This window comes from Eleginops maclovinus, chromosome 1, assembly GCF_036324505.1.
Source record: "Eleginops maclovinus isolate JMC-PN-2008 ecotype Puerto Natales chromosome 1, JC_Emac_rtc_rv5, whole genome shotgun sequence".
Lineage (NCBI taxonomy): Eukaryota > Metazoa > Chordata > Actinopteri > Perciformes > Eleginopidae > Eleginops > Eleginops maclovinus.
In genome coordinates this window covers 25,010,816-25,154,994 of record NC_086349.1, presented here as the reverse complement: position 1 = coordinate 25,154,994, position 144,179 = coordinate 25,010,816, and the positions used below count along the sequence as shown (strand labels likewise).

Genomic DNA, 144,179 nt, shown 5'->3' with positions numbered 1-144,179 from the left:
CCTGGGAATTCCCTTCCAGTACAGACTAAGAACAGCAAATAGGCACAAAGAAACACAAAAGAAGACCATAAAAAGACTATGAATAAACAAGGCTCTCCAAAACATGCAATGAGCCTTAAGATAAATCCATCTGCCTGTATTTGCAAAAGTTGCGACCATTCGGCCTAATCCGAAGATCTTTAACACATCTTGAAAACAAAGATCTGTCATTAGTTTTTCTTAATGGTTGATCAGGCTTACATGCTGGTCAGTTTTTCAATTGGACAGAGTTTTCAGATCTATCCAGTGTGACTATAAGCTCGTCTTTTACTTAAAAAAATAAAATGATCCAATATTTGTGAATTGTCAGCTTCCTCAGAGCCTCCATAACTGTGAGTGTTTCTGCAGGACGTCAGCAGATAACACCTCATTCACACTGACTGTGTTTTCCAGCAGAAACCTCCTCTGCCTTCTCCTTCCTGTAAACAAGCTGCTGTTTCACGTCCCTGAGTTTCGACTTCAAAATATCTAAACTTGTTGCATCGAACTCTGACCTGCTTTAAACGCCTCGGAGCTTCATCAGGCGTGATCTGTTTACTACAGGCGGAGAACACGTGGAGAAGGAAACCTAAAAGTAGTGTGTTTGAACTGGGTCTATGGGAGATTCTTCTCGATATACTACGTCTATCATCTGATTTTCAGCAATAACAAATACAGCATTTGCTTAGGAATCGAGTGGTTGAAGTTCAAACACAGCATTGCTTTCTCACAGATGATGAATAATAATGTCTTTTTTGCTTTCTGACATCTTGCATAGGAAGGAGAAGGAATAAGAAGCCTGCCAGACTTTTTAAGACTTCAGAAACTTTCACAGTTAACCATCTTTTTCCCGAGCTTGTTGTTTCTCATTAGAGTGATCCATAAGAAAGTATAAACACTTTGATTTGTGGTTTTAAGACGTGGATTATGTGCCAGACTATTGCTTGGCAAGCGCTGTCATGGTCTCTCCGGGTTGGACCTCAGAGTGAGACAAATACTCTTATATTTTCATACAAAATAAATACCTAACACAATCACTGAACTCCGGGAGGTGATGGTAGCGCATGGTTTCGTCCTGCTTACAGACTTTATGCTAAGCTAGGTTAAAAATCTGCTGGCAGAAGCTTTATATTCACTGTACAGACATGAGAGTGGAATAGATGTCATTTTTAACCTCTCGTCAAAAAAGCTAAATAGCTCAGTAGTGTTGTGCCATCTAATTTGAGGGTTTTTTCTAGAACAATATAGCATGAGGCGCTAACGACACGAATTTGGGCCAGAATTAGGGCCCGCCCTCTTTCCTGTGAAACTCCTGCATTAGATTGAAGCAGAAGATAATAGTGTCTTCATGTCTTAAAGCTGCTGAATCATATATTGCACCTCAAACTACAAATAAATCCAGAGCTCCGGTTCCTTTACTTCCTCTCCAGAAAAAAGAAGAGTAAAAGAAAGGATCAGAAATCTCAGTCTCAGTGTCAGCCTGCTGCCCGCCACTCGTCCCCCGGCAGACCCACCTGGACATCCATCCCCTATTTATTCTCCGTAAGCTGTCTCTGCCGTCTGACCCGACATCTGACCCCATCTCCATATTCTGGACTCATTAAACCCTTTCTGAGCAACAGAGAGATTGTTTTCTGGCATCACTTTAACATTTTACGGGGGAAAATCTGCATTTTGGTTTGAGGGGGACGCCGACAGTAAGAGCAGCGCCCCCCTTGGTTTAGACAAAACATTGCTATTTCATACAACCTTTCTCAGCCCAATTAGAAAATGCAATAGAACATTTTTTAGACAGTTATGGGACAGGAACCAACTGTACAAACGTTCATTATAATAACACACGTTGTGCACTTATTATCACGTTAGCAACTGAGCTAGCTTACTGACAGCTAGATTTGAACGGTTAGATTTGGTTAGTCAGAACAGAATTAGCCTTCCCATGGGGCGAAACATCTTAAAACAATCTAAACCAAGACTACTTTCCATAACTTGACACTTCCAGGTGAACTACGACCTGGACACACACTGTACTGGTTAGCTACGGCTTGTTAGCGGTAAGCTATCAGCTACGTTAGCTCACTACAGCCTAGCAGGTATAGACAATGTGTGGATGATCTTTGCCCAGACTCTTTGTGGTCTGACCAGGTCTTCTTGTTTGGTTTAGGGTTTATTTTAAAATTAGTTTAGGTTAAGGTTTGTGGAATGGACCGTTACTGAGGGTCTCTACAAGTCACCAATACAAGTACAAACCTGTGTGTGTGTGTGTGTGTGTAGCTAAGACCAACAAGACAGTATATAGGAATGGTGCCACCTGGAAATATGCCCAAGTGACTGACCACACGCACGCACCCCTTCTTGGTCTTTGAGCAGTAAAGCATCCTGGGAAAGCAGTTGTCCAGCTGCTGCAGCCTCGAGGCATTTACTGAAAGAAAACCTTGCACATTAAATCAACGACAGACTTACGGTTATTTACTCAGCAGTCTGTATTCTCTGTAAGTCAGCTGTTCAGTCGACTGCAGTGATTCTTAAATGAATCACAGTAACCAGCCTGTACGCAGAGATGGCCTTTGCAGACGAATGGAAGAACTCATCCACCAAAAAACACACCAGGACCGGGCGTCGGTCCATTCAACACTTTCGACGGCCTTTCGGACAACTTCTGGACAAATGCTGTTGACTTTCTTCCCCATATTCTGATAGGAAATACACTCAGAACTCTTGAAAGGAATTGCATTAGATCGTACCAGAGCGTTAAGTAGCCACTAAGTGTATGATTATATTCCACAAGCATGTTTGGCCAAACAAACAGTTGGAGGAAACATAAATGCTGCCTGGATGTGACGTCTTTTAGTCATATTCTCAGAAATTGTTGCAACGCCAGAGTTTAGTTGTGCAAAATTGGTAAGAAGTAAAGACAGATATTTCTAGTGTCGTCCAGGGAACAATTAATCCTCTGCTCTGTTGTGGATATATTTATCCTGGCAAGTATGTGAACAATGCTTCTATCACAGCTGCTCACCTAATTTAAGAAGTACATAAATACCCTAATGCATTGAAGGCTTAGAGAAGAGATCGGGGTGAACATACGTAGCTCTGGACATAGGAAAGAGTCTAAGATCTTTTCAGGTTGGGTGCAAAATCACTTGGTATATGAAAAGTCCAATAGTAGTAATGATTTTAGCTGTCAGGAGCAGGGCAAAAATAAATATGTTAAATGTGAATGAATTGCAGATATAAACTGTAATCCAGGAAAAAATACATCCCACACAAAACATAAGCTAACACAACATTTCAGTAGTCCCAACTAAATGAGAAAATGGAATAAACTAAATCGATATGAGTCTTAAATGGTCTTTGATGATCAGCGGCTTTGAAAAATGTCACAACAATTATTCACATGACTTTCTCTTGATTTAGAACCACCATGGTGAAGATTTGGTACGTTTTAGCGACATTTACTACTTGTTTAAGTTCTAAAAAACATCCTGATATGGTTTTAAAAAATATCTAGACTGTTCAGGTTCATTGTAACAACGGGAATAATAATGTGTTTTGAACAAAGGACATACAGTAAGTGCATATTACTGTATTTTCCCCCTTTTCAAAAATTCAAGGATTAGTTGTTCTTCAACAAAAGGTTGCATAACGAAATGCATTATCCATTTACGCAACACAAACACGAGAAAAGAAAACAGAAGACAAATCATAGAGCCGTCCTGAAGATCATTTTCAGTAATGTGTAATGCTCAACAGCAACAAAACAAAAAGGTAAGGTTCTTCTAACGAGGGGGGGGGGGGGGGAAACATGTCCATCAAATTTGACGATTGATTTCCAAACATCACCGCCAATTATGTCCTTTCAGTCGGACAACTCACGTGTTTCTCTGATATGTTTATTAGAAGCAGCATATAGTTTGAGCTTGACGTCTAGGCTCGGGCCTCACTCATTTACTTACATAGAACATTGAGTGATGATCAGATAACTAACCCCCCCCCCCACCCCCCCACCGAGCCTACAGGTGGATGCTGGGGCAAGTGAGCAGCAGCATTACCATTAGCAAGGCAGAGGCAGATCTGGCAGCTTAAATAGAGCGGCAGGTTTAGGAGAATGTGTTTGGTTGGTTGTCAGAGGGACGAGGCGAGTCGCGTGTAACTGTATCTTTGGTACTAGGGTTGACTGTCTGAACTAGCTTTCATGCTTCGCTCCCTTTCTTAAGCTAAGAATCTGAAAATACACATCAACAATGGCAGTTTGTAAACACAGTTCTCCTGCATGTTACCATCTTTACAAAAGAGGTCCAAATCCAATATTTCAGCTGCTCAGTTGACTTAGAAAACGCCATTTGGACATAAATCCTGTTTACTGTGGACTGTTGATTTTTCTCTTTAGGCTCCCAGCGGGCCCAAGAGCTGTCAATAGCATCGACAACGAGACAAATGGCCCTGCACTCCGGACTCTAACTGCACCCTTGGAGTCTGTTAAAACCCCTGCTGTCGGCTGGAGTGCACGGCGCTCCTGAATCAGGGCTATCGGCAGAGCTTTGTGTCGCCATGCTGCTGGCAGGTACAGTGTCTCTCTGCAGGGAAATCCCTGACAGCACGTATGGAGGTAAGCACCGACTGTCTTTGTAAATAAAGCTGCAGAGTAAAGAAGCTCAAATCACCGTTACTCAAGCGGTGATCGGATACAGTTCAGAGATGTTGGTGGGGTTGACTTCACATGAACACAAACTGCTACTTAGCTAAATATTCAAGGTTTAAATAATGCAAATGACCTAAAAAACTACGGGATGTTAGTGATGCTCTAGATAATTCAGGTAGCATGCAGCACTGACAGGAGGAATTGTATCTGATGCAATTGAACACTTAACAGCTCCTTTAGCTGGACGATGAAAGAAGTAGTTCCTGAGGAGAATCAAATATACTTTAAATAACAAAATGACCAATAAAAAAGTACAATTATGGTCGGATAAATTGTGTTTTCTCATAGGTTGTTGTGCCGAATGAGCTTCCATACAACTCTTATTCTATTTTATTCAAACCGAGACTTCTGTCTGACGTCTGTAACGTGTCGACTTGATTTCTCAAACCTTAGTCTTGTGTATGAAAGTCCTGTGATCATTTGCCACCCTAGTTCTACTTTTCCTCCAATGAAAATGGCTTTGAACACTAGAGGGTGCATCTAAAAGGAAATATAAATATGGGTCGTAATAATCAGCTCTCACAGATAACCCATACGGCCCTTTGTTTGCTGAAAACTGATTTGTTTTTGATGTGGACCTGCTTTAAATTAGGGCAGGGGGACATCTCCATATGTAACTGTGTGCAGGGTAAATCCAAATAAGCCAGTCTTTGCACATCCTGGCCAAGCATGCAGATTTCTGAAGCTCTCTTTACTCGGCACACACTGATCTGTTTCAAAACTGAATTGATAACGTTTCCGCTTCAAACAGGTACGATGTGCTGACACAAGGTCATAAAAAAAGGGGTGGAAATGGAGGTGAACTGCCCACATCTTTATACACATCTCCTGAAACATATTTATGGGATAGCGATGAGGTGAACTGGTCATTATTTAGTGCTAACTTGTGCAGTTGTATGAAGCTGAAAAGAGCATGCATGCACAGCTAATATATAATGTTTAGTCAAATACATAAAATAGGTTGTTTCAGGTGTTCCATGTTTGTTTGGATCTGTTTCAGGGACTCGGAGGCTTTGCTTTATGTACAGCTTATATCTGAAGGTCCAGCCTGAGAAAGCTGCGCCCTCCAGAAGGTTTTATGGTATCGTTTCAGCATGAAAAGTGAGGGTTAGCCGCCGCCTTTCTGCGGAGCTGCTGCCGCAACACAATGACAAGACAATACTGCAGATAGACATCTCAACACAGTGTGTGTGTGTGTGTGTGTGTGTGTGTGTGTGTGTGTGTGTGTGTGTGTGTGTGTGTGTGTGATGGTGATGAATGAGTGTGCTACCCGCCCTGTAGGGTAATTCATTTCTCAACCTGAACAACACTTACTGTCACACTGAACAGGATTAATAGAGGACCACAGCACACACACACACACACACACACACACACACACACACACACACACACACACACACACACACACACACACACACACACACACACACACACACACACACACACACACACACACACACACACACACACACACACACACACACACACACACACACACACACACACACACACACACACACACACACACACACACACACACACACACACACACACACACACACACACACACACACACACACACACAGCCCTTCTATGTCCTTTGGGACCAGGAATCCTGCGGTTCTGCAGGAAATTATATCATAAGGCGTTGTGACAGCGCTCCTGGAGGACCAATGAGATCATGAGCTGACCTTCACGCTCTGACTGAAGTTTTTATACAGAAAAAAAAAATCTTAATTGGCTGATAAGAGGCAGAGTCACGAGTGCAATTTTAAGGGTCACTCAACACAAATTGCAAAAAATATATTTTCCACAATGAGGCTGAATGGTTAATGTGATGTGTCATGACAGGACATTTAAAAACTACATATAGTAAAGTCCCATTCATGTTCTCATGGACCATGTTGGTGACTAAAGAGGCTGAGGGGCCCAGATCCCAGTACACTTGAGTCCAGTTCATTTGAACACTTTGTACCCTACTCCGTGCCGGGGTGCACTTCCTAAAGTGATCCTGAGTACGGTTCATGTGGACAAAAACACGGAGCTAGAGCTGTTTGACTGGCATGTCGTTTCTTAACAACTCCTGTGTCCTCCAAAATCTACATGCAATTAATTCTGGTACTAACTTTCCTTCTGTGAATGCTTTATTCTACATTTGATTTAGCTCACACCTCTAACTTAAGAGATTACGATGAACCATGGTGATACAAGTGTTGAAAAGTAAGAGTCCTGCAGGTGTATTAGCTTCAATTAAGCCAAGTGTTGTTAGCCAAGGAGCAACACACATGTTTTCAGTCTAAAAATATGTCCTAATATTGAATTACTGACTGGGCTTGGACTGTTGTGTGTGGTGTTGGACTCTCGCAATTCGAACCCCTTTCTACCATGTAGGCACAACATGTAAAGCTGTGTAATTACATTTTCTTGGATATAAAACAACCTCTATAATAATAAAAATGATGAAACTGATATGTCCTTTTGGTTTTATGATATGAATAAGAGATGAACCATTGTGTTAGAAAATACCTGGTTGTTTAATCAAAAGGACAAACCTAAGCCAGCTACGATTCCCAAGGTGCACTTCACTAACAGACTTCCAATCACAAAGCTTTACATCCTTAATATTAATTCATAGAAACATCCAACACTTTCCCATTTTGGATTATTTTCAGGGTAATTTAATGACAACAGAGACGTGATTTGTTCCGAACAGCATCGACAAAGCTTTCTGAGTTTGATAGCTCTTTTCAATACCAGCTGAGGCTCGTGGGAATTTGTAGTATTTAGAGTCAGAAATACCAGCTCAAACCGTTCACACACCGAGGAAAGAAATGCCCCAAAAACAATTTCATTTGAGTTGTATTTTTCAGTTTTCACTAAGAGTAAAGAGTAAGCGCTCTCACCCTTCTCAGGTTTTCATGTCTTGATGCACCTGCTCTATTCTGAGTCTATAGTGAGTCACAGTCTACGAGATGTGTTGATTTTATTTATCTTTTTCACACTTTTATTGCTTCTACGGGAATTTTTAGTGTTAGAATGCTTAGTGTTAAAACAACATAGTCAGAAATAAAAACACCAAAGAGAGGCTGTGAATCTCCAGGGGGCGGGGGAGCATTTCCTGCCTAGCAACAACCTTTTCAGAAATGGGAGGAATAAAACAACATTTATTTTGGCAAAAACAATTGAAATATATATTCAGTATGTTTAAATGTAAGTTGTATATTTCCTTTACACAGGGCATTTTCTAGAAAAACACAGTATGAGGTGCTAATGTCATTTCCCGCCAAAGTTGAGCCCCGCCCACTTTCCGGTGAAACTCCTGCATCAGAGCGAAGCAGAAGATAACAGTGTCTTCAGGTCTTAAAGCTGCTGAGTCATATATTGCACCTCAAACTACAAATAAATCCAGACTTGCGGTTTCTTTACTTCCTCTCCAGAAAAAAGGAGAGTAAAAGAAAGGGTCAGAAATCTCAGTCTCAGTGTCAGCCTGCTGCCCGCCACTCGTCCCCCGGCAGACCCACCGGACATCCATCCCCTATTTATTCTCCTTAAGCTGTCTCTGCCGTCTGACCAGACATCTGACCCCATCTCCATATCTCTGGACTCATTAAACCCTTTCTGAGCAACAGAGATATTGTTTTCTGGCATCACTTTAACATTTTACGGGGAAAATCTGCATTTTGGTTTGAGGGCGTAAAACCCCGCCTTTACATATATACGTTTTCATATTGCAACAGACTTTGGTCAACAACTGTAGTTAAAACTTCTATTTCCACTACATTTCAGAAGCCAGTTATACTTTACTTACTTTACAGATTCAAATGAACACAAATCAACTAATAAATGATGATGACTGATTATAGATTGAGCTACCCAACGATATATAGTAGTTTATGTTTCATAGTTAAAGTGGTGTAAACATGAACACAACAGTAATTATGATTGAGCTTTGTGGATAATCAGGACCTTTACCTGTTTGGCTCCTTCCAAAAGATCCTGTATATTCATAATTTTAGGTCCAAATTGATCTAATTCTGAGGGTTGAAGGAGTGTTTTTCGTGGGGGGTGTGCGTTTAACAACCGCAACAAGAGCTACAAGTAAATCACAGAGTAGGTTACTGCAGAGAGGACGATGAGTCAGCTGTTTGTTTAGGGGTTGTGCAGGTAGAGGAATGTGTATTAAAAGTAGAAATTGAGAATGAAGATTTAGATTTATCCTCGATATCTTGGAAAATGTATCGTGAAAGTGTGAAGATTAGTTCTATCAGCCAGCGTGAAAATAGTTGTTAAGTAGCTAGAAAGCTGCTGTCAGATGTTAAATGGCCCTGCTGCTTTCCTACTCACACAAACACACACACTGTCTCTCTGCCTCCCACACACACCAACACACTGACGACCCCCCAACCCGCCCGTCAGAGGAAGCTTGTTTCCTTTCAATGAGCTGCAAATTAGACTGACCCTTCCTACAACCCACAACCCACAGTGACACGCACACACACACACACACACACACACACTCTGGCCTCTCTCTATCCGTCTTGGCTCACTCGCTCTCTTTCTTTTCACTTTGCCTCCTCTCTTTAGAGGCCCTGTCATGCCCTGACACACAGAATGGGCATCAGTCTGACCACACACACATGCACACTCATGCACACACATTCACACACATACATGCAGCAGACAGACATGGGAAATTAGGGGGAGAGGGTCATTAACTCGACAAAAAAGGCAGAAAAGGCATGAGAATGGTTAAAGAAGCAGCTGATGGATGGAGGAGGAGGAGGACGGACAGAAGATGTGCTGACAGGACTGACAGATGGAGGTTTGGGTGGAGGAGTGGAGGAATGTGTAGATATCTGGATGCATGTTTGCAGGGATGGACTAACAATAATCTGGATGTGAGGCTTTTGTGATTCCCCTGTTATTATTATTTATTGAGACAAAATGCAGGTGGTGTGTTTATTGTCAATGTAGTGAGAGGATGCTGCACCTGTTGCATGGAGTGTGTGAGTGTGTGTGTGTGTGTGTGTGTGTGTGTGTGTGTGTGTGTGTGTGAGAAACTCCCTCTGGAGGAAACACAGGGATCTCTACGGATGTACAGACAACAATTACAGGATAACTTCGACACCAGGCCAGTTCTGCAGTGATAAACACCATATTTTTGGTCGATTTCTGAGCCGATCCAGCGACGCGTTTTCCTGGAGGATAACGGATATTGGAGATAATGATTTCACAAGTCACAACAAATGTACAAAAATATGGAGCATCGTATGCAGAAGAGTGGCTTTAGGGGTTTAAAAGTTCCTCCGACGCCTCCAATAGTCGCAGCTCTCACTGATATGAGGGCATACAAATTATTAGCCAGAGTTCTCCTCTGTTTCTCAGGGCTTGAGTTCGTGCAGCAGCAGTGATCCTGCCTATTAGAGTTAACTGTGAGTGTGTGTGTGTGTGTGTGTGTGTGTGTGTGTGTGTGTGTGTGTGTGTTAACTTTTTGCTCTCTAAAGTTGCCAAAAAGCGGCTTTAACTTGAAAAGCCGACATCAGCTGCGGCTCCAAATCAGCTGTTACTAAGCAACAGCCCACAGGTTCCCCACTGTACAGCTACTGTAGCTAAAACAGGAGTGTGTGTGTGTGTGTGTGGTCAGACACGGCCGTCCTCTCGGGGGCCGGCAACATCAGCGCTAAGACGAGAGAGAGAGAGAGAGAACAGGGGATGGGTGTAGTAACCATGGCAACAACAATGGTGTGTGTGTGTGTGTTTAAATAAATTCATAGTGAGTGGTTAATTAACTCTGAGGCACTGCTCCTCACAGCAGGAAAGCCTGCTCACACACTGTTAAACACTGATGGACACACACACACACACACACACACACACACACACACACACACACACACACACACACACACACACACACACACACACACACACACACACACACACACACACACACACACACACACACACACACACACACACACACACACACACACACACACACACACACACACACACACACACACACACACACACACACTTAAATAAGTGAGAGTTGTTGAGTAAAGTGCAAGCTGTGATATTTTATCAATACGAGGAAGGAAAATATAGTTGTCTTGATTTCCTCTTTCTCTCCATCTCATCATCTTATTTCCTCTCCTTCCTCTCCTCCTTCAGTCTCTCCTCCTTCAGTCTCTCCTTCCTCTCCTCCTTCAGTCTCTCCTTCCTCTCCTCCTTCAGTCTCTCTTCCTCTCCTCCTTCAGTCTCTCTTTCCTCTCCTCCTTCAGTCTCTCCTTCCTCTCCTCCTTCAGTCTCTCTTTCCTCTCCTCCTTCAGTCTCTCTTTCCTCTCCTCCTTCAGTCTCTCCTTCCTCTCCTCCTTCAGTCTCTCTTTCCTCTCCTCCTTCAGTCTCTCTTTCCTCTCCTCCTTCAGTCTCTCCTTCCTCTCCTCCTTCAGTCTCTCCTTCAGTCTCTCTTTCCTCTCCTCCTTCAGTCTCTCCTTCCTCTCCTCCAGTCTCTCCTTCAGTCTCTCCTTCCTCGCCTTCTTCAGTCTCTCCTTCCTCTCCTCCTTCAGTCTCTCTTTCCTCTCCTCTTTCAGTCTGTCCTTCAGTCTCTCCTTCCTCTCCTCCTTCAGTCTCTCCTTCCTCTCCTCCTTCAGTCTCTCCTTCCTCTCCTCCTTCAGTCTCTCCTTCAGTCTCTCTTTCCTCTCCTCCTTCAGTCTCTCCTTCGGTCTCTCCTTCCCCTCCTCCTTCAGTCTCTCCTTCCTCGCCTCCTTCAGTCTCTCCTTCCTCTCCTCTTTCAGTCTCTCCTTCAGTCTCTCCTTCCTCTCCTCTTTCAGTCTCTCCTTCAGTCTCTCCTTCCTCTCCTCCTTCAGTCGCTCCTTCCTCTCCTCCTTCAGTCTCTCCTTCAGTCGCTCCTTCCTCTCCTCCTTCAGTCTCTCCTTCAGTCTTTCCTTCCTCTCCTCCTTCAGTCTCTCCTCCTTCAGTCTCTCCTTCAGTCTCTCTTTCCTCTCCTCCTTCAGTCTCTCCTTCCTCTCCTCCTTCAGTCTCTCCTTCAGTCTCTCCTTCCTCTCCTCCTTCAGTCTCTCCTTCCTCTCCTCCTTCAGTCTCTCCTTCAGTCTCTCCTTCCTCTCCTCCTTCAGTCTCTCCTTCCTCTCCTCCTTCAGTCTCTCCTTCAGTCTCTCCTTCCTCTCCTCCTTCAGTCTCTCCTTCAGTCTCTCCTTCCTCTCCTCCTTCAGTCTCTCCTTCCTCTCCTCTTTCAGTCTCTCCTTCAGTCTCTCCTTCCTCTCCTCTTTCAGTCTCTCCTTCAGTCTCTCCTTCCTCTCCTCCTTCAGTCGCTCCTTCCTCTCCTCCTTCAGTCTCTCCTTCAGTCGCTCCTTCCTCTCCTCCTTCAGTCTCTCCTTCAGTCTTTCCTTCCTCTCCTCCTTCAGTCTCTCCTCCTTCAGTCTCTCCTTCAGTCTCTCTTTCCTCTCCTCCTTCAGTCTCTCCTTCCTCTCCTCCTTCAATCTCTCCTTCAGTCTCTCCTTCCTCTCCTCCTTCAGTCTCTCCTTCCTCTCCTCCTTCAGTCTCTCCTTCAGTCTCTCCTTCCTCTCCTCCTTCAGTCTCTCCTTCCTCTCCTCCTTCAGTCTCTCCTTCAGTCTCTCCTTCCTCTCCTCCTTCAGTCTCTCCTTCCTCGCTCCTCTCATCTTTTGAACTTATCCTCTGCACTTCCCTTATCTTCTTATCTTTAATTTAATGGATTTTTCTGTCTCAGTTTACCCTCGTTGATTCCTCCCTTCCCTCCTCTCTTATCCTCTCTCCTCTCTTCTACTCCCACTTTCTCCTCTCTCTTCTCTTAAACAAAATGAATAAAACTAAACATGGTGGCCAATTATTTTGTAAATCGATACATTTTTGCTGTCATTTTAATGCAAAAATGTCCAAAGATGGAATTGATCCTCTCAAATCAGAAGATCTCCTCTTTAATTCAGTCGCATATCTTATTAAAATAAATCTCTCTGAGTTTTGGGCTGACAATAAGTCATTCTATCAGACTTTGGAGGAGTTTCATGCAGGATTGAGGATCAAGTTGTTGTTTAGTTTATTTTAAATCAAGTGTTAGATCCCACCAGAGGTTTCAGAGTTCATGGCGTGGATTTGCGAGTTGATCAGTATAAATTATATTTAGAAATATGAATTTTATATAAGCCTAGTTTGGGGTAACGTTAAGAAATCAACTCATTTAGTGTTTGAGAGGATTACTTTATAATCAACACACTATTTTCAACCTATTGCTTTGTTATTTTGAGTCTATTGCTCTTGATTCTAAACTTTTATTCTATAAACATCTCATTTCTATATTTAACACCAGATTTTCCCCTCAGGAGTAAATGAAGTTTCAAATGACAAAAAGGACACTGTCCATATTCTCTCCTCTCCTCCTCTATCAATCCCTGTCCTTCTCCTCCTTTCTCTTTTTCCTCCAGCTCTTTTTATATCTCCTCTCTCCTCCTTCACCTCCTCCTCTCCCGGAGGTCAGAGGGTGACAGGATGCGCCCATCACGTCGCGCCTCGATTCAGACGTCTTTTGTGTTCATCACCTCCGATGGCAGGGTGTGTGTCACCGAGACATTGTTGAGTGACAGGTTGTATCTGACGGCTATCAAGACCACACACACACACACACACACACACACACACACACACACACACACACACACACACACACACACACACACACACACACACACACACACACACACACACACACACACACACACACACACACACACACACACACACACACACACACACACACACACACACACACACACACACACACACACACACACACACACACAGTAGATAAGATAAATCAAGCTGCTCACGGGTCAACACTCACTCGGTACCGTCAGAGCTCAGACATTTAGGCTCTGCAGGTTTTACAGGAACAACACAGACGAACAAACGGAGACGCTAAAGATCTCCATAAAAGAGAAAGTCATTAGAGCTGAAACCTGTTTCCAATCACTTTTGCCTTCTGGATATTCGATAAATGCCAAACTAAACTCATGCAGTCTGGATTATTTCAGTAATAAGGAATCAGGAAATTGTCCGCCTCATATCAGCATGTCTTCATCCTCCAGCTATGATGTAATGTTTTCATTATATAATTAAAGTCTCTTAATAAATACTGTCTGCATTGTGTTTACCGGTACAGCCATTAAACCAGTCCTGGAATGCCCCATTGTTACGGGGGGATGTCCGATCATCACAACTGGCCTTTAAAAGACACCAGATTTAGCCTTTTGTGTCTTTCCTTTCCTGCAGTCTGTTATAATGAAGCTCAGCGCAAGTTCAACCAGGAAGACCGTCTTTATATCAAAATAAATTCACATATTTCCATTTTAAAGATAAGATAAGATGTACCTTTATTAATCCCCGTGGGGAAATTCAGGAGTTTAAGCAGCAATAGAGTGAGAAAGAAAAACAGTAGAGGTTCACACAAGGATGATAAAATATAATAAAATAAAATAATAAATAAAATAATAAATAAAATAAAATAATATAAAATAATTAAATAAAATAATAAATAAAATAAAATAATATAATAAAAATATATTATAAAATAAAATAATATAAAATAATTAAATGAAATAATAAATAAAATAATAAATAAAATAAAATAATATAATGAAATAATATAATAAAAATATATAATAAAATAAAATATAAAATAATAAAATAAAATAAAAATAATATAATAGAAATATATAATAAAATAAAATAATATAAAATACAATAATATAAAATAATAAAATAAAAATAAATAAATAAATAAAATAAAATAATAAATAAAATAAAAATTATATACAGGTAAGTAACTGTTGGATTAAAAAGGGATTAAATTAACATATATATATTTTGGAGTCCGTATTGTTAAATATGTTTACATGTATGTGTGCAGAAAAAAAGGGCAGGTCAAAGTCATTGTTCAAACAGTGCAGGCTTTATGTGCCATCCGGTTATTGTTAAGTTAGGTATTGTTAACTTCCGTATCTGACTACGCTCACCTGTCCCAATCAGCGATAGGGGGGCGTTCACTCCCCAGCTAAACCTATCACTTCGTCTCTATTACCACAAGCCAATCACAACGCATTGTCAAACCTTTAAGTCTGACAGCTGTTATCGCAGGTGACTCGACGCAGCCCTCATCCACCCCTTCCACCTCCCGTTCCTCCGAATCCAGGGTTCACGTCAAGCTTGGTTTTCCCCTCCTGCATGACCATTACATGCATGTGTATTCTTGGCAGTAAATAAATATATTTTTACATTAAAACAAGCCTCTCTGATTGAAATAGGTTTTACTGCATGTAAAGTAAAACACAGCTGTTGTCACCCTGATCACAACGAGTCGTTTCAGGTTCTTGGGTGCATAAGAAATCTTTGTGCTGTAAATAAAGAGCCTTAAAGAGAGACTGAGACTCATTCTGTCCAGATGTTGTAAAGGTGTAAATGAATCCATTCCTCCACGACACAACCTTAATCTTCACCCCCCCGACTGTGACTACAGTGGCTCCAGATTTCAACACATGCGGGGAGCAGCGGGCTGTTAATCTGATCTCTGCTCAGTTTAACCAGGTAATGATCCGTGTGTGGGAGAGAGTCAATGCGAGTATGAAGAGGAGGTGTAAACGAGGCCAAAGTCCTCAGGATAATGTTTGTAATTATGTTGAGCGACTCATATTTGAACAGATGTTTCAAGAGGAGCGGAAGATCAGTGGAGTCTGGAGCTCTGGGTTTTAAGGTTTAAGGTTAATCTATCGTCTAGGGAGAACATTTTCTTTGATTGAGGGAATTTTCCTGTATTAAAACCAGTTCTCACAGTAAGTATGAGCAAATGCTGCTTTCCATTTACTTTGGAAGTCAGAGGTCTGAACTGGGAGTGACGTCCCATCCGAGTCAGAAAAAGATGAACTCCTGCAGGAGAGTTGACGCCTTGTTTACAGCGTTAGCAGTCTTAGCTACTGATAGCAATACCGGTTGATAACTACACTTTATTTTGTGAATCCAAACATCGAAGCAACATCTCCACAGACAGAAGACGAGCACTACCATGTACAGTTCATTTAATGTGACAATAAAAACAGAAGAGCTAAACATGTTAAATTATCAAAGTGTTCTCTTAAGGGTTTAAAGCAGAGACTTCATTTTGAATAATTACCTCCTATGAACTCGGGTATGGCGTATATCTCAGAGTTTAAGTAGGAACCCATGGGGCGTCCCAGTTGAAATTTCCAACTTGGAGAATCCCACTTCCCAGTACAATTGGAATGCACCATTAATACACAGGTATGTAGTAAATACACCAACGACTTGACTCACAATGTTGATTTTAAAATGATCGTTTTGCTAAAACCAAAAAGGTCTGCCCCTGCTGAACCATAGAGCAAGGTACGTTGAATACTTTGTGTAATTTGAAGAAGTCGAGATAAAGTCTCAGAGTAAATGAGTCATTCAAAAACAAAAAGTAAAGAAGCTCAGTTTCGTTAGATCTCTGTCTTTTGTCAGAATATTTACAGAGCTAATAAAGTTATCCACATTCTGCGAGCCAAGTGCAAAGCTGATATAGGACGTCTGTTTCTCATCAATTTACGTCAGATAAACACCAGGAAAATCTCCTGAACGATAAACAATGGAGGTGTCGTAACCACGATTGGCTGACTGCAACACCATCAAACTCCATCTTTGTTATTGATTTAATTAAAAGACTCACACTGGCAGAAAACAATATATCGAGCGTGCTGTTCCTGCCTGAGATCTTAAACTGATTGACACGGGGAGATAAGATCTGCCGCTGACGTACGATGTGTTGCATTCCTTCAGGAAACACAACGTGTGTTCAAATAAATCATCACTGTATCTCTTCGTTAGCACTGATGATATTTCACCCAAAATGTTGCTGACACTGAGACCTGTAGGCTACACACACACACACACACACACACACACACTTAATCATAAAATAAATGCTGAATAATAAACCCTTTAACGATGTGAACCTGCCTGATGTGTGTGAGTGTGTGTGTGTGTGTGTGTGTGTGTGTGTGTGTGTGTGTGTGTGTGTGTGTACACTATTGACATTAATTAAAGAGAGGAGTTTTGTGGTTTGGCTCTGTCACACGTTCAGTGTGTGTGTGTTGCTTCTTTCTTATTTCATGACAGCTTTTTTTTTACAGTTTTTAATTTGACAGTTAAAAGAGAAATTAATCACTAGTGTCTTCATTGCAGATACATCTCTGCTCTCACTTTGACCTATTTACCCAAATATTCTTCTTTATTTGGGTACAGCAGTAGAAGACAGACAGGAAGTAAACACTAAAGGGTACAGCAGAAGAAGACAGACAGGAAGTAAACACTAAAGGGAACAGCAGAAGAAGACAGACAGGAAGTAAACACTAAAGGGAACAGCAGAAGAAGACAGACAGGAAGTAAACACTAAAGGGTACAGCAGAAGAAGACAGAGGAAGTAAACACTAAAGGGTACAGCAGAAGAAGACAGAGGAAGTAAACACTAAAGGGTACAGCAGAAGAAGACAGACAGGAAGTAAACACTAAAGGGAACAGCAGAAGAAGACAGACAGGAAGTAAACACTAAAGGGAACAGCAGAAGAAGACAGACAGGAAGTAAACACCCACAGGAACACGGGATGGGCTCTGGCAGGGTTTAAAGAGTGGTTCATGGAAAATCTGAAGGAAGCAGAATGAGTCAGTTCAGCTTCATTACCAAACTTGGCTGCTCAGTGTGTGTGTGTGTGTGTGTGTGTGTGTGTGTGTTCAGACAGCCTCCTATCAGATCTCTATCAGGTTATTGATGACTGAGACTCTGATCGATAATCAGAGAGGTCACCTCTGTCCTCCGTCACCTCCAGCTCTGTTTCTCACTCTCTCCTCCCTCCTTCACTCTTCATCTATATTTACTTTCTCCCTTATCCAGCTTATCTTCACAGTCTCTCTCTCTCTCTCTCTCTCTAACTCCCCCCGTTTTCAGTGCTGTCTGGAATCTATCATTTTGTGTCAATGTGCGTTTTGTTACCATTAATACACACACACACACACACACACACACACACACACACACACACACACACACACACACACACACACACACACACACACACACACACACACACACACACACACACACACACACACACACACACACACACACACACACACACACACACACACACACACACACACACACACACACACACACACACACACACACACACACACACACACACACACACACACACACACACACACACACACACACACACACACACACACACACACAGTAGTACAGTGTTCGGGTCCCATTAAACAGATTCCAGTCTGATTACAGACCGCGGGACAGACAGTAAAACTCTTCACTGCCTCGTCTTCACTTCCTCTGTCCTGTTATTCGTCACCGCAGCAGAGAGTGATGTCGGTCTGCAGATCAGAAGTAAAACATTTCAACAAATGCTGGATGAGTTCCTGCTGACTTTTGACTCTTCACCCAGGGACCAGAAACACCAACATCAAACAACATTTTGAGATAAGATGGGTTCCATGTGCTCCATGGAACCCATTCTGCTCATTTCTAGGTTCATATTTGTATCTGATTCCTCTCCTGGGACATGTCTCCATGCTCTAATGTTCAAAAAGCTTTATGTTTCTCATACTGCCTGAGCTGCAGCACCTCTTTTCACCCTCTGTCTAAAACCAGAGCCCAGTCTGCTCAGCTTGGTTAGCTGGCCGGCTCTGTTGTGATTGGTCCAACCGGTTAGAGATGTCCCACCCCTTAGCCTATCACATACAATGTGTTAGAGCGCCAGCCAACAGAAGTGCAAGTGTAATAAAGTGATGTCATTTTGTTCCGGAAGTAAACAAAGGAGTCCAATGGAGGCGTTACAGGCAGTGTGGGGGGGGGAACTCACAAGGATTTCAGCCTTTGCAGACCATTTACATGCACAAAGACCCATATAAAAACACACTACAGGAGAGGGAAAACCCCAAACAGCATAGCAGAACTGATCTTTAGAAACCAGCGTGCAGCATCCAGCTAACAAGAGGACATTGATTTGTTTTTGATACTTTTTCATTGTCTAAGATCATATCCAAAGGGACTCTTCACAAATCTTGTGCATGAATTGCCTTGGTCTCAGACACACGCAAACCAAAGCACAGCCTTCAGTGAAATCCGCAGTGGTTCAAAAACATCAGATTAGTCATTTCAAGGGTCTTTTTTTTTGCTGTGAAAGAGAACAGAGTGTCTCCTCTGTTCTTCCACACAATCGAATCCTTCACAACATCCTCCTCATCCTCTCCACTTTTGTTGCTGTGAGAGAAAAAAGGCTCTCTGATGACAGAAACCAGACACAGCCTCTGACACACACACACTGACACACACACACACACACAGTGGATTACGCTGCATCTGCTCCTGGTTTTCGTTATAAAGAGCAGTGTAATGTTCCAGACATAATCGGACTGATTGTAATCCCAGGTCACGCTGTTACCTGGAAGCGCATACATCAAACATCTGGAGCGCTCCGAATGCATTTATATTTTACTTCCTGTAAACTGCAGGTTCTGTGGATCCGTCTCCGCCCGTCTGTTGGCCCATCTGCCGGGGAACTAAGCGTGTGTCTAATTATCTGTGTGAAAGACGCTTCAACAACGGGGCATCTTTATGCAGCGGCCACCTGCTGCCGTTCACCGGGCGACAAAATGATGTTCAAACGTCCAAATGGAGATTTACATCTGACCTTGGTAACAGCCAAACAAACTTTCACTGAGCTTCTGCCAGCAGCTCGACACACTAAACTTTCAGAAGGTTTTTCCCTCTTAAAGTCGTGCTCAGTCCTCACATAATCTGCAGATCACCTTTGCCATACTGGTTTCAGCAGCACCCACTCTGAGGCTAGGTGAAGTTTGAGGCTGGGATGCTGTCCTAAATGAGGGAGTTGAGGTTTTAGATGGAAAGTATTTTTGGTTTAGGTGGATTCTTACATATAAGAATGACTTTATCAATCCCGGACTGGGACATGTTTGTGTTGCAGCAGCATAAACAATACTGATAATGTCGTGCCACAATTCCTCGTGATAGTTGGATCCTCTTGGCACTGGGGATCTCTTTTCCTAAGTCTTTAGAACTGCTCCTTTCACATCTTGCCTTGAACTTTCCATGAAGAAGTTGTTTGAAAAAGGATTAATCAGGTTGTTCTTTTTTAATATTCGGTCAGGGTGCTGGTTTTTGCTTTGATTCTCAAACACATTTCCGAGACAAAATCTGAACCCGTAGCGTTTACAACAGAGAGGTTTAAGATCTTTAAATACCAGCACACCTACCGACCTCCTGTAGCTGCAGCAATAACTCACACAAAAGATATGCACTAAAAAAAGGTCCCCAGCCTGTGGGGGCAGTGCTATGATCTGGGGTTGCTGCAGTTGGTCTGCTCTAGGTTCAGCAACATGCCCAAAGAATGAGGTCAGCTGACTCCCTGAATATACTGAAGGACCAGGTTATTCCATGAATGGGTTTTTTCTTCCCTGATGGCACGGGCATGTTCCAAGATGACAATGCCAGGATCCATCGGGCTCAGACTGTGAAAGAGTGGTTCAGGGAGCATGAGACCTCACTTTCACACATGGATTGGCCACCACAGAGTCCAGACCTGAACCCGATTGAGAATCTTTGGGATGTGCTGGAGAAGACTTTGCGCAGTGGTCTGAATCTCCCGTCATCAATACAAGATGTTGGAGAAAAATGAAAGCAAGACAGAAATAAATGTTGTGACATTGCAGAAGCTCCTGGAAACGATGCCACAGCGAATGCGTGCCGTAATCAAAGCTAAAGGCGGTCCAACGAATATCAGAGTGTGACCTTTTTTTGGCCGGGCAGTGTATAAAGGTATTGTTAGCTGACTCACTGAAATGATCACAAAAAAACTAAATATCTCTCTGATATCTAAGTGAAACATTTAATGCATTTAAATACCAATCATATCATTTAGCAGAATATTCTTGCTAACTCCGAGAGATATGCTGTAAATGTTTTTACTGTGGCACAACATGGTTAATAGTAAAGGGATACATCTTTATAGCACCTTCCGCAGGGCAGAGATACAAGGTGCCACACTGCTCATCATCTAATCAAATGCTCATTCACACACACTGACTGCTATGCCTTGGGAGGAATTGGGGGGTATCGGACAACAGACTTGAGTCTTTGAGCCCCAGCAAATCATACAGTTAGACCTTAATGTTGACTTACCAAGAAAAAATTCAAACTGCAATTGTTCTTTATCCGTGATGCCGTCTGTAATATATCTGATGTGGTGGTCAGTTTGTAGAAATGATCACAACAGCTTCACATTCAGACGAGAAGAGATGTTTGTCATGAGATTAAAAGCTCTGTAAATTCAATCAAATGTCTTTTAACAGCTCCGTTATGAAAGAGACCCGCAGGGAGGACGGGAGGAGGTGACAGAGGGATGAGTGTGATGTGGGTGTGTGATGATGAGGAGGCGGGCTGAAGTGATAACACCACCTGTCAATTTGAAGGGTTGTTGATGTCTTTCTGTTTGGTTGTTGTTTAACTAACACGCAGTGCGTTGACTCCTGACCCCGGAAACACAACCTGGTTCCTGGAGCTGGGAGGATTCAAAACAGCAGTCCCATACATTCAGGATTAAGGATTATCCATCTGTCAGAGAGGCTGCTGCGATGTTCCTAAACAGGGTGACCCCGTCGACCCCGACCAGACGGACTGAAGCCGTTTAAACAAACATCAGATGATTGAGGTGTTAAATGTATCTGTGAGCTGAGAATGCGACCCAATAAAGACTCTGTTACTTTTCTACCAGCACTGTTGGATAAAGAGGAAAAAATAGTGACATCATTGTGTAACACTTGTACTTCTATTGGCTAGCGCTTCAAGACATTGTACGTGATAGGCTAAGGGGGCGGGACATCTCTAAGTGGTTGACTTATCACAACAGAGCCGGACAGCGAACCAATCAGAGCAGACTGGGCTCTGGTTTCAGACAGAGGGTGAAAAGAGGCAGTATGAGAAACATAAAGAGCTTTCTGAACATTAGAGCATGGAGACATGTCCCAAATATGAACCTTAAAGGTGCATTATATGTCCTCATTAACAAATGTGGAGGCAAACATGTTTAAAGCCCTCTCTCTATCGACAGAAATGAAACATATTCTTGCAATATATCTCCCAGCCCGTGCACGGTACAGACAGCTCTGAGCAAAATAAAGTCAAAGATTCTGAGTAATGAAGACCAAGAGGGAGAATAAGTCGGTATGCAAGAAGGTAAAGTACGTTTCTAGAACTATGAGTAATTTCTCAGATATAATCTGACGTCTGAAAGCACACACACACACACACACACACACACACACACACACAGACCTCATTAGAGGGACCCTGGTTCCTCGACTCTTTACACACTCGCAGACCTTCTGACTCTTAAACAGGAAGTTTAACAAGAAGCCTTCTCACTCGGAGGAAAAAAGTGGACATCTGGGATGTGAGTGTGTGCGTGTGTGCGTGTGTGAGTGTGTGTGTGCGCGTGTGTGTGTGTCCGTGACCTCCTTCAGCGGTTGAGTCTGGGGGTAATGAGGCTCCATCAAACTGTCCAATATCTCAATATCTGACCTTTTTATCAGAAGATCAATGTGTGTGTGTGTGTGTGTGTGTGTGTGTGTGTGTGTGTGTGTGTGTGTGTGTGTGTGTGTGTGTGTGTAATGAGGCTTTGACACACGGTGTGATTCAGTCCGAACATTAGACTGGTGCTAATGGACCGGTTTAGACACGCATGAAGGAATAACAAGCCTCTCTCGGACTCTTTCACACTTTCCGTCTCTCCTTCAGCCGCGCCGTCTCTAACATGTTCCCCGAGCTGACCTCAGAAAACGTTTCACTTCCGTTTCAGCGAAACAGCATCGTGCTTTTAACAGGTCTGAAGCAGCCGTAGAGAGGACATAAAGTCTGTGCGGGAATCAAACACCAATTCAACGGGTCACAGCTGAGGAGAGACGCTGCAGAAACTCTGCACAAACAATCAATATTCAGACCCAGGATTTAATAAAAGGCAGTAGATCTTTTCTTTCCTACAACTTCTCAGAATTGGCTGGACTGCTTCAAGCTTTTCAACACTTAGCTTAAATGTAATTTAGATCTAGGAGCCAAATGTAAGGTCTCTGTTTTAATTGTTCTGCTATTTATCACTCACTATTAGTGAGCATGCATTGGAGCTGGGGGCGCAGTGAGTCGTGGTTTAACCAAATTTCTACGTCAATTTCTTCATAATATTCTAAAGGAATGACAATCTCACTTACACTAAGATAAGGTTATTACTTTATTAAACCCAAACTGGGATTTGTTTTGTGTTGCAGGAGCATAATACAAAGCAAGGCAAATAATTAGAAATAAAAGCAAGAAATAAAGTATAGACATCTCAAAGAAGAAATAGAAATACATTTGAATAAACTGGCATTACAGAAAGATATATATACAGTCGACTATGAAGATAAATAATCTATAAACTACTGCTACAAATGGGACTGTGTTTCCGCCTGTTCTTTGCATAATAAATGGTTGAATGATTGGAAGGAGTGGTGTGGTTTTGTTTGAGGGCACGTGTTCGTCTTCCTGTATGTAGCCACTCACGGCTCATTCTGGGCGGGCAATAATAAATGTTGGTCATGAGGGTCGTGCAATACAGGTCGCCATTGTCGGTAGGTGTGCGTGTGTGTGTGTGTGCAAACTGTGTCTATGAACATAAGGCATGGGTAAACATGCTGTTGTCTTATCGTGTTCTGTGAAGCATGATTTATATCTTCTGTGGAACTGCAGGATGGAGTCCAGAACAGGTTTCCTTTTCAGGGTAATAAAACATACTGTGTCATATCTTATCGGATAGCTTGGTACAGTATTGTATCGCTTCTCTTCACGACGTATTGAATCGGGTTCAAATGGTTTTGTATCGTAACGTATCTTGTTATATCGTTTCACATCAACCGCTTCCTGTTGTTTCGTGTCGTGTTGTATCATGTCCATGTTTGTTGTAGTCTCGTACGATGCTGAAAGTCTGACTTCCTGCCTAAACGTACAACTCTAAACACAAAGCTTTGGACTGTGTGTGTGTGGTCATTAGAGGGGGAGAGAGTTGTGGGTTCAGTGACCCCCCCCCCACACACACACATACAAATAAGTATTTTATAGAACTTCATTCTAAAGATTATCTATCTGCTACAGGTCTAAGCAGGTAACAAGGTGTGTGTGTGAGTGTGTGTGTGTGTTTGTGTGTTTCAGAGAGGGTGGGCGGTTTGAGTCCAGGTTCAATGACACTCCCTGAAACACACATCAGTGTCTGCTGACTCACCCAAGTCCCATACACACCTTACCCTGGTGTGTGTGTGTGTGTGTGTGTGTGTGTGTGTGTGTGTTTATAAAGCTATATGTCAGTGTGTGAACCAACACACTCCTGTCAAAAGCCGGCGCCAACCAGTAGACCCTGACTTTGCAAAAGACATTTGAAATGAACCCCCTCCCCCACACTCACACACACACACAAACACCTTGACATTTTTTTTACCTGGAGGTTAAAAAAAAGTCAGTATTCGAAGCGTTTTAGCAGTCAGAGGAAGAAACAAAAAAGCTTTAAATATATGTGTAACATTTACACACACACACACACACACCTTGAGTTTGTCCACATTCTGCAGCTTTATGTTTTATATTCCACTAAATCTGTTTTTGTCAGACAGCTCTGAACCCTTTTCAGATTGACACAGCCATTGCATTTAATAGTATAACACGGACCGGGATGACTGCCTTCAGACGAGGTTCAGACTGCAGCTCTTCAAACTGTCCTACGGGTTTTAAGTTTCAGGTTTGATTACTCTAACAAGAGTAAAGGATCTCTCCATCACTGGTGCAGTAAATCTTTTCCGTTCATTCCGAACAATTACCACACCCTGGTTTTTAGATGAAATAAAGTAACAGCAGCAACCCAAACAAACAAACAAACAAACAAACAAAGCTTCTGCAGAGCAACACAATCAGCCCTGAAGCACACACACTGTCGCCATCACAACCAGGAAATCAAACAGATACTGCCAAATAAGGGTTTACTTTCCACCGTCTATCTACCTGTCTGAACCACAACCTGTGTGTGTGTGTGTGTGTGTGTGTGTCCTGATGTCTGCAATGAGGCAGTTTGCTCCAGTCTTTCAATAATAGATGAAGGGTTTTTTTTGTAGTAAGCCAGAACCTGAAGAGGGTGGAAAGGACACACACACACACACACACACACACACACACACACACACACACACACACACACACACACACACACACACACACACACACACACACACACACACACACACACACACACACACACACACACACACACACACACACACACACACACACACACACACACACACACACACACACACACACACACACACACACACACACACACACACACACACACACACACACACACACACACACACACACACACACACACACACACACACACACACACACACACACACACACACACACACACACACACACACACACACACACACACACACACACACACACACACACACACACACACACACACACACACACACACACACACTTTATTACAGTCTTTTTAAAGTAATACGGTACGTTACATTATTACTGTCTCTGAACTGCGTTACACTACTTTGAGTTACTTTCACCAAAATCACCGTAAGTGTTTGGCTTTAAAAGCTAAAATGTAGTTATTTGAGCTCATTAGGTAAAGCTATCTATCTGGCAGTACATGCTGAACATTAGGAGAATAGTTAGAAATGAAACTCATGCTCCGTTTCAGTGGGCTGGATAATATGTGATACCGGTAACATGACGTCTCTGTGTGTCATTAATAACATGTTAGTGGAGCCTCTGCACGGCCCCGTGACCTGCTGGATATCAACGAGTATATTGGTGTGTTAACGGGGATTTGACTGACCAGCTTTCTAAAAGCCGGCGATTCCACAGAGGACAGAGGCTGCATATCTTCAACTCTCCGCCACGAGTCTCTGAACTTCTCGGGGTTCAAGCAGCAGAGCAGACCGAGAGAGAAAGTGACCCTCTGTTTCTTCGGCCTGCGCTCACTCCTGTCTCTTTGTTTTCTCCGAGCCTGCAGCTCTCAATCGAGAATCTGTTCCTGCAGCCCTCTGAACCAATAGTAAACAGGCGTACTGAGTCACTGTTCTACCTGCACAATTGTTCCTTCTGGTGTCAGAATGTCTCGCGATGTTTGTGATTTCTTAAAAACTGAACAGCACATAATTTCGGGTTAAAATGCGTTACTGAGAATTGTAACAGGTATTATATTACCCACATTTCAGAAGTACTGCGTTATATCACTGCGTTACAGCTAAAAGTAATACTTTACTGCAACTCTGTTACTTTTGTAACGTGTTACACCCAACACTGTGGGTGTGTGTGTGTGTGTGTGTGTGTGTGTAGAATCGGAGGATGAAACCCTCTTTATTGTCACATGCATGCACACAGCAGAGCACACACAGTGAAATGTGTCCTCTGCATTTAACCCATCCTAGTACTAGGATCAGTGGGCAGCTATCGTGCAGCGCCCGGGGAGCAATGGGGAGGGGGGATTGGAGGTGTCCGGTGCCTTGCTCAAGGGCACCACAGCAGGGCATAGGAGGTGAACTGGGACCTCTCCAAGTAGCAGTCCACTTTCCATATTTCAAGTCTGTTTGGTCGACCCTACGATTCCCAGTCCAAGCCCCTACTTACTGAGCCACTGCTGGACTGTCTGTGTGTGTGTGTGTGTGTGTGTGTGTGTGTGTGTGTGTGTGTGTGTGTGTGTGTGTGTGTGTGTGTGTGTGTGTGTGTGTGTGTGTGTGTGTGTGTGTGTGTGTGTGTGGTCCAGATTGTGTTCTGAATTCCTCTTAAACGTACAACAGGTCGACTGAAGCTCACCTTCTACAGGACTGGGTAGGTCCCTCTGTACAAGGCGGTGGAATAATCTCTGAGTTGATTTTTAGGTAAAAGTTTGTTTACCTAAAAATCTCATTTGAAATCAGTCAGAACAGAGCCAGAAGATTAGCTCTCCATTGCTCAATGCTTTTCTAATGTACTGTTGCACCCTGCAGAGAACAGATCCTCACAATGCATTATTCTGATATTCTTCTTAATTAATGTGAAGCCAGAGTTCTTTGGTTTAGTATTTTACCGACCAACTAGTGAAAAGAAGTGTGGAAGAATATTTATTTGACAAGACAGGCCAGTTTATGATGTCTCGTAGCACCCAGACCAAGATTTATCTCCTGGAATGTACTGTTGTTTATAGAGCTGGTAACACTGTGTCTCTACAGCTATTTATTGCTCAATCTGAGACCTTTTAAACATTAATATTGTTCAGACATCAGGAAAACATACTGCGTGTGACAGGCAATCAAACGGCTACATTACGGTGCAGAAAACTAATCTTCCCATCGCCCGAATAGTAAAAATGTCACAATTCAAAAACTCAGGAGCCACTTTCTCCTTCTTCCAAAAAGCACTTAATAATCCAGTGAAGAACCCGAAGCGTTTATCTGAAGGCTTTCTTTTTATTTTTACGACACAGATTTGTTGATATTAGAATATATATTTGGAGGAAAACCTCAGACTGGCGCTGGAAGTGTTTCTGGTCCTGAGTGAACTTTAGCAATGTGTCAAAGCACTTCAAACCGCTCGGCTTCAAAGAGCTCCATTAGAAGACGGCTTCAAATATTAATAACTGCAGCCAGCCAGCTCGCTCTTTAATCGATACCTCTGACGTGCACACACACACACACACACACAAACAGGGGCAGAGCAACATACCAACACACCCAGATACCACTGTTCTCTCACACACTACGTAGCAGCAGACATCAACAAGACTCTAAATCAGCATATTTTAATGCCACACACACACACACACACACACACACACACACACACACACACACACACACACACACACACACACACACACACACACACACACACACACACACACACACACACACACACACACACACACACACACACACACACACACACACACACACACACACACACACACACACACACACACACACACACACACACACACACACACACACACACACACACACACACACACACACACACACACACACACACACACACACACACACACACACACACACACACACACACACACACACACACACACACACACACCCCGCTTTATATTTTGTGTACATTTTTTACTTTCTTTTTAAATGCTATTTTTATTTTATTGTAATTACATTGCCTTGTTTTTATGCTGCTGCAACGAAAACAAGTCCCAAATTGGGATCAATGAAGTATCCATCCATCCGTCCGTCTGTCCATCCATCTGTCTATCTATCTATCTATCCGTCCATCCATCTATCCATCTATCCATCCATCCGTCTGTCTATCCATCCATCCATCCGTCCATCCATCCATCCGTCTGTCTATCCATCCATCCGTCCATCCGTCTGTCTATCTATCTATCCATCCATCCGTCCATCCGTCCGTCCATCCATCTATCTATCCATCCGTCCGTCCGTCTATCCATCCATCCGTCCATCCGTCTGTCTATCTATCCATCGATCCATCCATCCATCCATCCGTCTGTCTATCTATCCATCCATCCATCCATCCATCCATCCATCCATCCATCCATCCGTCCGTCCGTCCGTCCGTCCGTCTATCTATCTATCTATCTATCCGTCCGTCTGTCTATTTAAGACGAGTGAGAGAGCAAAGTTACTTTTCTCAACTTTCAGAGTTTAAGTTGTATTTGTTCAATAACCTTCCTGACTACAGAACCACAACTAGAAATCTGAAAGTGATCTATAGTATTGTCATTCGTTACGGAAGTGTTTCCTGTTTCACTCGACTACTTCCCAATAGAGTTGTGCAGAGGTGACCTATTTTTGTAGGCCAACCTAAAGTCTTCCATCTTTTTCTAAAGTGGTTCATTCAGCAAGTGTCTCTTGAATGTACGTAGATAAATGGGGTTTGATGGGCGGATTTTCCCTTAATTGCCTCGGTTTTCTTAAAGAGACCCTTTAATGACTTCTATCTTTCCTGTAGTGTGTTGTGCAGGTTTTGGTGCATGTAAATGGTCCGCAAAGACTAAAAATCCCAAAGTTCCCCAACATTATAACGCTTCTATTGGCTATCGCTCCAACACATTGATGGGCTAAGGGGCGGGACATCTCTAAGCGGTTGACCAATCACAACAGAGCTGGCCAGTGAACCAATCAGAGCAGACTGGTCTCTGGTTTCAGACAGAGGGTGAAAAGAGGTGCTGCAGCACAGGCAGTATGAGAAAACATAAAGAGCTTTTTGAACATTAAAGCATTTAGAAAATATAAATATGAACCTGAAAATGTGAGCAATACGACCTTCTGTGGTTTAAATGTTAAAAAGTGTGCTAATATTTCACAGCAGCCAGATCCAGAACACATTTCTCATTAAGGTTATAAGGATGGGTTTGATATGAGACCTCTATGTGGGGTTTCTCTACCTAGAAAAAGAAACGCGCGGTATATAAAACATAATTTCTAGGAGACAGCGCTGCTCCTGGAGCTGTTATGGATACAGCCCTGTACCTGCAGCACAGATTTCATGTCCAACAGACAATTACATTTTTTATGGGCCGAAACTGCAGCTTGTTATGGCAGGAGAAGCACAATGGCACCGTCCTGGCACTGCCACACGGTTATTAATCACAGCTGACAAGTTAAAATGTGTTCTGTGAGAAAAGTGTGTTGGAGGGGAGAATATGAAACCGGCTGGTAACGCCCTCCTCTCCGCTCTGTTGAACTTTGGGGATGGGCTGGAAATTCCTCCGCATGATTTTTTTGCCAAAATAAACCAACTTTGGAAATTGAAAAATGCAGGTTAGTGCCAGACAAAGAGTGTGAACACAGGGATGCAATAAAAGTGCCCAGAGATTACACCGAGACGTGTTGGTATTTAAAGACGTTTGTTGTGTTTCTATGACTACCAGCACACGTCTACAGCTCTTTGATCGGTTGGGAAATGTTGAGATGTAGTTGCACTGAAGCGTGGTTCATGTGCTGGAGCGTTATTGAATTCTGTATCCAAAGGAATCTTTTGGTGAGTGAGCGTTTTCTGTCCCGTTTAAACACTTACACGGAAGAACCTGCATTTACCTCATCTTCAATATCCACAAAACATCTAGCCTCACCAGAGGAGGGAGAAGGTCCTGTACTCGAGTAAAAGTAAAGTAGAAGTACTCGGATCTTGTACTCGAGTAAAAGTAGAAGTACTCGGATCTTGAACTCGAGTAAAAGTAGAAGTACTCGGATCTTGAACTCTAGTAAAAGTAGAAGTACTCGGACCCTGTACTCGAGTAAAAGTAGAAGTACTCGGATCTTGAACTCGAGTAAAAGTAGAAGTACTCGGATCTTGTACTCGAGTAAAAGTAGAAGTACTCGGACCCTGTACTCGAGTAAAAGTAGAAGTACTCGGATCTTGAACTCGAGTAAAAGTAGAAGTACTCGGATCTTGAACTCGAGTAAAAGTAGAAGTACTCGGATCTTGAACTCGAGTAAAAGTAGAAGTACTCGGATCTTGAACTCGAGTAAAAGTAGAAGTACTCGGATCTTGAACTCGAGTAAAAGTAGAAGTACTCGGATCTTGTACTCGAGTAAAAGTAGAAGTACTCGGATCTTGTACTCGAGTAAAAGTAGAAGTACTCGGATCTTGTACTCGAGTAAAAGTAGAAGTACTCGGATCTTGTACTCGAGTAAAAGTAGAAGTACTCGGATCTTGTACTTGAGTGAAAGTAGAAGTACTCAGATCTTGTACTTGAGTAAAAGTAGAAGTACTCAGATCTTGGACTTAGGTAAAAGTAGAAGTACTCAGATCTTGTACTCGAGTAAAAGTAGAAGTACTCGGATCTTGTACTTGAGTAAAAGTAGAAGTACTCAGATATTGTACTTGATAAAAGTAGAAGTACTCAGATCTTGTACTCGAGTAAAAGTAGAAGTACTCGGATCTTGTTCTTGAGTAAAAGTACTCAGATCTTGTACTCGAGTAAAAGTAGAAGTACTCAGATCTTGTACTTGAGTAAAAGTAGAAGTACTCAGATCTTGTACTTGAGTAAAGTAGAAGTACTCAGATCTTGTACTTGAGTAAAAGTAGAAGTACTCAGATCCTGTACTTGAGTAAAGTAGAAGTACTCAGATCTTGTACTCGAGTAAAAGTAGAAGTACTCAGATCTTGTACTTGAGTACAAGTAGAAGTACTCAGATCACATTGACACACTGAAGTAAAGTACCTCAACATGGTACTTAGTTACTTCACACCCCCCTTCCCTCAAGCCTGTCTTTGATCTACTGTGATCATTTTTCTACGGTTACACTTAGATATTCCCAGTTGATGCATGCTGCTTTAGCCTTTATCTGATCCCTGATCTGTTCAACCACTGACATATCTGACCAGGTGAGAGACTGCCCTGAACTGGACTTTTTTGGGGGGGGTTAATTAAGTATGTCTTCTTAAATGTATAACATGTCTAAGAAAGATGTGGATATTCCCAACAGCTTTCACCTTTACTGTGATGCCTTTGCATTTCTTGCACAACGTTACCTGCTTGCTAGCGTGCTAAATATCCGCCACGTGGCTTTGAAATGGCGGAGATGGTGTCCACGTTGCTGACGCCTAGCAGAGGTGTGATTGTGTCTTTTGACCGAGGCATCCTGGAGATTCTTCCTAATTAATAAGACATCCAAGTATTTTGTCCATGCAGCAGATTTAGCGTTTTTGCTAAATCAGCAGGTATGGTAGCATCTAAGTTGGTTTCCAATAGAGCCTGTCAGGGAGGGTTTTATTGATTGCTCTAGTGCCTGCAGGAGAGCTTATTTATATACTTATTAAAAGGTGGAAATTGATCTGACATACGCTGATGGAGGTCCTGGTGAGCGAGATATTGTGTCCGCTCACAGAGAGAAAATCAAAAGTTAATCTGAATGCTGCTTCTAATTAAATGATCAGCTTTCCCTTCACTGAGGCAGAGCGCACTAATGCTTCTCTGTGTGTTGATAAAAGGTGAGTATTTAAGCCCATAAAGGACAAATCACACCTGATAGAAGCCAGCAACACTGCTCAGCAGAAGCCAGGCCCCTGCAGCAGCAGCGCTGCAGACAGGTGTGAAATCACTGAATTGTAAGTTGAGCATTAATTCAGTTTTATCTGTGAGGATATCAAAGACTCCAGGGCTGCTGCACAAGTAACAACACACAGGGAGAAATAAATTACCACCGTGACGGATGAAATGCACTCGTTGACTGTGGGGTAATTAACTTCCTGAGGACAGAGTCTCTGGCTGCAGAGGGAGAGGAGTTGGATGTGAGAGGGGATGTGCGTGGGAGCAGCGGGACAGTGTTTTCATGAATGTTAATGGGGCTTAAATTGTGCCTCTCTCAGTGCTGGTAGCAGTGCATCTGCATAAAGTCAGCGGCTCTGTGGGCGGCAGCAGATTCAGGTTGTGTGATCTGAAGCGGGGAGCAGCTGGTCCTGATCTGTCATGTGAATGGGAAGCACTACTGGGTGAAGCTCCAGACTCTCTGGTTTCTACTGAATCTGCACTTTTGGGTTCTTGGAAGAGATCTTTTTGGAAAGGAGAAGCATGCATTTGAATGTTTGGACAGAGAGGGAAAGAATATGCCGGGAGGTTTCAGTCTGTGCATGAATCTACAGGTTTCAAAAACTCTGTTGCTTATTAATAAACATATTCATGAGGCTGCAAAAAGTAAGCCTGATTTAGTCCATCAACGGGCACACTAGTATCCTGGTAATCGTGAACAAACACACGAAACAAACACACAATTACTGTGTCAAGTTCATCCAAGTTTCCCTGCTGGAACAAGAAGCAGAAGAAACCCTTAATGGTCCCACAGAGGGGCCATTTACAGGTCTCTGCATCTGACCCAACATAGTGTTAGGAGCTGGCACATGTTCAGGGACACCTCAGGGACTTGAACTGGTGACCTTCCAGTTCCCAAGCTAAGGACTTGGCCACCACCACCCCAAAGAACACACATGCACACAAACGATCAGAAACCTGAACACTGTCAGGAGGACACAGGGATATAAACAGCCAGGTTTCTCATGTTTAAACTCCAGATCCAATAAACAATTAAATCCAGGACAGTGTGTGCATGTAAATGTTCTTATTACCTTGCTCATGTGAGGAGGTTACTGCTAAATTAAGGTCCACTTTAATGCGTTAGAAGGCAGACACTAATACGTTCAGCATTTAGAAAACGAATTGAAGTTGAAGTATAAAAGTACAAGCATCAAATTACACACAGGCAGTCATTATGCAGAATGACGCATCGAAATTGTTATTTATATAAAGTGTTCCTAACTTTTATGGTGTTGCAGATAAAGGTAATTTACAAACTGCTATACTTTAATCCAACATATCTAATGCAATCTAATTTAAACCGTCAGACGAATGCAGTGAGGGAGGAAGCAGGATTTCCATGTGATATTATTTGAATTCATATTTGGCAAGATTTTGATTCACAAGTTTTGCAGAAAAGTTCAAACAAGTGTCAAATGTGTAAAATACTGCATTATGTTATTATACTGTACTCTTCCAACACCTGTGTAAGGATTTGATATGGATTTGTTTTCTTACATATCCTACAGAAAAGTTTAACTAAGTCTAGAAAATATGCAACATGTTTTACTTTTCCAGCAGCTGTGTTGCTTTGCCTATATCTGATCAAACAGATACCCCTTTTAAACGATAGACTAATAACAGTAAGGGATAAAGAGAATATAAATCAATATTAAACTCACTGTGAGGGTGGCTTCGTATCTCCTCGACTCTCCTTCAAATCCCCAAAATATGGTAAAGAAAACAGATTTCTTTATATTTGCCCACGACTAACATTGGCAGCTGAAATGTTTTGCAGCAGGCTGAGCCATAAACATGAGATTAATACACAGGAAGTAATCTACTGGTAACAAGTTAATCTACTGTAAACACACACCCACACACACACACCACCAATTATGTGAGAGGTCAGGAGGATTTCTTTTCCCCCAGGCACGAGCTTTCTGGAGATGATCAATATTTATATCCTAATCCATCTGTTGTGTTTCAGTGCTGTGCATGTCTGACCCTGAACGCATCACGATGTTGACACACAGATGGACAAAATCAATGAGGATAACACAAGCGGCTGTGAGGAGCAGAGCGACCGAAAACAACTTCTGCTGGTGCTTAAGAATTCAACACTGCTTCTATTGTTGAGGAGCCGCCAGAAAAACAGATTGATACTCAATTTACCAAAGAAGAAAACATAGAAGAGCAGGAAAAACTCCGGTTTGAGAAGCTAGAACTTTTATTCACTTCTATCCACTCATCAAGTTTCCCACCAACAGCAGGAACACTACCTTGTTTTTTAGAGCCATTTTTTGTGGTGATTACACATTTGTACTTCATTTCGTTCTTAATATATTCTTTAGATTTATGAATTTGTAGTGAATTGAATATTCTGAATGGTTTGGATTTGTTGTGATCCATCAGATGATCAGCTGGGAATACGAGGGGGGTCTTTTCTCTTCAGCATGGAGCGGGGAATGGGTCGAGTCTTTGACGCCACGTTACACTGATCATGTTTTGTCCATTTGTTTGTTTCATTTTATGGAAGATGTGAAGAAATCCGGCAAAAGAAGGCAAAGAAACAGCGTTTTTAACGTGCGAGTCAAGAAGCGGAGCTCTGCTAATGTATTACGTATACTGCAAAGAATGAGCAGCAGTGAAGGTACCACAGCTTTAAAAGAAAAGAGACGTAGTGAATAACGGAGTAAACCCTTTTCCACAAAGACTATAAATGCTTGCTTTAATGGTCATCATTTAGTGATTGAAACATTACATTTTCAGTGTGCTCATTACTCATGATAAAATAGCCGGTAGCTGGATGATCATTTAAAATAGCTCGAGTCCTGTTTTAGAAAAGGAGCATTTCCCAAATGTTTGGTGTCCTATAAATCTCACATATAGGCTGGGTACTTCTTCTTTAAGTTCTGTAGGAATGGAGATGGAGCCACGTCTATCTCAATGTCAGTTGCTGTTTTTTTTTTACACCTACTTTAAAAAAGCAAGAATTTGGACAAATATTAAAGTGGATTTTGAATCGGATTTTTGATCAACCTGAAAGGTTTTTCTGTTTTGAGTCAACTACTCACTACTGTTAGTGTATGCGAGCCGGAGATCACCTGTTCAATTCAGTGGCCACGTACAGAAACACCTACAAAGGGTTGGGCCGGGTATACTGCCTCATAAGTTAAGTTATAGGTTAGCAAAATCCATCAAATGAATGTAAATGTGATTGATGATTGAATATGCTTTAAGAAAAATCATAGCTAGGAAGTCAACGGCAAAGACATGTTTGAAAAGTGCTTTGAATTCAGACTACAATAAGCAGCATCTAGCGGAGGACATCTAATGGTATTCATTATCTGCTGAGCTATCTGTGTTAATAAGGTCAGAAACAGGCTGTTCTTCATGGTGCATGACCCTAAATTGCTTATTAGTATTTTGATCAGGATAAAGTGTCGTTAATGACCCTGAGAACTTGTTGAAACGTGTGTGAAGTTCCTGCAGAGAGCAGATTAGCACTTTCTGTCCTGGTCACAAGTCAAAAGGGTCGAGGACAAAAACCCTGCATGTATGGAAGAGAAAAAACACAATACCGCCAACACACCACCCCCGGAGAATACATCATCCCCCGCTCTGACAACCTGTTGCCACGAGTTACCATCATGACCTGCCAATCAACCGGAGGGGAAAACAATGCTGTGATTGGTGGGCTGACAGACGGGGTCACCATGACAACGCAAAGACCCGCTGATGACTCAATGGAGAGCGAGGCGCGGCGAGAGAGCCGGGGGGTGGGGGGGGTGCGTGTGGGGGTGGAAGGTTTAGACTCCTGCCTTTATGTGCCGGAGTTTAGTTTTAAGAGGATTAGCAGCTCTTTTCAACAGCGGCTAATACGGCTAATTGGACCAAATGGGTGGGAGAGGGAGAGGGGAGAGAGGGGAGAGAGAGAGAGAGAGAGAGGAGAGAGAGGGAGAGGGAGAGGGAGAGAAGGATATTTCAAAATATTTTATTTATTTATTAGGAGTGTTTGTTTGCGCTGTTGCTCTACTCTGGCTGGGATGCAAACTGTAAACCACAGGGACATTTAAAATTCACCTCTACCAGGAGACAGAGCAGATAGACACACAACACATCTATCGTGGATTCAGTGACTCTCATTGAGAGTGCACCAACACGCCTGCAATATCAGACTGGGGGTAAGAACAGAATCGCTTTGAGCTAAATGCCAGGATGCTAACAAGCAGTTACAGAGACTCAGGTCCTCTTGTTCCTCTGCTATCTGTGTGCTCTAATGTTCAAAAAGCTCTTGATTTTTCTCATACTGTCTCTCTCACCCTCTGTCTGAAACCACAGCCCAGTCTGCTCTGATTGGTTAGCTGACCGGCTCTGTTGTGATTGATCAACCGCTTAGGAGATGTCCTGCCCCTTAGCCTATCACGTACAATGTGTCGGAGAGCTAGCCAATAGAAGCGCGAGTGTTACAAATTGATGTCACCGTGTCCCGGAAGAAGGTTGGTGAGAAACACAGGGATTCCTGAGGCTGTGATTTCCAAAAGTTCCAGTAAAGCTCAGACTGTGTTTGGATTGTTTTTTTTATCAGAGTTTTTTTTCTTAAATCTGCATTTTTTTTTCTAATTTCTGACATTTTTTCTAAATCTCGACTTTTAAATATTTCTGATTATTTTCTCAAAATCATCACTTTTTCCTTTGAATAAAACCAGACTTTTTTCACAGTCACCCGTGCCTCTAAGGGTTAAGCACCAGTGTAACTCTTGATTGCTTAAAAGCTTCCTCTGAAGAGTAAATGATCACCTGCTGAATTAAACAGGCCTGATTCGGGCTCCCCTGGGATGAAATAGCGCCGCTGGCCAGTGATGCCTGCTGATGTTTAAACACATTCACAAGCATTAGCAATCAGAACGTAGTAACCATCAGCTGGAGACCCTGAATATTCATGCTATGGATCATATCGAGACATCAGGATTGAAAGTTATAGAGTTTGTTCCCTCTCTGGTCAAATTCAATCAACCTGCTTCCTAACTTCCTAATATTTTACCCAACAGAACATATTTCATCGTACAGACCTCGACTTAAAACCTGCGTCAGACCGCTCCTCCTCAATAATCCGCCAGGCACACAATATTGTTTAGTCCACAAGCAACTCGAAACGATTTGCCTTTAGAAATCTGCTTTACGACACGTCTATCCGAATCTACATCTCAATGGTTGGTGTTCAAACACACCATACTTCTTTTCTGTAACGGCATCCGTGCTCTGCAAACCATCCTCTAGCGTTTCAAACAAGCCAATGCACCACCAGCATCCTTTAGAGGTTTAACAATCATTACATCCAATGATACAGTGCGAGAGTAGGAAACGACAAGGAGTCTTAAATCGCACATCGTATATTGTACAGCTGTCTGCCTATTAGATGATAAGAGATCTTCTACACAAGGTTAGCATATTTGAGGTAGGGATATTACTAAAACACAGCTGAAGTGCCTAAAATGTAAATCCTGAGTGGAGCACTAACCTTATGGAAATCAGAACATCAGTATGGATATTTCTTGTGATTTCTTATTGATTTTTTTCAGGCGATCGTGACATTTTTAACCTGTAGAGTCTCGAGGTTTAAAGAAGAAAGTAGAAAAACTCAGAAATTTGAAAAAGTGATCGTTTCGAAAAAATAGTCGTAATTTTTTAAAAGTCAAAATTTGGAAAAGAAAACGGAAGTTTGAAAAGAAAACCAAAAAGGAAAAAAAAATTGAGAAACAAAAAGAGTGAAAAAGTGATGATTTTTAAGAAATAGTTGGAATATTTTAGAAGACGACGTTTTAGAAAAAGATCTGAAATTTGAAAAAAATCTGAAGTTTGAAAAGAAAATCTAAACGAAAATAATTGGGAGACAAAAAGTGTGGAACCAGAACATCAGATTTGGACGTTTCTTGTAATTTCTTATTGATTTTTTCAGGCAATCATGACCTTTTTAACCTCTAGAGCAGGGGTGTCCAAAGTACGGCCTGGGGGCCAAATGCGGCCCGCAGGCCATTTTGAATCGGCCCTCTGCAAATTCTAACAGTATAATGGAATACGGCCCACAAATTAAACCTTTGCTTGTCTTATATTTTACTTCTCAAATAGATATGTTCAAATCTATTAATGAGCCCAATTTAAAATCAATTTAGTCATTTAGAATTCAAAACATTTTCTAACAAATCTTAGTTGATAATAAAAACCAATAACTTATTTCTATAACCAGCTTGAAATGGAACCTTCATATTTACTCTTATCAGCAATCTGAGGCTCCTGTTTTAAGGACTGAGCTGCCAACAAAATAAATGGAACCCTAAAGACAGACGTAGGCGTTTTCAAGTATCGCGCATTATTCACCTACATTTGATTTGTTTGATAACTTATAACTTAACTTTTGAGTCAACATTCACCTCTATCAGTGGCCCAGCTCTCCGTATATTTTTCTGTATGTGGCCCTCGGTTAAAAAAGTTTGGACATCCCTGCTGTAGACCATGTAGTCGTAGTTTATGAGTCTAAGCAAATAGACAATCCTAGAACAGCAACATATTATTGGTCATAGTCACACATTTGATCTGGTTACAAGGCCCCAGAAGAACACACGGTGACAGAAGCAGTCACCCAGTGAGGAAGAGGGGTCTTAACACCATTGCAACTCTCATTTTCTGGATGTCTCATGCACATAGTGATTGTTACGTAATGATGTCACTATGTTCCTGACGCAAACAAAGGAGTCCAATGGAGGCGTTTCAGGCGGGTGGGGGAGTTTGTGGGAAAGAAACTCCTTCTAGATGGAACACAGGGATTTTACCCTTTGCAGACCATTTACATGCACTAAAACCCATATAACCACACCACAGGAAAGGGAAGAACCCCAACAAGCTAGAACTTGTTTCTCTACATTAAAGCGCGGTCTCATAAGGACAGCTGGTCTGAAATAAAGTCAACTGAATTGAATCACATGACGTGGCCTTGTGGGAAAGACATCTCATCAGCAAACTCAATTACAAAACAAACTAATTAGACTTCAGGAAATCCAATTTACTGTGAAGTGACTCAGTCTCTGCTGAACAGAAGGACCGGCCCGAGACAGAGCCAGAGGAGGAAACACTTCAGAGGAGAGGCTGGGAGAACAAAGACACGACTCAGGAGACAGGAAGCCTTTGATACACAGGCATCACGCTTCCTGAGTGACCTTTCACAATGATCAATACGTTTGGAAGCGGCAAAATATATCCGTTTTTACAAAGAGTTTTGACAACTACAGAGCCGGCAAGCAAGTGATGAGGAGGAGGAGAGGGAGAGGAGGGGGAGCTGAGAGGGAGAGAGCTGGTTTTGAATAATAAATGAGTTGTTTACTGTCTAAAAGGTCTGGACCACCAGAGTGCGCACACACACACACACACACACACACACACACACACACACACACACACACACACACACACACACACACACACACACACACACACACACACACACACACACACACACACACACACACACACACACACACACACACACACACACACACACACACACACACACACACACACACACACACACACACACACACACACACACACACACACACACACACACACACACACACACACACACACACACACACACACACACACACACACACACACACACACACACACACACACACACACACACACACCTTCTCTTTTCGCAGTGATGCAGAGCGATAATCTGTCGGAAAAACAACCATACAATCGTGACACCAACCTCTTACACACACACACACACACACACACACACACACACACACACACACACACACAGGTTTGTGTGTTTGCTCTGACACCAATAGTCATTGATGCGGTTCAGGATTATACAAAGACTTGTCTCGTCTACCAGCTAAAAAAGACGGAGGCCCCCAGTGTGTGTGTGTGTGTGTGTGTGTGTGTATATTTTATTAGTCTTGTCCCAATTAGTCCCACAGAGACACACTCGCATATATTTGGAGGCATGAGACCCCAGTCAGCTGGGTCTGTGGGGATGTTGACTCTGGTTTGCATGTAAAAGACTTGGTTTTAATAGACGGCGCGTTGTCTTTTATTAAAAAAAGAAGTCAAAACCTAATCCAATTACGGCCGTGACAATGCCATGGGTTTCTTCTAACAGCGTTTGGGTTGTTTTCAGCACGGCGTGAAATAATTGGCAGCTCTTTGATTCTCACTGTGGGAGAAATGTCTTCTTCTTCTTCTTTGAGATTCATTAAACATTGCAGACATAGTGTTTTATTTAATGGGAAAAGTGGACCGGCAGGATTAACCAAGGGGGGCAGGAAGTTTGCCCATCCAGTGATTCTGAACTTGGCTCATGTGTTTCTAAGGGGAGGCGTTAAGGATGACATGTTAGAGGAAATGTAATGTTTCAGTGTCTTTTAAGTGTAGCTGCTCAGAGACTGCATAAGAAAGATGGTGTTATGCATGGTCCTGTCGGTATTCCCGTCGGGAAGTTAAGCTCAATATTCCTGCATTAAATGAGCAGACGTATCCGGGGTTTGTGTTATTGAAACTCAGAGACTTCAGAGACACCGACGGATGAGCGTCTTTCTCCGAGATGAACTTGTCAAAAGTTCAGAGTCAAACCGGAGCAGATTGAGTCTTCAGCTGCTAAAGCTGCTCTGTTCATTAGCATCTCAGCAACATTAAAACACACCCCCTCACACACACACACCGACACACACTCAGCTGTTTGACTCAGTGTGTAAACCCCCAGCCAGTGCACGTACACACAAACACACACAAGATCGTCTTTGTAATCATCGTACGCTGCACAACAGGAGGCCTGGGACCCTGGGTGTGTGTGTGTGTGTGTGTGTGTGTGTGTGTGTGAGGTTTGATTAAAAAGCCCTTTTGTGGTTTTGAGATGCTAATCTTTCTATTATCAGCAGGATAAAGGGGAGTTTAGCTGCTTAAAGACAAACAAATGACTCCTGGCACACACACACCATACATGGCTAATGAGTGCTTTGTGTGAGAGCCTCTATGTGTGTGTGTGTGTGTGTGTGTGTGTGTGTGTGAGTGTGTGTAGATTTTTTTTCTACAGGGAATTGACAGGGAAATGTCTAAATCTGTGTGTGAGCTCTCAGGCCTCACAGCTACACCTGAAGAAGAGATCCCATCATGTTGGCGACAGGAAGCATTCATGGCGTCACTTCTCCTGTCAGCTTACAACCAGAGGGCCGCGGTGATGTCAGCGGGGGGGGGGGGGGGGGGGGGGGGCTGAGAGGCAAGTCCAGGATGTATGTAGAGTCCAAACGCCTCTCAGGAAAAGGAACTGGATCCAGAGAGCTTTTTAGGAGGTGGGACGCAGTTTTTTTTGTTAAAAGACATAAAAGGGCCCTAGCTTTTTGTTGTTTATATTTCTATGCATGTAAATGGTCTGCAAAGGCTAAAATCCCAAATAGCGCTCCAGAGGGATTTTCTCTCCCACAGACTCCCCCCCGACTTACACAAGGAAACAAATCATGAACAAATGTTTGATTGTTGTTTGATTTCCATGCGGATCCTCTGCTGGAACTCACACTATCCATCATGGTCCTCCACATGTGAACAGGAGGGCAGAGGGTTCACTGCTAATGCTCTGACTGGAATATGAAGTCCTAAGTAAGTGTGTTAATGTCCCTGTGGAAACCTACGAGGGGAATAATTCATGACTTTAGACGTTATATCACACTCAGGTTCTCTTGACGATGGGGAGCTCCTTCTCCTCTTTTCATCTCGCCTCACTTTCTTCTTCAGATTTTTCCTTCAGTTTCAGTTCAATTCCCATCTGTCACTTTCTCTCTCTCACGCACTCTCTCTAAATGAGATGCACGTCCACTTCAAAGACAAACTGCATCACTATTCTGCAGGAGAGATGGAGGAAGGGTTTGATGGACGGACGGAGGAGGTCTTTAAGATGGAGAGAAGAGAGGGTAAAAGGTGAGATGGAGAGAGAAGCAGTAGGAGGATGTTGAAGTGGTGGGAGGATGTTTCAGAAACTGTCTTCCTGCATAAAATATTCTTTTTTTGACGGAGCCACAGGTCATCAACACCCCCACAAGTTTGCACAAACTTCTTAAAAAAAACCTGGAGACTTGTCTGAACCAAGGATCAATTCGCTGAATCGTGCTGAAAGACAGAGTCCCACTTCCCCTCCAGATATCTTTGCAAATGAACTAGATAGAGCTTTTCATAACATCCTACTATGAAGCAAACAAGCAATGTTGACGCAATCACAAAACCTCGTTCTGCTTTATTGCTTTTCATGAAGCAAGAGGATGATCATATGAGAGATGAACATTAATGTCATTTATCCACGGGGGTCGACAGGTGCTACAGCGGCCCAACACATTTCCATTAGGAGAAACACGCTCAGCTTCAGAAACGACGCAAATATAAAAACACACACGTGCTGATGAAGACCCATCTTCACCAAGCATTTTTTCCGTAGGAACTATACAGGTTGTCCAGGTGTGGTACTTTAAAATGATGCTGTGTGCACCAAACATATCTGCCCTCTCCCGTTTGCTGTAAAAAATGTGCATTTCTGGAGATAAAAGAGCAAACTGAGGTTCATTTTGAGTTACATTATGATGCGTCTAAGCTGTTTTAAAAACGATGCAACGAGTATACAGTTGTTTGCAATAAACAGTTTTGAAATAAATACGCACAGGCTGTTCTACACACATTTAGAGATGTGTGTGTGTGTGTTTTTAACGGTGGACCAGAAGGACCTGTGCGTGTGTCTACTTACTTGTTTACATAATCCAGTATGAATAAACATGAGATGATTTATGAATAAACATGTCCGAGGCTGCACTGTGAACTAAATTGATGGTCTTTCTTTCAAAATAAAGTTGGAAACATAATCACATCTCTTTAGAAAAGACACGAAAGTGGACTGAGTCAAGAAGAATATACAAATTGAAATCTTGTGAACTGTTTTCTTACAGAACGATAATTAAATATGTGACTATATTTAATCATGTGAATATGCTCTTTCAACAGTCCTATAGCCTGAAAGTCTGCAAACCCAACACCCTATAGATTTTCAAAGTGCGGTACTTGGAGGTATCTTAAAAAGTGTGCTAAATATATTCAAATTGATGTGGCCAGGGAAAGGAAAGTTTGGGGCTCTCTGCTGGAGCTGTTACCTCCGCGACCCTGACGGAAAAGCGGGAGAAGATGGATGGATGGATGGATATCTGTTAAGGGAACATTACTAAGGCATATTTTGGCATCAGGCTTCTCTGAACTTTGTGGAAAATGTACAGATTTAAAGAAGAAGAGGCTGGCAAAGGTGTTGTGTGTGTTTGTGAGTCTTTACACTTCCTGCTGCACGGGAAATTTCATTTTAAAAATAAATTCTGAGATATGATTTAAAGCACGGCCAACAGCGGGAATAAAAAAAAGTTCCCCTGTTGGCTTGCCGGTCCACGGTTGGTGAATGCAGAGGCACACACACTCTCACACACACTGCTGGGAACTCTCAGCGGTTGATGAATATTCATGCAGCATTTCTGTCGTTAGTTCTCACACTCGTTCTGTTTTCCTCTCCGTCAGACTGACAGCTCTCTCGATTGACACTCGATCGCTAAGCTTCTCCTCTTCCTCTCTCCTCCTCTCTTTTTTTCCGTCTGTTTTCTCCCACCAGGCAGCCATTACTTCTGGACTCCTCACTTCCTATTCCATCTTCTCTTATCCTTTCATCAGTAATTACCTTGTTCATTATTCGTCCTTCACCCCTTATCCATCTGTCTCCTGATTTCTTCCTCTCTTTCTCCTTTCTTCATTTATTCCTGCTAATCTTCTCCGTCCTAGGTCTCCTTTCCTTGTTCCTCATGTCATTGTTCCTTATTTATCTGCTTCCCTCCTTTCTTTGTTCTTTAGGAGATTATTCTTCCTCCTTTCTGTAATTATACTTCCTTGTCTCCTCTTCACTTTTCCTTTCTTTTTTCCTCATTTATATCCTCCTATCTTTTCCTTATTGGCTGTCTCCTTTCCTTGTTTCTACTGCATTATTCCTACTTCATCTCCTTCATCTTTTGTCTCTTTTCCTTGTTTCTCAAATTATAATCCTTCCTTCCTTCCTTCCTTCCTTCCTTCCTTCCTTCCTTCCTTCCTTCCTTCCTTCCTTCCTTCCTTCCTTGATTGATTTGTGCTTCTCTTCTCTGTCTCCTTTCCAAGTTCCTCATTATGTTATCCTTCCTTCTTCCCTCTTCTACTCTCTCCTCTTCTTGTTTCATATCTTTTCTCCCCGTGCTGTTCTTTTGTAAACGTCATATTTGTCATGATAAACGAGACATTTTTAAGGACTTTTTATTTGGCTATGGAAATTGTGATGGTTGTTGGTTCATTATTTCTGACATTTCACAGAGTACAAGATCAATCAAAAAGCTCAGAGACTCGATATAATTATATGGTTATATAATAAGCAGTTGAAGCCCTAGAAAAAGATGCATAAAGACCAAAATGCAACTGCAGAGATTGACTGAAGGGCAGAAAAGTGCACATGCATCATGGTAAGATATATGACTCACAGGTCACTCACTTCATCTTAATACAGATATAATGCAGAACTACAGCTGATCATGGACACAGATCACTTATCAGGTCCTTTATCTAAAGATGCATCAACAAAAAGTATCAGTGCATGTGTGAAAGACATGACTTACACATTGCTGCGAATTAAAGCAGATGCTAAAATGAGTATTAGTTCCAAGAAGTGGAAATACAAAACTACTTGATAGAAGTCATTTTAAATTCACCATGAACTCTTCTATGGATGATTGTTGAAACTTCAAGCATCAAATGTGTCTTTATATATTATTTATTTCCTTATGAAACAAATAAAAAAAAGTAAGCCGTCACTTTTGAACCAAAAATAAGAAGCTGCTCTAGAAGTCGTTTCAAAATAAAGGTTTTTAAGAATTTATATGAAAAAAAATCGTCATTTTTCTTAACTTTTCTGATGAATGTCAGACATTTTACTACTTTCTATTACCTGTACAGTTAGTATTCGAGAGAGGCAAAGCTTGGCATGCAAACTCACTCACTAAGGCCTGCAGCAGGTTGTTTATCAGGGCTAAATACTCACACAGAAATAAACCACACAACACATTTTACACAACATTAACTGCAACCTGCACAACACCAACTCGTAGCTGTCACACACACAGAAACCAGCAGACAGACAGGCAGGCATGCAAACAGAAACATTTTAACTCACTTTTTATGAAGCTGAAGCTCTTTTCTTCACTTCATAGACGACATATCCACGTCACAAAACGTCCTACAGAACATGTTGATATGCTAATGTCATAAAGTTGCTAACTCCCGTCCAAAACTTGAAATAACTTGATAAACTTTAAATTTTCTACAGCTAATGTGCTTTAAGGACGACTGGTTTAACTTCTCAATATAGTCCATTGGTTCCTCATCAGCGGTAGTTTGTGTTGACAGGTAATCAGAGGTGATTAATTCCACCTGGCGTCGTCTTCTCCTCTCTGGGTGTAATACCATGTCCACCACTAACACCATCTGTCGTTCACCAGCAAGTAGAATGGAGGGGGCGCTGTTTCACCACTTGTTGCGAATCTAATGAAAACTGGGAAGAGAAGAAGACAATGTAGTTAATAAATAAAGCTACTAAACTAATAACTACCACTAACTAACTAATAAAATAAAGGGCTTTAGTTTCAATTTAACTTTTGTTCTTGTATTTTCTACCTTATTTTATTTTTCTAATTTACTTGGCTTTTTTAGTTACTGTTTTTAAATGTATTTATCTTTTATAATGCATTACTGTTTTTTACAAAGCACATCGAATTGCCTCGTGCTAAAATGTTTCGATTAAAAACAATAAACGTGCCTTGACCATCAGTAGATTGACAACAGTGGCACAATTTCTTCAATTACTAGTCAATTTTGACATTTTGGGCATGTAATAATTCAGACTAGTGAGAAAAACCAATAGAAATTATAATAATGTAAGTGTTTTTTATAACTACTTTGTCTATTAACATCGATAGATTGGTCTTAAATTCACCAATAGTCAGAGAGAGAGAGAGGGGAGAGAGAGGGAGAGAGAGGGGAGGGAGAGAGAGAGCTTCTAAGTTCTACGTTTTATGTGCATCAATGATGTACTTTTCTTTTGGTTTATTCTTATGTTTTAATTTCTTATTCGGTTAGAAATCAATGCATCACCGTCAGGTAAGAAATCATGTTTTGTTAAGAGATGGGGAAAAGGCAGCAGTAAGGAGAGGATGTGATGTTATTTGCAATATTAATTATATTGTAGCAGAAAATAAATACTTCTGCACATTCAAATGGTCCCTAATACAGCCAAAGACTCTCTAATGAAGAGTCCATAAAGGACATGAAAGCTGAAGAGATGAAAGCTGAACTCCTGGAAGTTTCTCACTTTTATTTGATACCTGTGTTTGTTCATACACTGACCTTACTCTCACATCTCCTCACGTTTAAATTATTTATCGCTGTTATTTAGCGATTTGCTGAACGACACCGCCTCCAAAGGATTTTCAAAACGTTATACATAACAGCTGTACATTAATAATGTAGGCGCAGCTCCTCTTTTATTTTGCCATTCTGATTTAAGATCCAAATGTTTTGAATTTTAAAAAAAAGAAGTGTTTTCGTCCCACAGCAGGATGACAGCGCCCCCCAGTGGCTGCGTGATCACACTGCAGCTTCCTCTAGGCACTTCATTGTGAAATGTACCAATCTTTTCAACGCGTTCATCCTGAATGAAGCTTCAATTTCACATTAGAGGTCGACTGTATTGTTTTTATTTGGATATGATGTGTTATCGAGAGCAAAGACATATATTATTTAGCTTTGATATTTAGAATAAATTGATTTTTAAACTTTGAAAGAAGCGGGAAAATTGTGTTCAGTCTCTGGCCGATATTCTTGGTTATTTGAGGTGGAACAAGCATTTCAATCCTTGAAAAAAAGAAAGAAGAAACAATAAAAATTCCAATGAAAGTGCATAAATATAAAATTCACTGGTGTATAAACTGAATTTAACATAGTAGTTGGTCAAACTGTGGATCATTTAACTGCTTTAAATACTTTAATATATAAAATACATCTTGCTTTAAATGCTTATCTGTTGTATATGAAATGTTATTCTTTAAAGTAGCTGGCTGATAAATATTGAAGGGCACAGTATTTCTCTTTGCATTGTAGCGCAGTAAAAGTATAACGTAGCATCAAATAGAAATACTTGTACACAAATAAAGTACTGAGTTACTTCCCGGTTGAATAATGCAAAGCGGAGACGTTACTGATCATCTTTAATGACACCAACAGCCTCAAACATCAATAAATTAACATGTTACTGAAAAATTAAAGGGAACAGCGTGTCATTTCCCCATTAGCTGAGACTGAAAACCTAAATATATATATACAGTATATATATTTAGCAATAGCATACTGTGACACAACCCCTCTGCAGTCACTGTCAGAAAATAAGACCAAAGGACAACAAAATACTCAGTAAACTTACAAAATGTGAAAACATCCATAAATGGAGAATAAAGAAAATATGACCGCTGAGATTTATTGCATTAAATTTAACAGTCAGACGATAAAATCCTCAAAGACACGTCACACAGGACTGAGCTGACTTCAGATGAGCCGAGTCTTTCTCTGGTCTCTCCGGCTTCATGTTTAATAATCATAGCAATAAAAAAACAAACAATTGTGCACCAATAAAGATATAGAATTGATAGATCCTGTGGACTTTTAAAACAAAGGATATTGATCTCTGATTGAAGCCGTATTACAGTATTTTTCTAGGAGAATATTAGCTGTAAATGGGAATATGGATTTCATGTTTTCATTAGCACGAAAGACAATACCCATGCTCTTTAAAAGGCCATTTCACTGACTATCCACCCCCTTCCAGATGTTAAGGAGCTCTACTGCAGATGTTGTATCATGTTTTTCCAGAAGGAGCCGTTTGTGTGAAGTCTGATAAATGTTCTCAAGTGGGTCAGCGTCAGAGGATAAAGACTACGAGTTTAAAAAGTAAAAAACATCTGGAAAGAAAGAGGTGAGATTACCAGACGTCTGCCTTAGCCGCTACTAGCATCGCACACTTCAAACCTCTAGGCAAATTGTTGGCTGTTGAGTTGCATTGTGGGTAATGTAGGCGGCAGGTTTCGACGGAAACGACAGACATGCGCTGGATAGAAAAAGGACGATATCTCATGAGCCTGACAGCGTTAAAGAAGTGCAATTATGAATGTGGTTTCTTTTTTAAAGCGGCTGTAAGCACACTGTAAAAAATGACCCAGATTAAATCAAACGCACCCTGAACAAATGAATAAAAAGACAAATCAAAATTGAACGACACGTTGTGTTGCTGTCGGATATTCGGCAGGATCGTGCAGCTGCAGGGACAGAACACAGGAAGCGCCTCCTCCACTTCCTCCAGTTTCCCTGTTTGCAGTGCGGCGGGCAAACACAGCTCACAGGTTCCAATCCCGTGACGTTAGACTCTTCTTCACTTCTTTTTTAACCGCAGTTTCCTCCCCCACTTCCACCACACACTTTGTCTCTCTGTTTCTCCACCTCTCAGGTGCGTCTCCTCTTGGCTCCCCCCGGGCTCGCGGGATTGGAAGACGACAGAAGTTTCTCCGCAGCTCGACTCCTCTTCCTCTTCTCTGCCTCCTTCCCTCCTCCGCCTCCCCCTCCTCCACCTCCTCCTGCCGCTGCTCCTCCTTCACTCACCCCCTTCTCCTTTTCCCGCTCTCTCTCTTTTTCCCGACTGCTGCTGGTTCGCTCCGACATCTTCACTGATGAGTTACTGCCTGAAGACAGAGACAGAGAGACAGGAAGCAAAGCCGAGTTAAGATATCAACATCGTACTGACACAGATCTTAAAGAGTGCTCTCCTGCTGATGGTCAGGTGTATATCAGTATGTAGTGTCTCTCCTGGGACATGTCTCCGTGCTTTAATGTTCAGAAAGCTCTTTATGTTCCTCATACTGCCTGTGCTGCAGCACCTCTCTTCACCCTCTGTCTGAAATCAGAGCCCAGTCTGCTCTGATTGGTTAGCTGGCCGGCTCTTTTGTGATAGGTCAAACGCTTGTAGATGTCCCGCCCCTTAGCCTAACACGTATGATGTGTTGGAGCGCTAGCCAATAGAAGCGCCAGTGTTACAAAGTAATCAGTTGCTTAAGAGGGACAGGAGTAGTACCTTCTTCATGTGTAGCTGGAGGTTCCCTCTCCATCCTGAACTCTTCTTTGGTCTCCTCCTCCGAGCCCAGCTTCCCTACACAAACACACAGACAATATAAAGAGCGTTTAAAGGAGTAAAACCTCTAGGACTTCAGGGACTCACTTTATCAGAAGCTGATGCTTCTGAAATATCTCATCAACTATTAACTCTAAACTGTAGTTCAGACATTAATGTTCCTCTCAGGATGCACCTCAACAATAACCTTTATGTAGGCTTTCTTTTATCTCTGGATGTATAGATGTTATTCCTGAGCCCTAGCTTGAAAGCAGCTAGCTATTAGCACTGATAAGTCATTACAGATACTGTTAATTAGTTTAGCACCTTCACAGAATCTGTCTTTTGCCCAGAGTTTCAAATGCAAGGGATGTTTCTTTTGTGAATTTGAGAATAAAATTAGATGCACGAATAAGACAAATCTAAACATGTGTACAAGAATCATACATATATGTACAGTACAATTAAAAGCGAAAGAGTGTAAGGGTGTAGAATTGACAGCAAATAAACAGCAACAGATTTGATCGCTGTGCACCAGAGTACAAATAAACACGTTAGAGTTATGGCTCCACATCCTCAGCAACTATCAATGTGTGAAATGTAAAATAAAAAAGGAAAGGAACTGAGGGCCATTCAACACATCTGAAGCCATATTGTTATGACCATAACCTGAAAGAAGCTACAACCAAAGCAGACTGGAGCTGGAGAGTGTTCCTTTCTCCAGCTCAGCACTTTGAATGTAAAGAGACCTCAGAGGAGGAGCTCAGGAGGACTTCACTTTCTCCAGAGGACTACAAACCGAGTCATCCCTTTCTTCTAGCCGATAAGCCACACCAAAAAAACCACCCGGGTAAAACTTTGATTTATTAACTTGTTTATTTTCAGAGCTTTTTTTGTTTGTTTATTTGGTTTATTCCTCATACAACTTTGAGTTAGTGAAGGCCATCGGGCTTCACTGGGGTTGGTGACGGGTGTTCTCTGATATACATGCTAAATTGAACAAGGGTTCCTTGATTTTTGTATCTTCTACTCCTCATTTTAAAAAAGTACTACTAGTGCACATATATTAAGATAATTGTATTGTGTATTAAGCTAGTGTAAGTAAGCTATATTATTATGCTCACCTTCTTTCACTTCCTGGATGATGTCATCAGGCAAAGAGAAGCTCTTCTCTGTGTTTGGAAACGGCAAAATCTCCGACTCGTGCTGCATCACACACACACACACACACACACACACACACACACACACACACACACACACACACACACACACACACACACACGCACACAATATGTTGAGCATTAGCTGACTGTGTTCACCATCTCTGAATCTGTGTGTGTGTGTGTATAGATATATATATATATATGTGTGTGTGTGTGTGTGTCCTCACCAGAGCCTGCATGTCGTACATGGTTCCCAGGTGATCCCAGATGACGGAGGAGGAAACCTGCCTCCCGATGTTCTGACTGAACTTATCTCTGATGCAGATCATGTGGAAGTGACGGTTCACTCCTGGAGAAAGAACCAAATAATTGTAAAAAAGAAAGCGTTAACCATCTGACTGCATATAGTATACTAAACTTTGAGCACAGCACGGTTACAACCTGCTTTATATCGCTGAACATGGGGTTCAAACATACCTGGACTGCAATGAGACAATAAAAACAGTGCTCGAAGGAAGACAATATTTACTGTATCAGAATGCCTTCATTCGTCCAACGGAGGGGAAATTTACAATTCAGTACATCGTTTTTTTCAAGCTTTTATACAAGACACCAATGTACTTGACCATCTTACAGCACATTATTAGAAATGTTTGAGAGCTGGTGCGAGTTTAAATGAAGGCTAAACATTTAATATCTTCATGGGAGCATCAACGACAAGTGCTATCAGATGATATTAAAGCTAGACGTTGAGACAGCGCCTTATGATTAAGCAAAGGATTAGAAACTGCCGGCAAACTTTATATTTGACTTTAGCCGTGCATTTAACAAAAGAAGTGCAATTGAACTTCCACAAACTTATTTCCTGAGGCTTATAAGACCCCTGTGAGTCTGAGGGGGCTTTACCTTATACTTTTTACTATTACTCCACTACATTTGTCTGACAGCTTTTCAGATTATCATTCATCCAATTCCTGCCCAGTTAAAAAGCCTCTGAGTCTTGAGAAGCCTCTTGAATCAGCGGGGAAATGCATCTGTACAAAAAGCTGCAAACAGGGCAGTTTATCTGAGGCTCATTAAAATGTGTCTTTTTAGAGATAGCTTATTGTCTCTGTACAAAGCTGCACATACCTGATTATTGAATATGATGCACTGCTTCAGGTTAAACTAACCATCAGTATAAACAAGTTACAATGAGCCTTAAACACTTTGCAGTAAAATGCAATATACACAATAATGCAGCAGGAAGATAAGTCCAACAACATGTTACTTAAGAAAATATTTCAGTGCAGGACTTGCAGCTGAGCATTTCACTGTGTGGGGAGAGTTGTGTTACCTACTTACAGAGGTGGGAAGAAACTAAATACTTTACTCAAGAACTGTACAATTTCAGGTACTTCACTTGAGTATTTCCACTTAATGCTACTTTATACTTGTACTCCACTTCATTTAAAAAGGGGAACCTTAATCCATTACAAATTATTAAACACTTAACTAAATGCATCTCTAAAAACGTCACGAGTGGGATTCATTTTTAAGTCAAATTAATGAAATACTTCATAAGAAGTCAACCAGAAATGTGTTTGTCTACAACAGTCAAATGCCACAATACTATCTAGAAATGTCACATATATTCTGCCAATTGTTATTACCTTTTATACTTTAAGTACATTTGGCTGATAATACGTTTGTACTTTTACTTGTGTATGATTTTGAATGCAGGACTTTTACTTGTACTTCAGTATTTTTGACAATAATGTGTTGGTACTTAAGTTTCTGAATACTTCAAACACCACTGTTTACATACACTATCTAAAACCTTCTTTCCAACAATGTCTGCTGCACTGCTTATTGTCAACAGAAATACAAACACACTACATTCTGTAAGTGTGTCCTAGTTCAAATGTTGTTTTCTCCGTTAAGATTTGTGACGTTCTTTTTGTTGTTGTTGTTGTTGTTGTTAAATGTAGCTGCGTGGTGTCTCAGATCTGGTTTAAATCAGATTAAACTACATTATCTCCGAGAAAACATCTCACTATAGTAAATATCAACATTTCCAGGACCCTCCAGAGGCACTTCATAGGCTCAAAGTCGGTCCGTGACCCCCCGGTTTGGGAAACACTGGTAAACTGGTAGAAGTGGACAGCCGTTAACGACCGTTAAAGCTAACATGCTAACATGCTAACAACCGTCTCTTACCGACAGGTTTGTGTCCGATCATCGCGTGAAACAGACAGACCTCCACCTCGTGGCTCCACACCACCGAGTCCTCCCCGGTGACCAGGCCCGAGTCCGGGGGCTTCTCGTCGGTCTGATTTAGGGTCACATCTGCCTCCCCCATTTTTAACTAAAAAGGGCTAAAAACAGGCAGAAAGAAGAAGCTAACCGAGCTACAGAAAGCTGCCGGTAGCAGGAAGTACAAGACCACTTCCGGGGATTATTTTTTCAGAATAAATGTCACATAAATATTTCCCACAAAGGCTGGGATTTAAATGCCCCATTTCTATGTAATTACGAAGACAGGAAAGAAATGTCACATTTACAAAATGATAAAAGAATGCATGATATAATATTATAATAGTTGAAGGATATATAGTATAAAGGTAATTGATATACTGTCCTATGTATATACATTTCTGCTTCTGTAGTAAAGGTCTGTATTTCTGTTGGTGCAGTATATCAGTATTTTATAGAACCTTCTAACTTATCCAGCACTTTTTATATTGTGAATTATTCGGGGTATTTATAATTTTTCATAGTATTGTGTTTATACTTTTTTCCACCTTTTAAATATTTTTGCCTGAACACTTTGCTGCTGTAACAAAAGCATTTCCCAATTTTGGATGATTAAAGTATCTATCTATCCATCCATTATCCATTTATCTATATGTCAAAAGTTTAACAGCACTGACAGAACATTTCATTTTGCTTTTTAACAAACCAGTAGAGCTAAAAGAAACAAAGAAGAGGTTAGAAATACATAGCATAGGTGTCATGTAATAAGATCAGACAGACCTCAGATAGTTAACTCAATATTAAAGTCAACTTTATTGTCAATCTTCTCTGTGAGATACAGACAGGGAGACCGAAATGCTGTTTAATCCCGAGGAATAAAAGTAAAAATATCTAAAAATACTTAGATAATCAAACATAGACATGTGTATACAAATTCCCACACTAAAAGGCATCACTTGCCACTGTTAATATCCAGGTCCAATGGGTGCAGGGGGGAGAGGTGGGAGGAAGGGGAGAGATTTCAGCATCCTGACAGCCTGGTGGAAAAAAAGCAGTTTTGTAGTCTGGTGGAGATAAACTCCAACTCAACCTTTTTGTAATTATTGTCTGTGTGATCTGCAACCAGTTTGAGGTGCCTTGAGAGGAATCCTCAGCTGAATTTTCCCAGTGTCCCTATTTCCAGAAGCCTGCCGCCTTATGAGATGTAACCTAGAGAAGTCACATCACAGAAATGTTTTCTTTGTGTGAAGTCCTGGTACATAATACACCTAAAAGAGCTGCATGCAAAAAAAAAACACACTGACTCAGAGTTATGCTTCTCTATATGGTGATCAAAACACCAAAACATTTATTGCAAATAAAATAGATACAGTCAGGGCCGTAAAATGACTTCCTGCACAAATGCAACCAGAGAGAGAAAGAGAAATAAAAACATTTCAGGTACATTGTATTTAAAATGATGAGGGGCTACTGAACGTCACGGAGCTGAATATGGGAATGATACTTCCATTTATTTTCATGTTTTACATCGAAGTACAAAAACTGTGCATCTTTCTCATAAAGCAACAACACCGATAACATTGAGAATAAGGACGTGAGGCCGAACGGTCCAATCAGAGAAGCTTTTCTCAAGCATCCACAGAGCTGCTCTACATTTTCCAAATGTAAGCAAGACTTAAAAATTACAATTCACCAAACATTTGTGAAGACTTCATGGTGTCGTACAGAGAAATGTTGTAATTTAGAAAAAAAAACCTCTAAATTAAATCAAAATTACTACAAAAAATGGAATTACATTTTAAATCTCAGTATTCTGACATAATTCAGAACTTCTATTGTGAAATTCTGACTTTAAAAAACTCAAAGCCACTGATAGAAAGTACATTTGAAGGTTTACGATGCATTGTGGGAAAGGATAGCATTTCTTTTTGAAACATACTAGATACTGATATTCAGGATCTCCTGGTCTGGCTGCTTTCATTTGGTACATTCTTTTTTTTTTCCAACCGTGTATTGTGAGTCACCCTACAAACATCTGACCTTAAGCAACAGATTTAGACATTTTTGGCATCTGAGAAATCAAATCACACAGCAAAGGGATGTTGTTGTTGAATTGCCTTTTTTCAGTCCAGCAATGTTCATCACATCCTACAAATGATTTTTAAAGACCTGTCAAATGTGCGATAGACAATTTAAAAAACTGATCTATTCAGTCGCTGTTTTATTGGCTTTCTTAAATAAGAAGTTAACAAAAAATAAGTTTGTTTTATTGTAGAAAACACGTGTTGATTAACTAATGGCATTAATCGTTTGGACCAACTGTCCGAAACCCCAGATCATTTAGTTTATCAAGACTGAGACATTAAAAAATACTCCTGTCTCCTCGGCTCATTCTTACAGCCTATTGGACGAGGAGACCGCAGGGCCCCGCCCCTCGCAACCTCTTTACCAATAAGATCTGAGAACGAGGACTGTTAATATTCAGCAGAGGAGGTTCACACTTCACCCTCCTCCTCCCTTTACTCCTCACAGGCCAGAACTTTAAGACTCAAAACAGATGTACAAAAGATTTGACTCGACTTTAGCTTAACCAGGCAGGTAAATCCTCACCTGTAGTAATAAAGGTAAACTCTGAAGAACTACTAAAAAAAAAAAGAGCGGAGAGTGAGTTGCAAAAAGAGAACAAGGTCAATCTCAAAGACTAGAGCCTGTAATGTTTGTTAAAAGCTACCAGCTGTTAAATTACTGAAGTTTTTATATGAATAAATAGAAATGAAAATGCATATTTGTGAGGTGTTTCAAAGATGTGTAATCCTACAGTGTTGGTTTAGATCTAAACATTAGATTCGATGACAAAAAAAAGAAGAATCTCCCGTGATAAAAGTGTAAAAAAGTAAAAAAATAACACTATCAAACAATGTCTGAATAAGACATACTGCTTGGAACGGTCACCGCAGGTTTAATTTGAAGCCATTTGAGCGCCACAGGCCGGACCGTAAGCAGGGTTTATTTCCTTACATGCAGCTGGTGCAGTCAGTGTAAAGGACAGGCGGATGTACAGTGAGCAGCTTACTGTTTACAAACTGGATTTTTCATCTTAAAATTCTGGCCTTTAAAAAAAACACAAAAAAAAAACAGATGTGAGAAAAAAGCAGAAGGCAGACTGAGCGGCGACCCGGCGCCAAATTAAACCAGAGAAGAAAACCAGAAACAAAGAACCACAGCGGGAAGACGGACAGGAAATCAGGAGTTTCACAAGTCACATCATGGAATATACAAGCCCAGGTACCTTATTCAAGAGGTTGACAATCGTGGTTCTTTGTTTGAGGCTTTGAAACAAAAGACAGAAGCACTTGTTTGACCGTGTGATCTCTCCACTCTTTCAAACAGTGAATGGTTACTGGTTTCCCAGTCCATCTGAGCCATTAAGCTGCAAACACACAAGTGGATCAGATGACGCTGCAGCTGCTGTCACATGCATATTATTAAACGTACACCTAAACACTCGGTGGGTGTGTGTGTGTATTTTTGGGGGGAAAAGCCGCAGAGGTTGTGTGTTTTCCCTGTGTGCGTGCAGCTGAGAGACAGACAGAGGAAACATGGCAGGCACCGAGTCTGAGCTGTCGTAACGGCACAACCTTTAATGACAAAGACCGCCGTCGTTGCACGACAGCAGCTGTTACCACGGAGACCAGACACGGACTACGCTGGCTACGCGAGAGCCCCCCCCCCTGGTGAGATCCCGCCTGGCGAAAAACAGGAAGCTGGAGAGGCGGGAGCGGGAGGGGCTTCGTTGAAATGTGGCGGCAGCAGGCTGGATGAGAAGTGTTTGACGAGGGCGGGGTGTGGGGGGGGGGCAGCGATGGATGCTATTGGTCCTTCTTCTCTGATTCGCCGTCTTCTTTAGCCTCTGTGTCTTCAGGAACGGTCTCCTCATAACTGTAGAGAGGACAGAGGTACACAGCTCAGAGTAAAATCACCAGGGTCTGTATCGTGTTCTACTCGCGCTAAAAAACAAAATCACGCTAAAAGGAAACACAGCGGCGGTTACTGGCTCGCATGTTTAGAGCAGCACAACCTATCAGAATTATGGAGAAAGCGCAAAATGCAAACCACAGTAAATGCAATAATTGGGAAAAGGCTAAATAGGTGAAAATAAATATATAAAACATTGTGAAGTTGCAGAAATAATACAAACATAATCCTTGTTAGGGTTATAAAGGAACAGGGTGATGGCCAAATTGATTTCCATTTTGTATGCATGTCTTACCAAAGTCAAAGAAATATATTAAATTCTCCTGAAATCTTTAAAAAATAATTCCTCTTTTCTCACTTTTGGTCTAAAACAATAAAAGTCCTCTCCCATAGATCTCAAGTCGTGCTAATGCTAAAGTCTGTCAAAATAATCTCAATCAGCTCTTCTCATGTTCCGCAAACTATGATACTAGAACATCCTGGCAAAGTAATCGGACTTCGAGTCTTGATTTTAAGAGTGTTTTCTTTAAGTAACGTTGTAGTGTTCAGAGGCAACACAATAGTACTCTCAACACTGAAGAATTAACTTCCCATTTCAAACATATAATGGACATGTTTGTGCCATTTGTTTACTTATCAACTGACCTATTGGGGATAAACTGGTTTATCTGTGAAATGTGAACTAAAACATCATAACTGTACAAACGTTTTGTCGGGGGTGAACAGGCAACAAGATTTGACTTAAAGTGTGACATTTAAACAATAACTGCAAAGCTAATACTGATATATTATCAAATAATGGAGAGACGGACGGACGGATGGCAGCGCTTGTTATAATCCTGATTACCTGCTCAGGTGAGACAGGAAGGGGAGGGGGGGAGTTAAAAGAGAAGGGGGCAGGGCCTCTACATGGAGTCGGGCTGTAACCGGCGACGACGAGGGGAGGAGCGTGTCACCATAGAGACAGCGTCCATGGAGCTAGCCAGGCTGGCGGGGGAGCCGCTGACAGTCGGGTAGGAGGTGAGGCGGGGGGAGGCAGGGAGGACCTCCTCTGAAGACTCAAAGCTATCCACGGGGGGGGGGGTGAGGGGGGTGGGGGGGAGGAGAGGAAAGAATGGATGGAAAAGAAAAGACACGGGGGAGAAAATAAGAATAAAAATATAGGGGGTGAAAATGAGAGACAAATATGGAGAAAGGAATATATAAAAGAAAGGTGGAAAGGGGAGGGAGGAGAGAAAGAAGAAAGAGAGAATGTAAGTTTTTTATCTTAAAGTTACTTCTACTATTTTTAATCTGAGAAACGTGAGGGATGGAAGATAAAGGAGAGAGAAGGGGAAATGAGGAGAGAGAGGGAGGTAACGGAGCAGAGAGATGGCGAGATAAGGAAGGAAGGAAGGAAGGGTAAGAAAAGGAGCCGAGGAGGAGAGGGAGTGGTGGAGGGACTAGGCGAGGATTTGGGAGATGAAATGACGATGCCTAGAGATGAGGGCTGTCTCTCAAAAGATGAAGACAAAGACCGACGGGTTCATGATCTGCTCTGGGAACATTTCAAGCTCTGAACCTTTCATAGGGAGGGATTCTGTATTTGGATAGAGAATTAAAGGTTCACAAATGTTTGTGCAGAAATGAGGATTCAAAAAGGTTTCACTCCAACCAGCTCTGAGATTTGAACACAGTCACAGACCCTTACAACCTGCAGTCAGTAGGGGCTTGGACTGGGAATCGTAGGGTCGCCGGTTCAAGTCCCCAAACAGACTTGAAATATGGAAAGTGGACTGCTACTTGGAGAGGTCCCAGTTCACCTCCTAGGCCCTGCTGTGACTCCTAGGCCCTGCTGTGTTGCCCTTGAGCAAGGCACCGGACACCTCCAATCCCCCCTCCCCATTGCTCACCGGGCGCTGCACAGTAGTTGCCCAGTGATCCTAGTACTAGGATGGGTTAAATGCAGAGGACACATTTCACTGTCGATTCAAATGTCTCTCATTCTCCACTCCTCTCGATTCAAATGTCTCCCGAACTGAATCTGTGACGCGGAGCTCAGTCAGATCATCACATGGCCCGCCTGGATGCGTGCTCGCCATGGACACTCACCTGAACAACTCGGTGAGTTCTCCTTTGACCAGCGCTACGATGACGGGGAAGCCGATGCAGGCCGGGACCAGGTACAGCAGAGCGGGCTGCGCACACACACACACACCACACACGGTCAGTCAGTCATAAAACAATGCAATACTTCTCATGCAGCGCTGTGTGTTGGGACAGGGTTTTGTGGCGTTGAATGTTGCTTTATAGTCAAATAGAAACTCACGGCTGACTAATTCGGTCAACAAGTAACAGTGTCAATAGATTCAACACAGTTCAATGTCTAAAGAGCAGAAACAAATATAGAGAGAGCACAAATGATCGAGCAGAATAAAAACCCCTCACATGTTATTGCTTTTTAAGCTCGTGATGAATTCTTGTTACACAGCTTTGTCAAATATGTCCATTACGTTTCTGCATAGCACACCGCTGCTATGACCATGGACTCTGGAGGAGATCATTCAATCCCTTTCAAGCACCATCACTGTTGTTGGACCCGTTATGGGTTTAGTTCTTCAGATGTGGAATAAGAAACATGAAGCTCTTTATAGCAGGGACTATTTGTTTGAAAGGGGGGAAATGTCTGTAAGGCATTTCTGGGATTACACATTGAAGAGCATCAGAATCCCAGCAAGTGGTTTAGATTAAAGTTTAAGATGCGTCTTTTTCTATGCAGTACATAATACATTCATCTGTACTTTTAAAAAATAAAATGTACACAGCATGACCTCTGACCCCTTCCCTCGTACCTGTGCGTGTTTGAAGGTGTGCATGACGAAGATGGTGAGGCCCAGTCCGAAGATGTAGGCCAAGAAACTGGAGTAGAAATACGTCTTGCTTTGCTTCTTTAGGCTGCAGGAAGAAAGAGACAGTTTGAATAAAAGAACAAGAACAAGAACAAAAAGAAGAAGGAAGAGGAAGAGGAGGAGGAGGAGGAGGCTGGTGTTACCTGACGTCGAAGCGCAGCAGCAGAGCAATGAAGATTCCTGGGATGACGATGTCCCCGAGACCCAGCATGGCAAAGTTACTGGCATCGAGTCCTCTCTCCAATAAATCCTGAGGAAACACCACTGGAAGACAAAGAGGAGCAGAACTTAAATCAAATAAAAACATCTTCTGAAATGTTTGGTGCGGCAGGAAGTGTCTCAGACCATGGTGATCACTGCGCGCTACAAATAAACACTGAGGTGCTGACGGAGATATCCGTGCAGGTATTCAGAACAACCTCTCATACTCACACTTGATTGGCGCTTCAAAGGACTTGGCAACTGTTACCATGACGTTGGTCCCAAACACCTGGGGACAAAGAAAGGAATACAATTTACTAACTTAAAGAGGTCCTGTTATGCCTTTTGGGGTTTTGCCTCTCCAGGAGTGTGTGATAAGAGGTGTGTGTGCATGTACATGGTTTGCAAAGACATTCAAAGCACAAGATACAAATCTGAGCTGAAAATGATCAGAACCGGAACCCGACCTTTGTGGCTAAACTTAAATGCTGTTATTTAGATGCTGAACTTTAGAGTGACATAAGAGTAGTGTTTCATTGTGAGTGAATGTGTGTGTGAGGAAGGTAATCTCACCCAGAAGACATCATAGACAAAGAGCCCCCCCAGCAGGATGCAGCCGGTGCTGACGTTGTTCAGGTGGAGCAGCTCCACTCCGTTCAGAGCGAACGCCAGGCCGAACAGGTTGTTGGCTATCCAGTGCTGCGACACACACACACACAAGTTAGATGCTGTTTGAGCTGTGACGATAATCTATTCTCTATTGCCAAGAAAGTGGATCGTATCACTCAGAATTAAGTTTGTATGCTCGAAATATTTGGAAAAAGATCCCAGAAAAATGCAACCCTTACATCTTCAAAGTCAAAGTCTTTACGTCTGCTTTACATAGGTTTCCAAAGCACTTTGAATTGCCCTGAAATATGCTATAAAAATACACTTGCACTGCCTGCTGTCCTAGCAACAGGGTCCAAAACCACTTTGAAAACTTCCGTCAAACTTTAGTTGTTTATAGTACCTTTTAAAGAAAGCAGGAGTTTTTCTAGAAAATACAGTATGAGGCGCTAACGTCACTTCTGGTCAAAATTAAGCCCCGCCCACTTTCCGGTGAAAATACTGCATTAGAAAATAATAGTTCCTTCATGTCTTAAAGCTGCTGAGTCATATACTGCACCTCCAACAACAAATAAATCCAGAGCTCGGGTTTCTTTACTTCCTCTCCAGAAAAAAGGAGAGTAAAAGAAAGGGTCAGAAATCTCAGTCTCAGTGTCAGCCTGCTGCCCGCCACTCGTCCCCCAGCAGACCCACCGGACATCCATCCCCTATTTATTCTCCGTAAGCTGTCTCTGCCGTCTGACCAGACATCTGACCCCATCTCCATATCTCTGGACTCATTATAAATGGTAAATGGACTCGTACTTATATAGCAGTCTCGTCGACCCCTCAAAGTGCTTTACATACCACATGTCGTTCACCCCCATTCATACAGAGCAGTACACTTTTTGCTCTAGGTTACTACCTTTCACACACATTCATACACCGTTGGCCATGCCATCGGGAGCAAATCGGGGTTAGGCATCTTGCCCAAGGATACATCGACATGTTGACTGTTAGGGCTGGGATCGAAGCCACAACCTTCTGGTTTAAAGACGACCGCACCACCTCGCAGCCACAGTCCGTAGTTATACCCTTTCTGACCAACAGAGATTTTGTTTTCTGGCATCACTTTAACTTTTTACGGGGGAAATCGGCATTTTGGTTTGAGGGCGCACGCTGACAGTAAGTTACCCGGTTTAGACAAACCCTGGTATTGTTACATACTACAATAGTTAAAACACTGCATGAACGCCAGACTAAAATCAAATACATATTTACTTTACATATTTACTGAGTATTATGAAATCCTGGCAGTATGACAGTGCGGCTCTTCAGGAGGACGTTAGTCACCAGCAGCTGCTGGTTTTTAATCTGTCATTTCCATATGAACTTTTGAAACGTTACCTTTTTGAACAGGTACCAGACTCCCACCACGCTGCTGATGACCAGGCATATCAGGTTCTTGGTGTCAAACTCATAGTTGACTATTTCTGTAGAGAGACGGAGACATATGGAGCTTGAGTCAGGTTTGAATAAAAAAAAAATGCATTTTTTGAAATAATTATTTTCCTTATTATGAAATAGATAATACGTCTAAACTATTTGTATCCAGCCACCAATATCCCTGTTTACATGCAGGAGTTTCCTATCACCATTTCCATCATGTCAATTGAAAAATTAGAAACAGCAAAACCGTGGAATCACACTTCCCTAAGAGTTTCTGGTTTTGGCGTTTGGGTTATTTAATCCCAGTGGAATCGAAGCACTCAAATCATTGAGACTACATTTCTGAAGTATCAGTAGAGGATGAAATGATGAATTAGTGCTCTTTAAACATCTTGTGTCTATTCAGCAGGTCTCACCTTCTTTGGTCTCTTCGGCGCCCTGAGTAAAGAGCAGCTGGTACTGTTTGTTTGAGAAAGAATCTGGAAAGATCCTGGACATCAGTGGGCTGAGACACACACACAGGAAGGAGTCAGAAATCATCGGAAAGTCAAGTTGAAACGACTTTCCGTGCTTGTTTTTAATCATTAATCACAACAGGGCATCTGTGTGTTGCTTTACCTCATGGTGTGAGACAGAGCCAGCACGCCCAGGCCAAAGAAGTAGACGGACAGCAGCAGGTTGATGTACTCTTGAGAAAATACCTGCGTCAGAACACATTCAACTGAGTGTGGAAGACGGTACTTTATTTGATTTGCATGCCTTTTGATCTCTTAATTGTTCTGTTATTAATCGTATGCATGTCAAGTATCGCTGTTTTTACTGTCTTAAGCGGGCTCTCCTTTTTCATGAGCACATGACTGATGAATTGTTTGACATTTTCAGTTTGATTTCAGATTAGAGTGGCTGGTATCGCTAACAAAAAGGTGGAATATTCTGAAGTATTGTTTTTGAAACAGTGTTTGGTTTGGTGTTTCAGCGGACAAAAAGTTGGAGAGTTGTTTTTTGATTTCATTCATTAAAATGCTGTCAGCCAATCAGAGCATTCGGTTCTCAGTATAAATAAATCAAATGTACTTAGGTAGTGAACTGGCTGTAGTTTTTAGTCGGATAAACACTGTTGTTTCTTTCATGTTGCAGCACTGCCGTCTGTTGCAGGAATCTGAGATAACTGATGCATATCTGAAACCGCCATGCGTGAAACCCCTGCAGGTGGGCTGAGGAAACCCTGTGTTACCTTAAAGAACAGGTAGAGCCCGAACAGAGTGCAGCTGGCGATGATGGGAAACCTTGCGGCGTCTCGACTGGTGATCGTTTCCGGCATGTCTGATGCATTCTGGGAGAGAGAGAGAGAAACAGAGATGAATAAAGAGTAAAGGGGTTAGCAAGAGAGGGCTGTTGTAGCACTCACTGTTAATGCAGGGGACAACTAGTTAAATCCAAACAACATTTACGGTAGTTAAACCAAGAAACACACAGTTAAATAGTGTTAAAGCAACAACACAAACCTAAATACACTTTCCACCAGCAGGTAAAGCTTAAGCAAACAAGTCTAATTGGTTTACTATGTGTAATATTCAATGTAAAACTAATAGGTAATGTTGTTCATTAAGTCTGTATTAAGTGTAATTCACATCCTTTCTTTTAATAACACTGTTATCACCAAGTTAAATCTGGCACCACATTGGCTTTGAAAGGGTCAAAGTTGAAGGATCATGACACAAACATGCACCCCCCTCTCCAATCGAACCCACAAACACATTCTGTATACAAACTAGAGGACCATAAAATACAAAGCATCCATTTTTTTCTACAACCACAACACAACTCAGAGGACTCACGTGTACAACCTCGAGCACCAGGACAAACACTGTGCTATAGGGCGGTACCCAATGTCAACCTTTTTACCTTCAAAGCTTCATTTATGGAAGTGTTATGTCCTCATTCAGCCTAAAAAACTAAAGCATTCCTTATTATGAAATTGTCAACTAGAAAAAAAGAGAATCATCAGATTAAAGAGGACATATTCTGCTCATCTTCAGGTTCATATCAGTGTGTAGTGTCTCTCCTGGGACATGTCTCCATGCTTTAATGTTCAAAAAGCTCTTTATTTTTCTCATACTGCCTGTGCTGCAGCACCTCTTTTCACCCTCTGTCTGAAACCAATCTGCTCTGATTGGTAAGCTGGCCGGCTCTGTTGTGATTGCCCAACCACTTAGAGATGTCCCGCCCCTTAGCCTATGATGTATGTGTTGGAGTTCTAGTCAATAAAAGCACGAGTGATGAAGCAGTCCAATGGAGGCACTTGAGGCAGAGGGGCAGTTTTAGAGAGAAACTCCCTCTGGAGGGAACACAGGGATTTTAGCCTTTGCAGACCATTGACATGCACTAAAACCTCTATAACAAACTACAGGAAATGGAAAACCCCAAAAAGCACAATAGGGCCTCTTTAAATATGTTTTTCTCTCTTAGGTAAGACACTGGCTGACGTCGCAGTAGTTCACACAATACATTTGAAAGAATTACGTGACTTCAACCGCTAGTTGAAACTGAAACATGTGAGAGGGTCTCCCGTGTGCTCAGGCTGTCCTGCTACACTCATCTACTGCTGCTGTTACCAAAGACACAAACAGACAGATCAGAGTCTGGCAGAAGAGTCACCTCCATCTATATTCTCCTCCACGTACTCCCCCGAGAGAGAAAGTGGGACAGAGGAAAGGGAGGGAAGGAAGGAAAGGAAGGAAGATTTACGAGGAGCAATGATGGGAAGCAAAAGAGGACAGAAGGAGAAAATGGATCTTTGTTGCTGCACTAAAAAAAAAAGGGCTCCATGTTGGGGATTCCTTCACTCAAATCACGGGGGAGCTCTGCATCTTGTGTGTGGATTGCTGCAGGGACGAAGTTTTTTTGTAGGCCGTACCATAAGGTTAGCATAGCACTTGTTCTCTCAACAAGCAGAGATGATCCGTAAAGGTAACATCAACGTGGCTTTGCAACAGAGCCGCCTTGAGTTTAGAGGTGGTGATGAGAAGTCATTTCGCATCACATGCTACTTGTTAGATTGCTTTTATCCAAAGCGACTTACATACACTCAAAACTATCCCCACAGGAGCAATCTGTGCTCCCCTGATCCGGAGATCGACTATATTTAAAAATCTAATGTAAAAATCCCATTGGGAGCCCTTGTGGTGCTTCCTTACGGGTCGGCCTACGATCACGTCATCGCTGCACCACTCTATTGTGAAAACAACAGATCCTAGTCACATAAACGCAGAAAGAAAACCTTCATTTTGGGCGTCGTGGTCTGCCGTTTGAGGGGGGCTCCTCACACACTGTTTAACAGCTCCAGTGTTGATGTGTTAGTGCCGTGTGTGTATTTGGTGCTCTCAGCGGCTCTCATACTCACTCTGAACCCAGAATCGTACTCATTTTCTCCGAGCTCCTACAGACAGACAGACAGGATGGATGGACAGACAGATGTGCACAGACAGACAGACAGGAAGAGAGAGAGGGATCAGATCGGCAACAAAGAGGAGGACTAGAAGCATGGCGCCAAGAATTCAAATCAACAGGAAACAAAAGTATCACTTAAATCGGTGAGGAACACAGTTTGAATTAATGTATTTTAATTCCTTATAGGGAGGTTTGCCAGGAAATAGAGACAAGGAGAATGAAGAGAGGAGGAGGAGGAGAAGAAGAAGAAGAAAGGAGTTCAGGAGCCGGATTCAAACCCAGTTACACCACACCTGGGATAAAACCTCAGAAAATAGGAGAACAAATGGGTTTTTCTGGTTTCTGCCTTTTCTCAAAATGTGTCTCTACATGTCACTGTGAGTATTACATCACGACCGATCCGTCAGACGCACAAAACCTACCCGTCATCTCACAGTGAAACCACCAGCAGCTGCAGAGAGGATGTGGGAGTTTTTTAACCTAAAGCTTACAGGCTAAACTGCGCATGTTCACAAAAGAAGAAGAGTGCAAATACATCTTGTACACGTCACACACACACACACACACACTTTCTAGCATGTCTTTAATTTACCGTATTTATCTGTATTTTATAAGTAACATTTGCAGTGGTGTAAAGTTACTACATTTACAAAAGTAATTTATTTAAGTACAATTTTGAGATACTAGTACTTTACTTGCGTATTTAGGTACTTCTACTCCATTACAGTTCAGAGGTAAAATGGGTACTGTTACTTCTAAGTAGAAGAGTGTAGGAGTACTCCCTTACAAGTAAAGTACACAACTATTCAGTAAAAGTAGTCATTGTCTGATTGGTCCATTTCAGAATAATATCTCTGATATGTTTTATAATGATTGATCATTAAAGTGTTCTCAGAGCTGGTAAAGGTGCAGCTAGTTTGAATGGCTTTGTATACTGCAGGGTAGCTGCTGGATTTACTGCAGGTGAACTACAGGTTGATTTAAGGGTTCATTATATTTACCATCATTATCAAAATATGTAAAGTAACTAATGGTACTAAATACATGTACTGGAGTAAAAGAACCATGTTTAAAGTGAAATACTCATGTAAAAGTACAAGAAGTACAGTATAACACTGAACAACAAATAAGCACCAGGTTGAAATAATAACCACTTAAATGGTAACAGCTGTGGCGATAGTTCTACATTATTTCTGCTATTTTGTTTTAAAATGAATCCCTGTCTTCAGGTTTTATTTAGCTGAAGCCTTTGCTTTTATCAAGGTTTAGCTTTATTTCAACCTGTGGATACATGTGTGTTGTGTTTGGGGCCTGGTGGTGTTAATTTTACTTTATTTTAAGGCAGTGTGAATTCCTCGAACTAAACACTGATAGAAGCCGAGGTTACAGCCCAATAAAGCCCAGAAGTTGTGATTAATTGGTGTACAGAAATGGCAGAATTAAGGTAGAACTGACGTGGCAGCTGTTAGCATTTTTAACGGTTATTATTTCAACCTGTTGATTGTGTTTGTTGTGTTTCAGGCCTTGTGGTGTTCATTTTACTTTACAGCTGTATTGTTAATTCTACCTTATTTTTGCTGTTTTTGTATACAAATTAACCCCCGTTTTGAAGGTTCATTTCGCTGTCACCTCGGCTTTTATCAACGTCCAGTTCAAGGAACACTATTTAAAGAGGTTTGGAAAAAAGCCGTTAGCCAGCCGTTAGCTTTTCACCACCCAACCGGTGGAGGCTAACGGCTGACTGAAGAGAAACCGGGTTAAAATACAGAGATCCTCGATCCTCCGCTGCTGCTGGAAGACGTTACCTTGGATTTGGAGCAAGTGACCGACCGCAGGGCTCCGAAGTAGATGGGCAGCAGAGCCATGAACACCAGGCTGCCGTACGCCAGCGCGGTGCCCTCCGCACTGGCCACGAATTTAGCCGTCGCATTGAGCGCCTCCTCGGTCCCGTTGGAGTCCGTGTTGTTCAGGGCCTCCAGGACGGCAGCGGCGACTTCTGGGATCTGTTCCGTCTCAGACATGGTTCAAACGCAGGCCGTGTGCTGTAGCTGAGACACGGGTGGAAGAGATGGAAGAGCCGCTGTGTGTTTCTCATTCATCCAAAACACTGACGCTGCGGTAAGGTAAGGCCACGTTTCCTAAAACACTGAGCAGAGAGGAGGCGGACCGTGAGAAGAGGTCTCACTCTGCGCGGTTTCCGTTAACCATAACGACACATTTTGTGAAATGTATATTCTTCATTTTCGAGTTTTAACGGCGGTTTGCATCAGCTTGTATGCCAGGTGGAAGAAGTACTCGGAACTTGTCAGAGGTGGGAAGTAAACACTGTACATTTACATCTCTGTACTTAAGTACAACTTGAGATACATGGACTTGAGTTGAGTATATCCATTTATCTTACCTTTACTGACTTTGCACATTTGGATTAATGATAGGACAGCTAAACAACACTTAAATCAGACGTCAGTTTCACCTGTATACTCAAGTAATATAACCTCTTCTTCCTCTGGCTTTTAGTTCCTTTGCACATTTGGATTAATGATGTGAAATAATTTCGTTACAACACTGCATTATGTAATGACAATAAATCTAAATATAAACACTTCAATCTGAAAGCGTTTTTTTTAGGTAAAGAAAAAAATGTCTTACAATTCTAAGCCTTTCACAGTGAAAGAAAATAAGATGTTTTTAAAAACATATTTTACAATGTACGTTGTACTTTGCTCCACTTGTAAATATAGCAATAGCTTGCCATTATTTGCTGAAATTGACAGCAGACCAATGGTCCCAATGTAAAAAACATTGTATTATAATAATATATACTTAAGGAAAGGTAAATAAAAGAAGGTTTCAAGTCGGAGTTCCTGCTGAGAAACTGGAAATGTTTTTGGGGCACAAAATAGTTATTTATTGGGCAGAAATTGTCATATAAACACCTTATTTCAAAACCTAAATGCAGATTCTTTGATTATGCATCTCCCATTTTCCACATCCCAGTCCTGATTCTGAATGGATGCCGTGTAGTTTTTTTTATCTTACGTACACTAAAACCATGAGCTCGATCAGAGCCAAGTGTATGACCATCTGTGCCTGTACACAGGAAGCTGTATGTTCAGCTTAAATGTGACACATCCTCACCAAATTAGACGATCTCTACATCAAGGAAGTAGCGTTTCTTCCTCGTTGGTGGAATAAATTGTGCTGAGACCTCGAGCAGCTGCCAGGTAAAAAAAAAAACCAAACAGCAGTTACATGATGTCCTACATCCCAAATCCCGATTGTATTCAGTTACAAAGAAGAGACATACAATGAAATGAAACTGAAAAATCTGATAATTACTTAAGAAAAGCGTTATCTTTAAAATGTCTATGGTGTTTGTCTAAAAATATATATAAAGCAAGTTACTTAAATAGCTTGTGGTACCTTTTACAACTTACACAACCTGTTGATTGAAATAACGGTTGATGTTGATAAAAATGTTGGTACTGGGTCGTTGATTTAACTCAAACATATTTGTGCGCCGATTTACATTTGCGTCTCTATGCCAATGTAAGTCAAAGGGGGAGACGTACTTTTGGTACACAATGACGTCACGGACTGACACGGACGCTAGTATCGCAGTTTGGCCACTAATATCATTTGCGTCAACAACCGGCGCTCTTCCTTTCAACGCCCTGGATGAGGGCAGAAAAACCACACTATGGTTTTGTTTACACGACAACGTTCGCGGGTGAAAACGACAACACACATGTCAGATTGTTTCCATCCGTCGGACCTTCAAGTTGCCCTAGCAGCTCTAAATAAACATCCAAGAGTCTTTTCAGCAGTTGTATCGAATCTTTACAGATGGTATCACTGAACAGAGAAGGCGCATTAATTACCTCCATCAAATTGTTTATGCACCAATTCGACGGAGGCGAACCAGACGGCTTTGGACGAAACCTGGGAGAACCGCGTGGACTTGGTGGTGTTGTGTGGCAGTGTTTCACTCAACCACCTAGCCGCCTGGCGTGCATACAACATGGAATTCCACACAACTTTGCGTCACCGTATGCACGCAGATTTCCCCCCTAAACGCTCGTCTACACGCGGAATACAAAGTGAGAACGCAACGCCACTTTTGCGTTTTCTGTTCAGACCGTTTCTGTGTAAACATGGCCTATGTCCTACATCCCAAAACGCAATTCTATTCAGTGTACAATGAAATAAAACAACGAAAGCAGTTCAGGATTTCTTAGGAAAAGCTGGAGAAGTTTCACTTTCTTGTGTATTCTATTTTTACAGTCGATGATGTCTGCCTAATACATGAGGTCAATCTATTTTTGTATTTCCATGCAACAAAAAAAAGGTTTAAAAATGTGTGAAATAATTAAAGAAATCATTCTAGCCCCATAACTTTACTTTATTGCATTTTTTCATCATCATCAACAACAACAACAACAACAACAACAACATGTTCATTAGGATCATGTCTGAGAAAAGCCTAGAATCTTCATATTTAAGAAGCTAAAACACACATTTGTAGTTTGTTTTCTTGGAAGGATTACAGCTACTTCATAAACCATTCCTATATGACAACAAATACATACAGGGAGACAACACATTTTTTTGGATGCATTCAAGGGCCAACATTTTAATCTCTTGGAAATATATTTAAAGATTTTAAACTCTATTTTAGAATCTAGTTTGAAAATATGTCAGAAAATGATTAAAGGGCTGTTTTAATGTCCCACAACTTGTAATAATATCTTTGCCAGTTATTGTTTTCTCCCACAGGTCAATCAGACTTATTCAACAGTAAAAAACCCAACATATAATATATATATAATATTAACTTTGAAACTATACATAACTAGAGAAAGCATTACGTCTCTGATCTTATCTGGTTACTAATATTACTCAGCTCTTTGCTGCAGCTGTATTCTGTCACATGAAGACTTCTACAAAACAGAATTCATCTTCCCTGATAAAAGCCGACACAGCAATTCACCTTTAAAGTTCATCCTTCTTCTTCTGCTCCTTCTGGAAGACTTTTCCATCCGGCTGCTTCCTCCAGGTCAGTTTGATGTTGTCGTCCAATCCCTGGGCCCTCAGGTTCTTCTTCGCCTGAGATACAAAACTCATCATCATTATCGTTCCCATAAAATCAGATGATTTATCTTTAGGTCACTGGTCTGAAATGGTAGTTCCCCCTCATTTCTTCTAGTGTAAAGGCTTACCTCAGGTTACTAGATAGTATCTGTTCATTCTCATAATGCATTTGATGGCAGGAAGTTAAGTCTCTGCTATTAACTTCTTGGGTCCTGTTATTTGTGGCCAAAGTATTGAATGTATAATGGATATAGAATTCCATTCATGTTCATCCAGGTCCATTTCATTCGTATTGAAATTCATTTACTACATTTTCTTTGACTTTGGTTGAGTTGATAATTCTTGAATTGCTCTTTATCGGTTTCCTACCTCTTTTGTCTCTTGTTCTCATGTAATGTGAATTTCCTTTCTGGTGATTGATGAAGTTTAATCTTGTTTTAGTGATTGCTTTGAAAAGTCACCTGGTTGTTTTTGCATAAAAGTGGAAAAGATGATTTACCTGCACCAACATCTCCTCCAGAAAAGCGGGGTCGTTCAGATCCACACCGGAGTTTGGTTTCTGCACCCTCACCTTTATCACTTGCATTGAAACAGGCACATTTTCTAAAAACACAAACAAACTTCATCAGGCACAACATTTATGGTGGCTTATTTTCTCATCCCATGCTTTGAGGTAGGTGTGTTTTTTACTCACTGTAGCAAATGAATGGTTTCTTCTCTGCACATTTATAGTCAAACCATCTTCCGGATTCTTTGAAAGCTGCAGCCACACAAACTCTCTTAATACCTGTCAAGCCAGGTTTACCTCCTGCCCAGTACTTAAAGGAGAAAGGACTTCCATCGGACCACTTCCAGGACTCTTTGTAAAGGCCAATCCAATAACTAACACCACTAGGTATGAGCCCAGCAATCTGCTGGTTCTCTGTCTGGTTTCTCACACTGGCCAGGTCTGTGTGGTGTTCTCTGCAGTAGCTCTGGGCCTCAGGCCATGTCCTTGTGCTGTTGATGAGGACAAATGTTGCATCCGTTCCTGAAAATGGACAACAGAGAAGTGCTGAGTAGAGGCTCCACAACATGCAGCCTGACATCAACGGCACCTCTGTGGTGGCGTTGATGTCTTTGTTATATACAGTGTATTTAAATCATCGAGATATAAGGAATGAAATCATTCATTGAAAACTTGTATAAAATAAACATGTTAGATATTAGGATCCGAATAAATCTCTGTGGTCTCTCTACATAAATAAAAAAAACGTGCTTAATATTTACAGACTTTACAAAAAACAGTCTTTAGTGTCAGTGGGGGAAGAAGGATTCAGATCATTTAGTAAAAGCAGGAGTACAACGACGTGAAGACACTCTGCTACAGGTAAAAGCTGCATTCAAATTCTATTTATTCTACATTATCCTTATTCTGTTTAGCAAATATGAATACGTTGTTAAATGTACCTACAATTTTAAAACACAACTGCAAAAAAACCTGTATACAACATTTCCTATCATGGTTTTATGGATAGTTTTCAGTGGCGTCTCTGGCAGGAAAAGACTGGTGGGGCCCGGTCGCGCACACGCAGGGGGCTGTTGAAGTAGTACACATATATTCCTTGTAAGTGAGTCGTGTAAAGTGCACCTACCTGCTAACCTATAACTAAGAGAGATCACATAAGCCAGGTGTAGTAGCCTATAGTACAATAATAGCTGGTCTGTGAGCGTTATCAATTTGAGCTGCGACATTAACACTTCCAAGCAAGCCTAACCTAACAGCATTTCAACATGCGAACCACTGCTTTCGTGTTTGTTCAGACGTTCCGAAAGATGTTTCAAGTCCTTGAACCCTGTTGTAGTCCAGGTAGTGTCCCCCCCAAAGGGCAGGTAAGGAAACAGAAGAGAGACCCTTTAGCCACACTCGCAGTTAGCCATGCCTTCTTTTTTTGAACCACTCGGTTTCTGTCCTTTCCAGACTGAATAATATTACAATGAACTGGCTGGTGTGGTCCCAAACGCTTAATCTCCCATTTCTGCTCTAATGGCAAGGGACTAAATTTAACTCTGAGTAAATTATCGATTTGATTCATTTTGGACTGGCTTCACCCACCACTATTGCACTCAGTCCACAAGACTCCAGTGGCAGTTCTCCGGTGGGCCTAGCACCTGGCAGAAACAACTCCTCCGTCCTCAAGCAAGATGGGAGATGGAACGTTAACAGCCACACTAACAGAGACTGATGAGGTAGTGGCAAATCCCGGTTCTCCGGTGGGCCTAGCACCTGGCAGAACAACTCCTCCGTCGTCTTCAAGCTCAATGGGAATGGGAACGGCTAGGTGCCAGTGGAACTAAGTTAAGCTAACGGCAGCCACTAGCAAACAGCCCACTCAGCCTCAGAGACGAACAAGCCGTAAAGTTGAGCAGTGTTTGCTAAGATTAGGTCATTCAGCTACACTCACTAACATTACTTAACTAACTCACACAAAAAGAAATGTAAGTAATATACAACTATAACGGTCTGACTCAATAGCGAAGAACAAAATGGCACCTGCCGCTTCAGAACAGAAACTTGGACTGACGAAATGTCTCTGCCAAAGTGAATTAACACATTACTATTGGTTCGTCAAAATTCAATAAAAATGCATCAAACAAATAACTCTGATTGGTCAACTGTACAGAATTCTGCATCAACGGTGGATGGTATGAAGTGACGGATGTCCTTCTATTATTTTTCATTGGCTAAGGGGCCAAAACCGTTGTGCCCCACCGCTCATCATTGAAATCGCGTTGAGCAAGCGCACTGTGCGTTTGACTGCTAACCTGGTTAGACAGGGGCTGAGGGGCCAGCCCCATGCCCGTTGAGGAAGACTGCTAGGAGAAGCACGACCATTACTCAACACGTACAGGAAGTGATTTGGAATGTACCACACAGTTACAGCGCTACCATTGTCATATTATGTCATATCATGTAATAAACACACGAAATAAAATACATATATATTCCTTGTTGTTAGTGGAAATCAAAATATTGATCATGTCGTGAACTGCGCCACAGCGGCCACTAGTGGTGGAACCCGGCCCCACCGGCCCCTAATACAGAGACGCCCCTGATAGTTTTTACTCCTTGGACAAACAATGAAATGTTAACAATGTGAGAATCTTTGTGAAAAGGGAAATGTCGTTAGTCGTACTGCTCACAAATGATAGACATCTGAAACATGAGGTCAAAAACAAAGATAGATAGAGTAATGCATTGTATTCCAGAAGCTTTGGATATGATTTTAAATGTATAATATTAATCCTCCGTTAATATTCTTACCTGTGACATCACAGCAGACTGCACGGAGGTAGTTCCGTTTCTGACAAGGATCACCAAACCAGGCTCCATTTAACATAAATGTGCACTGTTCACTCTCATAGCTGCTTGGTTGTCCAGTATGCCATCGTCTGAACTTCGTCTCCCCCAGTTTGTAGAAGCTTGGGTCTGACAGCGACCACCTCCAGGTGACTCGGTCATCGTTCAGCCCGATCCAGGCTGACTGAAAGCAACATTTAAGGTGTTAATACAGAAATAATCCTGATGTATTTTCACAAGGAAATGTACGTATGTTTATTAAAGAGAAGGGTTTCTTTGCATTGAGGAGATCAGCCTCGGAACATGGTGCGTGACACGTACAGCTTTTCTTTTACAGCCGTGACACTGCCTACCAGTCTGATCTACGAGCCTAGCACAAGGTCCTGTAAAAAACATGTTTTTCATCAAGACAGAGAAAAGAGAACTGACTTGCTTGTATTGGCCTGCCATGTTGTTCAGGAGCTCCACAACCTCCATGCTGTCCACAGTGGCCAGGTCTGTGTGTTTCTCTCTGCAGTATCTCTGTGCTTCAGGCATGCTCTTTGCTTCATAGACAAAATGGTACTGACGTTCAGCATGTGAGGAGACAGCGCTCAGCCCTGCAGAGACACAGACCTTCATTTTGATTAGATTCAATATCAATTACTGAACCAACTTTTCCAAATCACTTAACAGTTAGACTGTAAATACAACAACTTAGGTAATAGTCAGAGGGAAACCACAATACAAAGTACTATAAAGGGTAACAGAAAGACACATCTTACATACAAATATATAAAACTCTTGCCTGAAAGAGCGATGATGATCAGAAGAACTTTTTCCATCCTTGTCTCTTCCCTGTTCCTCTCGTTTGGTCTGAGACTGTAGATGTGCAGGTTTTGACATTATAGATTAGGTAACACATTAACTAATATCTCGAGCAAGTCAGCCGCTCTTATGGACTTAATGCAAACTGGATATGGGAACAGCAGCTTTTTTAATATCAGGCTTATTTACTCACATTTGCACATGCATGCACAAGGAAAGTCAAACAGAGATATAAGGGCGTACAGTATCTGGTGATACTCAGCAGGACAACCAAATTCATGCCCATGAACTAAAACAAATAAAGAGTCTGAAACAACGCTGACAAACTAACTTTTCACATGCTTTAATGTTACACACACTTTCTTTGCAGCGTGTGTCTGAATCCCTGTTTCAAACGCTCGGTTGTAGCTGCTCGAAAAGGATTTAGCTTTCTAGGCTAAAGCTCACGTCCATGCTCCCCCTCTGATGGCATTCACTGTAAATACACCCTGCAAACTAAACTGGGACACATTCAGGACGTTTAGAGCTGCTTTACAACAACAAAATGATCTCTGTCGTGGCATTTTAGTCCGTTTCTTAAAATTAGAAAGCCACTTTCTGACTGTCTGGATCGTGGCTCTTGACCTGACGCGCCTCTTTGCTTCCAAACACATTTGCGGGGATCGTTGTTGAGTTGAATCAGATCAGATGTATTCATTGTTCCAGCATACAAACATGAACTGTCCTGCTTCAGCTTCAATAAAAGTATTTCTCCTTCGCAAAACTACATCAAAAAGAAACCGGTCAAAAGAACGTTCCCATCTAATAACTCACACAGCTGTGTCCCATTGCCCTGCCACATAAGTGCTTAGAGACATGCATGTCATATCCCCGAGAGCGCACATTTGACAGCTAAAATATAGACTTATTGCTCATCTAAAATCCCATCTTTTTAACCACAGTGAGACTCACTAACATAGTTAAGAGTTTACTCTAAAGCGTTGTATCTATTACCCGACAGATAAAGTAAACGGGCTCTAACAATCTCACTTTCTTTAATGTGAGAAAACTACACGGAAACCAAACCATGCATCCACCAAAAGTTTCAAAAGTGACTATTAATCAAAAACACATCACTTCACTTTGTCATGATCCTTGTTTTGTGTCTGTTTCCTGTTTTATTTTGAAAGGTTTTCCCCTCTTGTGTCATGTGTAGTTTTACTTCCTGTCTTTTGGTTTTCCTTGTGTCTGATTGTCTCACTGTGGTCACCTGTTGCCCTCGTGTTTCTGCCTCCCCTCCCCTGCTGTGGCTTGTGTTGTGATTAGTGTCTTTGTATTTAGTCCTGCTTTCCCTTGTGTTCTTTGTCAGTTTGTTATCATCCTTCATGTGTCAAGTCCGGTGTTTTTTATGTCCTGGATTTTCCCAATGTCATGATCCTTGTTTTGTTGTCTGTTTCCTGTTTTATTTTGAAAGGGTTTCCCCTCTTGTGTCATGTTAAGTTTCACTCCCTGTCTGAGTTTCCCTCCTTTCCCTGATTGTGTCATTGTGTTCACCTGTTGCCCTGTGTTTTTTTCCTCCCCTCTCCAGCTGTGTCTGGTTTTCTGATTAGCCTTGTGTATTTAGTCTTGGTTCCCCTTTTGTCTCTTGTTCGGTCGTCGTCATTTCCTACCTGATGTTGTACCTGCCTGTTCCTGCCCGTCCGTCCGTCTGCTCCTGTTCCCTGTGTCCCCTGGTTAGTGTTGGTGTGGTTAGTTTTTGGTTGAAAGTACAGCTTTGATTTAAATAAAGCTCGCCTTTGTTTGGACCCATACCTGCCTCGCTTTTGTTTTACTGCACTTGGGTCCTGTTTCCCCCACCGACTGACACCCAAACTTTGTATTTCTGTAAAACAGCTTTTGGAATAAAGCGCACCTTTTGTTTGTACCCATACCTGCCTCCCTTTTTACTGCACTTGGGTCCTATTTCCCCCACCCTTGACACACCTTTGTCAATTGTACTTAGGAAGGTTCATAAACGCATGAAGAGAACTGAACACACGTGTCAGAAGCAGGACTCTGTTCATTCCTATATTCCATATGGTGTTTGCCAGAACCAGACTGGATGTTCAGCATTAGCCTCCATGGAGAGAGAAAAGGACTTATTATTGGACCTGAAAACTCAGATAATCTGTACAACAGAGTAACTGACCTCTTCTTGTACAGACTATAATGACTTTGTTTACATGTTTTGATATTTTCTTGTCTCTGTATGAAGTGAATATTGATGCTTCTGCTAGAGAGGAGGTGTGTGGAGCAGCAGTGGAAGGAGACTTGTTGAATTGTGCGCTTTGGGTTCCTTGTATATATATATTTGTATATTATTAATAGTTTCTATAGCTGTGACGTCACAATGATGGTATTAAGAGGTGGATTTATTGCACGGCCCATTACTGTTTACTACAGAACTCCTTTGAAGATATTATGAGACAAAAAAATAATAAAGAGATTGCAATATTTCTCTCAAATAAAGAAACACATTTTTGTATGAAATTTCATTAAAGGTCATCTTTTTTATTGGTCATTTAGTCTTAATCAAAAGTCAGAAAAAGACCCAAATGTTATTATCTCTCACCGGCCAAGCAAATACATTCAACAGTAAAACCCCAAACATATTAAATTCATAACCATATATAACAAGGAAAAGCACTAAATAATCTATCTTCTATTAAAGTTACAGTAACTCATTAATTACTCAGCTCTTTGCTGCAGCTGTATTCTGTCACATGAAGACTTCTACAAAACAGAATTCATCTTCCCTGATAAAAGCCGACACAGCAATTCAACTTTAAAGTTCATCCCTCTCCTTCTACTTCTGCTCCTTCTGGAAGACTTTTCCATCCGGCTGCTTCCTCCAGGTCAGTTTGATGTTGTCGTCCAATCCCTGGGCCCTCAGGTTCTTCTTCGCCTGAGATACAAAACCCATCATCATTATCGTTCAAATAGAGAATTGGCATCTTTATAATATCATTTTCCTGGTTCATTTTGTGGCAGGCAGCTAAGTCTCTGTTGAGGGTTTGCTGTGAAAAGATATCTGCTTGTTTTCTGTTTTGCATAAAAGTGGAAAAGATGATTTACCTGCACCAACATCTCCTCCAGAAAAGCGGGGTCGTTCAGATCCACACCGGAGTTTGGTTTCGGCACCCTCACCTTTATCACTTGCATTGAAACAGGCACATTTTTTTCTAAAAACACAAACAAACTTCATCAGGCACAACATTTATGGTGGCTTATTTTCCAGGAGACTCAGTCTCATCCCATGCTTTGAGGTAGGTGTGGTTTTTACTCACTGTAGCAAATGAATGGTTTCATCACCCCACAGTCCAAGTCCTCCCATTTTCCAGAGTTGTAGAAATCTGCAGCCACACAAACATTAGGATCTCTGCAGTTAGGTTCCTTTTCTCTCCAGTACCTAAAGGAGGAGGGACTTCCATCGGACCACTTCCAGGAGTCTCTGTAGAGGCCGATCCAATAATCACCCCGTTCGTGTAACAGCTCAACAATCTGCTGGTTCTCTGTCTGGTTTCTCACACTGGCCAGGTCTGTGTGGTGTTCTCTGCAGTAGCTCTGGGCCTCAGGCCATGTCATTAGGCCTTCAGTGGAGACAAATGTCACGTTCGTTCCTGAAAATGCACCACAGAGAAGTGCTGAGTAGAGGCTCCACAACATACAGCCTGACATCAACGAAACCTCTGTGGCGGCGTTACTTTATAATATAAAATATAACGATTAAATCATGGAGATATAAGGAGTAACATCAATACATGAACACATGTGTTAAACGTATGATAAGATAATCTGAAGAAAATGTTGAGTAGTTTTGAACAGTCTCTTGACATGAATACAAATATAATTAGTATTACACAAAACAACGACATACAGTCGTGTAGTTTTTCAACATTTGAATATTGGAAAGAAAGGTTAGGCTTCATCAGTGGTGGAACGTTCAGATCTTTTAGTAAAACAATGAAGATACTCTGCTACAGGTAGAAGCTGCATTCAAATTCTATTTCTTCTATATGATTGTTATCCTGTTTTGTTCAGATGTATAAGATGTAAAACGTACGGACAAATCTGAAACATTTCCCAAAAATAAACATGTTAACAATATTTCTTTTTACTTTGTGAATTTTAGTGGAAAGGGAAATGTCCTGAGTGGAACTGCTAACAAACCATAGACATCTGAATCATGATAAGGAGACACATTTCTGTAAGAGGTCAGATACAAAAAAGGTTGGGAACCATTTGTCAGATAAAGAATAATGCGTTGTATTTCAGAAGCTTTTTCGTAGGATGTTTAAATGTATATAATTCATCTTAAATTAATATTCTTACCTGTGACATCACAGCAGACTGCAGAGAGGAGTATGTCACAAACAAGGTCATCCCAATTTCCATCATTAGAACTAATAATTGAGCATTTTTTCCATGAAGAGTTGTTTGGTCCTCCAACCCACCATCGTCTGAACTCCGTCTCCCCCGGTTTGTAGAAGCTTGTGTCTGACAGCGACCACCTCCAGCTGCCCGTGGCGTGGTACAGCCCTATCCAGGCTGACTGAAAGCAACATTCATTGTGTTTTAAAGCTACTCAAGGAAATGTATGTGTTTATTAAAGAGAAATGTTTAGCCTTTATGAAATCAGCCTTGATACATTCATACATCAACTCTCATCCACAGCCGTGATGCTGCCTATCAGTCTGAATCTCCTTACCTCTACTGTCAGTATTTTACACGTGCTTGGGCTTAACCCACCATTTCAGCAAAGCCTTTAAACCACCCATTTTCCTCGGTGACACTTTGAGTTTTGTTTATTGAAATGAAAAGTGCGCTTATAAATTAAATTGATTATTATTAATAACATTTTTTAACTCTGTTTTCAGCGTTCTGTAATAATCTCTCCTTTTTAAATGTCACTCTTAAAGAGATCCCCTTGTTGTTAATTTGAAGAAAAGTGAACTGACTTGCTTGTTGTGGCCTGCCATGTTGTTCAGGAGCTCCACAACCTCCATGCTGTCCACAGTGGCCAGGTCTGTGTGTTTCTCTCTGCAGTATCTCTGTGCTTCAGACATGTTCTTTGCTTCATAGACAAAATGGTACTGACGTTCAGCATGTGAGGAGACAGCGCTCAGCCCTGCAGAGACACAGACCTTCATTTTGATTAGATTCAATATCAATTACTGAACCAACTTTTCCAAATCACTTAAAAGTTAGACTGTAAATACAACAACTTAGGTAATAGTCAGAGGGAGACCACAATACAAAGTACTATAAAGGGTAACAGAAAGACACATCTTACATACAAATATATAAAACTCTTGCCTGAAAGAGCGATGATGATCAGAAGAACTTTTTCCATCCTTGTCTCTTCCCTGTTCCTCCCTTTTGGTCTGAGACTGTAGATGTGCAGCTTTTGACATTATACATTAGGTAACACATTAACTAATATCTTAAGCCGCTCTTATGGACTTAATGCAAACTAGATATGGGAACAGCAGCTTTATTAATATCAGGCTTATTTACTCACATTTGCATATGCATGCACAAGGAAAGTCAAACAGAGATATAAGGGTGTACAGTATCTGGTGATACTCAGCAGGAAGAACCAAACCACAACTGTGTGGCCTAAACCGCAACTACAAAAATGTGTTTCAATGGCCGGCGCACTTCCTTTTCAAGGTTTCAAGGTTGTATTGGTCATATGCACAGCATATACAACGTATATGTTGGCAATGAAAATCTTATGTCCCATGCTCCTCCAACAACTCAACATACATGGTGCAAATAAGATAAATAAAACAGTGCAAAAAGAGAGAAGAATATTTACAATAACAACAATAAAGATTTGAGGATGTGGGGACTTGAGAAGGTTCCTAACGGAGTGAAAGGACTCGGAAGTATCTCAGCGTCAGCCAAAATAAGAACCGTTCAGATGCTGTAGATGATATGAAAGGAGCTTCAGTGCATCCTTTGTAAGCTCCTTTAGTTTAGGATACACTCAATCATCCTTTGTGATGTGGTTGGTGGGTCAGGTGGAGGTGAGCATGCGGGCAGCAGCGTATTGGACATATTGAAGCTCTTTGTGGATGTATTTAATCAAGTCTTGATGTTACACTGCCCAGTCACAAGCCTGTGGGGGGGGGGGCTATGTGGTTCATCTCTCACAGTTTTGCGAACTTCACTTACTTCTGTGGGCTCTGAGGCAGCCACGAGTTGCTCCTTGTAAACCAGCCAATCAGAGCAGAGCACGTCATAATTATTTAAATGAACCCCAAATAAGGAAATTCAGCTCGTTTCATTCTAGGATCAAATCATAGGGTTATAAATGGGCCTGTAAAACCGCATCTGGACATTTGTTGGAACATCCAAAGTTATATACCTTCTTCGTAGACATCAGAGAACAATTTAGAATACCTGATAGATGCTCTCTATGGCACCTTTAAAGAAAGTGTTCTTATTGTAGAAAGAATTGTGAAATTCATTGGCTGCTTGAAACATCAGGAAAAAAAACCATTCATATGATCCTGTAAGTTTGTTTGATATACAGTAGGATTTTTCATTTTGTTTCATGGACACTGATACTGTCAGCTCTGTGTTGTCATCTAGTGGTGAGAGCGTGTTCTTCATGTCTCTTTTAAAGTGGACCTTTCATTTTCAGGTTCACATTTGGGACATGTCTCCATGCTTTAATGTTCAGAAAGCTCTTTATGTTTCTCATACTGCCTGTGCTGAAGGATCTCTTTTCACCCTCTGTCTGAAACCAGAGCCCAGTCTGCTCTGATTGGTTATCCGTTGTGATTTGTCAACTGCTTAAAGTTGTCCCACGCCTTAGTCTATCACGTACAATCTGTTGGAGTGCTGGCGCATAGTGATGTCACTATTACAGATGTCAACAGAGTCCAATTGAGGAGTTTCTGTCAGGGGCGGGGGGATAAGGGTGTGGGAGACAAACTCCATCTGGAGGGAACACAGGGATTTCAGCCTTTGCAGACCATATACATGCACTAAAACATACAACACTACCGAAAAGGAAAAACCCTGAAAAGCATAATAAGGCCTTTCTAGGAATTAAGACAAGTTGTATATATTGTAATAATAAAAGCCAACATGTTTCAAGTAATGACAGCATTTTAATTTCAAAAAACAAAACATCGCTGAATATTAAAAATACATAAAAACACACGTACAATAAAAGTCTTACAATTTCCTCACATACTCCAAATATATACAGAGAAAAGAATTAGGAAATCTTACTTCTAAAATAATAAGTTTACATAGCAGCCATTTGGAAAATCCAAACAGCTGTATAACTTGTTATTAAAATTCAATATACAGTATTTACATTCAGTAAGCGAGTGTAAAAATCACAACTGCTGTGTCAGCCATCCTGAATAGACTATGCTATTTGATGTTATATTGCATTACTCTTATTATATGTATGCACTCATGGTGGTGAATGGCACACAACCTGACTGAATGAAAAAGGAGGAAGGACAGATACAGCATGGGATATTTGTTATCTTGAGATAATAGTCATTACATTGGAAATACGCTTTACGATATCACGAGGTCTGATATCTTTGGAAACTTTTTTTTGGCAATAATCATAATTTATCTTGATATAAAAATGCATTTATGTGTCATAGAATTAATCATATGACACATAAACCATATGAACATACCAATACGTCTATAAAGAAATCTGTGTCACTTCAAACCACAGTTAAAATAAACCAGATCCTTCTTTATGATCAGAGCATTGATGTGCAGGTGACTTTGGATGAATAAAAAGGCTTTTAGATCAGATACACTTCCAGACTGAAGCAGGCGATCACAGGGCAGACAGGAAGTACTGCACGATCGCAGAGATGCTGATGAGGAACAGGAGGGGCGTGGCCTGGAGGAGAGAGGCGGAGCTCTTTAGCATCACCTCCACAGGTAAGTGGTTGCTCACGTGCAGCGCCTGGCAGACAGAAGCAAAAACCATATTTATAAAAAGGATGGTGCAACCAAGAATGACCATACACTATAAAGTAGTGATATACTGCATAGATAGATAGATAGATAGAATCGGAGGATGAAACCCTCTTTATTGGTCACACACATGCACACAGCAGAGCACACACAGTGAAATATGTCCTCTGCATTTAACCCATCCTAGTACTAGGAGCAGTGGGCAGCTATCGTGCAGCGCCCGGGGAGCAATGGGGAGGGGGGATTGGAGGTGTCCGGTGCCTTGCTCAAGGGCACCACAGCAGGGCATAGGAGGTGAACTGGGACCTCTCCAAGTAGCAGTCCACTTTCAATATTTCATGTCTGTTTGGGGACTTGAACCGGCGACCCTACGATTCCCAGTCCAAGCCCCTACTGACTGAGCCACTGCTGTAACTAAAATACTGTCTTATTCTGAAAACCGTTTTATTTTAAAACTGTTTATTTTGTCTCTGAGGAGCTTCACTTTGTTTTCTTTAAATCTACTCCTGAACTTTGAATAAAAGAACATTTCCTATCTTTCCACTATCTAGCTTCAAAAACAAAACGTCAAGTTTGAAGAAGCATTTGGAGAGTCACAGTCAAAGTGGCGTGCTGCGACAGGCAGAGCAAGTCCCGCCTGGTGGTGCGAAGCAGAGAGCTGCACTAAGGCCCCCCACCAAGGCCCCCCACCAAGGCCCCAACCACCCAAACAACCAAAGCTGGACTTCGGTGCCAAACCAGTAAGTGGGGCAGTATGTTGGACTCATTTCTATGTCGGCAGCTGCTGAATGTAACTAATGAAGTAACTTGTAATCTAACTTAGTTACTTTTTAAAGGAGTAATCAGTAATCAGATTACTTTTTCGAAGTAACTGTGTCCTAACACATGATTAAGTAGGTAACATTGATTTCGGGCTTCTATACAAATTATAGTGGTAGCTTTTGTAGGTGTGAGTACAAACTGTTTAGTTGATCAGCCAAATGTATTACTGTTCATCCTGAGGGGAGCGTGAACAGCTCAACCCAATGTCATCAGGATGGGATGTTAGTGAGGACGGACGGACGTACCTTGACCTTGGAGACTTTCAACACTTTCAGAAAGTTGAAGACTTTCGCAGAGTTCACAGTGATGCCCTTCAGAAAGGGTTTCCCATATACCACGATCCTGAGGGAAACGTGAACACAATCACACAAAACATATAGAGGAAGTTTGCTAAGAGAAAACCATATCATACATTAGGAAACATCCAGACCAGCAGAACACATGTCCCTTAAATGTGCCTTTATTCTCTCTCTTCACATCGCTGCTACACAACACTTTCACCTGCTTTAAATAAGTTATTCTGTTTTAAAATGTAAAGCATTTCGAGCGACTCATTTTATAGGTACTTTTGCTTTGTTCAAAATACATACACCTTTGTATCCATCCTTAGTGTACGCCTTAAAACAAAAGCAGTTATTTTAAGACAGCTCATGCTTTTAGACCTCGTCACTTAGCTTAGTTTTCTTCTCTTCTCTCTTCTTCTCTCTTCGTCTTCTCTCTTTTGCACTGTTTTATTTATCTTATTTGCACCATGTATGTTGAGTGGTTGGAGGAGCATGGGACATAAGATTTCCATTGCCAACATATACGTTGACCTACCTGTCATAAGCACAGTTGGTGATGTCCTTGACAGTGGTGTCCATTTTGTCATGGATCAGCCAGGAGAAACCGGGTCTGCTGAAAAGTCGGATGTCTTTCTTGTTCTTTCGGGTCATATAGGCACAGCTGGCATGGAAATCTCCCAGGAACATCACATTCTGTAACGCACACAAACAAAATGTAATACTTAGAAAAGTACATATTCTGTTCATGTGCAGGTTTCATATTGTATTCTGTGTCTGGACTGTGACATGTCTCCATACTTTAATGTTCAAAAAGCTCTTTATTGTTCTCATACACAAAGACCTATAAAACACACTCCATGAAGGGAAAACCCCCAGGGAGAATAATAGGGCCCCTTCAAATAAGTCTGAGCCGTTTTCAGCATACAGCTATAGCTAGCATCCCCTTCATTGACATACACAAGATGAACATTTCCTCCATATGCTTTACAGTCCGACTTGGTTCGTTCATATCAAATCCTCACCGTGTTATTCCATTTCTGGCGGACTTCCTCAAAGACGTCGTAGAGTCGGTCGATCTCCTGAACAGCCTTACTGGGATGAGTGTGCAGAGGAACCAAAACAAACTTCTCGATTGCTGCAAGACAAACATAACAGGGAGGGGAAAAAGGGTTTGGAAAATCTACTAAGCAATAAACAAATGTGTGATTCTGGATTCAATCTTTTTATGCTAAACTTTCAGTTTATTTTGCTCATTTTAATTTGCTGATTTCCTCTTTTCTTATTAAACTTTGCTCAGTATTTTGGTCTCTTTGCTCAGGGTTGTTCTCCATGAACAAACAACCCTATAAAGAAAAAACGACTTTTCAGATGAAAGCATGAATGACTATACAGGCGTGTAGAACAGTCCTCTCAAACTTGGACTGGATTGAATCCATTTTTTGTCGCAGAGGAATGATCAAATCTGTAGTCTAACAGCCAGTAGTCGTGCTGTAAATGAAGTAATTTTGTTGGAAATATTTATTTATGTGTGTTTTGTGTTTTGTGTCCACTGACCGGTTTTATTGCTTTGGAACTGAACGGCGTACGGCGCTCGGACAAAGGACTGTTTCTTCTCGTATTGATGCGTCCCCGTTACACTCACCATGCCTGACCTAAAGGGAGAAAAGAGAAGAGGAAGAAGAAGAAATATTGATCAGCCGAGGAACAGATCTGATGTTAAATCTGTTTAAGAATTGTCTTTATATTTGACTCAGTGAAACAGCGGTTCCCAACCTGTGGTCCGCGGCACCTTCGTGGGCCGCGAAGGCATTGCAAGTGGGCCGCCAAATCATTTGCAAAACTCAAATTGAAAGTTGATGGTCGGAACTTTCCCGCGGGACCACATTGATAATGCACTCCAAGTGTATAAGTAAGGGATAATGTGCAGCGAGGCGGTCATTATGGGGAAAAGAACACCCGACAGGCTGATCAGGGAGCCCGACTCGAATTGATCTCTTGCTCCTGGTTGAGCCGACAAGCTGCATTTAATTAATTTAATGCTCTTGTTTTGATGTTTTTTTCTGCACCATTGCATGTGTGATTTAACTCACTACATTTGAAGGGTGTAACATATGTGCAATTGTTATGTATAAGAGTGCATTTCTCAATTTCTGAATGAAATCGTTATTAATTTGCCTACTGGACAGACAGTCAGTTTCTTGTTTCTGTTTGTTACTGATGGACAGTGTGGTGTATTAAATCTGTTCATACATACAGTTAGTTAAATCGGTTCATAATACAGCTAGTTACTCTCTGAGGTCATGGAGAGTGCAGAGAAGATGTGGTCCAGGGGCCATATGGTGGGCAATCGGATGTTGTATAACAACCTCCGAAATACGTTAGGAGGCCCATATGAACGGACACATGTCACTTAGTGAGGCATACATTGTCATTGATTACCTCCTGTGAGCACACACACTTTGGACATGCACACACATTTTCTTCTATAAATTGTATGCACAAAGACAGTTTGGGGGGACTTCCACAATTGGCTCTGGGAACCTCGTATTGCCCGTGTTGGTGTATGATACTATGCTGTTGTAATAAACCTTATTATATACAAGCTGGTGTCTCCGGAGACTTCTTCATCATCTTCACAAACATCGCTACAAGATATACATCAACAGTAAATGAAGTAAAAAGTCATTTGAGAACTTTATTTAGCCTCCGCATTGTTTATGGTTGGTGGGCCCTGAGTCGAAAAGAATTGGGAACCGTTGCAATGAAAGAATTGTATTTGTGTAATTCATCACACCACAATGTTCCCTTTGCTTGTTCACTTTTTCACATATTTTGTTTAAGGATGTCACTCTAACAGAAATGTAGTACCCGATACCAAAACCAGCAGGCTCTATATCGGGGTAGAAAATACAAAATGTAATTAATAAACACTCCTTACTCCATACTGGTTTTTGTTCATGATGATTCCCAGTCTAAAATCTATTTAGTATTTAAACTGTGTCTATTCTAGTTTTGCCAAATCATTTTCTACAACATTTCATTGAACTCATCAAGATACAATTAAAATGTACCTTCATTTCTTATTCATTTGTTCTGAAAGGAGTTTGAATGGTGCAAAACTGTCCTCAAACCAAATGGTGCTAACAGCTAACGGTAACTCGCTCTCCTGCCAGATTCAATATGGACTTATTGGTCGCATTCAAGCAATATAAAAGGCGGGGGGGGGGGGGGTTACATTTAATGGGACGCGTTGATGCTTTAGTTTACTCTGTCCAAAACACAATTACTGTCTTACCCAGGATGACGGGACGCTATTACGTCTTAAGCCTTTGCGATACTTCTACGGTACATTCGATACTGATGAAAAACGAGTATTGCCATGCTGTTGTTTTTGTTGTCATCGACTTAGAAATAATAATCAATATTAAGTGTAACTACAACACTGTTATTTTTGTAACCGGATGTACACAACACTGATGACGCTTGATGCCGGACGGGAGAAAACTGCCGGTTTAGCGTTGGTTTCCTTAGCGGACAGAATCTGGACAAAGAGTAAATAAGGGGAGTTACTTGTGGTGTTATACATTAAACACGCAATGTCGGATTCTCCTTATTGACGCTGTAATACCCTAAGGAGGGAGATGACCCAATGCCACCGAAAGTTCTGTTTTGCTTTGAGGCGACCAATAGGAAGAGACGACCCCTGGACAAAGGGCATTTCAACTGGAGAATCGATCTCTTTGTCCGCTGACCGCCAGACAGTTAACTGCTCATGAGCTCCTACTCATCTGTGGCCCGTGGAAGCGTGTTCCGAGCTATTGAGCCACAGCTGTGAAACTTTTGTAAACTGCCGCATCATTTTATTAAATAGTCCTTTTAAAACTTATACGAGGAGCTTCACTTTGTTGTCTTTTAAGTCTACTCCTGGACTTCGAATGAAAGCACATTCTTACAGTAGCAAACAATTGGTTCTTGTGACGAACTATGAATCTCCACTACAGATTTTGAACACACGATTAACCTTGTGAACTCAAACTTGTTACGCGAGCTAATTAGTCCACGCAAACAAGTTGATGTTTCGCGTGGGACACAAACTGCTGCCTCCTCTGTCCGCTGGTGGTCGCAGTCAGATCATTGATTGACAGACGATTTCCATCAAACGTTCCCCTTATTTCCCTGTGATTTGCTTCAGCCATGGTAGTGAGAGGTGTGGGGTGATCACACAGATGACGACTCAAATCTTGATATTGACAGCAGAAACCTTCAGAAGATTTAAAGTAGCTAAAGGATAGAGTTCAATGACTTATGACGGTTAGAAGAACAGTTCTTCTCTGTGTTGATTAATCCAAATGTTATTCCTACCTGAACGTTTATTGTTTTACCTCACCAGATTTTGGAGCATTTGCAATGAACCTCTCATATTTCTGTGGATTGTTGTTACATGATGTGCAGATATTGTCCCTTTATTTTAAAATTGAAATCGTTGCAAAGAAAAGGAGGAGTACAGGTGTGGTTATAGCCTGTTCTGGGTCTTACCTGTAGATGAAAACATACTGCTGCATGTCGGTGGGAGAGTTTCCCAGACTCTTACTGGATACTTCCTTGTATTTGTAATGTTCATACCTTGTTAAAAACAGACACAAATAAACTATTAACGACAAAAATCAACAACAAGACAGCAGACAATGTAGGCACAAATGAAAGGGCTTAGATGTTGGTGAGAAAGCGATGTTCACTAAAACCTCCAATCTGACAACAAGCCCACAGGGGTTTTACTTTGAACCACTTCGTCAAATCAATTAAAACCAATAAAATCACCTTGTGTGTTTGTGTGGACCATGCAGAACATAAACCATTTCCTACATATCATACTAGTTATTTCAGATTTCAACATCTTAACAGTACTCAGTTTAGCAGGAGCGAAAAACGCATTAACCAAACTCCTGATTTAAGATCAGCTGATACTTAAGGCACGGATAATAACTCATGATAATATCGCTTTCACCAGCTGCTCGTCAACTCAACGGGTTAGCAAGCAACACTTAAGCTAACCTAGACATTGGGACAAGCCTTTTTACTGCACTAGATAAGATTTTCAAAATAAACAAATTGTTCGATTGTAATTGTTCGTAATCGGTGGCTTGTGACCTCTTACAACGAAATGCCCGTAATAATGGGGAACCCTAGATTGTCTATTGGGTCTCTGAAATGCTTTCAGTACCAAAAACAAACATTTTCTCCTCCTAACTTCCCACATGGTTTAAATGAAATAAGAAATATTCCAATTGCCCATAAAGGGTGATACAATAATCCCCCTGTTGACCCTTTAGAGGGGTCTGACTCCTTTGTTGATAAACCATTGGACTAGACTAGATAAATGTATATAATTAGTGATGTATATTTTCTCTTTGTTTGACAAGACGTTTCCCACCGATCCACACATGCACAACAACCTCGCTTTAGACACAACGTAATAAATTTCATAGAAATCATGCTATGTCTCCCAGGTTGATTGGTGGTTTATAGCCTCATAATTGTCCCAGGGACACCAACAGACTTGCATTTGTCGAGTAAAAAGAGCGTTGCAAATCTCCCCACATAAGGGCAGCCATAGCTAAAAGCAATTATTCACCAACATTTTGTAGACGGATCCGGATACAAAATTTGTAAAATCAAAGTTCCCCGTTAGCCATCACCAGAAAGAAAGCAGCTGATGTCGAAGTAAAGCCAAGCCTTGTTGCAGTTATATACTTTGGGTTTAAATTGGGTCATTTCAAAAAGGTGGAGCTAACATTGGTGTATATACCACCTCTATTGAATATACTGACTTTTTGGATATAAGTGTGAGTTATAGAGGTGTGATAATTGACAGCCAGTGAGTAGGTATGACATTTTAGATAACACTTCAATTCAAAACTGATCTAAAAACACCAAACAAGTGTCTAATCTTCCCACAGTTCACACAGACGTTTTCATCCTCCTCAACACAGTACTCTGCATACTTTCCTAGACGTGGCGTCCCACATGGCTTAGTATTTGTTCCACTACTTTTTGGTGTTTGTACAGCAGTCACATTTTCAAGAAAGTATGATTATGTATCTCCAGTGATGCTGAGATCTACGTTCAGTTGAGACGGGACAGATGATGCACAATTCATGGAGCTATCAGTGTCCACAGTCCTTTTTTTGGGTGTGTATTTGCTCCTAGATGTTTTGTAAGAATGGAATAAGATTGATTAACCTCCCTGACATTTTGGACAAAACAGTTACTGTGATGAACCTAACTGTGTGAATAGTAGGCTATGTAAGAGGTATATTCTAATGCTTTTTGACTGAATCAGGCCGAAATAACATGCGTCTTCCTTTAATAAATTCCAATTTCACCCTTTAAATCTACTCAGTTGACTCTCAACAAAGGCATACGTTGTGGTGTAGGTCTCAGGCCTGTTGAGCCTAGCTTAGCACAAACACTGAAAGCAGGGGGATAGTCCTAGCCTGCTTCCTCAAAATATTTAAATGTTGTATATTGTTTGCTATTAAGCTAGTCAGCAGTTCATCCTATAGTGTCGCAGGAACGAGTCCTAAAACCCGGAAGTGAGTTAACGTTTTACAACTTCCGGTTCCCTCGTCTCAGAGTCAATGGGATTTCTCCGTAGGATTTTGGAAAATAGCTCGAAATAAGGTCTGTAGTTGACACAAATTTGAGAGACGGATCACGTTTTGTCCTACAAAATTAAATACATCAGCAGTGACCCCCCCCCCAACCCCCCCTGGTGATTTTCTAAGAGTTTACGTGTCTGAAAAATGATGGTTGTTAACCTTTGTGGCCGAATAGGACGACAGAAGTTGTCGAGGACGTTGTACGTCGTTACGCCGAACACGTAACCACTCCCGCTAAGTTTGTTTTCCCCTGTTCTGCTTGAAATACTTATAGTGAAACTCAGCGTGGCTAAAAGGAAAAGCTTTGTTAAAATATGCCAGCGCACAAAAGTCAGTTGAAAGGATCTTAAGTTGGCGTGACGTTGAAGTCCTGCGACCCTGCTGTACTCCTCTGTAGTTCGTTTATAGCATTATAGAAACAGATTTTGTTGACAGTCAGCTTGTTGCAAATGTACCTCAGCGTCAACTATCCAAAATAAAGGGTTAAACATAACATGATTAGGATTAGTTAATTAGATGAAGATCTACATGCTCATAAAATCCACTGTACCTTGGAGTGGCCCTGTTGGAGGCAGACAGCAGACACATAAGGATCACCACATTGATGCATGATGGTGTTACAGTTGTTAGTATTTTCAATGAGTGCTTTTTTCAGTCCTTCAGTTTAGTAGGGAACGTTTTGTCAACATTCACAAATAATTAAACATTACAGAGATTTTACATTTGATGCTGTATGCAAAATTGCTTTTAACATAGAAGCAATTTATTATGCAACACCACATATTACGCAACCTTTTGTGCTTTCATCTGTTCTCTGAACCCTGAGTTTTTCTTGAGTTGAACTAAAATGTATTTTTTAATGCACATTAAAGGCTCACTTTTAGGCTTATCTCAGTAGCGCTGGTCACGTGAAAACGTAGTTTATCAGCATCTTCATATGCCACACGGGTGTTGCTTTCTTTAACGTTTAAAAGATCCTTTCAAATGTACAAATACATGCTGTGAAAAGATGCTGAAAACATAAAAAGGTATGACTGATACAGAAAGTGATTTCCTGTTTTAAAAATAATGTTCTTTTTTGGGCCTCTGTCGACATAGCGCCTTTTTCTGAGTGGCCGTGCCGAGTTGAAAATATATAAACTTTTCAGAAAAAGTACTGGTGCTCCTTCCTCCATCATTTTCTCCTTCCTCTGTCCCTGTTCCCATGGCATAGCTCTTTGGCCTTCGGGTTGCTGTAATCTCCCTTAAGGAGGTGCAGCTGGGGCACTTTGTTGTTCTGACCGAGCACAAGCTGACCTGAGAAGGTTTATTGTTTAGGGACGTCTAGAAGCCCTTCTTATCTGGAACGTAGGCTGACGAACATTCTTTCGTGGACGACAGCTTTAGTTAGTTTCAGGGTCCATATTCGTTTAGTCTCACTAATGTCGAATGTTGATTACACACTCTGAACTGTTTAAAACCTCAGACTACGGAAGAGATCTTCAGAATTGGTCAGGCAACCGCTGTGTCAACTCGTGGCTGCAGCAAATGTCTTGTCCACTCTCCGGCCGTTAACTTCAGAATAAACCTTCAGTGTTTGCCATCAAAGTTCCAGCTCTCCCCGTGTCTCTTGAGTTTAGTCTCCATTGCTCCAGAAGTTTCCATCACACCGACAGGCTGTTTTTGTTGGTGTTGATCGGCCTGGGGGTGTTGCTACATGTAAAGTTGTGACTTATCGTCTTCCTCCCCTGCTTTACGGCAGACAGCGCTGTGACTAGCTCATCCGTAAAAAGTGTGAGGCCATTTGACCTTATAGTAAAAATAAAAGTATAGTTTGTTTGTCATACAACGCCGGCGATACGTTGTTGTTTGTCAGAAAGGCGCTATGTGGACACGGGCTCTTAGAGAGTCTTCTTATAACTGGGACAGCTGATTTCACTCGTAACACTTTCTAATTAACGAGGCATCTTTAAAAAGTAATTCTCCTTTATGGTAAAAACGTAACTAACTATGAAGTTGAGTAAATATAGAAACTGGTACTGAAAGTGTGAACCAAAAAATGGGATATTTCACAACCTGACGACCAAACTGTGTTGTTAGGGGTAATAACTGTATAAAATATCAGTGAATAATGTATACGCATTGAGAGAGTCATTTAAACATTTTATACAGGATTTATTACTTTTGATTTACTGACTCAACAACTTGGTTGCTAGTTGAAAACATGATCCGATATTTCACAGACAAAATATTGTTGACAGTGACCTGCTTCACTGAGTTTCTCCTTACCTCTTGACTGAAATGAGAAGCTTTTTAATGGCTTTACCATCAGGATCCTTCACCCCCTGCAGGAGACAGATATCACAGCGACCCACGATCTGCAGACAGAAACACACGCAGTTGATTCAAACGATGGACCACAGGTTATGCATCAGTTCAGTAAAAAGGTCCACGAGATGGGAAACGATCCGTATGCACCGTAGATCAGACATCACAGTTTCAGTTAATAAAATATGTATTGTTCCATTTTATTTTGACAGCTTGGCAATTATGTAATAGTGCAGGAGAACAAATAGTAATATGGTAAACATCAGCTTTTCAGGGTTTCCTTCATCATAACTCTGCATCTTTAACTCTTTATTACCAACTGTCCCTTAAAACTATACTGACTCCAGATGTTCTCAATAATTGTAATGTAATTAAACAAAAAATAAATCCTGAAATGATACACAACACACTACACATCTACATTTTGCAAGCTAAAACTTCATATTGGGTGTGTGTGTGTGTGTGTGTGTGTCCTACCCGTGTCAGAGTGTGTAGCACTCTGCTCTGTGACACTTTTGTCCAGTTCCAATTCTCCACATTGTAGGCACAGATCCTGAATCCTGAAGCCCCCTCCACCAGCAGGGAGAGGAGCGACAAGAGGAGGAGAGCAAGAGGAGGAAAGCGCCACCTCATGGTCAGACTGTGGAGGAAAAGCAACGCATAATCTCATTGATGTGAAGCATTGAATGGTTACATGAGAGTCTAAAATAAAACACTGAAATGAGGTAGGGAGGCTGAGTTTTGTCCATGTCTTGAGCTTTGTAAATTACGTTCATTTATTTTGTAGGAAGAGCTGATCTGAATCGAGGCTCCAACCACAGAGTGTGACTGATTGTAAATCCCCTTGTGTGTGCTATAAATAAACCTGGTGTGACTAAAAGAGGTCGTTTTAAAAAGGTGCAAAGTCGGAATCACTGACTTAAAACAAAAAATGATAAATACCTTACATTTGTTATTCAAAACCTACACGCAAACAATCAATTTGCATTTGACATGATGCTTCTTTTCTCTTTGACAGTATGTGTTAAACATCAAACTATACAAATGATAGCAGCTATGAATTTCTGTTGACTGTTCTCTCATTCAGTTATGCATCTGCCGAAATTCAAACATTTTTTAATGTCAGACACGCCTGCCAACCTCTGGATTTCATGAAGATTTATAGAAAACGTGTCACCATCAGAGACAACGAAGACTTTATGGCTCTATAGTTGAAAGAAAATGTTCCCACACCGCAACGAGAGCGCTTGAGTTTCAAATGCATGGTATAGCTATTTACTAATCAAGAAAAACAATGTAGTTTTGGGGATTTCCAGAAGCGTATCAACAAACATTGGATGTGTTTTATGAACATGCATCCATGATGGAAGTAGATTTAGATGTTTTAGGAGTAAAATAGAGATTATATATCTAATTATGCATCCCACGAAGCATTGCATGAAGTCTGTGGACGAATCAGAAGCTGTTGTTCTGAGAGATTTTACACTTTTCACTTTGGGATTTAAATACATTTCTGATAGATAACATTTTCATCTTGTGTTTTATTTTGTACTTACGGTCTCATAACTATTTGTACATCCATGTGACATCCCTGTAGCCTACATATGCTGATAGCTTAGCTTGTTATGAATAAAACATGTACACTGCCCGGCCAAAAAAAAGGTCACACACTGTAATATTCGTTGGACCGCCTTTAGCTTTGATTACGGCACGCATTCGCTGTGGCATCGTTTCCACGAGCTTCTGCAACGTCACAACATTTATTTCTGTCCTGCATTCATTTTTCGCCAACATCTTGTATTGATGACGGGAGATTCGGACCACTGCGCAAAGTCTTCTCCAGCACATCCCAAAGATTCTCCATCGGGTTCAGGTCTGGACTCTGTGGGGGCCAATCCATGTGTGAAAATGATGTCTCATGCTCCCTGAACCACTCTTTCACAGTCTGAGCCCGATGGATCCTGGTATTGTCCTCTTGGAACATGCCCGTGCCATCAGGGAGGAAAAAACCCATAGATGGAATAACCTGATCCTTCAGGATATTCAGGGAGTCAGCTGACCTCATTCTTTGAGCACATTGCTGAACCAAGACCAGACCAACTGCAGCAATCCCAGATCATAGCACTGCCCCCACAGGCTGGGGACCTTTCTTTTGGCCGGGCAGTGTGTATCATTTTTGTGCAGCACAGGGTTCATGTTTTAATAACATTTTAACAAAAAAAAACAGGCGAGCTAAACATGAAAAAAGGGCTTTGACCTCAGAGGGTGAACAAATGAAAAAATGCAGATTGTAAATGTGCCTTTTATATTGCTTCTTGCTAACCTGAACTCCTTTTGCTGTCATTTAAACCACAGGTGTGTCAATAACGTCGATTTGACAAAGCCTGTACACAAACATTTAACTATATATTTAATTATCCACTCACATCAAATATCTTTTTGGGTGAAGTAAGACCTAATGTCACACGGTGCGGTGAGTCAGCAACTCTCCCCTTGAGATCATATTCTCAGTTTTAAAAAAACAGGAAGCAGCGAGTGGTTGGAAGAATACTTTTAAACTGTGAGCTGATTAAATCGAGTGTTAACAAAAAAAGAAAAGCAGCAAACTCCGAATGAACGACATGACTGCGACGAGAGTTTTCAAAACCAAGAAACACAAGCCGGTGAACTTTAGCAGCATTGCTCCTTTCCACAGCAGAAACAGAGTGTAAATATGTGGCAGGTTTAGTGGATAAACTGGTCTGAAGGAGGTGTGTGAGCATGTTCAGACTTGATGGGGGCTCTCACCAGGCCTCACATCTCCTGTTTTTATTTATGTTTGTATTGTCAGCTATGAGGTTAATTGTTGTTCTCTACTCATATCTTGCTATTAAATAAATCCGATTATTGTCATGGATTTAGGGACCAAGGTCTCATTCAATAAGGGGATTCACATGCAGTGAGATCTGATGGAAGAGTTTGGAGAGGCTTTTTAAACTCTGCACGCTGAAACCCAAGTGTTTTTATCATTTGGTGTGAGATGCATACTGCTTTAAACCCACGGTTTCAGAGAAAGATAAACCCCGCATCTTAAATCATACGAATATGCATTTGGAGGGAAGAGGCCCAGCTGTGTCGGATCAGATGCACCCATGAATGCATCATGGTGCAAATAGCCCTGGACACACACACACACACACACACACACACACACACACACACACACAGTCAGTCAGTCCTTTAAGCCGACCAGCAGTGAGTCAGTTGTGACAGGCCTGCAGCCCCTCCCAGGAGGTGGTGGGACCAGTAGAGCAACTTCTGTACAAACATAGCAGTCTGACACACACACACACACACACACACACACACACACACACACACACACACACACACACACACACACACACACACACACACACACACACACACACACACACACACACACACACACACACACACACACACACACACACACACACACACACACACACACACACACACACACACACACACACACACACACACACACACACACACACACACACACACACACACACACTATAAATCTTTGTCTTAGTTATTTCTTGGATGGCAAGTCTGCGGGACCAACACAACTGAACAGTAATAAGACGTATTATTTATGAAGAGATTATGACAATAAATCTAGTAGCTCATTTTTGGATGATGTGGTTTGTGGTGTTGTTTTATTAGACTGCATCAGATCTCAAGCTGCAACAAGTACTGATTAAGTAGATCAATAGAAGGAAAATTGGCACCATTTATTGATAATGAATTAATTGTTACAAATGTTTTGAGCACAAAATCGTGGAAATGTCGTTTTAACCTCCAAAAGATGGAGATTTGATATATCATCACAGTTTGGGACTGACAGAAGAAAGCGCTGAAAGACTTCACCTTGGACTTTCAGAAACAGGGAGAGACAAAGTGAATTCTTTTGAAGAAACACAGGAAATAGGATTTGACTATCACTGCTCGACCATTCTGACTTGGTCAACACAGTGAGCTCTGAGATGTTTCTGATTACTTATCGCATCCTAGACCAACAACAAGAGAAGCTAAAGCAAAACAGTTCTTGCCCCTTGTCCTGATCCCAGCATTGAAAGTATACCGTGGTGATGTTTAGTTTGTGGCTCAAAGATGACAGTTCTTGAGAATACGACACAACCGGAGAACAACGCAAGATTGGTTGTAAAAACTTGTTTATGTGTAGACGTACGCCAAAAGCAAAACCCAAAGTTGAAATGAAGGATTCAGGTAAAACAAATAGAGGGGAAGAGAAACTCCCTCTATTTATCTAGAACTGGGATTCTAGCCTTTGTAAACCATTTACATTTACAAAAACCTATATAACACACTACAGGAGAGGGAAAACCCCAAAGAGAATAATAGGTCTGAGCTGTTTTTAGCATACAGCTATAGCTAACATCACCTTCGTTGGCGTACACAAGATGAACATTTCCTTCAAATGCAGGATTCATAACTACAGGAAAGGTAAAACCCCAAAAAGCAGAACAAGGCCTCTTTAAAACCATTGTGAGAAGTAATTCGGCAGTGGTTGGTAAAGGTAACAGATGTTCATTTAAAAGTAAAAGTCCCACATGTCAGCTTTAATAGCACTAACTGATGTCTTGAATCCATAACAGATTCACTCATTATTCAGGTCCTCCTGAAGAAGTCACACCATGCCAATTCCATTTCGGATTTGGCAGCAGGGTTACACCACCTGGTGGTGTGGACCTATGATCTGCCAGATGGAGATTTCTATATAATCCCATCATTCCCAATATCTAACCAAAGTGTCTTTTCTCCTACTGACTCAAATCCACACCCTGTTTGAACAGGAAACGCAAAAGCAGGCTTTGAAAGCGCAGATTTACTGAGGCTTAAAGCCTTTTCACAAAATAAAGCTTAGAACTATGAGAGCCGGTCACCATCAACACGGCAACAAGTTAATCTTTAACACCGGTTCACATCAAACGGTAGAGTAGATTTTAAATATTTGAAATGAATGAAATTCGCCTTTACAGAAACCTTTTGTAGCTTCAATTCTTTGCTGCTGAAAAGTCCTATTGAATGTCAAAATATTGTTAAACCCAAAAAATGTTGCAGCTAAAAAGAAAAAGAATCACTGGCTATTTTGTTGGATTTTTTTAAAACGCGAACAATATAAATGCTCTCAAACTCTTCTTAATTCTTAATTCAGATTATGTGCTGCTTCTTTCATTGTGTGATAATAAAGTTAAAATATTTAGATTGGGAAATGTTGATCAGACAAAGGAAGCAGTTTTATGACATCACTTTGGGCTACAGGAAAGAAGTGATGCACATGTTATAGACCAAACAGTTAAAGAGTTAGAGTAAACAGCGATTGGCTGCAACTTTACAAAACTTCATTTTAAAGTTTAGTTTGAAATGCTAAATTGGGAAGAAATGTGTAAAGAAATGAACAATATCTATAATAAACCAAAATCACAAGACATTTATTTTGACAAACATTTCATTAAAAGAATGTTTAAAGTTTATGATGAAGAGTTGAAAACAAATTGATGAAGAATATCTTTGTGATGATGTAAAAACAATGTTGAACATGTCGGAGTTAAAGTGAAATAAGCAATGAAAACACACGTACAAAACAAGAGTTAAAAGTAAAACAGCACAAACAAGAAAACAAACACACCTTAATCAAGGCCACACACTGAGACACACCTTTGCCTTCAAACCCAACAAGTTTAAACTTTTCTAAAAGTCACTCACACACTTCAGACGCACAGAGACCGACCCAGCAGCTGGTACTGGTTCAGGTCTAGTTTAGGGAGCTGGTGCTGCTAGTCTTCTTACCTGTTCAGGTGATCGTGTGTAGTTTCAGTTATAACTCTGCTGCATTTCCTGCTACTGCTGCAGCAGGGTGGAGGCTCTTCTGCTGAGGTGTAACGGTAAGCCCCGCCCACTCACATGAAGGTCAGGCCCCCATCACTGCTGCGTTCATCGTCTGTGGAAATAAATACACTAATAAAATAATAAAGGGAAACTTAAAATGTTACAGCACAAGTGACATAGCAGGTTAAAAAAGCCATGCAATAATAAAGAGTAAGCTAACTTAATAAATATAGAAACAAATCACACATTAATAATAAAATAGAAATAAAGACATAGCTAAATATTAGTAGAAGCATTTAAATATCTAACAGAACATATTAAGATTTGAGATTTTATAGCAATTATGTGTTGTACATAAACATGATTATTGCACAGAATTTGTTCTATATTGCAGGTTTATGGCACAATATTTCAATAGTCTGTATTGTGTGGCGGTCTACCAGGGGCCGTTATGTAGTGTGACTGCTGCAGGAACATTTCAAAATGAGACAAGCACACGTTAATAAAATAAAGAGTTAATTGCATTAACCAAGTATATTGCAACAGAAGCAGACTGGTACAAATGCAGGGACGTCAGGATTAAGAACAGGATGACACTGGTTCCCTCAGCATCCCACAGCAACTAAAAATCAAGTTTGAACATGTCCTCAGAAAACCCCAGATTTCATAACCATTGAGTTGAGCCTTTGTTTTCCGACATTACGAAAAATTGTATTTGGTCGAATTATTATATTTATTATTATTATTAATTTTATTAGAATTGTGTTATTTACAATTTCGAGGAACTTTTCATTTTTCTCGAGTAAGACATTTTTAAAATATATTTTGTAACTTATATTTCAACTGAATTTTTACAGGAAAATAATTTTAAATATTTTTCTTTTAATCATTTGATCAACTCTGGAGTAAAGTAAGTCCTTTATTATCCTCCACATAAAACATAATGCGTTACATTACTGCACATCATGCGAAAAATATGTTGAGTCTCCACTTTGAATGTATTTGCCATATTTGATTTGATTTTGATTGTACTCTTCTTATGTTGTGTTAATATTATAGCAATTTGTTACATTAGTCATTCAAATTGTTTTTAAAATAGACTTTATAATGGGAATATGTTTTGCTCCTTTGTTTAAACAAAAATAAACAACATACTCTGGTTTCTGGGTCTTTGTATTTGTATGCACCAAAGGAAATGACTCTAACCCGTAAACATACTTGGTAATATAATCAAAATTCAGATTGTGATTCTGCCGCCACCTATCGTGTTGGTGGAGCATTACATGACCATATATGGTATATGTCCAACATCCAACGAGCCCCGCCTCCTGCGGCGGGCTGCAGCCGGAGTAGTTTCAGGGATCGGGATACTCAGCTGCGAGTGGACTCTAATGACACCAACCGGACAGGGCAGCCCCGGAGGTCCCTAACCGGAGCTTTTAAACGCTACATTTCCCTGCTGACATGGATTAACTGGACCGGGGTCAGTGAGCTTCAAGCCCAGGGTGAGTTCTCCAAAGTGAGCTTAGTAAATAAATCACCAGCAACCACATAAGCAAACTTGTTAGCTTGTTTGCTAACTTTGCAGTGGTGTGAGCTAACCAACGGTTGCCACAATGACATGTTGAACCACAGAAACGGGACTGTTTAACTTCTTAATGCTGGGTTGATTGTGAAGTCTAAAGTTAAACGTACCGTGGTGAGAAGGATAAACGGAAGCCTTGTGTATTAGCTTCAAGCCCCGGGTGAGTTGTCCAGTGCTAACTTTAGCTAACGTTTAATATCAATTACTTTAATGATAAAGAAAGCAAAGATAGCTATTAGCTTGTTTGCTAACTTTTCACCGCATTCTATTGAGCCGTTGTGTCCACAGCAAGTGCTCGTATCTTATTATTACTCTGTTACAAGTCAAACTCAACTTTCTATGCTGCAGGGGAACTTTTGAATGTTACTCCAGGTGTATTTAGAATCTTATTTAAGTGTTGGATTTATTTAAAATCATTAATAAAAAATGTGCAAAGTAATATATATTATATAGAGTAAAAGTATATGATTTACCTATGAATTGTGGTGGGTACTTAGAAGTACAACGTAGCAACAAATGAGTCCAATAACACTTGAGTAAATCTACTTACTTTACACCACTGCTACTATTTCTCTTCCTTTTTCTTTAGTTTTTTACCATCCAAATACAAAAAATAATGTGGATATGGGATGGGACTTCTCCTCAGGTGGTTGCTGATTTAATTTGAGAAAATCAGGATACATTTTATTGGCAAAGTTTGTGAACAGATATACCCTCAAGGATTTTTTTTGTACTACTCACAGATAAATGAAGGACATTTTCTTTATAGCATAGTTTTTGTACATTGGGATATTGTTCATTTTACTCTCGTACTTCTTCCACCACTTTTATACAGCTAAAAACAAGGACAACAGAGCAAAGGTAAAAAAAAACATACACATTTTAACCGTAAAAATACTCAATAACATAGTATCCCAATTTAGAAAAACTGACACCATCTGAAATACTAATATGAGGAAATAAAGTGTACTTTTCTCAGGTGTGTGATGAATTCGTTTTGATATCGGATGCACTATGCAGTCCTGCAGGTGCTTTAACACCTTAAAAAATCCACCTATTTTTAATTCAAAATGTAACGATGAGGGGCGCTTCCACTTTGAGACATTTGCTTGTTTAGCTTCTGTAGGCAATTATTGTTTCCGTTGAAAGACATTATGTTTTTTCCTATTGTATGAGGTTGCTGATTGTATTGGTACAACTGTTTTAGCCAGTTGACATTAGTGCAGACAGCTCAAAACTACACGTTACCCATCAGTGATTCAGATTGGTTCACTCAGTTGTTTGTAGACTGAACTGTTCTGTGTGAAGATAAACTTTGCTGATGACCTCCAGCTGTTTGGCTTTCCAAAGCGAGACACCTGCCATGTTGACTTTTCCTAATCTGTGACTAAAGGAAGGTCTGCAGGCCGGAGTTTGGCCGTGTGCTTTGTTTTCCTGGCTGCAGGCTGATGTAGCAATCCGCTGCATTATTAATGTGTGACATGATTTCCATTCAGGGAGGCCACCCTCTCTGTAACCGGAGCCAAGCTTTTAACTTAGCCTGCTGCCACTTTGTTTCCGATGTAGATCAGTGTGTCTGCAGAGCTGAAATGTGACCCAGTAGTTTTTAAGTGACCTGGATTGTAGAGAAAAATGTCCTATTGATCTTTACTGTCAACTATCAAGCTGAATCATAATAATTAGTTATCTTTCTGACATGTGCCAGACTTCTATATACGTGTTTACTTACCCTAAAATCTGTATTGACACGCAGTCATAGTGAACTTACTCTCGCTCTACATAGATTTTTTCAAGAAGCATCCCCTGGCATTCCCACTTCTCTTTCTTTGCACAACTTTTTCCATTCCTTTTTTTTTATTAACTCTTTAAATGTCTTCCAGAAGAGACTTCTATCTGAGTATGTGCAACATTATCCAACATTTGGTCCCTTCCTATGATCTTTATGACGTGTGCCCGCTGTGCGTAATAGATGAATAGAATTGTAATAATGAGTAGAAAATAGTACATTTTTAGTCTATAGTTCCTTCAAAAAGCATTCAAACCCATTCACATGTTGTTATTTAGCAGCTTCGTGCTGACATTGTTTAACTTGTCTTTTTACCTCGTCATTTGAAAAGTAAAACAGATTTATTTTGTTATAATTTCTTAAAAAGCTAATCATTAAATGTGGCATTCACATATTTATTGACTTTACCATGACACTGGAAAGTTTAGCTCTGGCGCCTCACATTTCTCTTATCATCTTGATATATATTGTTTGGAAAGGCATGGTTATGATGGCATTGTGACCAAAGTAAATATTCCTCTGAACTTTAGATGAGTAATAAGCCCTGTAACTGTTGTTCTCACAGCCCCCGCCCCCCCGCGGTGGCCAGGCGGCCTCATGGCGTCGCGGCTGCTGGACCGTCTGAAGCGCTCGCTGTTTAAAGAAGGTCAGGCGGCAGGTCCGGAGCAGGAAGCAGCATTTGGACAGAAGGAAGAGGAAGAGGAGGAGTTTAAAGAGGGCAGCTGGGAGGCGGAGCTGGAGGAGGAAGAGGAGTGTGTGACGGATCGGCTCGGGGGGACGCTGTGCTTCGACAGCGGGGGAGTAGGAGGAGGAGGAGGAGGGGAGGATGGAGCCGAGGGCGAGGGGTCGGGGCTGGACAGTGACTCCGACTTCCTGGGAGAGTCGATGGAGGAGGGGCTCAGCAGCACAGGTGAGGGGGGGTTCTGCGCATTTAACACAAACCTTTTCTCTCTCTCTTTTTGCAATTCTTTATTTAAGACATAGTTCAGACTTTTTGCCAGTTTCACTGATATAGACTCTGATGCCACGTGCTCATCTGACCGGTTTTTTCTCACCCGTCTCGTGCAGATGCCAGTCCTATGGCCGTGTCTCCGGCCGGCCCCTCCGCCTCCCTCCTGCTGACTCGGCAGCTTCAGGAGAGCTGGAGGTCTCTGCGAGGGCTTGGGGGAGGAAGCCCCTCCTCGGCTGGGAGGCAGCTGACGGACAACCTGCTGTTTGAGGTGACCGACGCCAGCGTGGTGCAGGAGGGCTCCGCTAAATACGTGGTGGGTTCAAACTGTCAGGGTGCGGTCCGACACCATAACACTTTATTGTTACATCAAGTATAGAATTTTATAATGTTGCTGTCCCGTTGATAGCAACCCCCCAAGTGATGATCCTTCTAGAGGACTTTAATAACTGAGAATAGTTCAGGTTTTTTTTACGTTATTGAGAGATGTCTTCCTTCAGAATCAAACAGAAAGCTTTCTTCTACGGCTGCCATTATGAGGTCATTTAGGGAAATGAAGCAGAGATTTCTAATGTCCAGACTTGAATATGCAAATAACCACACAGTGTGCCACAACAACATCCAGTTAGGGAAGTCAGAAAGTGGTATATACTCCAAACTCACACTGAATTCGTTCTGGAGTATCAGACTAGTTTGGTCTTACAGAAATAGTTTACATTTAAAAATGTCAATTAAAAGTCAGAGATTCAAAACAGCAGCAAAAGCCTGTCCTTTGAATAAACTCTTTACGCGCACACACCCTTTTCATACTTTTATCAAAAGACATTCCAAGGCGAGCGGCTACCTGAATATGCAGGACGTCTCAAAAAGGATGCAATAAAATACAGAGCAGATTCATCAGGTCTGTCTCCCTGCAGCTGTACACCATCCACGTGATCCAGTCCGGCGGCAGCGATAAGACTCCCGCCATTATCACTCGCCGATACTCCGACTTCCAGCGGCTCCACGCCTTGCTGCGCCGTAACCACGGAGACCAGATGGAGCGCGTCTGTTTCCCTCGTAAGTAGAAGTGATGTCATCTGTCCAAAGCGTGAAGCCATGGAGGTCTTCTTGTGATGGTTTTAGAAGCAATTACTTCAGTTTCAGTTTGTGTTCTGTGGGAACCATATTATTCTGAATTGTTTGACCTCTGAAAGGAAATAATTGGACTTTGGACGACTTGAGAAGTTGTTCCTTAACAATTGTCACACCTCTTTGTTGTAAATAAAAAAGTAAGCATAAATAAAAACGTTACATGTTTCCTGTTTGCAGCTGCAGTTGGAGTTAAAATCCCTCCTGAAACACCTAAACAACCACTTCCTGTTTTGATCTGTGCAGGAAAGAAGCTACGCAGGAACTTCACGGCGGAGACAATCGCTAAGCGGAGTCGAGCGTTCGAGCAGTACCTGTCTCACCTGTGTTCCATGTCTGTCCTGCGGGGGGCGCTGTGTGTGAGACAGTTCTTCTACCTGACCGACCTGCAGGCCGCTCAGCTGCTCATCAGGTAGCTCACACACCAACGTGAAGTTTGAGAATATAATAATCAATGAGGGAATCCGTTTCCATTTCAAACACTGAATGATGATGAGTCACAGCTCTGTTGAGACAGTGTTTAAACCTGCTACCTGACAGGCTGGTGTGTGTAATATATATTTACTCAAACATGTTTTAAAAGACACACTCTCTTATACCGGTATTCACGCTCTGTTTTTAAAAGCATGTCTCCTTAAGCCCGCCTAAAACATTTGACTCACTTTTGTGAAGGCATTAAATTATGGGTTGGCGAGCACTCCAGATACTCACATGTATGTGCAAAAGTACTAAATGATGTGTCCACGTTAAATATATGTGAAATTCTTGTAGACTGTAAGGCTGAGCAGTGAATCCATTAATATTGTTCTCTTAAATGTTTTTATTTACTTCATGGTATAAAAACAGGAATCAATAATAAGCGGGACAAATAAGTCGTACTAAAAATCAATAAAGTCCTACGGATACCCACCCTAATTAAAAGACGATTGGCCGTAGAGCCTGAACGCATCCTGAGCCAGTGAGGGAGGGGAACTGAAACTACAGAGCTGGTTAGTTTGAACTACTTAAATTGAAATGAGAGCCATCAATCGCAGCCTCTTCTATTACTTTCTAAGGTATTGTGAAACTCACTGAGTGTCCAGGGTTAAAGGGATAGTCTGGTGAAAATTGACCCCAGGGTCTTTTTCTGCATGAAAACTGATCAAGTAAGCCTCCAGAGAGTTGTTTTCGTTCATCAACCAGTATTGAGCTTGCCCGGAAAAACCGGGAGCAACGCTAATAGCCAAAATGGCTTACAGTGCATTCGATCGGGGCAGTGCACAGAACGCTTCCAAAACGGCATTTTTTAACCACTAACATTGCTCGAAATAGCACCAAACCTCTGCAGTAGCATGACTAGGGTCCCTACACATAAAACGGAGCACCAGCAACGTACTTTGCAAACCCAAAGTTTATTAAAAAGGACTGTTTTACAAGACTCACCAACTGCCCCCCATTCCAGCTCCTCTCCTAGGAAAGTCTGCACAAGTCGATTAGCGAATGCACCTGGTTGATGAACGAAAACAACTCTCTGGAGGGCTTACTTGATCAGTTTTCATGCAGAAAAAGACCCTGAGATCAATTTTTGCCGGACTATCCCTTTAAGTCTGTGTTGTCTCGTTGAGGGTGGGACGTTACCAGGAGGCCTTGGGTCCGCTGCTCAACGCCAAGAGACTGCAACACAAACTGGGCTGGGAGATTTACTATGAAAACCAGTCTCAGGCCCCGCCCCTGGCCTCCTCCCATTGGTTCTTCACCCTGGTCGGGCTGGCGAGCTGCTTCCAGGAAGTGGAGCAGCTGGAGGAGGCGCGGGATCACTGTGACTCCGCCCTCCGCGTCCTGACGCCCGCTGAGACTGAGGGCAGGTCCCTCCCACTCCAAGATAAGCCCCACCCGCTGACTGAAAAGCCTGACAGGCCACACCCTCTCCTGTTGCCGTTGCTACAGGCTGGGGTTCGGATGTCGTGGCAGACAGGCAGAGACAAGCGGCACTGGGAGGAGCTACTGCAGGAGGAGGAGCAGAGGGCGTTGCTCGACAACCAGCCAACCATCAGAGAGTTTCTGGTCAAACACAACCTGCAGGAGGGCGAGGGGGAGGGCTAGACACACACACACACACACACACACACACACACACACACACACACACACACACACACACTGCATAGTACAATCACGATGCTATAACAAGAGTGCTGAACCCACTGTGGAAAAAAACATCTGAGATTTAGAGAATAAAGAAGAAGTAAATTAATTAATTTAAAAAAGTTGGAATATTTTGGGAATTAACTCAAGTGAAAATATAATTTTAAATATACATTTTAAAAGTAATTACTATGACAGTCACGCCATAGTGTTGTGAATGAATCCTTGTATCAAACTTGGCTCTGAAAATATTTTGAATGTTTAAATATTAAGACTCTGAAAGAAAGAAAGAGATCTGCAATGTGACTAAAAAGTTGTGATTTTAATCGACAGGGATGTAATAATAATAATAATAAGGTGGTGTATAATATCACAATAGAGAGATTTAAAAAGTTATCAGATTATAAGGTGATAAAATATTTAGGTCAAAAATACATTTCAGAGGAAACAGTTACGAAGAAGCTCTGGGCTCGTTATATTATATATCAGAGCGTTTTGTTTTCAAAATCTCTGATACCTTCTTCCTAAAAGCTGCCGTTATGCTCCGCCTATGCACCATCAGTCATTCAATCATACTTTGAAAGCCTTAAACCAGTTCATTCATCATGGACGCGCTGATTCTTCAGGACGTTTCCGTGGTTCTATTCCAAAGTGCGAGCCGCTCGTATATTGTATTACTTTAAACAAAGTAAAAATGTAGTCACAATGCAAGTTGGCACTTAAACATCCTATAGAAACAAACAGATATATGAAGTATAGCCTATAATGAGCAGAGGAAGGATCACTAGTCTTCTTCTTCCCTGACTTTGTTGGTGTATTAGAATAATTCCTGTGGTTAACACCACCTGCAGATCTAATGTGAAACCCTGAGAGAAACCCAGCTTCTACCTGGAGCATTGTCTCTCTCTAGCACTTTTGAAGACATACACTATAGCCAGGACCGTTTACTAAATATCTTGCTTTGTTATCAAGAGGACTCGAGGATTGTAATCATTTAATGCACTTTCTTTCAAATGATAAAGAGCATCTTGGATGTGTTCACATGACAGTTTCAACAGTGAGAGAGGCATTCAATCATCACTCAAACACTTTGCTCTCCGCTCACAGCAAACCATCAGTAGGCTCATATTCACAAGGCCAATTGTGCTGCTTCTTAGGGATGAATATGTTTCAGTGTGAGACCTGGAGTGGATGAGTGGATAAGGGATAGAAACAGATGTGAACATTCAATTGTTTTACTATCATGTTGCGAGACAGGCGATTAATAAGGGACAAGATGAAGGCACTTCCACTTAAATGAGGGACAATTATAAAGCAATTGAGCAGGATTAAATTTAAACTGACTGGAGACTACAGTACAAATCCCTCCTCCAGACTTCATAACATTTAGATGATGGGAATTCAAATGTTTCGCTTCAAATATCCATTTAATGGACTGTGGGGATGCTTCACAACCAGCAATATACAAGTACAGCATTAGCACATATACAAGTAATACTCATTTTATACTCAGCTTTGCTCGGTTTTCTAATGTCCCGATTCTTCTCGACGCTTCACTTAGTAAACAATCTCCATTTCTCCGACAGAAATCAGGTCATAGAAATGGCAATATCGTGACGGTAATTAACAAGCTGTTTTGCACAAAGCTACGGAGCCAATGGGATTCATATTGTGGTAATACATATATTTTAAAGTAAAATGCACAACTTCAAGTAGAATATACATCTGACGTTTGGAATAAGAAACGCACTCAAAGTAAAGCAGCTTGTAATTCTAAGTGGCTGCGTTTATGTAAGGCTTTACAGTTTGATGCTTTTATTTTGAAGGTCAGATGGTCATGTGATTGCTCTGTTTACAGCTCCATTCAAAGACAGCATTTCTTCTTGGTTACTAAAAATGTAAACTCAATGTGACTGCTTATAATATTTAAGAGGATGATATACCACAATACAGAGCACAAAACAGGAAACTGAACCTGGACACTCCATGTTTCGTGTCTCAGAGACGCTTTTATTGGGGGTTTTTTGTGTCTGATTGATTTTGAGAGGCTCATATTTGTTTTTTGATTTTTTTTAAGCCCATAAAGTTTTAATTAGGCCTCATGCAAGAACTCTTAAAGGGACACTTCATCCAAAAATAGATATACACATGTTTCTTCTTACCTCTATTTATTAATCTAGATTTTTATGTGAAAACTTGTCTCGAGTTACTACGTCATGTTTTCTTGAGAGAGACATTGCTGTTGAGATTTATAAAAGATATTTAATTCCTTAACCTTTTTCTTTGTTGATCCGGTTTGCCCATAAAAGAGCTCTAAGTGTGACTAAGCAGACACAACTTATTAACTTATTGATTGATGAAAATGTCTATTATACTCGTTTTCAACAATATATTATAGGTCTCAGATATATACAAAACAAGTCTCTGAAATATCAAACTGATCATGCATCGTGGCATCCCATAAACCCCTCTGTTTCAGCCCTGTTCCAAGTGTGCTGATTCTGTGTCTTTAGCTTTAAATGCTAATGAGCTGCTGCTGGCCACGCCCCTCTGCAAGATGATTGGTTGTTAAAAAACACAATGAGTCACTAAGTGTTGAAATCTGATCAGCTCACTTTCAGAGGGTTTTTATAAAGATGGATCAGGACAAAAAGAGAGGCGGTCTCAAACTATTATCACGGAGGGGACACGTGTTTATGGATTCAAGACGTTGCGCAATAGGGGACCTTTTTAAATCAAAGAACACGTTATTAAACAAGATGCACGTCTCAAACTAAATATGTTGGGTTTTATTTAGTCTCTTTTTATTAGATTTTATATTGTGGTTTAACTTCATATGTATTTATATTCATTTCAAATGGAATAAAGGTGTTTTCCCTGAAAAACTCTAAACTTATGAAAGTACAAATCAGCCACTGTTCTGATAAGTTGTTCTTGCATGAAGCCATCAATATGCCTGGAAATGTTTGGACACATTTTGGTGAAAAACTAATAATTGTAGTTGTTAAATTCATTTAATGACAGCCTCTGGTGCTTTGTGTGCCTTCCTTTAATGCTGCATGTTTGTGAAATAATAACACATCTTTTTGGTTTTCATTCTGACTAAAGGTTTACATGGTCAGCTCAGAAATGGCCACAAACGGTTCAAAGTTCATTTCCAATGCAGTCTCTTATTACGTTAAAATAAGACAAACTCTGATGTCATTTAGTAAACTCCACTTCTTCACATTCACCTTTTCAAGTGAAAGAATGTTTACCTTTTTGAGTTTTATGTAATCATCTGTTTTGTCCTTGTTGTGTTTCAGTTTGAGAAGTGTGTGTGTGTTCAGATGCATTTCCTCTGAAAACCAAACATCATTTAAACTCCAGTTTACCACAAACAGCTCCCGTCTGTGAAAAGCCAAACTCATTTCCACTCCGGTAACACTTTAAAGTCCTCTTCCCCCCAGTGGGGAGGCAGCCCGTCTGTCTGTGTGGACATTTTTTTACGATATGGATTTAGCAGAACATCTTCATGGAGCGATATACAAGTATATTTTTCAAGTATCTTTTCTGTAATAAATGTGTTTAAAAAAAATCAGGATTTGTCTTTATTTATTTCTCCATGTGGCAAACACCGTAATGTGGCTTTGCAGAGATAAACAGTGAGCCATTTCTGTGTTTCCTCAATGAAAATGCATGGTTGACTAAATGTTGAATAAAAAAAAAGGTAAAGCAGTGTTCGAAATTCAGGGGGAAAAATGCCCCGAAAAATCTCAGAAAGACCCCTAACAATTGCAAATGAGATGAAAGTTATACATTTTCTTTGTATATATTTTTAAAAGTTAGTCCGATATCCTTATCCTGTATTATGTTTTTGATTCTATGTCTGTTTACGTGCAGTCTTCACATCTGGTAACCTGCAGCTCAGAGATTTTTCCAGAAGTGAAATGGAGTCCAGTTGAGGCTTAAATGATGGTTTTATGTGAACCCATTTTCATCACGTTTTGTACTTGATTGATTGAATGTTATTGTGGCTACATCAAGTTGTGTCTGTTTCGGGGTAAAACTGATATCTGAACTAAGCAGTGTGCTTGACACTTGAATGTCAAAAACTCCTAATACTTACCTGATTTAATTTGTACAGTTTTCCTCATTCTCCTTGTTTGTGCAGCAGGTGTAGTTTCACATGTTCACCAGCAGAGGGCGCCCTGCTGCAGCTGAAGCGGTGACGCAGTTTACTCTCAGATTCCTCAGGTCAGGTGTAGAAGAACAACAGGAGGCTCTTCGGAGTTAAATGTGTCACTGCAGCATGAACATAGCTTTTAAACTAAATCCTATGTATTGTGTTTCACTGGCTGCGTTCACCCCAGACCTGAGATCAGTCTGTGCCGCAGCGTTAAATGTCTCTGCTGATGCTCTCTGCACAGCTGACGAGTGTAGCTGTAAATAAAGTCCCATCGTCCTCCTCAAAACATCGCCATGGTGACGAGGCCGAGAGCTGCTGCCGTTGAGACACCTGTTGCTATGGCAACTGTCACGGAGCAGGCGGCCTGAAGAGCCAACATGGCCGCCAGTGACTCAACTCAGAGAAGCTGTCAGTCAATGTTCCTGCCGAGTTTGTGATTTAAAAACAACAACCAGGACAATAACTGAACAATGAGGCCCAGGGGTTGAAACGTAGCTGTTAAATCCGCTGCGAAAGGGAAGGAATTGACATTTAATTAGCATCTGTTGACAGAAATACAGACAGAAAAATGTACTCATTTATTCTTTACTTGGTGCTCTTAAAAGTTCAGCATTTCAAGAAAGAAATATAACAGCTCAATGAGGATGATCATTTTCAGCCCTACTCTAAGTATCCCAAAACTCATCTAATAATGGAAGATGAGCCAACCAGATCAGCTGTTTCTAAGACTTAAACGTCTAAAAAAGAAAAGCAAGATGACACTATCTTCTGTATGTTGCACTCAAATATGTTGCGTATTTTTAGCGAATGTGCTTGCTGGATTCTTGCAGAATGTGTATCTGATTTAATTGCGATTTGCTTTGGATATACATTTAATGTATTATAATTTATAGCAATACCTGCAGATTCAGACATGAAGGTATTTCAAACAAATAGTGTCTGAAATGTATGCAGATTTCCATAAATGAATAAAAAATATACAATTCTGAAATGACATTGTACCTCAAATGTCAACATAATAATTTTTTTAATTCAGAGAGGCCATTATAAGGTGTTGAGTCTAACTTGCCGTAAGCTGCAGAAACCACACAGTTTGTAGTTCTCAGCGTTCACTTTAAGTCATGTGTTTCACACGGCATCATTTATTCACCAAGTATTTTTTCAGAAGATCTACATCGTTGCCACTCAGGCTCTTTAATGCAAACTCTTGTAGCGTAACAGCAAAGTCAGCACACACAAAACCAGGCCATTTCTGGGTACTAAACAAACTACATATTTGTCTTCACTCACCCTTTTTTAGTTGTGGGTCACATGCTTGAAAGAACCCTGAAATGTGCAGCAGCATGTGTCTGTTTTCACATCACGCTTTGATTCCCAAAATCTGCATTAGGCAGGATTTTCAGACCCAGCTGTCCTCTCACTCTGAATTTATGAACTCAGCGGAGCGTCTCGTCCCCACGAACTCGCTCCACATTCAGGCCTGAGATGATAAACAATCTGTGTATTTAACAGCTTAGTGTTCAACTGTGTTCATGTATATCCTGTTGGTTTATTTCATACCAGAGGGATATTACTTACTCAACAAAAACTAAATTAAAAATCATGTTTTATTATTATTTATATGGTTCTTATAATAATATCTTCCTGCTCAATGTTCTGGAAATAACTCAATTATAACAAATCTGTTAAATACTTACACTTAAATACATTGCAATGAGTGGTTTGTGTCATCAATTCTTTTACTCCTCTTTTTTTTGTACAATAACCTCAATTGAAAATATATATTTAATAATTGCTCAGAAATAATTGAATAGAATTGCATGAGTATAAAATAAAATGTTCTTATGTATTTTAAATGTATTTGTTAAAATCACTATATTTAGTTGTCTTTGAAACATCATGGTTTTATCTTTGGCAGAAACACTAAACACAGGACAGTTTATTGCGTTTCACTGATATTGACACAATGAACAAGGATTTGACCCCAACATTAGGTACGTGACACACAAAATCCACAGCGGGTACCTTTTTAGATTTAATTTATCAAACAAAAATAAACTCAACAAGGATTTCTTTACATTTTCACAGTTTACTGACATTGTCTTACATGATTTCTGGGTGATGGGATCCATCAAACCTCCATCAGAAATCTCGTGGACATCATGATTTCGAATTTCATTACATTTGTGAGGTCACAGGGTACATGGAATCACAATCAAAAGAAATACAAAAGCCCCTCGTTGTCGCCTTCCTGTCTCATCCTGACCTCATCGCACATTACCTCCTCCCTCCCTGACATCATTCAGACACGAACCTGAGCACGGGACGTTGTGCGGAAAAACACAATAAAACTGGACCTCTGATTATTGCACTCAGCCCTGAAAGACACAAAGAGTCAGAACCCAAAATTCAGGACCAGATTCACAAAACCTGAACAACATAGTTTTCTTTTACTTACTGACATGTTTTGAAGTTGAACCGTCTTAAAGAATAATCAACATTTTGTGAAATGTACTCGATCTACGTTTCCTCAAGCTGAATATTCATCTCCTCTGTTAAAATGCAGGAACTAACAGTCAATGCAAGGACTGTGAAAAATCACAATCCAGGAATTGCCATATCCAGGAATACACATTCTAACTTTGTGCTAAGCTAGGCTAACTGCTTCTTGGCCACTTTGTACTGACTACAGAGGCATGAGACTTATATTGGTCTTTCCAAAAAAAATGAGACTGAACACATTTCTTCATGTCAAAGTAAAGAACAGAAAACACATATTGTAGCATCAGAGTAATCACAGCTATCACATTTCTGTATAAAGTATTTCCCTTTTGAGTGTGGAGGTTGTTTGGAAAAAGACTTTGGTTTGACCTCAGATCGACGGATGATAGGTAGTGAGTTAGATGCATGCTTCACAGAATCAGTCATATATTTTAATCCCATTTTGTCAATTAAATTCAGCAGTTAATGAACATGCACTGTAACCGGCCACAACATAGTCACTTGGCTCTGTCAACACAATTAAAATAATTAGTTCCTATGTGGTTTCCGGCATTACTTCCTCCGAGATAGTATGTCAAAAATAGAGGACAATGACTTCAGCACTTATAACACTTTAGGCAATCATTGAAATGCTTGTTCTGTGCTAATCAGGAGTTAGCATGCTAGGTTCAGTCTGTAGTAATAAAACTGGCTTATGCTTACAGTTGATTTGACTTTACATCTACGTACTGTACATACACAAGCAGAGCAGGTTGTTGGTGAAAAGCAGAATGAATCTACTGAAGGCAAAATAAAGGAAAAAGTATATAAAACTAATATCATTATAAAATATACTTTTACATCATACAGTAACTGTTGTTCTAGATTGTCTACAAACCAAAGTTATACAATATCTTTGGCTAAACACGACTAATAAGTTGGTATCAAACTTTATACTCTCTCTGTCTCATGTACACGCACACACACACACACACACACACACACACACACACACACACACACACACACACACACACACACACACACACACACACACACACACACACACAACATTTAAAAAATAAACCCTTAAATATATTCATTTGACGAGTCCAACTTTGTGACCTGTAAACGGTCTTCATGATTTCATTTCCTCCAAACCTCGACAGAATATGAAAATAAATGGACATTATCTTATTTTAACAAAATTGCATTGAACAGTTTCAGTATATACATTGAACATTTCGTTTCACCCTGATTAGCTTGTCTCAGATTGATGCAGCCACCCATATTGTCTTCGAGCATGTATGTGACAAGATAACAGAAATATCAATATTTGTCACGAGTGTAAGCCAAGTAAGGAGACTTCAGGACTCTGTGATGATCCGGTTGTCCTTTAAAAGAATAAGAGGATGTTTTTTCAAATGAAAAGCTGGATGAATCTGCATTTCATTTAGATGAGAAGAGTGGTACCTATTTATCGTATGTCCAATAGGAGGCTACAGCCAGCAACTGAGTATCGTAGCTTACCATAGAGGCTCTAAAACAATGGGAAACAGCTAGTCTGGCTCGTCCAAAGGTGGAGAATATCTGCCTGCAAACTCCTCTAAAGCTTCAAAAGGAACTTTGGTTTTGCTTGCAGGTTCAGTTGTACTGGGAGCTACTTGCTTGATAATCTTTTTAAAGTGCATTTAAATTCAGAAGTAGTAGGAAACTGAACAGGATTTGGGTATTGGAAGCCTTTTTGCCAATCACATTTGAGGGGGATTTGGTTGCTGAAATGCGATATAGGAGATCGTCGACCAACAACAATTTTATAAGTGAAGCTTGATAATTCAAAGTTAACGACTGTTAGCTAGATACTGATAAATCCTGGCAAAGACCTCATCTTTTAACTCCATCTCCATTCTCATACCTTAAGTTGCTAACTGCACCTATTAAAAATGGCAGGTGCTTGAAAGAAGTCTATCTATCAGGCTTATCGTCTTCAAACTAGTTGACGTAGAGTCCCGAAATTACCTGCTGGAGGATGTGGACCTGTTCCAACTAGCCTCCCATCTTCTGGTATTTATGCTAAGCTAACCGTCTAATGGCTGTAGCTCCATATTCAACATATGGATATTGGGATCAATATTCGTCTAACGAGAAAACAGAGAAAGCTATGATCGCTAAATGCAGCAGAATACTAAGAACTAAATAGAAACCGGATTGAACCTTGCTGCATGGAGACCTGTGAGCCCTCTCTTAATATATTTACACTCCAAGTCTGTGTGAGATTAAAAGGGTAAACAACCCAGGGAAAAAAACAGTGAAAGTGGTGCCAAGAAATACAACAACAGTTTGGTGCAACAACGTCTAAGAGGATTTAGAGGCTGTTTGATCATCCTCTAACCGCCTTTATTTTTTTCAGTGTCACCCTTTTGACATTTTATGGCACAGAGATGGAATCAAAGGCAGTTAAACCAGATGAAGGAGATGTAGAAACTTTTCCACAAGGCAACACAACCAATGTGTGTTATTTCAGAGCAGTCACAGGCGGTCTGGTGTGTGAAGAGTCCGACTGGTGCGTCCAGTGAATCTGTTAATGCTGCAGAGTCTGAAGCTAACGCAGCTCTTTACTGTCCTTTAAGTTTCTGTTCTTGTCAGACAGTAGCGTTGGTTCAGTTTGTCAGTTTAGGTTCTCCGGTGATAGGAAAACTGTCATACATTTGTGTTCATTTGAACCTTTTCTGGAGATAACGTGCTGGTCGGACCCCCAGGGGTACCTTTGGCCATGTTGTTCTTGTAATTCATTTTTAATTCTGACCAGACTAAGATCCAGATTCAAAAAAATCTAAACATAAGTCCTTTTTTTATTGAATTTAAGTCCAGTGTTGTTGCATTTTTACAATTCTGTTTAAGCTCATGTCTGCAAGCTTCTGTTTAAGCACGTTACATTTTAACATTTAACATTGCATAGACTGGTGCAATGCAATGTGAACATGAGTATTGCAACACCAGCTCAGCAGCTCTACCCAACCTTTAGCCTGTTTAGCTCATTGTTTTGGTTTATCAGCTATATATTAACTTGGTTGATATCCTCAGGCTCTCCCTAACCAACGCATATATAGACAATGCAATCGTTAGCAGCGAAGGGTTTAAAATAATGTAATTCAAATGATCCATGACTTCTGTCACCAAAAGCTAGTCTTTCTGATTTGGTCAATTTACTGCAGACATTAACTACGCAAACCTTCCATGAATCTGGGCCTGAGTGTAGTATTGGATACTTTCATCAATCATCATAAATAGGACTGTGTTTCATGGGTTTTCCCAATCAGACAGTTGTAACTGATAACAGAGGGCTGGGACAAAGCTGACTGTCGCTCTCCACTCGTGTCCCGTGAGTCAGCAGTTCTTCAACAGTTGTCCAATCATCAAGCAGTTTGCTGTTCCTCAGTCGGTTCTGCTTCATGTGGCTCAGCTCCAGCACTGTTTGAGACGACATTGACCCCTGAAGACCCCCACCATGCTCCTCCCCTCCCCTCCTCTCTCTGTGTTGTCGTGATAACGCCACATGGCGTCTTCTTTCGGTGCGGTTCCAGTATCGCCCAGCCCATCGTCCATCCTCCCCTTCGTCCTCCCTATCTCTATCCCCATCTCCTCGCACCTCCTCATCTGTTGTGACCTCGCTGCGTTCCCTGGCCAACCGGTAAGCTCGTGCTCTCAGGAGCTGGTTCCTGACTGACTTCTGATTGGACAGTCTGGAGCGTGGAGAGGGTGGAGAGCGAGGGTGATGTTGTGGGGCTCCCAATGTGCTGTAGAAAGGAACAGAGGGAGCTTTAGGCATGCCGGGGCGACTCCCCAAAGTTTGAAACCCACGCCAGTCTGACGCTCCACTGGAACCGGATCCCGGACTCTTAGAGAGGGAGTCCTCCTCTCTGCTCCGGCTTATGCTCTTGCTGTTTCTCAGTACGTTCTGATGATTGATCAGACTGGTTCTGTCTATGCTGAGGTGGTGACTTGTGGGGCGACAGTTACTGGGATAACTGGCCCTGCTCCTCGGCCCTAGCGTGTTGCTGGCTGTTCGAGGCTGGCTGTTCTCAAGAATGTTTGGATCTGCCATGTTGGGATGACTGGCCCTGCGGGGGCGCTGTCCTTCGCTCAAATCTGTTATGGTTAGACTCCGAGTTGGAACCTCCATCCTCCCGCCACCATGCTGTTGCTGCTCTAACCACAGCGCCCTACGCTGGCAGGGCTCAGTACGACAACCTGCCGACAAAATAAGTAATCAGGTCTGAAATCTTGCAATACATGTCCCAATACATACATCTCAATTTAGCCATTAGAGTGAGACTTGTTTGATGCCAGGGAAACTCTGCGTTCAATACCTTGAAAAACAGTGCCATGTTTTTCAAAGTATTGAATGATTCCTAAAACTCTAACATTATAACCTGATTTATAGTCTTTCTGATGATATGGTCTTAAGAATCTGTAAAATATGGCATTAGGTTAATTTAAATAATAATAATAATAATTGGAGGCCTTTACTTACCGATGGAAGGGGAAGGTGGCGAACGGTGGCGAGGTAAGGTGGGACTTCTCTCAGCCCTGTGGAAGTGAACTGTCGTGGTCGTGCTGTTACCCACAGTGCAGCGGGACGCCTGTGGTGCTCCAGAGTGAGTCATCGAACTTGTCTCAGGGATGGACTCCAAATCCCAGCGTCCTCTCTGGTCTCGAGGGGAGTGGCCCGAGCGAAGATGGTGAGTTTGTCGATGGGCGTGGCTTCCGTGTATCTTATGCAGTCGTCTGTGCTCCCCGGTGCTGACGCTGTGGAAGCCCGAGTCGCTGGGTTCAGATGAGATGAGGGACTCGGAGGAAGAGGAGGAGCCTTGGGAGGAAGGGGTGTGACCTGGCAGTGAAGACATGGCATCTGTCTCAGCCTCGGAGAGCGCCGTCCGGTGGTGGGGACTGTCAGGACCACATCCAAGCCCGCTGTCGAGCTCACTGAGGGGAAGGTATCCAAGATGACGATCAGACCGCCAAGGAGGCTGATAGTCCGACTGAAGAGCAAGTAAGAGAACATTTGAATTTAATACAAATATATATATATATATTAAACAAGTGCAAAGGACAACCAGATCAGAAGTAAAAGGGCATTGCTGCTGTAAATGAAATTAGCTACCTGTCTGGAGAAATGATTTGGCTCCATCTCTTCTGTGTTGTAGCAGCCAATCAGACAGCTCTCTGAGTTAGGCTGGTAGGGCAACATTTCTGGAGTCTGGAATAGAAAAAAGAGATCAGAAATGAGAAATTATTTTCAAATCAATACTGGTGAACCATACCGTATAATAGCACTCCCTAGAATGAATTCAGAAGACAATAACGTTTAAAAGAAATCACCTGGTAGTCCAGTCTGTCCAGGTGATCTAAGCTGTATGAGACGCTGGGCAAGTAGCTGTTACCCTGATGCTGATCATTGGATGGTCGAGGCAGGTATCCATTGGGTGCATAGACATCAGGCGACATCATCATGTGACTGTTGGCCGAGTACAGGTCAGGTGACACGGCCATGTGACCATAGTAAGGCCTGTGTGGAAGATGCAAGTAGGTCATGTTTTACAAGAAGGTGATGTCAATGAGAAGGAGGGGCTCACGAGCGGAGGGCTCAGATCATGCGGGTCTCTTTATTGTTCAGATTGCGTGGATGTAAATGCTACTGGTTTCTATGATATGTAGATTCCTATATGAATATTTAGTCTTCATTTTCATGTATAATCATAGCATGTGTTGCACTGACAGCTGTCTCAGCAGAACGAACCTTTCCCTCATGAATATTTATAAAAGCGCCAAGAGACTCAATGCAGTATCATGCTGACCTTGCAACTGAAGCCTGAAGTGAAAAATGTTGCCCCTATATTTGAATCATCAATAGATGTAGAAGTAGAGGTCTTCATTTCAGTTTTTAGTTTAGCATTAAAAATGTTTACGTCAGTCCAAGCATTTTTGGGCATTCCGAAAATCTTACCCTCGTCCCAGACGTCTTCTCTATTTTTATTTTGCTTTTCACACAGTACCGAAATCTTCAACCATCCAGAACTTTAAACTTAGTTCCAAATGTCCTTATCCAATGCACTCCCCAACTGTTCACCATTTACCCCCAATTACAATCCTTTACCCTAATCCCGAACATTAACCTTAGTCCCAAATATTGAACTGATAGAAAAGTCCAAATCTTATTTCCTTTACTGTCTTCTTCCCTTTGCGTAGGACAACCTGAGATTCATAATTTAGTCACTTTCTCATACGAAATCTTAACCTCTTCACCCCAGTCCTGCTCCCCTTTAACCTTCCAACAGTACCTACCCTGCATTGTAGCCGTCTCCCTGGCCTCCCTCTCCCTCCATCAGTCCCATGGCTCTCAGGGCCTCCCAGTGTCTCTCCGTTGGAACGCTGCACTCAGTCCCGCATCGAGACCGCCGCCTCCTGTGACCATGCTCCCTTCTTGCCTCCACCTGCATTGTGATTGGCTGGCCATACTCATCCACAAAGTGCAGCTCTTCCCGCTGTCGTTGATGAACCGGTTTGTGAGTCTTGGCCTGACGAGAGGGAACACCACATATCAGAATTTGGACTCTACTTGCAAGGAATGCTTCAGCGTAAGTTCAAATCAAACATTACAAGACATTAAAGATACACATGCTGCACAGAAGAACAGTATATAATTACACATTAATGCAATTTGTATGTCTTCTCAAAGATTCAGCTTTTAAGAAAGGGTCCCTAGAAGGTTGCTGTTAAGATCTGAGGCCCTATAAGACATACATATGGCTTCTACTGTGAAACATTCAAGTATTATCAATTATATAGATGAAAGATAAAGGCAGCATGACTGTGCAATGTCAAAGTGGGAGTTTAGTTTCCAATACAGGTCAGTCAGTTCTTTAGTTTCTAACTTTTTTGGATACCTGAATGCTATTGTGTTGCATAACACTGTGTATGATTCATCATCTGTTTATATAAACAGATAAAAGATTGAGCCTTTTAGTTTGTAAGATCTCAGGAAAGAGCACTGTTTCTGTTCCAGCTGAACAGATGCTGATTTTAGTGATTATTGCCTCTCAGGCTGGCTCGGTGTGTTAATTATAGGAAAGCATAAGCTATAGTACTAAATTCTGAAAGGTCTTGACCCATCATGACTCATAAAATGGCATGTGGACTTGCATTTTAAAAGCGCTTTTTAGTTTTTCAACCACTCAAAGCTTTTTTTAAACTATGGCCCACTTCCATTGCTGCCCATACACCCTCCCACTAATATTGTAATTACAATCACAGCTCAATGAAACAGCCCCCGTATTTAAAATGTCGAGTATAAATACAGCAGCAACCTTTAAAAAAACCTAAACCTTTTCTCTTCTGATAGCACCTGGATGACTTTGGATTTTTTTATATCCCAGAGTTTTCATATAAATGGCAAAGCATTTCTTTAAGAACCAATCCTTGAAAGAAACAAAAGTACAAAGGCAACAAGAGAGTCCTTGAAGGAGTTGAAAGTTCAAGTCTGACACTCAACTACTCTACCGTGTTTCAGTTATTTACCATCTTCTACTACACTTACATCTCTAGTGTATTTCTTGTTTGAAGAACATGTGGAAACTTTGTTATATATGTATATATCTTTTGAACAGGGCCCTGTTATGCTTTTGGGGTTTTCGCTTTCCTGTATTGTGTGATATATGTTCATGTGCATGTAAATGGGCTGCAAAGTGTCAAATCCCTATGTTCCCTGCAGAGGGGGTTTCTCTCCCCCTGCCTGAAACACCTCCATTGGACTCCTTTATTTACTTCCGGAACATAGTGACATCACTATGTAACACTTCTAGCACTCCAACACATTGTACATGATAGGCTAAGGGGCGGGACGTCTCTAAGGGGTTAACCAATCAGACTGGGACTGCAGCACAGGCAGTATGAGAAAAATAAACCACTTTTTGAACATAGAAAAAGACAGAAGAGGCCAAAATGTGAACCTGAAAATGAGCGTGATATGAGTTCCTTAAATGAAAATCAATATCAGGATGAATGTTCACTAATGTGCATTTTTCCCTCACATTTCGGTGAGCCTATATATATCACATTAGGCAGCTCGCAAAAAAAGAGTGAAGGTCTCAAATGCAAAAGACAAGTGTGTCACCATTCTGCCAGCTCAGGACGTAAAAGGACAGCTCGCGCCCTAAAGGACGTTCTGTCATTATGTCTGCTGAGTGTAAGCGACAACACAGCTGTAGTAACGGTGGTCTGTGTTACAGCGTCGCATGTGAAGGTTAAGATGCAGGGAAGTTAATGAGACTCGGCCTTAACTGCAGCACGATGTAGGTCAGGATTCAGGAGCCGCTTTAACCGCTGGACCAGTAACACTAGAGTCTTTATAGTCTCAGTGCAAGGCCTGGGGCTACACACACACACACACACACACACACACACACACACACACACACACACACACACACACACACACACACACACACACACACACACACACACACACACAATCCACGGTCACAAACAGACATTAAAACAGAAAAACCAGCACAAGTAGATCCAGAAAGTGCCCATGTGTATAAAAACACACCAGTTCATACATGTGGAAACCAGCTCCACTCAAAGTCATACATGCACAAACATGCTTAGAAATGTATCCACCGCCACACATAGAAATCACAGAGTGAGAGTGATGTGCTGTACCCTGGAGAAGTGTGTTGCGCTCCACCGCACTTTGACAGTAACACAGGCTGATCTCTCTCTATCTCCCTTCATGTATCTCTCTCTCTCTCTCTCTCTCTCTCTCTCACAGCTGCTTTTTTTTACGAAGCCTTTGACTCAATTTTCACTCTAAGTGCAAAACTCTGCAAAATGCGACACTCTTCGTTCTCAGCACAAAATCACGGTCACCATGAAAAATTAATAAAAGGTGTGAGTGGCAGAAAAGCTTTACAAAACCGTATCTGAATATTTGATGAGATCCTGTGAATTTCAGTCACTGCATTTCAAATCAGATAGAAATTCACTCTCAGCTTTCAGCCTACATTCTGGTTTAAGTCTTTTCTAAATAATGCCTTCAAAGCGTACAGGGCACGAATTGATTCCACTGTGTTTTAAGCTACAAGAAAAGATGCCGTGAAAGGAAACAGAGTGTGTCTAAACATTATGCAAAATGGTTTCCAACACATCCAGCGATGAATCAGTTCAGTGTGCTGATCAGTGAACAACTCTAAGGCCAGACGATATTTGACGTCAAAGACTTTACTTTAGGTATTGAAGTCTCAAGGCAATCATAATGCACCATTGGTCGACTGTATTGCATTCTGTCTTCCTACAGTATTTGTGTATGGTGCTGTGTCAGATTAGGATCTGTGGTGTTTATGCATAAACTACGGTTTGTGCTTTGGTTATGTTTAGGGTTGGAGAGCCAACACACTTAGGGAAATAATGTGGTGTCAATGCAATGCAAATCTACCACCACCACTTCCGCACGCTTCGGCTGCACAGAGTTCAGCCTTACATAAAATAAAACAGCCCTCTCATTCAGTCATTCATTTGAAAGAAACCGGTCTGTTGTGCAGTGGGGCAAAACAAAGCGTGGCCCGGCCCAAAAAACAGCAGTAAGTTGAACCTTGCTCAACTTTTGCTTCAATGTCATTCATCAAGTCTTCTCATCGATGAAGCACAAATTCCTGCATTGATTTGACTTGCTGTTGTTGTGTCCGTGTAACACTTGTCTGCAAAGTCCTGTCTGCAAGGTTTTACCAAACCTCTGCAGTATGTTATCATCTGTTTGTACTTTGAAACCCATTTTCTGTAACTCCATATTTCATTGCATCACTAGCACCTTAAACAACACGCCCCCACCAACGTTGAAAGTTAACAAGGACCCAAATCTGGAGGTGTGCAATGAAACAACATTATAACATTTAGGGGTTGTGGCTTGCATGATAAACAAACCACATGTGTTGAAATGCTTCCCATGAACTAAAGCACCGATGTATGTTGAATAGCCACGCAACATATGAATGAATCCATATTGTTTCCATACAGCACGATGCAGTAAATCCTATATGTGAAATGATAAGGCTTATTTACATCCGCTGTTCAACAGAATTAATGTTTCGTCCTGTTTCAATAAGCCGAGGACCTTTTATTCCAACATGTATTCTTTCTCTGACTATTGAGGCTGACATATTCAGGAGAAAAATAGATTGCGTGAGTGATTTGGGTGAAGTGGAAAGTGAGTCACTTTTCCTTTTGTACAACACACAGTGATGTCCACAGAAAAAAAGCGCATAGATAATTCAAAAACCTGAATGGTTGCTTTAGTTGGATGCAGCTATTATTGTATTATAAGGATAATTGCAGTAATTTGTGTTATTATGCAACAGTTTTGTTAATGATTTATCGTTTTTTTGTATCGATTTTGGAAATGAGGTTGATCAGCAGAGCAAGAAACACTGATAATGCACCCGTTAAAAAGACCACTATTTAAGTCAATGTAGGTTCTTCCAGCAGCTCTTTAAGCATGTTAAATGGACTGTACATCCACAGGCGACACAGAGCCGTTAGCCCTGCACCACCACCCATTTATGTCAAGCTGTCAGTCTCTTTACAATCAAAGGAAACAACATCCTGCTGCCTTATATCCTGCCAGACAAATAGACCCAGTGTGCTCCTCTTCTCTCTTTTCCCTGCTCAAACATTTACATTATCTTCAGCGGCCATAATGGACCTTCCCTGTTGATCCTCTCAGAGACAAAACTCAGCCGTCACCTCGACTGCAGACTTTCATTGTTTAAAGATTGTGTTGACGAGGACAAATGGATATCTTGTTGCTTTGTGCACTTCAGGAATATTAATCAAACTGCTATGTTGTTGATGATGTACGTATGTTGTGAATACCCTTAAGGGGCAGCCATGAGTCTTTCGAATGATCTGAATGCTAAGGAAAGCTGCTTCACTCTTTCTGTTTGCTTATATCCTTTGGCATAGGGTGCACTGCTTCATCCTTTACCAAATAAAAGCACAGCCCTACAACTCCTTGGTTTCAGCAGCAACATTTGGACTGAATCTAACAGTACGAGTTCATCAGCTTCATGGACTGTTTCTAAGACTTAGAGATAGTCCGGGTGACGTCATCCATTGGATTGTACACTACTCATTTGAAGCGGCGAGATGTTCTTCTTGGTTTTCGCCATCTTGATTTACGGTCATGACAGTCACACGTTTTAGCAACAAAGCATACCTTTCTTTTTCGTCTTTTCTACTTTAAATTGGACCATAATTTACAAAGTTATCATCATGCCGTGCTGAAGAAGACTCAAAACTAGAGATTGAGACCCTGAACTTGTCTGAAGATGTTTACTAAAGGTGTTGAGTCAAGGGCAAAGTAGCATCTTTTCTCATAGACTTCCATACAATCTGACAACATTTTGCCCCCTGCTGGCCTTTGAAAGAATGCAGGTTTGAGACACTTTGCTTTTCAGATCCAGAGGGTTTTTTCCTTTTTGTTTTGATGGATGTATGCAAGCTAGTAGTTTTTACCATTCAGCTGACTTTACTCTTATCTGAGTGTAACTTATTTATAATATGTTGCACTCTAACACGGTGAAGTAAGCCTTTTCTGGGTTTCTGAGTGAGTCTGTATGTCTGCCTCTCTCATCCCTATATAAAGCGATGTGTTATATATGAAGACCGTTATACATAGTGACTGTATTTCATGTGTTGTGTTGTGTGTTTATGTGACGCTCGTCCTCCTCCATCTCACCGATCAGGTCACCTTAGCAGCCATCAGATCCAGTTATGATCTCCGCCCTCTCTCTGTCCTGTGTTGGTCTGTCAGAAGGGTCCACTGCCTTCATGAACTGCGTGTGTGTGTGTGTGTGTGTGTGTGTGTGGTTGTGTGTGTACGTCAGGAAGTCATCTGATAAGTTGTTGTTCACCAGCACCGCACCATCAGTGCATGCAGGGTAAAAACCTCCTCTGACATGCGTGGCGGTATAATCATGTGTTCCAACGTCCAGAGATGAACGTGTGCCAGAACTCATCCGTCGTGCTCAGCATGTCTAAAGAGTGTGTCGAACCGAGGTCGAGCCTTTTGATCAGTGAGCCGTTCAGCCAGGAAACGTGGCGCTAAATGGAAACACGACGAAGCTACAAGAGCTCTCGTCACCAATGATTGCGAGGGAAAAATATCTACAGACATCCAATTACTGAGATGTGGCTTCGCGCTGTAACAAGTAGGAGAGGATTTCTCAGTAACCAAAACAAACCCCATCCAAGAAAAACTCCCAGTGACACACTAATTTGTGGAAGCGAAGCCGGAGCACTCTACATAATGTGTTGCTGTGCTGTTCACATTGAAAAAAAAACAAGTCATTCTCTGCCTTTGCTTTTAAAAAGTGAGGTGTTTGCTCTGCCGCAGATTAGTCACCACTGGAGCATGCTCTGCCAGTTTATGCTTTAAAGCATTGAAAAATATGTCCTTGGTCGATCAATAGCAGTTTCCAGCGCTGCATTAAGCACATGACAGGTACAGGATGTTCATTGGAGCCACGTATTGACATTTGAGAGTTTTACAGGAACAGTGCGTTGGCCTTTAGTCATTTTTCTAACAAAACACCCACATTTTGGCAATGAGCTCAAACAAAAATATGGTAAATTATTTAAGACCGACAGCAAAGATGCGTTAATTCTCCGTGTTCTGCCCTGATGCCTTTACAAAAAATGGATAGATGTTAAATGTCTAGGGCTTTGTTTTGAAGTAGTGGATCTGATATGCACTGGTTGAGAGGAGTAGTAAAGTTTCACTTAAGTAAATATTGTGTGTGTGAACATATTGATTACAAAACCACAGTGTAAAGTAATAAACATGAAGAATATTCACCAGGAAAAAAATCCCCTGTTGTGTGAAGGCCTGGTATCTTAGCATTATTTTTGGATGACTCCCTTGATTACACTAACACATTTTAACAGATTTTTCAACATGTTGAGATTCCAGGGAAAGATCCTGATTGTTGTATTTCTTTTTGAGTGAACGTTACCTGTTGGATTGTCCTCCTGGGACACAAACTCACAAATGTGTCACACACAGTTTGTGTTACTGAAGATCTGCCTGATAACCAAATACTCAGCTGTGGTTTGCTCCCAGTACAACAACAAATGCTTTCTGAGTTTGCAAGTCAAATGAGTTTTATTTGTATCTGCCAACGTCTCATTTGCCTCAGAGTGTCCTCCCTCCCACGCTTCAAATATAGAAAAAACTCCACCAAGAGAAAGAGAAAGTTTTAACAACTGTTGCTATACCTACTTTGCATCATCTTCTCCTACGTAGAAGTGACCGCTGAGGCTCATGGGTAATGCAGCATGTACAGCCATACGTCAAAGTAAAAGTCTCAAGCAATGCTAACAGCTTTGTTATACTTAGACACCCTCGCATTGAGCTAAATGCTAACATTAGCATGCTAGTATTCCCTCAATGACATGCTAACGTGCTAATGGCTAGCTGGTTTAATGTTCAGCGTGTTAGCATGCTAACATGTGAGTCAGCACTAACTTTGACATGTTGACCTTATGATGGGGAAAGGGTTAGGGTCAGCATAGGATCTGGGTTGTGTGTGTGTGTGTGTGTGTGTGTGTGTGTGTGTGTGTGTGTGTGTGTGTGTGTGTGTGTGTGTGTGTGTGTGTGTGTGTGTGTGTGTGTGTGTGTGTGTGTGTGTGTGTGTGTGTGTGTGTGTGTGTGTGTGTGTGTGTGTGTGTGTGTGTGTTGCATGTCTACAGTGATCTAACAGAGGGCAGGTCGTCTCAACAACCATCACATGTCATTATCAGTCTCCTCTTCTCCCCCTTTTGTTTCTGTCTTACTCCCACTCTCCATCATTCCCTCCCACTTTCTCTCTCACACACACTCCAAAACACACACACGTGCAGAAGGTCACTCACCTTGGTCTTGGTGAGACGACAACCCATTCTGACTTTTCCCTTTTCCTCGGCAGATACAAATTAGAAGGACAGTGAGAAGAGGATAAAAAAATGGAGGGATAAAGGATCAAATAAAGAGGGGAATAGGTGAGAAGGAACGATGAAGAGGAGAGAAGAGTCCAAAAGAGAGCAAGATAATAGAAAGACAGATAGTTTGAGGAGCCTTGTTTGTCCACCAGCTCACATCTCCAAACTCTGATGACCCACAATCCCTGGATAATCAGCTGTCCTGCCAAGCTGCAGAGGAGACTACAGCTCCCATGATGCCGTGGTGTAAACAGCAGCAGTAATAGCAGTCGGTGGGCAGCAGGTCCATCGCATTAAACCTCTCTGTCTCTCCTCAGGAATCAGGAATAAACACAGGCGAGCGAAAAGCAGGAGCAGAGAGAGTGGCAGAGAGACTACTGAGAAACTGAGAGAGATTAAGAGAGGAAGAGGAGGAGGAGGAGGAAGAGGAGGAGGAGGAGGTGAGAGAATAGCCTTCCTCATCTGACAGTTTCTTCTCCTTTCTTATTCTCCTGTCTCTCTCACTCCTCTCTCTCTTTCTCTCTGTATCTCTACAGCTCTGCTCCCGTCGGCCAATCACAGAGCCCGGATGCGAGAAAGAGGGAGGTGGAGTCTCTGATTGGCTGAGAGCAGCTTCAGTTCAAACATCCATTCAGGGTTTTTCTCTCCTTCACCTATCTCTCTCTCTGTCTCTCTCTCTCTTGCTTTATTTTGTATCCACCCTCCTTTTTTCCTCCCGTCTCTGTTTCTTAACTCTGCCTTTTTCTCTCGTCACCATCTGTCTCAAAATGCCTTCCTCCTCCTGCGCTTCTCCTTTTGTGCCCCCAGCCACGACTGATGCTGCTATTATATGTGTGTGTGTGTGTGTGTGTGTGTGTGTGTGTGTGTGTGTGTATGCGTGCGTGTGTGTGTGTCGCTCAGGGTTGATGACATGTGCGATTTCCATGTTAAATAAGAGACATTTTATCCATCAGTAACGCTGTGAGTGCTTGCACACACGTGGCTGCTAATGTTAATAGTGCTGTGTATTTAGGTCAATCCTGGGTGTAAAAATAATCGGTTAATTTGATTAAATTCTATATTTTCATTCATCCTAAGTGACATGTGTCTCAATGAAACTAAAATATAGGAATACATTTTTAAAACTCTAAGAATATATTGATTTCTGCTAGAGTGTTTCAGGTTTAATGAACAACTGGCTTCGGATATTAGGGTAATTTATTCACTCCAACCCTAAACTACGGGGCCCCAAGAGGGTCATTTGGTGAAGAAATGATCTGAAAATCTGTAAACACATTTCTAAACTGTGCACACAATTATTTATAAGTAAGACTTTAAGCATCATGTGACATTTAGAATAAAAGTGAGGATTTGTGTTCGACAGGATTTAACTGCAGGTGTTTGAATAACTTGTACATAGAGGAATGTATTTAAGGGGTAAAGATGTGAGCCGTTGATTGTTAAAACATCAATTATACAAAATGAATCTCCTGAGCTTTGCTTTAACCTCACAGTGTATAATTTATACACAGCTCCAAGTGGCTGATTGTCTATTATGTGCCGCTAACAGGATGATTATTAATCAGCGCTTTTATTTAATAGGCACGCAGACAAGGTAAGAGAACACTCTTAACGAGGGTTTATTTTCGGCATCATCTTGAAAGCCTTTCATAACAGTCTGCCTTTTGTAAGTCAAGCATTTGGCTTTTATTCCGTGCATTCATGCAGCACTGTGTTTGTCTTTATCGTCCCGACGAGTGAAATCTGGGAGATTAGATTCTGAGTAACTTTATTTTGGATCTTTAGTCAATAGGAGTCAATGATTTAAAAGAAGCATAAAGAAGGGGGGCTAATCTATGAATTGATATACATTTTGCACCATCTCTCAAACAGAACAGGAGTCTTTTCAGTAAGAAATCGAGTCTGCCTTTTAAACCACGAGGAGATTAAATCAAATAGATTCATCTGACCTGATTTACAGTCTTACAGGAAGTCTTGAAAATGATCAAATTGCTCCATTAATTTATCAGGATGATGACAATAATTGTTTTTGTGATGAGAGAAGAACGAGGGTTGATTACAGAAGAGTGAGAGGAGGATAAAGAGAGTTATATCAGTCAGTTTAAACTCCACTGACTTCAGGGAGACAAGCCTACATATGAACATACAAACCCAGAAGCAGAACTGTGAACACACTCAGTGAAATCAAAATAAGTTGCACACATTCTGAGCTAAACTTAAAGGCGCCCTATTATGCTCCTAATCAGGTTAGCTGGCCTGTGATTGGTCAATCGCTTAGAGATGTCCCGCCCCCTTATCCTATCACGTACAATGTATTACAAAAGAAGTGTTCCGTAGTGATGTCACTATTTAGAAGTAAACAAAGTAGTCCAATGGAGGCGTTTTCAGACCATTTACATGCACTCAAACTTATATTACAAACTACAGGAAAGGAAAACCCCCAAAAGCATCATAGAGCCTCTTCTGATCTTCGTTTTCTTTACTTTGTTCACTTTTAAATACAATATCGGACATAAAAAACTGAAAATGTACTGTACCATCAAAGTCAATTTATTTAATTGGCCTGTTTGAGACAACATACCCAGCCGCGGAGACATTTCATCCACCATCAGAAAGAAAAACCAAGGACCCCCAGAGAGAAAAGAGGAGAGTAAAGTAGTGGCGAAGCGATGGAGAGGGAATAAAGAGAGGAGGAAACCCGGGGCAGCCAGAGGCCATGTCACTTTTAATTCTGTCTGGCTTCAATGACCGTTCCTCTTTCTGTGTTTCTCCTTCACTCACTCTCCTCTACTGTGCTCTGACTGTCTCTCCAACATGATAGTTCGTTTTTTAAACTGTCCTTCTCTGACTCATCTCTTCTTCTTCTTCTTCTTCTTCTTCTTCTTCTTCTTCTTCTTCTTCTTCTTCTTCTTCTTCTTCTTCTTCTTCTTCTTCTTCTTCTTCTTCTTCTTCTTCTTCTTCTTCTTCTTCTTCTTCTTCTTCTTCTTCTTCTTCATCTTCATCTTCATCTTCTTCTTCTTCTTCTTCTTAGTGAATCATAACTAATCAATATCTATCTTCTCTTTCTCTACATCCAACTCTTTTTCTTTCTCTCTCTAGCTATTTCTCTCTCTCTCTCTCTCCCTCTTTCCTCTCTCGACTGTCCCTCCTCTGACATTTTGTCTTTCAGTAGGAACACACACTCTGCCTGGAGGAAGGTTGTTGGTGTTGTGGTTCACTGTGTGTCCACTGCAGTGGGAGTATTGTAACTATTAAAAACGCTGACGCTGCAGAGTGAAGCTTCTTCTCTCAACATTGGCCTTATTAGGCTTTTGGGTGTTTTCCCTTTCGTGTAGTGTGTTCAATAGTTTTTAGTGCACGTAAATGGTCTGCAAAGGCTAAAATCCCCGTCTTCCCTCCCGAAGGAGTTTCTCTCCAAAACACAAAAAGACATCTCTCTCTTTTTTTTGTCAAATCAACAGTTTTGTTTGTGTGTTATGTAATGAAATTGTGACCGCAAAAGGAAGTCATTTTTTAAATATGGCACTTTCTCATCACCCAGAAAGCCATTACCATTTTCAAATCAGCCACACATTAACACATACACACACACACACACACACACACACACACACACACACACACACACTCGTCTGCAAGTGAAATTAAGAAGCAATAATAGAGGAGACAGAGAGAGAAAGACCATAGAGAGTTACCAGAGAGAAGAACAATCAGCAAAATATTTTTAACAGAAGAACAGAGAGGCTGCAGGGAAGAGCTGCATGCAACACACACACACACACACACACACACACACACACACACACACACACACACACACACACACACACACACACACACACACACACACACACACACACACACACACACACACACACACACACACACACACACACACACACACAGTTGTATGCCGTTATGCTGTAACGTAGCACCAGAAATAGCCTGAGAGCAGTTAGCAATAAATATTTCAACTCTTCTTTCTCCTTCACTTCCAGTCTCTCTCTCTCTCTCCTCTGACCTCTCATATCGTTCCATATTTCAAGTCTGTTTGGCGACTTGAAACGGCGACCCTACGATTCCCAGTGCACGCCCCTACTGACTGATTACCTACGATTCCAGTGCACGCCCCTACTGACTGATCCACTGCTGGGTATCTGTGCATCTCAAAGCCTCTTCACCTGTCTGCCTTTTATTTCCACGGCTCAGGAAACATCTACTCCATTTTATGAGAAGGATTACAATTAACAGTTATTTTCATTATTATTTACGATGCCAATATTTTTGAAGATTAATCAGTTAATGGTTTAGTTTTTAAAATGTCCCAAAAAACGCACAATTTCAGTCTTTAAATGCCTTACTTTGTCAGCCTGAAACCCGAAGATATTCCGTTCAACGTGATATAAAACAGAAATGCAGGAAATCTCCAAATAAGAGACACTGAAATACTGCTGTTTTTCCATTAAAAGTACTTTAACAGATTCAATAGTTTGATGAATAGTATAATACTTTAGCTGCTTGCACATTTAGATTGATATTAAATGTATACAGCTCCTACTATAACATGACTTCATTTGACATGAAGCTGTTCGTTCAGCATAATGAGGACTTGAACGTTTAGTGGTTTAAGTATATTTTGTTGTTTTTAGATTTACTGAAATACGCAAGTGAAATACCTTCATCGTTTGTCCACTTTGATTTTCAAACACAGCACAAGTTTCATGAGGAAAGAAAGAGATAGCTCATAATAATTTGACATAAACTGCAAAGATCAAAAGAACAACGTACCATAAAATGTGAAAAAGAAGGAATAAGGTGTAATTCTTTATTAATCCTATATACAGACATTTACAGCATTTCTTACTAACATGATTAAAGATAGTTATGGTAACTTCCTGTTTGAAAGACAGTGTAACAGAGATGTAAAATATTAAATGACTCTGTCCAGTTGTAGTTTCCAGTAAATGATGCACAGTAGATACATGTACTGTAAAGAGAAGAAGAAGAAGCAGGGTCGTCAAAGTGAAAACACAACCGTCATTTCTCCTGCATTCACTAAACCCTAAACACATTTACAGAATATTGCTTTAACTTTATTTTTACAGTGGTTTTTCCACATGAGATGATGCTGTGTATTCAAACATGAGGAGGAGATCTGAGGGTCTACTTCTATTCACTGAGTGACCTCTCTTAAGAGCACTTAAACCCTCTTTTGTTTTTTATTACAGAGACTCTACAGCTCTGTATATATGTGGTTGAAAAGCTTTGTGCAGCATCAGACCGTTTGAGTGTTTAGTCGTTATTTTGTGCAACCAAACACTTCACGATGAGCAATGATGGTTTTCAGACCGTCAATTGAAAAGTACCAATTTGTAGTAAATGAGAAAATCTATTCCGTGGTGACTGACCTAATTTAGGTTGTGGGATATGATGAGCCTAGCTTAGCATAAACACTGGAAACGAATGGCAACAGATAGCCTCATTGCAGGACTCTGCATCAAGTCTACTAATGCAGGCTTATGGCCACATGTACATTTTCCTGAGTTATGACCAAAAGCGAATTCTGACTTCAATCTTGGGGAAATCACATTTTTCCAGAATTCTGACTTTTGTTTTAAAATTTTGACTTTTTTCTCAGAATTCTATTTTTATTTTTAGTATGACTTGTGTTTCGAAATTCAGACTTTTTGGGGGGATTTTCAGAAAAAACTTTAATGTTGACTTTTTTCCTGAATTCTGACTTTTTTGTCAAAATTCTGACTTTCTGTTTAAACTCTGACTTAAAACTTGGAATTCTGACTTCATTCTCAGATTTATGGCCTAAATCTCAGATTCTATTAATACTTATTGTAACCTCAAAGTAGAACTGTGGTGTATATAATCCTAAAAATGACTTGAAACTATGTTGGAAGTTTATTTTTTTTAAATCACTACGCGTAAAATGAGTGTATACTGACCCACTGTCAAAACAGAAGTATTTCGTGAGATAGGAGAAGATAAACATTAATCACAAACCTCCGTTTTTCTTTCATACAGTCTAAAAAAAACCTCCAAACTAAAATAAAGTTTCCTCTAAATGATCACACCATATTTAGTTATTCTCACTCATTTGTATTTAATATGTTTTCTTTTCCAAGCAGGTTGAAGCAGGTTATGCTCTCGTTATTCGACCCAGATCTCAGGTCAGACTACCTGCAGGTTTTGTGGCAGCTGTTATTAATCAACCCATATTACTCAGCTGGGGGGGAGGGGTGGGAAAGTGTTTGTTACCACAGGGCGGGTTAACAAGGTAATGTGCAGTCAACACAGGCATGGGGAGGTGATGTATCCTCCTCCTCCTCCTCCTCCTCCTCCTCCTCCTCCTCCTCCTCCTCCTCACAGCTTCAGAGTCAGGATCCCAATCAGAAATGCTAACAGGAGTGGAGGTGAGGACAGTGAATCAGAACCAGAAATCAAATCTTTCCTCTTTTTGTAACTTTCTTGCGTTACGTCCCTCTCCGCTTTTTCCTCCCTTTTTCCCATTTCCTCTTCCTCCATGTGTTCTTCAATCTCCTCGTCTTCTGGTGTTGTTGAGGGGGTTTCTGCAGGGGTTGTGCCCGGGGCAGGGGTATTTGGTGGGTTGTCCTCAGAGTCCCAATAAGAAGTAGTGGTAATACTGGGAGTACTGGTGGTGGTGTCAGGCTGCTCATAAGGGGCAGCTGTTGCCGGAGAAGCAGCATCCTCCTCCTCTTCCTCGTCTTCCTCATCTCCAGGGTGGTCATAGGGTGTTGCTAGAGTAGCAGGAGCCACGTCCCCCTCGTCCCCGTCTTCAGGCTGGAGGAAGGGTTCAGATGTAGCCTCGGGAGGAAAAACTGTCCCCCCTTCATCGTCATCATCATCCCCATCCTCTTCTTCGTCGGTGTCAGCAACTATAAAACAAACAACAGAAATAAATATTTAATATTTAGGTAAAGAAGCATTGTGATGATGAGCTCATTTATTAAAGGACTACTTTATGCCGGAGCATTTAATGAAATGGACTTAAATCCTGCTGCACTCACCAGGACAGAACTGAGCCTAATTTAGACTTTAGGAATGTGATTTTTGCACCACAGTCTGGGGGACAATATGTGTGTTTTTGTTCCTGAAGCAGCAGCAGTTCCTATATCTTACCACAGAGGTTGTTTTCACATTTCTGGAAGTTTCCAGGACAGCTGGAGCACCATTCACCCTCAACATACGGCCTTTCGTCCTCATAGTTCCCTCTGAGGACACATTTAAGCCACAATTATCACACACATACATTATGCCTTTATATCATGACACTTAACTTTATTAAAACCTATAGAAAGTTTAGTATAACAATTAAATGAACACAGACACACTGCAAGAAGAAGGACTGTCCACAAGGGGGAGCTCTAACACTAACACTGGTACTGTTAGATACTGCGGCTGCAGTATGAGTGACATCCTGTATACTGTAGGGGTAGCAGCAGTAGTAGTAGTAGTAGTAGTATTAGTAGTAGTAGTAGTAGGTAGTTGTAGTAGTTGTAGTAGTAGGTAGTTGTAGTAGTTGTAGTAGTAGTAGTAGTAGTAGGTAGTTGTTGTAGTAGTATATGCAGTAGTACTGACGTTGGGTAGTAGTATTAGTAGTAGTAGGTAGTAGTAGTAGTAGGTAGTTGTTGTAGTAGTATATGCAGTAGTACTGACGTTGGGTAGTAGTATTAGTAGTAGTAGTAGTAGTAGGTAGTTGTTGTAGTAGTAGTAGTAGTAGTAGTAGTATATGCAGTAGTACTGATGTTGGGTAGTAGTAGTAGTAGTAGTAGTAGTAATATTAGTAGTAGTAGGTAGTTGTAGTAGTTGTAGTAGTAGTAGTATATGCAGTAGTACTGACGTTGGGTAGTAGTAGTAGTAGTAGTAGTAGGTAGTTGTAGTAGTTGTAGTAGTAGTAGTATTAGTAGTAGTAGTAGTTGTAGTAGTAGTAGTAGTAGTAGTAGTAGTAGTATTTGCAGTGGTACTGACGTTGGGTAGTAGTAGTAGTAGTAGTAGTAGTAATATTAGTAGTAGTAGGTAGTTGTAGTAGTTGTAGTAGTAGTAGTAGTAGTAGTAGTAGTAGTAGTAGTAGGTAGTTGTAGTAGTTGTAGTAGTAGTAGTAGTAGTAATATTAGTAGTAGTAGGTAGTTGTAGTAGTTGTAGTAGTAGTAGTAGTAGTAGTAGTAGTAATATTAGTAGTAGTAGGTAGTAGTAGTAGTAGTAGTAGTATTTGCAGTAGTACTGACGGTGGGTAGTAGTTGCAGACGAGGAATGAGGCTCTCTCCCAGTTCAGACCCTCCATGTTGTTACAGAAGTGGAAAGCACAGCCGACCCTGTGTGTGTCTGCCCAGACCATCTGTAACACACACACACACACACACACACACACACACACACACACACACACACACACACACACACACACACACACACAGTGTTAAGGACAGGCGTATAGATACAACCGGTGTATAAATATGTGTGTTTGTATATCGGACCTGTGTGTAGTGTCCACACAGCTTGTCTTCAGTACAGCTGTTGTTTTGGAAGTCATACTCCAGATATTCTGCGGGATTCAATCACATTGCAATACATTATAAATAATAAATGTGAATTAACTCATTGAAGCAACCTTACATATCTTGAGTATTGGATGCAGAAAGGTCCCATGACAGAATTATAACATATACTGTATATTATATTATATTATCTCATTTGTTTAACTGATGCATCAACCTACCTACACTTTAAGCAGTATTTAAGATGATTTGTGGATGTTATTGAGTCAGTTGTAGAACTATAGTCAAATATTAAATATACAGAGTAACCAGCAGTCAAATGAAATGTTGTGATGAATAAGTACAATATCTCCCTGTTAGATGAACTGAATGGAAGTACTGGGGTTAATTTCAGGTAGTCTTTTTTTATCACTAATATTTTATTGTCTTTTAGTAATTTGCCTTAAAAGATACAAAAATATACCAAAAACCTGTATAACCCGTAAAAAGTGGAAGTGAACAGGAGGCGAATATTAACATATTGTGGTGTGTGACTGTGCCATTATATTTGGAAAAGCCCTGAACAATAACACAGGCTCTGTTTGATTCAAGAGCAGTGTCAGCTAAATGAACTTTGTCCATCATAAAATGTAGTATTTTACTCCTGTTTTTTTTGTGTCCGTCTGATTTGTCCAAAATGCACTCCTATTTTTGCTCTGATTTTGGTCTCCACCGACTCCTCAGAAGAAATATCTGTAAATGTTCCTCTCTCTCTCTCATTAGGATCTGACTGTGTCTCTCTGTTTTCTGTGGATGTAGAAGTTTGGATACTGAAGGAAATTAGTGCAACGGTGGTCCTTCCAATATGGAGTTTGGTCGACTGCACTTACCCAGAAACCATTTCTCCAGAGCTTCTCGGAGGTCCAGCGCCCCGGTGCCGGCGAACAGATTTTCTCCGGTGTCCTCCAGGTCTGGGTTGTGGTTCCAGATGCATTTAGCAGCGTAACCCTCCGCGATCACCTTCAGGTTCGCGTCCCATTTCTGCCCAAAGAAAGGAAAGAGAACAATTGCTACAAAAATCTGGAAATGTTTCTCTAAAAATGTTAATCGTGTTGCAGGACCACCATTTTTCAGAACATCTCTGGCGCAGCGAACTTGTGGTGTAAACATAAAGCAGGAATTTAAAATGTGCGTCACATACTCACAGAAAATGTCTCACTACGACGTTTTTTTCTCCCGCCAATTAGAGAGCATAAAATCCCACGTCCAATTTATAATTGAACGCAGCGTTACCAGAGGTCAAATCTTCCTGCGGGTCTTAAAGATCGTAAATCTTGAACGGCCTCAAAGAAAGTTTTCTCAAAGTTTACTGAATAATTTTGTGAAAACAAGACACACACACACACACACACCCACACACACACACAGCTGAGAGCAGATGCTTTACTGTAAAAACATGTCGTGTTTCAGATGATCCAGCACTCTTTACGTGCACTCTATCAGAGCTTCAGGTGTGTGCATGTTAACACAGGGAGTTACATAACTCCTACGTGCACTGAATGATTTTACATGATATTTTACTGATTTTCTTTGTAGTTAAAACCCCAGCTGTCTTTTCTTTTCAAACCTGGCTCTGATTAGCGTGATGATGTTGTTGTGAAGCTGTTTTTGATTTGATTTATGGCTTCTCGAGGAACACTCAAAGTTGAGCCGTGTTTTATTATTGTATCGTAGGTTTCATGTCTCTATATTATGGAAGATATAAGATCTTTGGTGCTGACTTCAGCCGATTCAGTAAACACACTATTAATGAATGGTTATGAGACATTTAACCCTACTGTGCTTTTTGGGGTTTTGCCTTTCCTGTAGTTTGTTGGGTTTTAGTGCATGTCAATGGTCTGCAAAAGCTAAAATCCATGTGCTCCCTCCAGAGGGAGTTTCTCTCCTTTGTTTACTTCAGGAACATTGTGACATCACTATGTAACATCCCAGCTTCTATTGGCTTGCGCTCCAACACATTGTGCGTGATAGGCTAAGGGGCGGGACATCTGTAAGCGATCTAACCAATCACAACAGAGTCGACCAGCAAACCAATCAGAGCAGACTGGGCTCTGGTTTCAGACAGAGGGTGAAAAGAGGTGTGAGGGGGGGAAAAAACAGCTTTCTGAACGCTAAAGCATGGAGACACGTCCCAGTAGGAGAACAAAATACTAACATGAAACCTGAAAATGAGCAGGATACGTCCTATTTAAGATGGATGTTTGGTGTGAGAAGTCTACTGATGAAAACGTTGTTGGAAATCATGTGACATTTAATATCATATCAAGGAAATGTGCCGAAGAGATGCAGGAAAAAGGAAAGTAAAGAAACATTTGGATGTATCAACACCACATTGTGTTTGACGCTGACTCGGTCGTATCACGCAGGAAATCATCACTGTCATTTAACAAAACGCGCTTCATAAAAACACGTTACTCTTCAGTCTGTTTCCTTTGCAGATAAAACCAGGAAGTGATTCTATGACAAAGCATGCTCCACGACTGCAGCTCTGACCCTGACTCGTCTCCATCCTGGGGTTCGTTTTAACTTCCCGTCGTGCAGGATGGTGTAACTTCCATGGTGAAAGATGTCTAACCAAACAACGTGTTGTGTTACGTAGAAAGAGTGGCACAATAAACCCTGTACACTATTTGCAGAATAAAAGAAATGACTTAAATGAATGACTGAGAACAAAGGGAGTTTACATGTTGCTGTGATGTAACAATAGGACAGATTAGACCCTCTTCACACGGCCATTTTGACATTTCAGCGCGGAAAAGGCACAGGTGTAGCTCATGGCTTCTAATTAGCTGTTTGTTAACAAGCCTTCGTTTGCAAAATTGGTTTCAGCTTGGATTTTGCTGCCATTTCAATTCAAAACTATTATTTTCAAAGGTTTCAAACAGAGGACCAGGATCGAATTTACAGGGAATAAAAGGACTACAAACAAAGTGAGAAGTCGCACACTGATTGTCTGGTGAGCGTTCTGCTGTGGATTAGGATGTTTTTCTTGTGCTGATCCTGTTTACTGATGTTTATTTCTCTCTGACACACTGAAACAAACACAGACTAAAGGACTGCCTGCCTGCAGAAAATATCCACGCATCAATGCTGCAAAATACTGAGTCAAATCATTTAATCATGCAGGACTTTTTTTTCCTGCGTCCCGAGGGCTTTGTGTATTTTACAAGTTGAAGAAAAAACTCTAAAAGACAAATAAATAGAATAAGCAGAAGATCAATGTGCAGGTGACGTAGAAACGTGTTCCTCCTGAACATTTCCAATGATCCTGGTAAAAAAAAACATTCTGGTCTGGTGGCCAATCCCAAATATAGAATAATCAGTAGGTGCCCAAAACCGCCTTCAAAATAAAAGCATAAACAATAAAATAATATATTTATTTGAAAATATATATTAACCATTGAATATCAAATCAATATGTAGCTCCAACAATACATAAACGTGTATATAGTTTACATGCCTAATCATTTTGTACATTTTGATTAATTTAAGATTGGAGAAAACGGCACAAAAAAAATGGAATAATTATAATGTCTCGGAAATAGGTGTGTGTGTGTGTGTGTGTGTGTGTGTGTGTGTGTGTGTGTGTGTGTGTGTGTGTGTGTGTGTGTGTGTGTGTGTGTGTGTGTGTGTGTGTGTGTGTGTGTGTGTGTGTGTGTGTGTGTGTGTGTGTGTGTGTGTCAAGTCTGGTATCGTCTTCTCTGCCATAGATCTCCTTAATTGTTCAAAAACTATAAGACACCAGCATGAGCCACACTGTAAATCACCAAAATTAATCTGTCGCTGAAACCTGTCCCCAACAAAGGATGTCCTTCAGTTTGTTTGATAGAAACTACAGTGAGCAGCGGTTTTGGAAATATAGTGAATCTTTAATATGTGTATTTGTGATTTGAAAGGTTTACACGTTCAGCAGAAATCAATGTGTTTCCTGATGAGAGAGAACAGATTGACGTCTTTTACTCCACTTATTTCCATCTCGTGGTCTGAGTCACTGTTGCTTAGATACACAAAGAATGAACAACGGGACCGGGTGTTTGTGTGTGTGTGTGTGTGTGTGTTTGAGGAGTGTGTGTGTGTGTTTATTTGTTCAGTTATGACACACAACACAAACAATAGTCAGGGGTCTCCTTCACATTCCTGTCTCTCTCCAGGCTCTCAACATCTGGACTGTGTTATGACTTATGGGTCATGCATGCGGTCGTGTAACACACACACACCCACACCCACACACACACCCACACACACACACACACCATGTCAGCTCTTTTGTCCACACTGGGGGTCATCCGGTCTTTGAACAGGTGATTTTTGTTTATCTTTGTCTCATCAGAAAAGTCATTGACAGTCATTTTCCTTACAGATATAAACGCCTCCATTGGAATCCTTTTTTACTTCAGGAACATGGTGACATCACTATATAACAGTCTTGCTTCTATTGGCTAGCGCTCCAACACATTGTACGTGATAGACGGCGGGACATCTCCGTCCCGGTTACCAATCACAACAGAGCCGGCCAGCTAACCAATCAGAGCAGACTGGGCTCTGGTTTCAGACAGAGGGTGGAAAGAGGAGCTGCAGCACAGACAGTATGAGAAAAATAAAGAGCTTTCTGAACATTAAAGCATGGAGACATGTCCCAGGAGAGACACTACATACTGATATACACCTGAAAAGGAGCAGAATATGTCCTCTTTAAATTTAGTTTGAAACTACTTATTGAGATGAGGGACTCATTTACGGTTTGCTCTTAATCAGCATTGACTAAATAAGAAGAAACCTGATGTATTTTCAAATTGTACTTATTATATTCCAACAAATATCTCCCTGGTTGTGTGTCGATAACATCACAAGAGCCTTCATCTTTACAAGTGTTATTGAAAACAAATTCTGAACAAATAATGTCCCTTTTTACAGAATAGGTTCTTAAAGGTCTCCTATTACGCTATATTTCAACAATATGTTGTAGGGCAATATCTATCCAATGTCTGTGAAGTGTTCTGCTCAAAATACCAAACAAATCCCCCATTGTAGCATGCCTCATACCCCTCTATTTCAGCCCTGTTCCTGAAGTGCTGAAGCTGGCCACGCCCCTTTGGAGCGTCATGATCTCTCTGTCTGAAGAGAGAAGTTTCTACCGGAGAAACTCAGCTAAACGCTGCCGTGATTAAACCCCATATTATGTTCCAAACCACATCCAGCATTATTTCTGAAACCCTTCTCGGTGTTTCCCACTAGAACAGAGACATAATATTATATAAACAACAACTCTCAGTCCCTCCTGCAGACATCCTGCTGAATACACAGACACACAGAGGTGCTGCGGAGGGGATTCAGCTTGCAACTGTATAGGGGGGACGATGGGTTGGGACATGGGCGGGACGTGCCAGGAGTTCAACGTAAAGCCAGCCCACATTTCGGTTATGACATCATGTGAGTCTCCTTACACACCGGGGATACATATTTATGTATAAATGACATCAAAACGTGCATTTTGCATCATAGGGGACCTTTACAGTTATTATTTCATCATGAGCAGGAGCTGTAAACTCCCGGTGATTAGTCCTGATGCTGATCTGATTTGTGTTCACCCTTTCAAACAAAGGAAGCTTTTGTTCCACACTGATCCTGCCAGGGGTTTACTTCAATGCAGTTTCATTTGATTCATCGATTGTGTCCACCTGAATGTGTTTACTTCCATGTTTTGTGAATGGGTATTGATGTCAGGCGTTTGAGCCACACATCTTCTCTTCTGGCAGGTTCAGTTCCGTTTTTTTTTTCCTGACGTCAGGCTTCCCTCCAGTTCCTCTGTGATGGAAACAGAGTTGTGATATAACTCTAAGTTTCTCTCCAGCTGTGGAAGAAAGCGTTTCCCCTGAGTTTGTGTTACTGGTTTCTAAGCTGCAGTAATCAGCAGGGTACAGTACAGATGATGAAATATCAGACCAGAGTATTACAGTTTCTCTCGCTGAGCCATTTTACATTCCTTCCCTGCAGCCGTGTTTTTTATTCAGCGCTTTGTTTCAGGCTGTTTGTGTTCTGTTGGTTTTAATCTGAACCCCAGCAGGACGGCTTGACCTGGTTCAAATCCTCCAGTGATGGAAAAAACAGTGTTGAAAGAAGTACTTCAATCCTTTAATTAAGTAAAAGTGCAATAAATACAGTCTTAAAATACTCCAGTAGAAGTAAAAGTCCTGATTTCAACTTAAAAACACAAATATATTAGCATTGAAATAGTACAAAAAGTAAAAGTACTCCTTCTGCACAATGTCCCATTTCAGGATTTTATAAAGGGAATAAATATGATCAGTTAAATGTACTTCAAATATCAGAAGCAAAAGTACTCAGTATGCAGTTTTCCTAGTCTTTTATTATTACGGTTATTAAATGATCTTGTTTTTGTTCAGGAAAAAGCATTTTGATATTCTAGTTGGACCAAATTTAGATACCTGAAATACTGTGTATATTTGTACTACAGTACTGCATTGTGTCATAGCAGCATATCAGGTGTTTTTATATAAGTAACAGTGAGTTTTTACCTCTGAATTGAAGTAGAAGTAAAGAGTAGCATGAAGTACAAGTACCTCAAATGTGTAATTGAATACCTGAACCAACAAAAACCCCTTTCTTTATATTGCAACATGATGCCATACCAGTTGGATCTGGACTGGTCAGATGTGTCTCTCTGCTGTTTTCTATTAGGCCCATTCTCTGGCTGGACCCTGTATCCACTAACACCCACTAACATCTGGCTTTTGTCTTTTGTAAGAGACGTTACAATCGGCCTTCATTCCCCAGACAAATGACTGCAGAAGTCACATGTATGTGTAATGTATTTTGCACATTTTGGTTCAATATTTCTCTGAACTGCACAGCTCTGCCTCTTTAATCCTGATGTACTGCACGTACTGCATACTCAGAGTGAATTACCATGTCCTTACTGTACTATAGTCCTTGTGCAAATATATTTGGGGTAAACAATTATTTTTTAACATTTTATTATCGTTTTTTAAAATAGATTTTTTTCTAAAGTTTTGTTTTGTTTCCATTTTTACAATTAAATTGCTCTTACTGTGTTTAAGCACCATGCACCAAAGTCACCAAATTCATTGTGTGTGTAAATCTGATTCTATAAATAAATGGTAGGAATGAACAAAAAATGCAAGGGTCAAGGTGAAGCTTCTGAATATTGTATACATTATAAAAGAACATCTAATTTAAGGTGTTTTAAAGAACTTTGCCGGCCAAATTGCCTCAGATTTAAGTACCCAACATGGCATAGTTTGAGGCAAATGTCAAGGTTAATTATTGTTGTGGCTCAGGTGCTCCAGATCTGCCCATATACTTAACCAAAGCTGGAGAAGGTGGCTTTTTTTTTGCAACTTAACTAAGCTTATATTCTGATCCAAGACCCAAGTCGGACCAGTAACGATGAAAACATTCAGACAGAGCCTTTAACACACAGCAGGAATTGGGGTTAGCTAGATAAGCTCCTAGGAGGTTAACTCACTTCTTGTCAGTGAAGAGAGACATCATATCATGCTGAACACCGTAGAAAAATGAGATAGGAATACATTCGACGGCCAGCTCTTAGGGGAAGTGTAAACTATTCCATAGCATCGCTGCAGCTTTAGAGCGTCTTTGGTAGTGGATCTGCATTAGATGATAGAATCGGAGGATGAAACCCTCTTTATTAGTCACACACATGCACACAGCAGAGCACACACAGTGAAATATGTCCTCTGCATTTAAGCCATCCTAGTGCTAGGAGCAGTGGGCAGCTATTGTGCAGCGGGGAGCAATGGGAAGGGGGATTGGAGGTGTCCGGTGCCTTGATCAAGGGCACCACAGCAGGGCCTAGGAGGTGAACTGGGACCTCTCCAAGTAGCAGTCCACTTTCCATATTTCATGTCTGTTTGGGGACTTGAACCGGCGACCCTACGATTCCCAGTCCAAGCCCCTACTGACTGAGCCACTGCTGGACAATTAGCACACTATAGACCCTCCTTCTGTTGCATATCGTGTTCGTTAATTGTGCCGAGTGTGTTACAGTTCGGACAAAATATAGCAAAGCATGGCTGGATCTCTGCCTTAAAACTCAGTGTGTCATGCCTGGCTACTTGAGCAATCCTAATTCAATCAGTTAAAGCCCAGTGGCTACAAGGACTTTCATGGGCATCTTATCAACCTAATTTCCAGCAAATGAGGCACGGGTGGAAATGCAATCTATCAAAGGCTGTCGTCTCGTTTTGCTTTTTGTTTATATGTTTATCTGTCGGGCTAGTGTCTGACGTTCTATTAGTCACGTGTGACTGTTTGCTGCTGTCTTGTGCATTTATTTACCTAAACATATCTGTTTCCTTGCAGTTGTATCTGAGCATCACACTGCTTCTCTCACTCTGTGCCGGTCGTACGTACATTCTTCAGACATGTTGTTTTCTGCCAACAAAATCTGTAATTTCCTCACAGGTCAACACTCTGACCTCCCCTCTCTCCCAGCTCCGTCCATCTCTTCTTACTTGCTCTATTTATTCCTTTCCTTTCTCTTCATCCTCACCCATCTCTCTTTTTCATCCTTCTCTCTCTTCCTTCCTCCTCCTCTCTTTTCTTCCTCCTCCTCTCTTTTCTTCCTCCTCCTCTCTTTTCTTCCTCACCCTCTTTATATTTCCTAATCTCCGTCTCTCACCTTTCTCTCTTTTATATCTGGTCCAGCTGAAAAGCAGTAAGAAAAACATGAATATGGAAATGTCCCAGTGGGGCTTCCATACCGGCGGAGTCAGGCTGAGACCTCTCCTGAATAACACACACACACACACACACACACACACACACACACACACACACACACACACACACACACACACACACACACACACACTAGTATTAACACAAACACGCGCATTCCTCTGGGTGCTCATTCATTCACTACCTAATTTTCATTTCTCTC

The 144,179-nt window shown here is 41.2% G+C and overlaps 6 protein-coding genes across 11 annotated transcripts in view; 1 reads left to right on the top strand and 5 right to left on the bottom strand.

Annotated features, from left to right (window-relative positions):
• Window positions 1–44,352: 44,352 nt before the first annotated feature.
• On the bottom strand, window positions 44,353–52,889 carry mrgbp (MRG/MORF4L binding protein). Of its 2 annotated transcripts, XM_063893053.1 has the most exons (6): window positions 52,651–52,889; window positions 50,679–50,800; window positions 50,410–50,491; window positions 49,250–49,324; window positions 48,781–48,860; window positions 44,353–45,628 (listed from the first exon to the last, which is right to left on the bottom strand). In XM_063893053.1, exons 1-6 carry the CDS (start codon window positions 52,790–52,792, stop codon window positions 45,569–45,571), a joined length of 561 nt encoding a protein of 186 aa, XP_063749123.1. In that variant the 5' UTR covers window positions 52,793–52,889; the 3' UTR covers window positions 44,353–45,568. The 2 variants fall into 2 exon arrangements, with proteins under 2 accessions (XP_063749123.1, XP_063749112.1); XM_063893042.1 differs by lacking the exon at window positions 44,353–45,628 and having other exon boundaries at window positions 47,323–48,860.
• Window positions 52,890–53,996: 1,107 nt separating this feature from the next.
• On the bottom strand, window positions 53,997–67,380 carry hm13 (histocompatibility (minor) 13). Of its 2 annotated transcripts, XM_063884052.1 has the most exons (12): window positions 67,043–67,380; window positions 65,191–65,226; window positions 63,022–63,120; window positions 62,406–62,488; window positions 62,204–62,292; window positions 61,746–61,831; window positions 60,324–60,449; window positions 59,982–60,039; window positions 59,693–59,813; window positions 59,493–59,595; window positions 58,753–58,838; window positions 53,997–56,625 (listed from the first exon to the last, which is right to left on the bottom strand). In XM_063884052.1, the coding sequence occupies exons 1-12, from the start codon at window positions 67,256–67,258 to the stop codon at window positions 56,556–56,558; spliced, it is 1,173 nt and encodes a 390-aa protein (XP_063740122.1). In that variant the 5' UTR covers window positions 67,259–67,380; the 3' UTR covers window positions 53,997–56,555. The 2 variants fall into 2 exon arrangements, with proteins under 2 accessions (XP_063740122.1, XP_063740130.1); XM_063884060.1 differs by lacking the exon at window positions 65,191–65,226.
• A 2,250-nt stretch (window positions 67,381–69,630) lies between these two features.
• LOC134862588 (macrophage mannose receptor 1-like) lies at window positions 69,631–80,193 on the bottom strand. The gene is made up of 12 exons (XM_063880593.1): window positions 79,810–80,193; window positions 79,452–79,621; window positions 78,826–79,045; window positions 77,781–78,113; window positions 77,569–77,675; window positions 77,304–77,398; window positions 74,456–74,529; window positions 74,098–74,267; window positions 73,633–73,852; window positions 71,023–71,358; window positions 70,828–70,931; window positions 69,631–70,343 (listed from the first exon to the last, which is right to left on the bottom strand). Exons 1-12 carry the CDS (start codon window positions 79,844–79,846, stop codon window positions 70,230–70,232), a joined length of 1,980 nt encoding a protein of 659 aa, XP_063736663.1. The 5' UTR covers window positions 79,847–80,193; the 3' UTR covers window positions 69,631–70,229.
• A 1,404-nt stretch (window positions 80,194–81,597) lies between these two features.
• LOC134861552 (deoxyribonuclease-1-like) lies at window positions 81,598–98,464 on the bottom strand. 4 transcript variants are annotated; one of them, XR_010165425.1, is made up of 11 exons: window positions 98,372–98,464; window positions 93,011–93,173; window positions 92,495–92,583; window positions 90,777–90,788; window positions 88,104–88,190; window positions 85,122–85,219; window positions 84,590–84,702; window positions 84,103–84,260; window positions 83,529–83,625; window positions 82,258–82,450; window positions 81,598–82,193 (listed from the first exon to the last, which is right to left on the bottom strand). XR_010165425.1 is itself a non-coding variant. In XM_063878843.1 (10 exons), exons 2-10 carry the CDS (start codon window positions 93,164–93,166, stop codon window positions 82,319–82,321), a joined length of 942 nt encoding a protein of 313 aa, XP_063734913.1. In that variant the 5' UTR covers window positions 93,167–93,173; window positions 98,372–98,464; the 3' UTR covers window positions 81,598–82,318. The 4 variants fall into 4 exon arrangements, 3 of the variants coding, with proteins under 3 accessions (XP_063734913.1, XP_063734922.1, XP_063734934.1); XM_063878843.1 differs by having other exon boundaries at window positions 81,598–82,450; XM_063878852.1 differs by having other exon boundaries at window positions 81,598–82,450; window positions 98,288–98,423.
• A 1,286-nt stretch (window positions 98,465–99,750) lies between these two features.
• On the top strand, window positions 99,751–109,562 carry snx21 (sorting nexin family member 21). The gene is made up of 6 exons (XM_063878830.1): window positions 99,751–99,915; window positions 102,347–102,691; window positions 102,850–103,046; window positions 103,648–103,789; window positions 104,108–104,273; window positions 105,466–109,562. The coding sequence occupies exons 2-6, from the start codon at window positions 102,379–102,381 to the stop codon at window positions 105,941–105,943; spliced, it is 1,296 nt and encodes a 431-aa protein (XP_063734900.1). The 5' UTR covers window positions 99,751–99,915; window positions 102,347–102,378; the 3' UTR covers window positions 105,944–109,562.
• Window positions 109,563–131,479: 21,917 nt separating this feature from the next.
• LOC134869790 (peptidase inhibitor 16-like) overlaps window positions 131,480–144,179 on the bottom strand; it is a 17,691-nt gene continuing 4,991 nt past the window's right edge. Inside the window, exons 2-6 of the mRNA XM_063891696.1 lie at window positions 136,066–136,216; window positions 135,176–135,243; window positions 134,927–135,036; window positions 133,821–133,912; window positions 131,480–133,576 (exon numbers count right to left, since the gene is read on the bottom strand). Of these exons, the coding sequence (XP_063747766.1) occupies window positions 133,044–133,576; window positions 133,821–133,912; window positions 134,927–135,036; window positions 135,176–135,243; window positions 136,066–136,216 (954 nt within the window). The 3' untranslated portion in view covers window positions 131,480–133,043. The remainder of the gene's footprint in view (window positions 133,577–133,820; window positions 133,913–134,926; window positions 135,037–135,175; window positions 135,244–136,065; window positions 136,217–144,179) is intronic.

What these genes read in the sequence shown, in the direction of transcription:
- mrgbp (XM_063893042.1), bottom strand. Translation starts at nt 52,792, where the DNA reads ATGGGGGAGGCAGATGTGACCCTAAATCAGACCGACGAGAAGCCCCCG. An exon ending in TGTACGACATGCAGGCTCTG is followed by an intron (nt 50,492 to 50,678) that starts GTGAGGACACAC and finishes TGTGTGATGCAG; the next exon opens with CACGAGTCGGAGATTTTGCC. An exon ending in TCCAGCTACACATGAAGAAG is followed by an intron (nt 48,861 to 49,249) that starts GTACTACTCCTG and finishes CTCTGTCTTCAG; the next exon opens with GCAGTAACTCATCAGTGAAG.
- hm13 (XM_063884052.1), bottom strand. Translation starts at nt 67,258, where the DNA reads ATGTCTGAGACGGAACAGATCCCAGAAGTCGCCGCTGCCGTCCTGGAG. An exon ending in AGTACGATTCTGGGTTCAGA is followed by an intron (nt 63,121 to 65,190) that starts GTGAGTATGAGA and finishes TCTCTCTCCCAG; the next exon opens with AATGCATCAGACATGCCGGA. An exon ending in GCTCTGTCTCACACCATGAG is followed by an intron (nt 62,293 to 62,405) that starts GTAAAGCAACAC and finishes TGTGTGTCTCAG; the next exon opens with CCCACTGATGTCCAGGATCT.
- LOC134862588 (XM_063880593.1), bottom strand. Translation starts at nt 79,846, where the DNA reads ATGGAAAAAGTTCTTCTGATCATCATCGCTCTTTCAG. An exon ending in AGTCTGCTGTGATGTCACAG is followed by an intron (nt 78,114 to 78,825) that starts GTAAGAATATTA and finishes GTGCATTTTCAG; the next exon opens with GAACGAACGTGACATTTGTC. An exon ending in GAAACCATTCATTTGCTACA is followed by an intron (nt 70,932 to 71,022) that starts GTGAGTAAAAAA and finishes TTGTGTTTTTAG; the next exon opens with AAAATGTGCCTGTTTCAATG.
- LOC134861552 (XM_063878843.1), bottom strand. Translation starts at nt 93,166, where the DNA reads ATGAGGTGGCGCTTTCCTCCTCTTGCTCTCCTCCTCTTGTCGCTCCTC. An exon ending in GCCAGAAATGGAATAACACG is followed by an intron (nt 84,261 to 84,589) that starts GTGAGGATTTGA and finishes TGTGCGTTACAG; the next exon opens with AATGTGATGTTCCTGGGAGA. An exon ending in ACCAACTGTGCTTATGACAG is followed by an intron (nt 83,626 to 84,102) that starts GTAGGTCAACGT and finishes CGTTTCCCTCAG; the next exon opens with GATCGTGGTATATGGGAAAC.
- snx21 (XM_063878830.1), top strand. Translation starts at nt 102,379, where the DNA reads ATGGCGTCGCGGCTGCTGGACCGTCTGAAGCGCTCGCTGTTTAAAGAA. An exon ending in GGAGGGGCTCAGCAGCACAG is followed by an intron (nt 102,692 to 102,849) that starts GTGAGGGGGGGT and finishes CGTCTCGTGCAG; the next exon opens with ATGCCAGTCCTATGGCCGTG. An exon ending in AGGGCTCCGCTAAATACGTG is followed by an intron (nt 103,047 to 103,647) that starts GTGGGTTCAAAC and finishes GTCTCCCTGCAG; the next exon opens with CTGTACACCATCCACGTGAT.